The sequence below is a fragment of the Miscanthus floridulus genome, chromosome 8, assembly GCF_019320115.1.
Source record: "Miscanthus floridulus cultivar M001 chromosome 8, ASM1932011v1, whole genome shotgun sequence".
Lineage (NCBI taxonomy): Eukaryota > Viridiplantae > Streptophyta > Magnoliopsida > Poales > Poaceae > Miscanthus > Miscanthus floridulus.
Genome location: NC_089587.1, coordinates 186581267 through 186725445, shown reverse-complemented (window position 1 = coordinate 186725445; position 144179 = coordinate 186581267). Strand labels below are relative to the sequence as shown.

Below are 144179 nucleotides of genomic sequence, written 5' to 3'. Positions count from 1 at the left end.
GGACATGCTTCAAGAATTTCAAGGGGACATTGTACAAGAATTTTGTCCTCCAAAATAAAGAGCCAGATTTCGATGGTGAACAGTTTAGCAAGTAGAAGGACTTCTGGCAGGCTTTAAAGGAATACAGGTTATCCGAGAAGTACTTAGAACTGAGCAGGAAGAATAAGGAGAATTCTCATAAAGCGACGAATCCTCATCATCTCGGCTCTCATGGCTACGCCAAAAAGATGTTAGAATTTGAAGCAGAACTTCAAAAGATAGATCGCCTTGCTGAGGAAGGCGTTTAGGTTGAGACCGCCGATTGGGAGCCCAGATCGGTATTATACTGTATGGGGAGAAATGTACGGCATGCCGAGGATAGGAGCTTTAGCTCCTCAAATCAACCCATGAGCGAACTCATCCAGAGGATCTCCTAGGTAACTGAGGAGGTGAGGCAAGGGACTCGTACTTCTAATAGGGAGAAAGACATGCTCACCCAAGCACTCGGAACCAAGGAGCACCCTGGTCGCACTAGAGGAACCGGTGTTGTTCCATGGAAACTAGCATTCCCCCAAGAATCTAACACTTACCGGAGCCGCTCGAGGGGTAGAGCGGAACATGAGGCAGAGTATTTGAGGAGACTAAAAGAGATGGAAGACAGAATGGAAGCACAGATTGAGGCGACCGTTGAAGTGCGAGTCGAGCAAATTTTGCTGTCCAAGGGGTCAGTAGTACCACAAAACCCTACTCCTAGTGCCTTTAGCCCACAGTTTAGGGGTCGCAGCAGCTACAGATCGACCCCGCTTAACGAACAAGAGGCGAATGTGCCTCATCCGATGGACGACATCACTGAACCCGTCAATGTCAGGATGTACATCTGTTAGGAATGGACAAAGGACAAGGTGGCGCTTGGCTAGGCCTGGCCTACGAGAGACAGGACAATTAATGGCCGCCCAATTCAACTAGGGTATGCTCGCGTCACCATTGACAAAATACTTGATAAGAAGTATAATAAGATACCCATTGAGTACCCCGTAGCGGAAGATAGGCCAAAACTTGATCAAAACAAGGGCTCTCAAGTGGCCTGGCGCAAGCGCTTCATTAAGCTTGACCATCAATTGTCCTCTAATGATGAGGACGACTGCGAGTCTTCGCCCACCCACGATGATCACTCACCATCTCTCAACAGAGATCACTCCCCTCCTCATCTGGAGCCATCACCCCCGAGAAGACAGATATCTCCTTCTATTCCTCCTTGTCCGACTCCATCTTCATTAGCCCCGAGAAAAGAGACTTCTCCTCCTCCTCCATCTTCATCAGCGCTTGGAAAACATAATTCTCATCGTCATCCTCCTCCTCCACCTCAGCCCAAAACAAGATCAAGGACATCCTCGTAGTCGCAGAAAAGGTCCTTGGATTCGGTCGCTAATGCTCCCAAAGTGGACCAACAGAAAAGAAAAAGGTCGTTCAGTGGCAGCGTTACCACCTTGATGAAAGAAAAATTTACAGCACACATCTCAAAGGAAGATTGTGTTAGTTTCTTCAATCTATGTGCCTCACTGCCTCCATTTTTGTTGAAGTCCGAATTCAAAAGACAAACACAGAATAAATACGCTACAACAAGAGACGAAGAAATACACAATAAAGATTTAAGGAACATTATAAAGTCAGTCAAAGACAACCCTGATTTAACCATGGAAGAGACCGTGAACATCTATTATGATGTACAAGGGATGGGAACACTGGCAATGAAGTATGAAAGGGGCAACCTTTTGGTTCCCGATCATGAGTATAAAAATCTGACAACATATATGCGCCAGTTACATGAATATTACATGGCTCAAGCAATAGAGACGAGCGACTTTGGTTTTGAGGTTATTATCCGTTCGCCACATGTTTTCTAATATCCTGAAGAAGAGAAGTTCGATGTCGAGTGGGAGTCTTTGTTCCAGCTATACCATAAACGCACTCTCGATGTTCAAATGTTGATGTTGTGGACTATGTAAATACCCTACACGCACGATATTACAATTAACTACTCTTTCGAGACACAAATTGTTAACTTTTGAGCACTTCCTATGATTTTCTGTAGGTGTATAGCAAAATTTTGCATTCTAAAAAGCAAATGGGATTACATAGGCTTCTTGGACCCCATGCGAGTCAATGAGAGGACATGTCTAGGCCTCTATGGATGTGACGTGGAAGACCTAAAACAGAGATTGATTGTTGTTTTCGATGAATTCACGATGAAGAAGAAAACCCACATACTTCTAGCCTACAACTGCGAGTATGTGTTCTCGGCTTTTAATTTTATGCTTTTTGTTTCATTAAGATTATTTGATAATTAGGATTTTATGATTGCAGCAACCATTTTATCTTCATTTATGTTAATCTTGCTAAAAATCTGCTCGAGGTGTGGGACTCGAAGAAAAAACAATTTCATCATCTCAATGCACTGGTGGCAGTGCTGAATTAGTAAGCGATTCTAATAACTATTATTTTCTAATCACACATACCGCTTTCTAATGTTTCTCCTTTTAATGTTGCTCAGTGTTCGAAGAAGACATATCGGTGGGGTGCCGGTCCCATTCAAGGTTGTCGAAATAGAGGGGAAGTACCTATCACAGCCGGCGGGAAACAATGAATGCGGGTTTTATGTAATGTGGGCAATACTTCGCTACATTGGCAGGAAATTAGAAGAAGCCGATAAGTTGGTGTGTATAATCCAATTTCATTTATGTCGGTTAATAATTCAACAAAATGATTTACTGTTTCTCTTTGGATATCATCTTTTTTGAACGACAGCGTAAGAAATATAAGCATGAAAGGCTGCTAGACATGGAGATCGTCAGACTACAATCGGGGCTGACAAAATTCATCTTAGCCGAGGTATTGGAAAAAGATGGAGTATTTTCCATTGCACAATCCGTGAAGTACAAGGACCAGTATGACCCAGAGCGGCTCGCCAGATTATTGTAAGAAGTCCGAGAAGCATGTGTGAAGTCCAAGAACATTTCTTTTTTATTTTGAGGGATCGAGATGTGGATAAGAACATTTAAATTGTAATCGTAACATTTGTAATGTTTAATATTGAAGGACCTATCGTCTACATAGCGTATATAAAGTGAAACCCGATTCCACAAAAAAATATAAATTAAAATAAATTATAAAACAATAAAATACGAACGGGCCATCACCGCCGGTTAGCAACAAACCGGCAGTGTTGTCGTAACCATCACTGCCGGTTAGAAGCAAATCGACAGTGTTGTCTTGCTCAACACTGCCGGCTTGAACCATGAACTGACACTGATAGTTACAAGAACACTGCCGGTTTGATCCATGAACTGACACTGATATTTACTACAACACTGCCGGTTTGATCCATGAACCGACAGTGTAGGCTTGCTCAACACTGCTGGCTTGAGCCAAGAACCGACACTCTTAAAGCAACCGTCACTGTCGGTTGGCACTACAAACCAGCAGTGTTGTTCAACTGGACACTGCCGGGCAGAGCCAGGAACCGACACTGTTTCCTGTAGATCAGTGTCGGTTTTTAAGGACCGACAGTGATGTCAACCCCCCATCACTGCCGGTATGCCACTATCGGTTCAAAATCCGGCAGTGAAGTGGGTTTTTAAACCAGCAATGATGTCCAGATCTGGGATAGTGAACCCATGCTAACGGTACACAACAACATTTTTCCACTCACACATATTTATACCTGCCATTATACATTTATCCACACGCACATATTTATACCTGCCATTATTTAACCACACATTGATTTTCTTCGTCAAATTTCTTGCTACAATCAGCCTGCAAGTTTGCTAAAAAATCAGTATAAATACAGCCAAGAAAGAAGAAAAATAGATAATTCAGAGCACTCAAAGAACAGTTTACACATAGTTACTGCATCCTGCACGGAAAGGAAGGTTAGAATGCAAAATCACCTAAAATGGAGAATTGATGGCTTCACTGATCTGGTGTTGTGCTGAAACTCGTAATACTTGTTATGGATTCCGTTATGCTGGCTGGCTCTGCAAGACCACGCCCGGTGCAGCAACCACATACAACTTTTGACAATGCAAAGTCACCCATCCAATTCACAAAGATAATCTCGTTGTCGCTGCGATAAACCATTTGTATATTTTTTTTTTGCTTCTGTGTATTAGATTACAGGAAGATTACTATTACAACAACTTATGACAGGGCTTGCATGGTAAAAGGCACCGAACGTTCCAATTCAGCACACTTACAGACTTCTTGGTTTCTGAAATATTTTCTTAAAAAAGGCGAGGGATTTATATTGCTACCTATTGCGCCATCTTTCTACAAACAAGGTTTATATTCACTATGTATCTGCAGCCAGTTGTCAGAGATTACAACGGTGGATACCATCCTATCTTCTGATAATGCATAGTCTCAGACTCTCAGTGCAAGCTATTCCATATTAGCAATCTGATTTTGCCTATCCTTCATGTGAAGAAGCTTCCCTATAAATACTTCGATTGGGTTTGAAGCCTGTGAGAGGTGTTTTTAGCCTTTGACAATTTCCTATGTGTATTTTTCTGGGTGCAAAATGGTTAGAGGCTCTCAGCGGGGGACGTTTTTCTGGGGAGACCTAGTATAATTTTGATTGGTCCACTATAGTAGAGATGTGATTTGGATTCGACGTGCATTTGACTTTTAATTGTGCTCATTGACTGGGCAACATGTTCCCGATGAAACTGCAATCATTCGGTCAAAGCTTGCTGGTGTGGTGATTGGTGAGGTTCAGTTCCGGACTAACAAAAACTGAAGAACAGTGTAGCTAGGTTCTACTAATGTCCAGTCCAGTAGCTTACGACATTCAGAAATGGGACATTATTACCTACCTTTACTGCTCTGATTTTTTAGACTACAAAGGATCCAAGTTGTGCTTCGTCATTAGGTCATAGTTCATGGATGCTAGCCGAGAGATGTTCTGCACATCACAGAAAAAAAGAAGAAGGAAAGGACAATTCAGTCATTAAAGACAAGATTCAGAAAAGAAAACTTGTATGCAATGGAACAGGGATTTTTTCAGATAATAGTTTACCTTGAATGAGAAGTTGTTGAAAGAATATTTCACCCGCTCCGGCGTTCTTGCTCATCTTGTTCTTCTTGGTGGGGGAAGGGAGCAACAACTCTGTGATAATAACTGATAATAAGAAGTCATTCAAAAAATGTCCTATTTATTGTTTCGGCTATTCATAACAATGTCTGCTATTTCTTTATGATATTGATATCCACTATGATGATCTAGGTTAGGAGCCGTACTGTTCCATCAAAATAATAGTACTAATTTGTGTGGAGGAAAGCTGTGAAAAATTAACATGCTAATTATGTGCCCACCAATGCATGGTCGAGCTTGACAATGTCAGTCATAGAGATACAGTCTAAGGGGTCTGGTCCACAACATCATACTTAGGTAGAAAACAGCAGAAACAACAAAACCCCATGCATGAGTAAAGCAGTAAGTGAGAGTGGATCAAGATTGAGACTTCTTTTCATGGACACCACCGGTTGATAGAAATATAGATTTGCCCCAAATTATTCATGGACACCACGCAATACGGAAGAATTGCGCAATTTATATAGTAGATAGCTACATTATCAAATTATCTAAACAAATATTACATTATTTGGTTAGGCAAGCCCATCTAACAGAATAAACAAGAATACAAGATGACTATCTACTGCAGGAACAAATATATTCTTTGTGTAGCTACACCAAAATCGGTATCATAAAAACAAATGACTATCAAAGTATCAACTGCAATTCAATAGCCGGCATGAACTGAGGCCATCCAAAGTTCAGAATTTCCAAGTGAACGTTACCATAGATTGGAGAAAAGGTATTTTTTATCATTAACCGATGGCATATCACACGAACAAATACAGGGCCACAGGGAAATGCAGGTGGTCAGTGCGTAGTACTCAACAATGGCGACATGACGTCCATATTGGCTTGAGGTTGGCATCGCGGTATGTGGACAGGGTTAGCCGGGCGTGCGGTCACCTGAGGGGCACGAGGAAGACGCGGTCATCCTCCACCTCATCGGCGGTGCGGCGCTCCCGCGGCGGGATCCGACGGGTCCGGCTCCGGCGCGGGGAGGCGGGGTGCGGACGGTGGTCGAGGAGGAGGATCAACGCTTGTGTGGGGTGGCAGCTGCTCCGGCCTGGTATGGAGGCGAGGGGGATGAGGTCTAGGGTAAGGAGGTCCGGCTGGTGGCCGCCGGCCACGGCGGCTTTTGTTTTTTCGGAAAAAGGGGGGAAACAAACGAGGGAGGTGGCAATCAAACCGGAGCGGGCGCGCACAGACGGAATCATGGCGGAGCTGTACCGGCGGAGGGCGCACGGGGCGGGGTGCGGCGTTTGAAGCCTGGCATCAAACAAGTAATATCGACCATTGGATTGGGTTTGAAGCCTGCGAGAGGTGTTTTTAGCCCTTGATTTTAATAGAGACAATTTCCTGTGTGTATTTTTCTGGGTACACAATGATTGAGGCTCTTAGCGGGGGACGTTTTTCTGGAGAGACCTAGTATAATTTTGATTGGCTGTAGAGATGTTGTGTGCAAAGCTTAGTTTCCTGGTATGATATGCCATCGGTGATTAAGATAGCTATAGAGAAAATGAGGATATCAAAATAGGTTGCTCCAGGATCCTAAAATTCATTATTAAGAGTTCATCAGACATTTTGCTGATTCTTTTGTATTGCCGAAGTATGCATTAACTTAATAGGACTATATGATTCTTTTTTATAATAATATAACAGATTGCCTCAAAATATATATATATATATATATATATATATATATATATATATATATATATATATATATATATATATATATATATATATATATAACAGGATGTCGTCGCCTATCATAATTATGGTGAACACATACATAGCCATGAACAAATATATAATAAAATCTCCACCAGCCTACATGTAACTTCATTCTTATACAGGAAATGAAAAAACACAAAACGATCTGTTCCTTATCAGCGGCAACGATCGTTATACTAACAGATATATGCACGCTCTCGATCCTACTACATTCTTGTATGGTACTAGCTACATCAAATTAAGCTACAAATTAGTACTTATTAATGTCTATACCAATATCACACAGCACTATTGCACTCTCCATTGTACACACTCCAGCTGCAGGTATACACAAAGGAACATGCGTTGACATGGTCCAAAAACTCAATATATAACTGCCTGTTTAAACTCAATATCATTCTTGTACCGGTTCAAAATCTAGCGGTGGAGGCCGGGGGTTGAACCGGCAGTGAAGTGACGATATGAGACAGTGAAGCGTATGTAGACCACACACGCATGCATTACACGAGAAAATTAGGGAGGCCGACCTTCTTCCCGGTTCTCTTGACATCTTCTTGCACCTTTCGCCTGTACTCTCCGAAGGTGAATGTCCTGTAAAGAGAAGGCTCTTCGCACGTGCCGATCGGCGAGTCGTAGGACGGGCAGAGAAAGTAGGCAACGGAGTAGCGCTCCGTCTTGGCGTTCGTCATCACTTTGTGCTCCACGCTCTTGTATCTGTTGTTGCTCCACGCCTTGAAAATGCAACCACACACCAAAAACTAAGAGGAAGCCACCGTACATTGGGGGTAAAACAATGCATAATTTGCATATGCATGAATGATGCTGATGATCCTACTAACTACTGCTACATTGTAGGTAAGTTAGGACTATATAATCTCTCTTTTTGGATAATGGCGATCACTTTATAGTACTCCATATAGTAGCTGTACTAGCGTGATCGAGAGCTCCCATTGGTTCCCTCGCAAAAGCTGCAATACACCATGTGGCGAGATGTGAGTGCGTAGTATCATGCATGGACAGGTGAGGTTCCTGTCCCTCGAAGGCTCCAACTATCGGCGGAACAGCAGTACGGTTTTTTTTTTTTTTGCCGAAAAGCAGCAGTACATGTGCATGCAGTACCGTCATGAACAGCGTTCCGGCCTTGCGCGACGCGCTGTGCGTGTCCGAGGACGTACGGGACAGCAAGCCCCACTTTTGAAGAGAGTTGGAATCGGAATATATATGTTCATCATATACTAGACTCTACTTGCACGAATGAAGACACAGCTTGTGAATGATAGATGTTTCTTCTCGTGCAGAAAACGATCGATCGATCGATGTGGGCTTTAATTTGCTGCTAGTACGTAGTACAGTAACCAGTAGGTAGCTTAGCTAGGACGACGACCGACCGACCGATGGATCGGCAAATAAACACAGCAACTGCAACGTGCAAAATGATGCGCGTAACAACGTACCTGGAAGAGGTCCCCGATGTTGACGATGAGGGCGCCGGGGATTGGCTTGACGGCCACCCACCTGGCCCCCTTCATGAGCTGCAGGCCGCCGACCTGCTGGTCCTGGCAGAGCACGGTGAGGAAGTCGCTGTCCGTGTGCGGGACCAGGCCGAAGGCGTCGGCGGAGATGGGGCACGGCGGGTACCGGTTCAGCCGCAGGAAGCACGTCGTCTCGTCGCACCCCTCCGGGAAGCGCTCGCCAGCCGCGTGCCACCCCCGCCCCAGGACGGCCTCCGCCAGGACGCGCGCCAGCGTGCCGGCCAGCTTTGACATCGCGCCCGCCACCTCCCGAGTCACATCCCTGCATACAGCGACGTCGGCACGATCATGATGACACTCCTGCTCCTGGTGGCTTTACTTACTTATTACTCCGGCCTATATGATATGATATAACAACTGTGTGTAACCTCTCTCTCTCTCTCTCTCTCTCTCTCTCTCTCTCTCTCTCTATATATATATATATATATATATATATATATATATATATATATATATATATATATATATATATATATATATATATATAATATAATATAATATATTGTTGTGCCGACCTGAATACCTTAATAATCCCCCCCTATATTTTATTGCTATCTATATAATATGCAACTAGTACTAACAAGATTCAATGCTTCGAGCGAGCCCGGCCAATTATTATTGGAATATCAAATTTCTTATATACTCTATAGAAAGAATAGAAAAATAAGACAGGAATATGGGCGAAAAGAAATCCACTGATGTTTCATTAACTTGATTGATTGCGTGATCACCAGATCACCAAATTTTTTACTAAACCCATGAGAGAGGACCACTGATAGGACACATGCACACTTATATTATATAATAACCTAATTGTTGCTAGCCGTAAAAAATTCATAGTAAATCAATCATGAATTTGTACTACTCATCATGGTCAACGACTAACTTTGCATGAGTATCCACTGATGGACATCAGACAGACGTGAGTTATACAGTTGCAGCCCACCAGCAGGCACTACACACTTTGGAGGATGATGGTGCCTAGCCAGCTTATTAACCGCCGTAAATCCAAGCGCCCATCCTTTTCCCGGCCAAATTACGTCGTCGCAGCTACTACTACTAGTCCTTATTCCGCCGCACTAGCTAATCAGCGTCGTAGTCATGCAACCCTATCGAATCATATATAAGTATTTTTTTAATTACCAGTCATCAGTCCCTCTAGGATGATAGGAAAGCTTTTTCTATAGTATAGATATTATTCCTGGTACTTGAGAAAATCAGTCTGTTCGCATATTGGTTTCAGTGAGAGCTTATAAGTCATGGTATAGTCAGTGGCGGATCCAGAAACAGGCTCCGCCCCGGACTAACTGCTGCGACGGCCTGCTGGCCTTTCTCCTCCTCGCCTCCTCAGGGTGGGCCTTTTTATGTCGTTTTTATAAAGCAATTCCCCACTGCTCATGGGTCTCGCCCTGGGCTGCAGCCCGGGGTCCAAATCTGCCCCTGGGTATAGTATTTTTCTTTTACAACAAACCAGCATCAGCCGATCTTATCAGTCCAGAAATTAACCAGAATGCTGGGCAGAACTAGTTCAACTTGCACTACGAGATAGGTAGACACATGTCGAGCGCTGTACGACTAAGCTCGTTCGTTCAAAAAAAAAACTAGGCACAAAAATGAAAAAAAGCACGGTACTTGTAGTATAGCTAATTGGGGAGACGTTCACACTTAACAGAAGTGATACTGCGCACGTATACGAACCTGAGGGTGGTGAGTTCGCCGAAGTTGCAAGTGCCGCCGGCGTCGGACCCGGAGACACCGGCGAGCGGGACGTGGAAGGCCTCGGACCAGGACAGCTGCTGCGGGGACGTCGCGGTCGGGGTGCCCCAGCGGTAGGAGTCGTTGAGCAGGCCGGCCGTGGCCTTGGCCTCGAACGGCAGGCGGAACAGGCGCGCCTGCTCCCGCCGCATCGCGTCCAGGAGCGCCTGCGACACGCCGTGGTTGCGCACCTGGAAGAAGCCCCACTCCTCGGCGGCGCGCGCGATGGCGGCCGTGCACGCCGCGCGCTCCGCCTCCGAGGAGCAGCCGTCGTCGCTCGTCAGGCACCCGACGTCGATCATCGGGAGCTCGCACTCCGCCACGGGCACGTTGTCTGAAGGCGCTGTCGACGTCGCGTAGGCGCCTGCTTCATCATTGCCGCCGCCGCGGCGGCGGAGCAGCGCGTAGTAGCTATCTGCCAGCGGCGGTTCCGCTTCGCTCCCCGCCAAGGCCGGCATGGCTGGCTGGCTTCTGGCTCCTGGTCGATGGAGCAAACTAGTCGTAGCTAGCTGTGGCTGGAGCCGCGCGTGGACTGCAGGCACGCGGAACTCTTGCTGATGGTGGGCTAGCTAGCTCCTAGCTGTGTGCTGTGCTTGTCTGCCTGTGCGACCGTGCTGTTTATATAGCAGTGGTGGCGCGCGATCGACGCGGTGGCTTGGCTTGGCTGGCTGCAGGTTAAGGCCGCGCGCCTCGGGCATGTCTGCACCGGCCGTTCTCGTACAGTCGTACACGCACGACGCAGCTGGGCACGCTCCCTCGTGGGCTCGTGGCGAGCAAGCTTAAATTAATCTGCATATGGGTCCGGCCGAATCTCCAGTGTTATTAGGCGTTTGTTTAACTAAGCTGCTACTAATGGTAGGGTGGATAGTCGAGGCGCGCCGGCGCAGGCCGACACTTGGAGGCGGTAGACGCGACGTACGCAGCGCGTGTTTTGACTGGGCCAGCGCGCGATCGACCAGCAGCAGGAGGCCTGTCACTGGCACCGGGCGTGCATGGCGATGCGGACACTCTATTAATTTACTATCAACGAGTAGTACGGGACCGGATTTTTTTTAATAAAACCAGTTTAATTTCTTCCCTTAAAGCTTAAAGTTTAGTATATATCACATTGGATGTTGGGACACATGCATAGAGTATTAAATATAGATTAAAAATAATTAATTACACATATTGCGAATAATTTGTGAGACGAAATTTTTAAGCCTAATTAGTCCATGATTTGATAATATGGTACTACAGTAAACATATGTTAATGATAAATTAATTAGACTTAATAAATTCGTCTCACAGATTCCTAAGAACTTCTATAATTTATTTTTTTACTATCGAAACACTACCTCCAACATGACACCATGTACTTTAACGCCTGAATTTAAACATCACCTGACAGTACAAGGCCGGGTTGAAGAGTGAACGCTCAACGTGCGTGTACATCGTACAGGCACGGCAGCAGCAGAGGGAATTCTCTGGAAGGGTACACAGGTCAGGTACAGCGTTGTCGGACCCGCCCCAGACTCGATCGGCAGCTGCAGGCTAGTCGCATCCATGCATACTCTAGACTGCTCTCCCGTTGAGTTGAGCCGCATGCATGAAGAAAGTATACGAGGCCCGGGCATGTATACATACATAAACATTAACCAATAAATAAATAAACACCGGCGGGATGGTTGTGTTTGAAGCTAATAATAATCCGGCCGAGAGAGCCCCAGAAATGAAGCTAATCCGGGATGGTGCCCACGGTAGACAAGGAAGGGGGCCGTGCCGTCTCGCTTGATGCCGCTCCTGTTGGGGCACCATGGCCGGGTGGGGCATGGCTTGACGACCTAGAATACTAACTAGATTCGATGGTTGCAATGCAACCGGAAGGTTTCATATTATCAAGCAGTACCGGCACAACGCCGCATCCGCACTGTTTCTCTTTATTTTCCGGAATAAAAAAAACACACGCAGCGGCCTTTAATGAGCGTGAGATATTTCTGTTAACTTAAAATAAAGTTTGCTACTCCTCTTTCTCGAGAATACAACATACACCCGGCTGCCGCTACGTAAAAAACGCGGTTTGTAACAACGGAATAAATTTTTTATAGGGGTGGCTGGTGATGGATCTGTCCCTACAGTGATGTGCTCGGAAGCCCAGAGACCAGCCGTCCCTACAAATGGAACAGCAGGGGGCAGCTGGTTATACAAGCCGCCCCTACAAATGGGTCGGATTTGTAGGGCCGGCTCACTCACCAGCTGCCCCCAGTATTGCTATTCATAAGGGCGGTTGGTGATTGAGTCGCCTCTACAAATGCCCGCGTATAAATACCTCCGATTTGTAGAGGCGGCTCTATCATCAGCCGCCCCTACAAATGACCCACATATAAAGCAAACTGCAGCACCTTCTTTCTCCCCGGGTCACTCACTCCAACCTGTGAAAGAAAGGTGGGGAGGTTTTGGGCACCTTCCAAAAATTGCTCTACTAAGGAGGGAGGTTTTGATCTCAAATCCTCTAGTGGAGAGGTTGTAAACGGTAAGAAAATGATATTTCACACTTTTTTCGAAGTTTTAATAGTTGGTTAGTGAGTAATTAGAGTTTTGTTTTTCTCTCTCTTCTATGGTGCTTAAGCTACTTATGAAGCAAATTAGACCCAAGTTTTGAATGTACTAGGGTAAATTAGGGAGGGGAATAAGATCATACCCATATTTAGCCCATGTTTCTTGATTTTAGTGAACAATTAGTTAGTTTTATGGATGTTTCATGTGCATGTAGATCTAGATCTAGGGTTTCGTTTTTTTATTAATTTCGGTTTTGTAAATTTGTGTTTGATGAAATTAGACTAGGGTTTGCATGAAAGATATTGGGTAAAATATATTTGTTGCTAATTGTTGTCTTTGAAATTGTTTATTGTAATAAACAAATATGTATTTTAATTATTTATGGATAAATGGTCCATTAATTAATTTTCTTCTACCATGGTGTGTTTGTATGCTTTATGTAATTATATTTGATTTATATTCATATATATCTGAAGTATATATAATTATTCTCAAGTAATTATTAATTTGATTCATTTTTATATATATCTGAATAAGTAGTTCTTTATGTTTGTTTTGTTGTTGTTGTAAAAGATGGAGTACATGAACTCTAGGATGTATGGTTCGTTAAGGTTCAAGGTAGGTTTTCGTGAAGAGGTGGATAAATTTATTGAGGCCGCAAAGAAGCATGCAACGACATTGACAGAGAATAAGGATACAATTATTTGTCCCTATAAAGATTGCAAGAACCGTATGGCATGGACAGATGTGACTATCATCAGATCACATTTGATTATGCGAGGATTTGTAGAGGACTACACAGTGTGGATTCATCATGGTGAAACGGTTATTGTTAACGATGAGAATGAGGAGGAATACGACGACGAAACTATAGAATCCCTGTCCCAATATTTAGTAGAGCTTGATGCACGAATGGATTCGAAGTTTGGCAATGAACAAGGTGGTGATGCTAGTGGTTGGGATGATAACGACGAAGGTGGTGCCAATAATGATGGTGGAGCACGTGTCGGGGATGAAGATGATTTGGAGGACATGATTCGAGCTCTTAGACCAAAGATTTTACTAAATAGCCCGAAAGGTCTAGAAAATTTAAAAAGGGTAATAAAAGCATCGAAGGAGACTGTGTATGGTGTTGAAAAGGGCTATCCGACACATTGGACATCGCTATGTTTTGTGCTTGAGCTACTCATCCTGAAGGCTAAGTACGGCTGGTCAGACTGTAGTTTCAATGATCTATTACATCTCCTGTCATGAGTGCTGCCACAACCAAACTCAGTTCTCGCCAACACATACCAAGTGAAGAAGGTCATAAGTCCATTGACAATGGAGATTGAAAAAATCCATGCATGCCCCAACCACTATTTTTTTTGTGGCGAAACATTCAAGTCACTGGATAAATATCTCCGGTGTGGGGCCAGCTGGTACAAGAACAATGACCTTTACGGTGGGGACGAAGCCTCCACAAAAAAAGAGGAATAAGAAGGGTACAAAAAAGGTGGTACAAGAATCTCAGCCCCAGAGGACACTCCATTAGGCAACAATGCAAAGCAGAGAAGAATTCCTGCCTTGGTAATGTGGTACTTGCCAATGACCGATCGCTTGAGACGTATCTTCCTAAACCCTAAAGAAGCCGCACTCATCACATGGTGGGATGATGAGTGCAAGGTGGATGATGATAAAATTACACACCCAGCTGATTGTAGTTAGTGGCAAAGGTTCAATGAGAAGTGTCGGGGACCTAATACCAGGGTATCCTAGAAGGTGGAACCAACAACCACCGAACGTGAAAAACTTCTAGACGCATAAGAGCGCCGTTTCATCCCTTGTTCGAATGATAGGAGTTTGGTTCCGCCTCGCCCGACACCTTTTGAGATAGCTCTGCCTGGCCCGAGGGCTCAGGGTTAGTCTCCGTCTCGCCCGACACCTTTGGGGTAGGCTCGGTCTCGCCCGAGGGCCGAGGGATAGACTCCGTCTCGCCCGATGCCTTTGGGGTGGCTCTGCCTCGCCCGAGGGCTCAGGGCTAATCTCCGTCTCGTCCGACGCCTTTAGGGCGGGCTTGGTCTCGCCCGAGGGCTGAGGGATAGATTCTGCTTCGCCCGACCCCGGAGGGGCAGGGTCAGTCTTGCCCAAGAGATAGGTATTGGTCTTCGTTTCGCCCGACGACAAGGAACGAGCCTCACCCTGCTCCATATCTAAAGACTGGATTCATCTTACCTGACAACTTCTCCCCATTCCCTCAAGATGATAGGTACAGGGTAAGACAAGACATTTGGGTCAACCATGGCACCAAGGACCATACCCTGCGCCCTGGCAGGAAAAGTACTGCTAGGGGATGACGGGATAGGTGCTTTAGACCCTTCCGGGTGCCGTAGAGCCCGAAAGGTTGTACAGGTGTGTGCTCCTCGCCCTGTAGAGTTGTAGGCGCTGCCTTTAGCCCTAGGACACAGAACCCAACGAAGATATACGACAACCGCTATGCTCTAGAAAAGGATTTGCTATCTCCCCGAACGATGGATTTTTCGTCACCACGCTATAGACCCGAGGGAGCGACGCCCGCTTCCTAACCCCTCAGGTCCGCCAAGTCAGAAGGCCTTGACCATGGCATTACGCCGGATCCCGACCCCTCGTCCCTCCGACGAAGACTCACAAGAACCAGAAGGCGTGCGGAGCAAGGCTAGGAGAGGCTAATAAGTCAAAACCACTGTACTACAGCCCATACCCTGCGCAGGGCAGCGTTCTATAATCAACCTGACATTCTACAGAGACATCGACAGTATTGTAGGCACTTATCTTCCTTCATCAGAATGAAGAAGGAGGTTGGGTAGACGTGAGCCACAAGATTAGGTAAAGCCCTCATTCTTGTAAAGCCAGCCCCTTCATCTATAAAAGGGGATGCGCTTCTCCCATAAGGGAGGGGACTTTGGACCAAACAAGAAGAGACACCTACATACAGTCAAGCTGCTACGAAGCTCTTGATCTCCTTTCAACCCTTCTATCAGAGACTTGGGACCAGTCCCTCTCTCGATCATTTGTACCCCTTACTACAGACCGTTCATGGTGCTAATAACATGAGCAGCAATAAACTAGACGTAGGGACATTCGGCCTGAATCAGTATAAATCTTGTGTCCTTTAGCGCACCATCTGAGCCTAATGCGCATTACTATAAATTTATTTGCCGGTGCTCGTACGAAACACCAATAGTTGGCGCGCCAGGTAGGGGAGCTTTGCGCGTTCTAGAAAAGGCCTCGGATGGCCACCCACGCAATCAACTAGGCCCCGGGCGCACACGTGTGTTTCAACGACCTAGATTTCATCATCACACTAGGAGGAGAGCTGGCGCTCACTCACACAGCTGCCTCGTCTCTCCCTTCCATCGACCTCAGCTGTCTTAGGCTTGAGGGCCCACCGGGCAACTCCCTTAGACCCCAGTCATCAAGGGAGGTCACGCACAACGTCACTCTGTGTCCAGAAGGTCCCATACGGAGTGCCCCGACAGTGTTTCCGTTTGGTCTCCGCAACGCTGCGGCGACCGTTGGCCACCCTCTAGCACTACATGTGGTTCAGTCACCCGCGGACATCGAGTTCATGGGGGTGATTGAGTATGATATGGAGACCCTTTACGGGCTCCTCAATGAGGAACCAGGATCGTTCTCCAGCTCAGATTCTAGTAGGGGGAGCCACCACCCTTCCTGGGAATGCTTCATGACGTAGACCCCCGAGGGTCACGTCGAAAGTGTCCTAGGGAAGAGGTCACCCCTCCAAACAACCTTGACAGCAGATCCGGGGAAGAGACGACTGCCCCATCTCGCCTAAGGATGGAGCAGCGGAGGGCCTATCAGCAAGAGATCGATGAGGTCGAGCAAGGGCTTGTCCGGGAGTATGCGGACATCAATCGTGAGATTGAACGTCGCAAAGACGGGGGGCGCGCGCGTGCCACAGCCCGCACCGTACACCAAAGGATCCTCACTGACGATGGGACCCTTCCTCACTTTGCCCGAGCCAGCCAGAACATCGCCGCAGCAACCGCCTTGCTACATGGCCTTCCAGAGGCCACGACGTCCGAGGATCGTCGCGCCTGTCGAGAAATTCGCACGTTGCTCGAGCGTGCGGCGGCGCAGCAGGCGGAAAGTTCGTTGTCCCAACGACGCGAACCCACACCAGCCAGCGCACACCCTCAGAGCGTCCCACCAGGGACACATCTATTCACCAAACACCACCAGGCGACAGGCAACCTTCCGCCGTCCTAGTACGTCAACACCTCGGCCATGGCCGCGATGTACGTAGCATCATCGATGCTCGGAAACACACCCACAGCGACGATGGAGAAGTAGCACACCATGGCTACCATCCCCAATGTGGTGGACGCTACGACAGCAACAAGGACCGAAGCCTGAGCCCCGACCTGCTAGGTCCTCAGGCCTTCGGTCGGCACGTCCTCAACGCCGCGTTCCCCCTAAGGTATCGACCGCCTACCAACATCCCCAAATATTCTGGCGAAACAAATCCCGGGCTTTGGCTCGAAGACTATCGGCTTGCATGTTAGGCCAGTGGTGCGAGTGATGACGATTTCATTATTCGCAATCTCCCACTATTCTTGGCCAATTCGGCACGAGCATGGCTGGAACACCTACCGTCCAATGTCATTCAGAGTTGGACTGATCTAACAGAGATCTTCGTGGGCAACTTCTAGGGCACGTACAGACGCCCTGGAAACCCATGGGACCTCAAGAACTGCCGCCAGAAGGTCGATGAAACCCTTCGCGGGTACATCTGGCGCTTCTCTCGATAGTGCAACGAGCTCCCTAACATCGCCGACGCCGATGTAATAGGAGCCTTTCTGTCCGGGACAACCTGCGAATCCCTGGTCCACAAGCTAGGACATAGGGGCCCGCGGACTACCAAGGAACTCCTGGACATCGCCACTAGTCAAGCCTCTAGAGAGGAGGCGGTCGGAGCCGTCTTTGATCGCTCTGACGGAAAGATGAGGCGGGACAAGGACGCCGACGAAGGCGCCTCCAACCATCCCGCCAAAAGGAAAAATAAGAAGCAATGGCGTGACAACTCGCTCATGGCCGCTGCTGACCGCAAAGGTGGCCGGAAGCCCGTGGAGGGCACTTCGAGAAAATGCTCGAGGGCCCATGCCCAAACCACACCTTCCTGGCCAAGTATCTGTACAAGGATTGCGGCCTCATGCGCAAATACTAGTCCGGGGGCCTTAACAAAGGGGAGCAGGGGAAGGAGCCTGTTCCCACCATAGACGATGTAGAGGAGATAGAGGAGAAGGACGACTCCTTCCCAATGCCGACCGGCGCCCTCATGATCTTCGGAGGATCAACGGTCTATGACTCCAAGCGTCGCCAGAAGCTCGTGCACCGCGAGGTCTATACAGCCGGACCAGCCACACCAGCCTTCCTCCGGTGGTTGGAATCCGCCATAACCTTTGACTGAACCGACCATCCGGATGCCGTCCCACATCCGAGAAGGTACCCGCTTGTCGTTGATCCGATCGTCGGACCAAAGCGGCTCACGAAAGTACTGATGGACGGAGGTAGCGGCCTCAACATCATGTACGCCAAGACGCTCGACGAGATGGGCGTCGATCGAACGAACCTCCGCCCCATCCGAGCACCTTTCCATGGCATCGTACCTGGTAGGCAAGCTATGCCACTGGGGTAGATCGACCTGCCCATCACTTTTAGGGATCAGTCCAATTACCGAACTGAGACCCTCACCTTTGATGTAGTGGGGTTCCCGGGGACTTTCCACGCCATTCTGGGATGACCATGCTACGCAAAGTTCATGGCCATCCCCAATTATACGTACCTTAAGATGAAGATGCCGGGCCCCTACGGGGTCATCACCATAGGCACCTCCTTCTAGCGCGCTTACGAGTGCGAGGTCGAATGTTGCGGATACGCATCCACAGTCATCGCCTCTGAATAACTCACCACCCTCAGGGAAGAGGTCATTGAAGAGGCACCCGATGTGAAGAAATCAACTGGGTCGTTTGAATCAGCAGAAGGCTCTAGGGAGGTCCTCTTGGACCCCAGCAGCTCCAAGGGCAAAAAAGTCCATATCGGGACCACGCTCTCCTCCAAATAGGAAAGCACGCTTGTCGACTTCCTCTGTGACAACAAAGACATCTTTGCATGGAAACCCTCGGATATGCTAGGCATCCCGAGGGAGGTCACCGAGCATACTCTCCAGATCCTCCTGGGCTCTAAGCCGGTAAAGCAACGCCTACGCCGCTTTGACAAGGAGAAACGTAGGGCCATCGGCGAGGAGATAGCCAAACTGCTGGCCGCAGGATTCATTAAGGAAGTATACCACCCAGAGTGGTTAGCAAATCCTGTTCTTGTGTGAAAAAAGAGCAGGAAATGGAGAATGTGTGTCAATTATACCGGCCTCAACAAAGCGTGTCCAAAGGATCCATTTCCTTTGCCACGAATAGACCAAATAGTCGATTCCACCTCAGGGTGCGAAACCCTCTGCTTCCTTGACGCATACTCCGGTTACCACCAAATCACGATGAAAGAGTTCGACCAGCTCGCGACATCTTTTATCACCCCCTTCGGATCATTTTGCTACATTTTGATGCCTTTCGGTCTAAAGAATGCTGGGGCAACGTACCAGCGCTGTATGCTCAGTTGCTTCAGAGACCTCATCGGGCGAACCGTTGAGGCCTATGTCGATGACATCGTAGTCAAATCCAAACGAGCTGACCACCTTGTCGCCGACCTTGAGCAAACCTTTGCGAAACTCCAGGCAAACGGCATCAAACTCAATCCCGAAAAATGTGTTTTCGGGGTCCCGAGGGGCATGCTGCTCAGCTTCATCATCTCTGAGCGTGGCATCGAAGCCAACCCGGAGAAAATATCAGCCATCACAAGGATGGGCCCGATTCAAAACATAAAGGGGGTTCAGCGGATCACAGGGTGCCTAGCCGCCCTCAGTCAATTCATTTCACGCCTCGGCGAACGAGGACTCCACCTTTATCAACTCCTGAAGAAATCTGACCGCTTCGAGTGGACAGCTGAGGCTCAGGAGGCGCTTGACATGGTTAAGCGATTTTTAACTAAACCTCCGGTCCTAGTGCCTCCATGCAATGGAGAATCCCTCCTATTTTATATATCGGCCACCACCCAAGTGGTCAGCTCTGCCTTAGTGGTAGAATGAGAGGAAGAGGGGCACACCTTCAAGGTGCAGTGCCCTATATATTTCATTAGTGAGGTGTTATCTGACTCCAAAACCCGCTACTCCCAAATTCAGAAACTCCTCTACACCGTCCTCATCACCAAAAGGAAGCTACGCCACTACTTTGAGTCACACCCCATGACAGTAGTGACATTGTTCCCCCTTGGCGAGGTCGTCCATAGCCATGATGTTACGGGAAGAACCACAAAGTGGGCACTCGAGCTAATGGATCAGGGCATTTCTTATGCCCCCTGAACAGCGATCAAATCTCAGGTACTAGCTGACTTCATCACGGAGTGGATCGAGGTCCAAATGGCACCAGCGATCATCGATCAAGAGTACTGGACAATGTACTTCGACGGATCACTAATGAAAAAGGGCACCGGAGCAGGACTAGTTTTTGTATCTCCGCTCGGGGTCCACATGAGGTACATGGTTTGGCTCCATTTCCCCTCATCAAACAATACTGTAGAATACGAAGCACTCGTCAATGGCCTATGAATCACCATCGAGCTGGGCATCCGACGCCTCGACGTCAGGGGCGACTCTCAGCTAGTCATCAACCAGGACATGAAAGAGTCATGCTGCCATAACACCAAGATGGAGGCATACTATCAAGAAGTCCGACGGCTGGAGGACAAATTCGATGGCCTCGAACTCAATCACATCCCAAGGCACCTCAACGAAGCAGCCGACACGCTTGCGAAAGTAGCATCCGGTCGAGAGCCAGTCCTGGTAGGCGTCTTTGCCAGTGACCAACACAAACCCTCGGTATGCTACACGGGGTCGGAACAAGCCAACGATGGCCCATCTAGTCCGACCCTAGGGGCCGATCCTCCAACTGCTTCGCCTAGCCCCGAGGTCATGGAGCTTGAAGAGGACCCAGCAGCGGAGGCCGACCCTCCTGATGACTGGAGAACGCTTTACCTCGACTACCTCCTCCATGACATACTACCGGCAGACAAGATAGAAGCCCGACAGCTCGCACGACGCGCCAAGTCCTTCGTTCTTGTAGAGGGCGAACTCTACAAATGGAGTCACATCAGGATTCTGCAACTCTGTATCCCTGGCGAACAGGGAAAACTCTTGCTGGGCGACATCCATGGTGGAGTCTGCGGTCATCATGCCGCACCAAGAACTTTGGTTGGGAATGCATTCCGACAAGGTTTCTACTGGCCCACCGCAGTAGCCGATGCCGAGCAAATTGTATGCACCTACGAAGGGTGCCAGTACTATGCTCGGCAAACACACCTCCCGGCCTAGGCTCTCTAGATGATCCCCATCACATGGCCCTTCGTGGTCTAGGGGCTCGACCTGGTTGGGCCACTCAAAAAGGCATCCGGGGGCTTCACCCACCTGCTTGTCACCGTAGACAAGTTTACAAAATGGATTGAAGCACGACCAATATCCACGATCAAATCCGAGCAAGCGGTGCTGTTCTTCCTCGACATCACCCATCGCTTTGGAGTACCGAACTCCATCATCACAGACAACGGCACGTAGTTCATCGATAGGAAATTCGTTCAATTCTGTGATGAACAACACATCCGAATTGATTGGGTAGCCGTCGCACACCCCCGGATGAACGGGCAGGTCAAGCGCGCAAATGGCATGCTCCTTTAAGGCCTCAAACCTAGAATTTTCAATCGGTTGAACAAGTTCGGCGCGCGCTGGCTCGCTGAGCTCCTGGCCATGCTCTGGAGCCTAAGGACAACTCCTAGCCGGGCCACCGGCTACACACCCTTCTTCATGGTCTATGGTTCCAAGGCTATTCTTCCAACGGACCTTGACTATGGAGCGCCAAGAATCAAAGCATACGATGAACAAGGAGCCGGGGCATCCCACCAAGACGCCATGGACCAGCTAGAAGAAGCCCGCGACGTCGCCCTCCTCCGTTTGGCTAAGTACCAGCAGGTGTTGCGACGGTACCACAGCTGATGGGTGCAGGGTCAAGCCTTCAACATCAGAGACCTCGTCCTCCGTCCAATGCAGAGCAACAAGGACTGCCACAAACTCTCCCCACCCTGGGAAGGGCCCTACATCGTCGCGGAAGTACTTCGCCCCGGCGCCTACCGGTGGAAAACCATCAACAGCGAGGTCTTCACCAATGCCTGGAACATTGAGCAGCTACGTCATTTCTATCCTTAAAATAAGCTTACACTCTTCCTTATCAGATTTTGTCATAACAAAACCCCGATCCTTAGTGACTTCCGACCCCTGCAGGTAGCGAGGGGTCAGACCTCACTCGGGGGCTGGCATGTGATCATAACATGTGACATATGTAATACAAGTATTGCGCTTGCAAAAACCTCCTGTGTTATAGTTATAAACATTCTCTAAGTTTTCCATTCCTCTCATAAATGAGTCCTAAGGGCTAAGATTTTGGGAACCAATTCTAAATACAACTGGTAGGACTGTGGGACACCCACGCCCCAGCGGCTGCAACCTCTTTGCTCACCAGCTCAATCAGAATTAGTTCGCCCACGTTCCTAGTTTCTTATGACTTAGACCGTGAGAAGGGTCGGAAAGCACTAGAATCATTTCTACCAAAAGGAGAAAGATAAAAAATTGCTTGCCATAAGCAAAAGATGTAAATTTGTTCATTTTTTGCACAAATTCGTCACTTACAAAGCGATTTCATTACAAAAAGGAAGAATATACTTGTAAATTCAGAGGACAGTTTACTCGGGGGCTTCCCCACAAAGTTATTCAATTATAGTCTCTGCTTAGCTCTACTACAAGTAGTACTACGGTCGCCGTGCCACGCTCTCCATCAGTGACGCCCGGGTCGTGTACACGAGCCAGCTTGTCTACTGCGGACGTCGCACCACGCTCTCCATCGACGACGCCCGGGGCGTGTACACGGGCCAGCTCGTCTACTGTGGTCGTCGTGCCACGCTCTCCATCGGCGACATCCTGATATCCTGCCGCTTCGTAGGATCCTTGAAGGCACCGCCATCTGCAACGCCTCCGCCGGGGCATCCGGAGACTACGCCATCGTCGTCAGCCACAACCTCAACAGCAATGCCTCCGCCCGAGCGTCCAAGGACTACGCCATCATCCCTAGCCACAACCCTGACAACGGTGTAAGGGCAGGAAATGCCTCCTGCTAAAGGAGGAGCATAGTGGATAACAGCGCAGTCTACGACGTACGACGCCCACCGGCGCCTCTTCTCCTTGGGCAGCAGCGACTCCTCAGCAAGGGCGGCACGCACCATCTCATCTATGCTAGATAACCTTTGGCTCGACATCATGCTCCAGATTCATGAGCGAATCTGTGAGTTCTCTCTCTCTGGCATTACTCTTCCTCACTCAGGAACCGCCGCGACGCACGGACACATTCGTCGAAAAGGAAGAAGAAGGAGAGATAGCGGCTCGGAGGCAGAAGAGGAGGTGGGATGAGAACTCCCCTCCCCCTCCCTATTTAAAGAGGAGGCGCCATAGCTAAGGAAAGGCGAAAGGTTGGACGAAAAACCCTCTCTCTTCCCCTCTTTAAATACGGAATCAATACTGATTGATACAAGAGGGGATGCGCCGGAACTGACGGGACGCACCTCGGTCGATGAGGCATCACCCCTTGGTCAAACTGAACACTGCCTGGGTATGGCCCGCCACTGACCCGCTCCGGATGCAGCAATTAAGGCGCCCACATAGGCAGACAACCCTTCACCTCCCCATGTAGGACCACGGGACAATCCGATGATAGGACCTTTCAGATCTCCTAGGCTGGCCATTTGGTCTAGAAGAGACGACGAACGAACATCCAAAGAAAGATAAGCATCTCTGCCTTCTTACTTTACGTGTTAAAATTCATTTCTCGAGCTTCCAACCCCGTCAAACGGCGGGGACACGAACATCACTCGGGGGCTACCGAGGATGTCTACCAATCTAGACATCCTCCTCACTTGATCCCCTCGGTACGCTTAAAACTAAGGATGCAAAATACGGGCATAAAACATTGAGTAAAACTGGACAAACTAGCAGACCCTATGCCTCGGTAGCTACGGTGTTTCTGTTCACCAGAAAAATCATGCTCAACGCCCCTCGCGTCTCCAGCCTCGACGTCTGCCTTCTCAAGAAGGGTTCAGAGGGGTCCGCCTATAGAATCCCCCCCAAAGGGGAAGCTGTCAGGTTGCCCAAGTTAATTAAATGGCTCAGACCACCATTGAGATACGAAAAACAAAGAATAGTGATTCTTATACAGGTTACTCCAACCTCATCACGAACATCAGGGTCCAAACCCCGCACGGACGCATCTGGTAAGAGCTTTTTGTCACTCATACCGCCAAGGTAATGTTACCGACCCCGCCTTCATTTTGATTATATTACACATATGCAAAACATCCCAACGCTTCATGTCGCATCATGAAACGGCCATCGCCTCATTCGATATAGGCGACCACAGGCCGAGGTTTGAAGGTTGGCCTGCGAAGGGCTCGAGGCTGCCTCATGCCGAATAGAGCCAGGGAGAAATAACTGAGACAAGCCCCAGCAGCCCTGCCCGACCTCGCTCAGAAGCGGACAGGGACATCTTGACCTTTTCTCATTCAATTCTAACCCCGAGCCAAACCCACAGAATCTCCATCGAGGAGAGGCCATCGGGCCGCCTGAGCCTATCGAACGGCTCGGGCATCTACCGACCCCATCAGCAAATGATGGACCCAGATTCCACACAAACATACCCGTTAGTGAGCTCGTTGAGCGCGATACTTGAGCCGTCGAGGCAAGTGTCGTTTACTTAGCCCCTCCGATTGCGAAAATTGAGGATGGGGTAACACACAAATTACGGCTGACCCCTAGCAGACCCTAACAAGGCTTGGGGACTCGAGCCAATCAATACAGGGACACAGGTTCGAAGGCCCCACCTTGTTGAGCCCATAGAGTCCCCGGTTGGGGATTTCTGTTGGAAGACAGGGTGGGGAATATTGCAATGTCATCCAAGGACTTCGTCGACCCTATCACCAAAACCACAGTTCTGATCTCCAGTAACCCCTGACCCCAGCAAATGCAGGGGGTCGGACCTTACTCGGGGGTTGGTTAAGGTATGGCTACCTCCTTTCTTTCTTTCGAAACAATCTCCTTGCATCAAGACCAGCAGCAAGATTCGGGGGAACAGATTGGTAAGATCGCAAAAAATCAAACAAAATGAAATTACGACGCAAAATCATGAAACCGCATCTAGACTCGAAAAATACCGACACTTGTCCACATATTACATATAAGTTATTCTCAAAATTATTCGACTAACTACTCCCGTGAAGGGAGAACCATCTCTTTCAGATTATCCGCCAAGTTTTTCGCAAGGGGAGCAACCATCTTCTCCATTTCCTCCAGCTCATCGTCCTCATAGGTGGATGGGAAACCTTCGCTCATCACCTTTAGGTTGATTTCCTTCTCGTAATGGGCATGGGCGATGGTGAAGGCTTGGGTGATCCTGGCGTGAAAAGCACTCTTCTCAAGCTGGCCCACCCAAGCCGTGATACCAGCGGCACGAGCCGCGAGCGGGCTAGTCTCCACCGGCTCCACCACATTCAGGGCATTAAGGACCACCCCGACTACAGCTTGTAGAAGATTGTGCTCATTGCTCTCAACCTGAAGGGCCCTTCATGCATGGGTAGCCTCTTTTTCCAGCTTGACGGAGACGTTTTTGGTGCTCAACCTTCGGCTCATCGCGTCACCGAGCTCCGCCCGGAGAGAGCGGACCACCTCGATGTCCTCGTCCACCTTCTGTTGAAGGGCCATAGCCCTACTCTCGGCCTTCCACCGGAGGTCCTGCTCCATCTCTAGCTCCTTTAGGACCATGCCGGCCTTCTCATTAGCCGTGACATTCCTCTGCAGCAGCTCGTCTCGCTCCTTTTGGAGCCTGACGATCTCCTCCCCATCTAGCTTGGACCTCGCCGACAAATCCTCGAACATCCCATGGGCCTCCTCCGTGTCTTGATGCGCCTGGGCCTCCCGCTCCTAGGCGACAGCAAGCTGTGCGGCCATGTCTGCTCGCAGCCAGGCCTCCTCGAAGAGGCGATCCCACTCCGCCTTCTACTCGTGGAGAAATCGGGATTTATTCCGGCTACGAGCAACAAGGACCTAAAAAGGAAGAAGACTGGTATTAGAAATGCAAAAACACAAAACATGCGAAGAAAGAAGAAAATTAAGCAAATACCTAGGTAGTAGGAACAATGATTTCACGTAGGGCTCCTCTGGCCTGGTCTAGGGCCTCCAGCATGGTCGAAATTCTGATGTCAAGCCCCTCCCGCTCCATGCTCTTGGAATGATCATCGAGCGAAAAAAGAGCTGACGTCATGTCCTGAGCGGCTATCCACTGAAGCGGTGGCTCCCCCCACGTGGGGGAGCGGCTTCCTCCCGACAAAGGGGCCTGGGACGGCTCCCTCCTGACCCTATGCGGCACCATTGCCATGCTCGAGGACCCTCCGACTAGACCCTCTTCCATCTGGGCCGCTTTGAGCGCCACGGGCGGATCCACCTAGGCCCCCGGTGGCGCGGATTGCACTACGCCCTCAAGTGCCACCACGGCCGTGCCTGGCTGATCCTGGCTTAGCATGGTCACGACCACCTCCACCGGCGGTATGCGGCCCTCGGCCGGCTGTACCACGTCCGCCATGGAGGAAGCCGCCTGCTCGATAACCTCCGCGGGCATGGGCGCCACCACAGACGCCGTCAGGTTGGCCAACGTAGACCCAACGTCGGCACCACTCCTACCCAAAACAGGGGTGACGCCTGGCGATGCCATCTGTCCCTGCTTGAATGGCGAGGCCCTTTTTGGGCACCAGCCCTAGGGGTGACCCGTCCGCAAGAACCTACACAAAGGTAATAACCATTAGCTTAAAATAGAAATGGAAAAAGGATGAAAATAGGGGAATCAACAGCTCACGTTGACGTCCTTGGCCGGCGGAAGCATTTTGGGGATGGATCCCTAGATGCCTGCCCCGACTCGTCTGGGTGGGACCGTTTCGAGCCTGCCCCCTGCTCTGGGGCAGGGGGGCTCACCTCATGGGGCACGACACTAGAGCCACTCCCCTCCATCGTCTCATGGGGTGTGGCACCAGAGCCGCTCCCCTCCATCGTCTCATGGGGCGTGGCACCAGAGCCACCCCCTGGACCATCACCATGGGGTCGGTAGCAGCAGGCCCGCTGTCCCCCATCCATCGATCCTCGGCCGGCACGTCGTGTGAAGCGGCAGACTCTCCGGCCCCCACCGACTCACTTCCCTCTGCATGGAACGGGAAGGGTCCCTGCACGGATGGGTGGGCACTTGTCAGCGTGTCCTCATCCTCCAGGACGCCCCAATCCACGTCGATGACTACCTCATCGTCGTCATCATCATCATCATCATCATCATCACTGCTCACGTCTTCTCCTCGATCTCATGCCTCCTGCTTCTGTCGTTTCGCCTTCTTCATCTGCTCTCTTACTTTCTTGTCCCGCTTAGCCACGAGTTGATTCGCCGCCGCCACGGCCTTATCCTTGGGTAGCGGAACCGGACTGTCCTTGAAGACTAGCCCCCTTGGCTGGTTCCAACGTCACGAAGGCGAGTATCAATAAATAGAGATTTAGAAAAAAGAAAAGAGCACGAGAGAAGAAGGCTTACGAATTCAAAAAACCCAGGCTCCGGCCACATCGGGGGATGTCCGGGCACCGGATACACAATGTCGAGGATGCTGCCTATGGAATCCTTCATCAGCTTCGTTACCTCCTTAATACGCTGCACCACTTCCAAGAAAGGGAGCACCTCGTCAACGAGCACCGTCCCCTTGAACGACATCCTAGGCATCATCCGATGTAGGGGAAGCATGCGCGCCATCAGTGGTGCCACCCTCCTCGCATGATAGGCACCGATAATCCCCATCCCCTTTACGCCTCGTTCCTTCAGGGCTTGGAGGGCGGAAAGAAGGTCGGAGAGGTGTTTCTTGTCCTTGTACTAGATGCCCCAAGTCCATGACTCTGGAGCCTTTTCAATAAGGCGCTCGGTATACCTCGGCAGGGTGGCACTCCGCACTCACATCATCCCTGACATAAAACCACTACAAGTGCCATCCCTTGTTGGAGGTCGCTAGACGCATGGACGGGTAACCCTTCGGCCGGTTATGGCGCAGATGAACGCTGGCACATCTCATCGGCATGCTCACGTCCTTCCCCCAACCTTCCTCTTCGACAAACTAACGGTAAAGAAATACCGCCATAGATCGAAGTGGGGATCGATCCCTAGGAAACCCTCGCACAGGGCAACAAACGCCGCCATATGCTAAACCCCATTAGGAGTTAGATGCTGCAGCTCCACCTCATAATAATCCAACACCCTCCGAAGGAACCTATGCGTGGGTACCGCGAATCCCTGCTCATGGAAGATGGAGAAAGAGACGACATACCCTTTGGGTGGCACTGGCTCACCCTCGTCGCCAGGTAGCAGCCACTCCTGGACGGCGGACAGTGGGCGGAGAAGGCCACGGTGGACGAGGCCCTCCAAACACCGTGAGGTGATGCTAGATCTGCCCCACAACTCCATTGAAGCAATTAGGGAGAAGGGTAGGCACGAGCTTGACGGTGGCTGCAAACACGAACACAGGCTAGTCGACGGTGGCGATGCAGGCGTAGGAGGCTGGGCGATTGGCGGCGGATGTTTCAGAACGCAAAGGCAGGGGAGCGAAATATGGAACCTTGGGGGCGAACCCTGTGGTTTTATAGGGGCGACGGACGCGAGAAGGGCAACCGTCCGCCTCGATCTCTAGGCCTACCATGCGCACCACCATGTCACGTTGCAGGACACGTGCCCGTAGTCCCTATCCTCTCACCCCAAGAATCACGGTGGACGGTTTGCCTTCCCTAGGCGAATCCGGACTCTCTACCCACCTAGCAAATGTAGGTCATGGAGATTTTTTCTCTCTTTGGCCCACCTAAGGCCCAAAAGCTTGGCGACTGGCCCAACTAGGGACGGGTCTATGAACAATCTAAAATCAAGGGCACAAGCATTATTGGGGTCCCGATCCATGGTCGAGCCTTGGCTAGGTCAGCCCTGAATGAAATCCCCGTGAACAGGATACCACGACCCTCTCGAAAAATATCTAGTTGATGAAAAACTAAGTCCTTTAGCCTTACCCGCGAAGGATCCGATACAACCCCCCAGGCGACTCTACTCGAATCACCCAGGGGCTCGGGGGCTACACCCATCGGGTGCGCTCGCGCGCACCCTTCGGCAAAGTAACTTCGACGAAATCAAAAAACACCCTCTAGGTGGTTCTACTCGAATCACCTAGAGGCTCGGGGGCTACTGTTGGGGATGTAATACCGGGGTACCCTAGAAGGTGGAACCAACAACCACTGAACGTGAAAAACTTTTGGACGCATAAGAGTGCTGTTTCATCCCTTGTTCAAATAACAGGAGTTTGGTTCCGCCTTGCCCGACACCTTTTGAGATAGCTCTGCCTCACCCGAAGGCTTAGGGTTAGTCTCCGTCTCACCCGACGCCTTTGGGGCAGGCTTGGTCTCGCCCGAGGGCCGAGGGATAGACTCCATCTCACCCAATGCCTTTGGGGTGGCTCTGCCTCGCCCGAGGGCTCAGGGCTAATCTCCATCTCGCCCGATGCCTTTAGGGCAGGCTCGGTCTCGCTCGAGGGCTGAGGGATAGATTCTGCCTCACCTGACCCTAGAGGGGTAGGGTCGGTCTCGCCCAAGAGATAGGGATTGGTCTCCGTTTTGCCCGACGGCATGGAATGAGCCTCACCCTGCTCCATATCTAAAGACTGGATTCATCTTACCTAGCAACTTCTCCCCATTCCCTCAAGATGATAGGTACAGGGCAAGACAAGACGTCCGGGTCAACCATGGCTCCAAGGACCATACCCTACGCCCTGGTAGGAAAAGAACTGCCAGGGGATGACGGGACAGGTGCTTTAGACCCTTCCGGGCGCCGCAGAGCCCGAAAGGTTGTACAGGTGCGTGCTCCTCGCCCTGTAGAGTTATAGGCGCCGCCTTCAGCCCTAGGATATGGAACCCGATGAAGATATACGACAACCGCTACGCTCCAGAAAAGGATTTGCTATCTCCTCGAACGACGGATTTTCCGTCACCATGCTATAGACCTGAGGGAGCGGCGCCCGCTTCCTGACCCCTTAGGTCTGCCAAGTCAGAAGGCCTTGACCATGGCATTACTCCGGATCCTGACCCCTCATCCCTCCGACGAAGACTCACAAGAACTAGAAGGCATGCGGAGCAAGGCTAGGAGAGGCTAATAAGTCAAAACCACTGTACTATAGCCCATACCCTACATAGGGCAGCGTTCTATAATCAACCTGACATTCTATAGAGACATCGACAGTATTGTAGGCACTTATCTTCCTTCATCAGATGAAGAAGGAGGTCGGGTAGATGTGAGCCACAAGATTAGGTAAAGCCCTCATCCTTGTAAAGCCAGCCCCTTCATCTATAAAAGGGGATGCGCTTCTCCCATAAGGGAGGGGACTTCGGACCTAACAAGAAGAGACACCTACATACAGTCAAGCTGCTACGAAGCTCTTGACCTCCTTTCAACCCTTCCATCAGAGACTTGGGACTAGTCCCTCTCTCGATCGTTTGTACCCCTTACTATAGACGTTCATGATGCTAATAACACGAGCAGCAATAAACTGGACGTAGGGACATTCAGCCCGAACCAGTATAAATCTTGTGTCCTTTAGCGCACCATCCGAGCCTAACGTGCATTACTATAAATTTATTTGCCTGTGCTCATACGAAACACCGACAAGAAGCACAAAGAATTCAGCGATGACCCAAAGAATGTATGGTTTGGCTTAAGCACCGATGGAATGAATCCCTTCAATGAGAGGATGAGCGACCACAACACTTGGCCAATGATCTTGACCATGTACAACATCCCAATGTGGTTGTGTCAGAAGAGAAAGTACCTTCTCCTCACTATTCTTATTTCTGTCCCAAAACAACCAGGCATTGATATAGACGTGTTCCTCGAGCCTTTGATGCAAGAAATGGAGAGGCTATGGAGGCATGGGGAGCCGATGTACGATGCGTTCTAAAAGAAGGACTTCATATGTAGAGCAATAATATTTGTTACTACCAATGATTACCCCCGCGTTATTTGCTTTGTCTAGATAGATCAAAGGGAAGACGGAATGCTTGGTTTGATTGGATGGTACTACATGGGTGTACCTGGATGCATCCAAGAAGATAGTTTACCTAAGGAACCGACGCTTCTTAAAGATAAGTCACAAGTACTATAGCAAATTGTTCTTTAGATTTTATGACAACACCCTAGAGATTGAATTCCCTCTGGAGAGATGTCATAACAGAGAACACATGTACAGAATTGTGAAAAACATACGTGTCATCTATGGAAAGAAGAATCTGGATGGGACGAACAGAGATAGAAGCACACCTCCTATTGAAGGCGTACCTTTCAAGAAATAATCAACCTTCTTTCAGTATCTGCCTTATTGGCTAGACTTGGAGGTCCCCCATGCCATTAATGCTATGCACGTGCAGAAGAATGTCTTTGAGAGTCTCATTGATACCATGATGGACACAATCAAGTCAAAGGATGGTCTGAAAGCACGGAAAGACATGTTGCAGCTAAACGTGATGCCACATCTTCACTTGGTACCTGAGGCTAATGAAAAATACACTCTGCCTATGGCATGCTTCAACCTAACACCAGACGAGAAGAGAGCTATATGCACTTTCCTGAGGGGATCAAAGTCCCCACTGGTTTTTCAGCAAACGTGAAGAAGCTAGTGTCGATAAAGGACTTGTCAATAACACACTGCAAGACTCACAATTGTCATCTGATGCTGACAGTCTTTCTACCTATTACAATCAGGGCTATAAAGCCAGAGTTCTTAAAAATGGCCATCACCCGCATGTGCTACTTCTTTTCAAAGATCTCACAGAAGACGATTGGCAAGCAAGAGCTAAGTGACCTACATGAATTTGTGGTGGAGACATAAAACCAACTAGACATGTGTTTACCTCCTGCTTTTTGATATAATGCCACATCTCATGATTTACATGGTTCATCAGATACAGGCGTTGGGCCCTTGCTACTTGCATGAAATGTGGTCCTACGAGCGGTTCATATCGGTTCTAAGTTGATATGTGCATAATCAAGCATACCTAGAGGGCTCCATGATAGAGGGTTATAGTACTAAAGAAGTCATCGAGTGCTGCCAAGAGTACCTAGAAGTACAGAAAGGGATTGGTAAACCTGATTCTTATCACAAGGGTAGGCTGGCTGGGAAGAGCACTAGTGGTAGAAAAGTATTCATAGACCATGATTACAAAGAGGTGAGTCGGGCGCATTATAGTGTCTTATAGAGTACACAACTGATGCAATTGTATATTGATGAACACTTGGCTATCATTATGGTGGAGAGAAATGGTTGTTCGGATGATTGGGTCATGAAACAACATAAGCAATAACTAACTACATGGTTGAAGAACCAAAACATACCGCTTGGAGAAACTATAGACTCTATTACCATCAGTAGGTTGGTGGAGGGGCCATCGAGACAAGTGACATCTTAGAATGTTTATGACATCAATGGGTATACGTACTATACCCACGCAAAGGATAGTAAATATGTGAACCAAAACAACGGCATTTGAATAGAGGCTTTCTATGGATTGGGGTGAAAGATCCAATACTTTGGCATCATTAAAGAGATATGGGAACTTGACTATGGAAGGGATATAACGGTGGCCCTGTTTTGATGCTGCTGGATCAAACAACACCAACTGATTGAGATCGGATTGAGAGTCCTAGAACTCGAGAATCTAGGCTACCAAGATGACCCTTGGGTGCACGCTTCACGTGTCGCACAAGTTTTCTACATGTCTGACCTACAAAGTAACCTCCCCCCGAAGAAGAAGACAAAGCACGTGGTTGCCTCCGAGAAATAGCACATTATCGGAGTTGATGGTGTGGACGATGTTGAAGCTTACAATAACTACGATGAGATGCTGCTATTCATAGACTTTCCTAAGAAGATTAGTGTTGTGTCTGACCTACAAAGTAACCTCCCCCCGAAGAAGAAGACAAAGCACGTGGTTGCCTCCGAGAAATAGCACATTATCGGAGTTGATGGTGTGGACGATGTTGAAGCTTACAATAACTACGATGAGATGCTGCTATTCACAGACTTTCCTAAGAAGATTAGTGTTGTGAAAAAGAACCTACCCAAAGACATATTGCCATGGGAACGAAAAGGTGTCAAGGGAAAAGTCGTTACAGCGGGCTAGCTAGTTGTTGAACGTGGAGTGTTTGTGTAAGTGTGTGTTTATAAGACTTCATTTATGCATGCGTGTGAGACTATATATTTATGTATGTGTGTAAGACTATATATTTATGTAGGTGTGTGAGACTACATTTATGCATATGTGTGAGACTACCCTTTGCAACATCCAGATGAATCTATTTTAACATCCACTTTATTACTACTAAAACTTTATGAAATCACTTAACACTTTATGAAATGAAGAAATGGCCAAAATAAAAGTAGGAGATAGTGATGTGTTCAATAACTTTCATATTCATCGTCGTTACAGCTGAAATTATTTAGTGGTTGAAAATCAGGTTTGAAGCTGTCATTTTCTTAAATTCAAAATTAGAACTGTTCAAATTTTGTCAAATAAAAAGATGACCAAAATAAAAGTTGTAGATAGTGATGTGTTCAACAATTTTTATATTCATCACCTTTACAGCTGAAATTATTTAGTGGTTGAAAATTAGGTTTGAAGCTGTTATTTTCTGAAATTCAAAATTTGAATTGTTCAAAATTAGTGACAAAGATAGATGACTAGACTAAAATGATAGAGCATGATTTTAGAAAATTTTAGGAAAAACCATCACATTTGGAGTTAGTATGAGGAAGAAAAACTAGTTACAAGTTTTAGCCACAGATTAAAAAGAGAAATCACACTTGTTCATCATTGATCATCATGAACAGTTGTGATTTTTTTTAATCTCTAGGTAAAATTTATAACTAGTCTTTCTCCCTCGTACTAGCTCCAAATATGATGATTTTTTTCTAAAATTTTCTAAAATCATGCCCTATCAAGTTACTATGTTGATTTGGTCCTTCTTTTCATTTGACAAAGTTTGAGCAATTTAAATTTTCAAATTTAAAAAAATGACAAGTTCTAACGAGATTTTCAACCATTAAATGATTTCAGCTAAAAAAGTGATGAATACCAAAGTTATATAACTCGTCAAGATCTATAGCTTTTATTTTGGTCATTTTTTTCATCTGACAAAGTGATAGTAAACATTGTTCACAAATCAACATGTCTCTCTTAAAGTTCATGAAACTATGAGTCATATGTGAATTTGTGAACAATGTTTACTAATACTTTGGCACATAAAGAAGTGACTAAAATAAAAGTTGTATATAGTGATGAGTTCAACAAATTTTATGTTTAGGACTTTTATTGTTGAAATCATTTAAGGTTTCAAAATTTTGTTTGAAGTTGTCATTTATTGAAATTTAAAATTTCAACTATACAAATTTGGTCAAATGAAAAGATGATCAAAATAAAAGTTGTATATATTGATGAGTTCTACAACTTTGGTATTCATGAGTTTTCAGCTGAAATCATTTACTCTTTCAAAATATTGTTTCAAGTTGAAATTATTTGAATTTTAAATTTTGAATCATTTAAACAAAGTCACATAACAAGATGACTAAAATAAAAGTTGTATATGTTGATGAGTTATACAACTTTTATGTTTATAATATTTTCATTTTAGGTCATTTAATGTCCCAAAATTATAGTCGAAGTTTTAAAATTCAAATTTTTAAAATTCAAATTATAGTCACGTGACAAGATTGACTTATGTTTACAACTTTTATGACTAAAATTGTTTTTATATATATTTGTGCATATATAGAATAATACAAAATATTATATACATTTACTTTGTGTTTTTGTGATTTAAAAAATATAGAATTAATAATTTAATAAAATAGAAATGCATTTATAGGGGCGGCTAGATCAGGAACCGCCCCTACAAATGCATTTGTAGGGGCAGCTGGATCAGGAACCGCCCCTAGAAATGCATTTTTAGGGGCGGTTGGTTCAGAAACTGCCCCTACAAATTGTCCTAAGTATAAAAACAAGGGCGCACGGGTGAAAATGTGTTGAGCGCTCTCTTCTTCCTCCCGACGTCGTCAGGCTGCCCAAGTCACCCTTGTCCTCCTCGGCGGTGGCCGGCCCTCCACGCGGCAGCAGCCACCCTTGTCCTCCTCCTCTTGCTTCTCCTCCTCCTCCTCCTGGTCCTCCACCACTCCCCTTCCTCCTCGCGACGCAAGGCAGTGGGTCACAGCGGCGTGAACGACAGCCTAGGGTTTGGCGCGCGGTGTCCTCCTCGCCTCCGTGTGGTGCCCTCCTCGCCTCCTTGCTGGTCACCACCCTCCACCTCCACCTGGCGCGCCGTACACCTCCTTGTTCCCTCATCTACGACCAGGTGGTGGCGGTGGGTCATGGGTTTGGGCGTGGGCATGGGTGTGGATGTGGGCCTGACCAGGTGGTAGGCAGCGGCGCTGGCGGCGGTGGTCGGGTGTGTCTGGGCGACCTCCTTCTATGACCTCACACGCCGGACACGCGCGCTCGTCCAACCGTGGGTCACGTGTAGGGTGCACGCCAAGACGGCTCGCGCTTGATACAGGTATGTCCTCTATCTCCTCCTCAGTCTCATCCCCTCCTCCATCCCCTTCTCCTCAGCCCGTTTCCCTTGTTAGGGTTTGACCATACCGTGGAGGCGGCGTCATCGGCTTTTGTCGGCATCGAGAGAGAAGGTGGCAGTTGAAGGCCGTGAGCTGCTATCTTCTTCAAGATCTCAACACCATCTCAAGAAGGGCAATTTCTTTTCAAGGTCTAGCCAGATCCCTCCCTCTCTTCTCTCTGTTGTTGTATTGCTAAATTCTTTGTTGTGCTGTTGACCAAAGATTGCTGTTCAAAAAATTTAGCCGCCCGCCCCGTGGATATGTGTTGATGATGATTGATCTTTTTACTTGCATGGGCTAGTCTTAGATGCTTATTGCTAGATTGTTCTATCTGCAGTGTCCATATAATATTTTTCTTAGAGCAATAGAGATCGTAGGTACGTAGATCCATATCTGTTCTTTAGGCTGACACAGCATTCGTATAACTCTCACATCAATGTTGCAGATCATTTGAGCATACATTGTACTAGGTTGTTTGTTCTTAGGTTATTACCTTAAGCACTTCTTATGCCGACATTACAGTAGCTCTGATGTTGAAACATCACCAACTTGGACAGCCGGATGGCAGCGTCGTTTGCCGACAAGTTACAAGTTACGATGACTTCCACATGGATCGTCCCAAAAGTTGGAGCCCCTCCACTTTCACGTACCCCAAAAGGATCCATAGTGAGAGTGGCCACATCACTCGCATTTACATGCCAAAAACACGCTCAATCGCTGCCACCAAACCAAAACGGCACCTAGGCCCCAGCAAACCGACACGTAGTTACGCTGTCGATGGAGTGCACGCCCGGGAATATCCACTGTGGAAGTCGTCGTAACTTGTAACTTGTCGTAACATGTAGTTCTCTACTCTTGGTACCTCAAGTTCAAATGCTTTCTCATTGACCTGCTCCAGTAGCTTAGTGTGAGACTGGAAAATCATTGCAACAGTTTAATATGTACCAATTCAGAGAAAGTAATTAAAAACTAATTGACTGCAGATAATATACCGGTGTATGTTCTAACTGGTCAAGCTTCCCCTTAATCTGCCTTTCTAAATGTGCTATCTGCTGCTTGCCCTTAATCTCATCACTGACATTTTTCATTTCCATCTTCAAATGTATACAGTTTACGGTTTTCATTTCCATTCTTCCATGACACTAATATGAAGCTAGGAAAAATATTGGTTCTGTTGTTTGACACTTTTCAATAGGGTTTCTAAGTTAGGCCAAAATCAGCCTTGCTGCCTTGTTATTTTTGTGTAGGATGTTTCTATTGGTAACTTTGGGTGAAATTTTTACAGTAGCCTATTTGGATAATGTAGTATGAACTGTAATTTTTGTAGATTAAACTGTGCAGTTTTCATATATGTTCATTATTCCACTTAAATAACTAAATAAATTAAGAAAGGCATTAAAAGAAATGAATTGGTGGTGAACACCTTACTTTCTGGTGATCTTATATCATGTGTGAACTTGTGATGCAATTGGTTTGGTCAGAAATCATGTTTTGCACATAAGTAAATATTTAGTTTTAGCATTTTTATAATTCTGGATAGTTTCTAGCACTTGGTGAATTAGGCTTTGATAATGGTGTTTGCTGGGAATCATGTGAATACCAAAGTTGTAGTTAACTTACTAAACTAGCTTGTGTTAAAATTTGGTGGCATTTGGCCAAGTAGTCTAGGAAATATGGCTGTTCTCAGTTTGAGTCCAGTTTTGGCTGCTCTCTGTCTTGTGAAGACAGATTTCTGTTGTTAAGTGATTTCAACCTGGTAAAAGTTGGAATCATGCCTTGAGGTCTGAAAATGAATTTTATCCAATTTTATAAGCTTTCCAAATTGTCTTGTTGCATGTCATTTGGATTTATAAATCTCCAGTTATGGTTAGTTTACTATGCTGTTGTTGCTCTCTTACTACTGCTACTGCTCTCTTACTACTGCTACTACTCTGTACTATACTCCATTCGTCTCTTTTGCTTGCTTTGTTGTGCAGCTACTACTACCTAACTACTACTACTCTACTATGAGTTGTCTTTTTTTAGTTTGGGGGAGGACCTAGTAGTCCTGGACCAACTAAGAATGCAATCTGAGATTTTTCTGGAACCTTCCTCCCCCTCTCTCTCATGTGATGAATAATGCGACTTAAAATCTGAGGCAAAGGGCTTTCGTGCTACTGCTCTATTCTCTCTTCTAGTGCTACTCCAACTACTTGTTGGTGCTCTCTTCTCTCTTCTCTATTGCTGACCATGGTAGCAGTGTGCTCTCCTCTCTTATCTGTTGCTGACCATATATGCAGGCCCCTCTCTATTTTTTGACAAACAATAGCTTTGTCGGTGATGATATGCAAATCTACTCTCTTCTACTTAACTACTACTACTCCTACCACTACTCCTACTAGTACTCCTCCTGCTCCTACTACTACTCCTCTATTTTTTGCTTATATACTGCTGGTGTGTAGTGGCTGCTGCTGCTACTACTACTACTACTCCTCCTATCACTACTACTACTCCTCCTCCTCCTCCTCCTACTCCTCCTCTTACTACTCCTACTACTACTACTACTACTACGACTAGGTGGGCTTATGCATGGGCCAATAGCCCAAACTATGGCTGTTGCTGCTACTTCTACTACTACTACTACTCCTACCACTACTCCTACTACTCCTCCTCCTCCTCTAACTACTCCTCCTCTTACTACTCCTATTACTACTACTACTACTACTACTACTACTACTAGGTGGGCTTATGCATGGGCCAATAGCCCAAACTGTGGCTGCTACTTACTACTTACTACTCTATGTCTGTTAAGCAACATTTTGACTACTTTTGCCATCAGCTGCTGCTCTATGTTTGTTAAGTAGCTATTGCTTTTTTTGCCAACTGTCCCCTCTCCTCTCCTCTCCTTTGTTTTGCTGATGATGAAATTGTCTAAGTCCATACATTATATGGAATATGAGCTGATTATCAAGAACTTGTGAGGAACTTGGCATCATTAGCAGCCGCCCCTACATTACCTTCTCCTCTCTTCTCTGTTATGATGCCTTGATGCTCCAAGTTCAAGATCAGATGATGATTAACATGTTTCTGAGGCCTCTACTACTGCTACTACTCATTTTTTTGATATATTGTTGTTTTATAGGACTACTTTGGTTTATAGACCATTTTTATTTCTTATACCTTCTCGCGTACCTAAAGCACACTATCTTGCATCTATTAGAACAAAGTATGAAATAATGTCGTGGACACCAGACAGTGCAGCCCAATGCCCTGAGCATGATGAGCAGCTAACCTATGATGAGCAAGCACTAGAGGACCAGCTTACTTAGGAGCAGTTCGATAACGAGTTAGAAAAGGATCTAGAAGTGATGCTTACTCAGGAGCAGTGTGACGAGGAGGAAGGGGGAGCAGAAGGAAGAGCAGGAGAGGCTAATGAAGGCGAAGAAGAAGAGGATGATGATCACAATGACTCAGAAGAGGGATATGTAAGTCTCGAGGATCCTTTCCCACATGAAGCTAGAAGGAGGCCAACGGAGGAAGATTTGGACAAGGATTTTGACCCGAACAAGGAGTAGGGAAAGAGCCTTAGCTTGTAAATTTTGCTAAAGCTTTGGCTGTGTTACCTCTGCTAACACTTTGACCTATCATATATATAGGTCCCTCCTAAAACTCAGAAAAGACGATGTCGACATCCATGACATCTCGCTAGACAAGAAGGAGTAGAGGAAAGGAGAGCAGAGGCAACAGCCATAGAGATGGATCACGATGCCTCTGCTCCCCAACCTCAAGACACAACCATGACTACCAAGCCTAAGAGGAAATGAGGGGATAGAAAAGGAAATCCATATCCAGATAAGGCATGCTATGTGATAATGGAGGTCAGGCCAGTAGGGGAGATCCTTGAGCCGAAGAAATTAAGAGGATGATTCTGTAATGCGATCGGGGCCCTAGTAAGAGATAAATTGAACCCAGCAATCCCTAACTGGAAAGAGATACCAGAGAACAAAAAGAATGAACTACGGGATAGGCAGCTGATGCTCAATTTTAGATTTTTGGAGGGTAAGCATGAACTGGTAAAAAATGCTTTTAGGATGATGGGAGAGTCATTCCAATGTTGGAGGTCAGAGCTCAACACAAAGTATATCGAAAAGGGGTTAACTCCCTTCAACGAGTTCGGAAAGATAACTCCTAGTCAATGGGAGGAGCTCAGTGCCTGTAACACTAAGCTGGCGAAGAGGAACAAACACCACCATCATCTAGGCCCTAGTGGCTACTATGCCAAGGAAGAGCAGTTTAGGAAGATGGATGAAGAGGCCGCAGCTGCTGGGAATATCGATGCGACGAATTTGAAGGTACGCTCAAGGAATTGGATATATGTGAGGAGTACAGAATCATCTGATGGTAATCTTAAGTTTGATAAGCTGAAGACCCAAGAGGCAGTATCAAGGATACTAAAATATGCTGAAGACAAGGAGAAGGACTCATTCAATCCTTCTAGAGAGAGGGATGAGCTTAGCCTTGGATTGGGAAACAAGGAGCACATAGGTCGCACCAGGGGGCTAGGGAAAAGGATGATCTAGAAGCAAGGATTCGAAGAGGACAGGCACATGTACAAGAAACATGGCAGAGACTAGGAGACTAATCTTGAGCTCCAAGTGAAGGCTCTAGTTGCGATGGTGCTGGAGGAGCAAGGACTGTCTATGGAGCCATGTATATTAATGATGCCGCCGGGTGAACTGGCATTAGTTGGCAGCCCTCTAAAAGTTCCTAGCAGCCAAGGTTCCACTACAGCCACAACCCCCATCGATCACATACGGGAACCAACTAATAGCACCTTGGTGTTTCTTAGCGGTCGACAGAACACTATGAATGGAGGTGGCGACGAGTGTGGCACATCCTCCCGGTGGCTTACACCACAATAATAAGATACCGCCGGACTACACTAGGGTCGACGTGCATACCGTGAAGCCTGAGTTCATGCAGTGGAGGATAGATTACGCAACTCCTGAGGGGCCGGTGTTACTCAGAGATGTTATTGGGCAGTTCATCCTCAGACATAAACGGGACATTATATTGATTGCTTCTTCGCCGCATCCCCCTCTCCAAAATTTAGAGTGAGTTGTTGAGATCGGGGAGATATTTTCACCGTCTCGTGACCACCACATTCCTGAGATGCCACATTCTTCCCCGCCTCCTAGCGAGCATGTGCCTGATGAGATGCCACAACCTTCTCCAGCTCATACTGAGCAAGTGTATGATGAGATGCCACAGTCTTCTCAACAAGCACAGCCGATATATGAAAAACAAGTGCCTCCTGAAGAAGGTGATGCACAATAAGATGAGGACGTGCCTGAATGGGAACTTCAAAAGAAGCATCCAATCACCATAAGGCTAGTTTATGTCCCAATGAAAGACGTCTCGTCGGTATCCAAGTGGTATTCCCATGACCAGTTCAAGCCTGAGAACCAAGTTAAAAAAGTCCCATCACGGGGTTCTGAGGAGGCCATCACTAGCAAACTCCACCAAATTGCAAAGCAGTATCCAAATGTTGATGCCATCAAATGGTCAAAGGATTGCTCGAAAACATATGAAAGAGGCAAGCCCATCCTACCAAACCAGGACATCCAGCACCTACCACTTGGAATGAGAAGGTTCCATGATTGGTACTTGCATGTTCTCTCGACGACCATAGACCTCATACAAGCATGCTTCCCCACCGGCACATTTGGAAGCCTAGCCGAGAAAATTATCTTTGACTTCAATGACATGTAGACATGCTTTCACTTGGGATGAATGAGATGAATCTAATTCGCACGTGGTGCCTGTAAGTCCTTGTCCTCCCGATACGATACGAATGTAATCTTTGAATTTTGTTGTAACTAACCCACGCCGTGATTTGTAGAATGCAAGTGCACATTGTCAAACAAATGCCCAGTGTGAAAGCCGGGTATATAGACCCTCAAGCTATAGCCCAAACAAATTTTAATTACCCTAAATAGTGGAAACTGGATGCCAAAGAGCTAGCTGTTGCAAAGACTCTTCGGGAGAAAGAGCACATCCGTACGGCGAAATTAAGGGAAGAGTCACTTAAGGTTTCAACATACGTTGTCCTGGCTTTCAAAATTCTACAACAGCACTCTACTATATGGCTACCATACAACTTCGAGTAAGTTCAACTCTATACTTAAAGCTTTGTTCGATATATTTTATTCGATGCAAAAGAGCTTATCTAGTTCTATGATTAAATCTATGCAACAACCACTGGATTTGTATAGCCGTCGATGTCGGGAGGAGCATGGCATGGGTCTTTGATTCAATAGATAGGGACCCGGTGACATACAAAGACTTCATATCGATTCTCAAGACGTATACATATCAACAATCCGCATTAGCTTATATGTTTGTATACATACTTGTAACGTTCACTTTTGGATACTAACAAGTTGTATTTGCTAAAATAATTCGAACAGGGCATTTAGGTTCTATCTCACTACACATCACGGAAGGCATGATCCAGCAAGGAAGGAAAAGCTAGCTATAAAAACAATATGTGCGGTAAGTGTAACTTACTTCTTCAGTACTCCATTACATGGCTGTTAAAAGCATTACTTAACATTGTCATATGCAAAACACACAGTGCCCCAAGCAGAAGCCTAGAAGTATATATTGTGGATACTATATATGTTCTATGATGAGTAACACTAGTACCTATAGGAGACACCCCTTAAGGGTAAGTTTTAACATCTTCACCCGTAGTATAAAAACTTCGTACATGGTATGAAATACTAAACCGAAACTTATTCTCTTGTAGTGGAAAGGAGAGAAATGAAAAGAGACCCATACAAGGATGACCAACTCTTAGAGCTCGCCGGCGACCTTTACAACTTCATATTGGACCAGATTGTATATGTCAAAGGCGCCTACCATGACCGAGAGTCTGACTTAGGTAATAATCCTCAGTACCAATACCTTCGTGACACTGAAAGGCTAGCTCTAGGACGTTGATAACAATGTGTATGGAATTTGACATTTATTTTACCTTGTGAATTATGTCTATTTAATGATGGATTATATATATTTTTGTGAATTAGACTTGTAATTGTAGTTTATATAATACTCTTGTGCTTGTAGTCTAAGGGGTTCGGAACGCTGATCGCGGGGCATTCGGCAACACGAACGCGGTTCGGAACGTTAGTCACGGGGCATTCGGCAACGCGAACGCTGAATGGAATACGCGGAAACAAACAGTGTTCTGGTTGAATTTGAATTGTAAAATTGAATTTTTTTGCGGGAAAACGTACTGTAAGGTTGGTTCTAGAATGAACCGTCCCTACAAACAGGTATTATAGGGACGGCTGGTACTACAGCTGCCCCTACAAATCGATTTGTAAAGGCGTCCTGAGAACCGCCCCTACAAATATATGATTTGTAGAGACGGTTTGGTAGGGGCGGTTGGCCAAACCATCCCTACAAAGAGTTACGAGCCGCCCCTAAAAACATTTACGTAGTAGTGTGCATCATCTTGAATTGTGTGGACACGATTGATCGACATACTGCTATTTAATTTTGTCCATATATACCCATATAAAAGTTGTCAATATATTCATAACCAAAATACTTATAGCTAGGATATGTTGATGTTAATTAATACTTCTATCAATATATTCCCTACACTCACTTTGTCCATTATATTAATGAACCATATATACATCATAACCAAAATACTTCTAGCTAGGAATCACAATTTTAATTAATATAGTGGACAAAGTGAGTGCAGGGAATGATGTTACCATTACCAAAATACTTCATTCAATCTCAAATTTGACTCCATCTAGGTTTGTTCTAAAGTATGAAAAATTTTAATTAGCAGTAACTATAAAACATCTTAAATGAAAAGTTTACATATCACGAATGCACTTTCAGTAATGAGTCTGTCAATATCAAGCTTATATTATGTTGCAAATCCATCGATTGGTGATCGATTTTCTTTTCAAAAAATAACTTACAAAACTTGATATAAATTTAAGTTTACAGGAAATGTCTCTCTCTTTATTGAACCCTCTACCAGAACATTTTGCCTGACCAACGAGGCTTTTTATATATTGCAGGACTGCTGGTCAAACTATTTGCACCGTATGTAGGTCAAAACAAACTAATTAGTATACTCGGACGACTCCTAGTTCTGGCTTAAAGTTGACTAGTCTTCTGTCCTTACAAGAATAATTAAACAATATAAAGCAGGGCGGCAGTTTATTTCCCCATCCCGAAGTACAGACAAACTTTCCAACACCAGCAGCAGCTTTTCATTACTCTAATACTCCTGCCCCAAAGTTTCTGTACTTTATTTAACCTTCCATCAGCTAAAACTTTAGCTCCTATCACATTGAATATTTGGACACATATATAAAGTATTAAATATAGATTAACAAAATAATTAATTACACAGATGGCTACTACTATGCGAGATGAAACTTTTAAGCTTAATTAGTCCATAATTTGACAATAAAGTGCTACAGTAACACATGCGCTAATGACGGCTTAATTAGGCTTAATATATTCGTCTCGTGGTTTACTGATGGATTCTGTAATTTGTTTTTTTATTAATATCTAAATACCTCATACGATATCTCATGTAACATCTGATGTGGCATCCAAAGCTTTACAACCTCGATCTAAGCACCACCTAAGCTACCGGCCGGTCCGAGATCTTATAATTCAGGTTGTGTTTAGTTCGCGAAATTTAGAAATTTGGTTACTGTAGCACTTTCGTTTTTATTTGGCAATTAATGTTTAATTATGGACTAATTAGGCTCAAAACGTTCGTCTCGCGATTTTCAACCAAACTGTGCAATTAGTTTTTTTTGTCTATATTTAATACTCCATGCACGTATCGTAAGATTCGATGTGATAGCTACTGTAGCGCTTTTTAAGAAACTTTTTGAAAACTAAACACAGCCTCATTCATGGGTTTCTCAAGCTAGGTCGTCCGGCACAAGAATCCAATGGTTTCCCTGTCACGCTAAGATTTTTATTTCAGATCGAGCAAGATTTCAAAGGTTTCACACGCATAGGATCATGCGCATATTCTACTGGTTCAATTCGATCCTGTCATGTCAAGCTGACCCACTTTATTTCCGATCCTCAGCTGCTGCTGCTGCTAGCCTGCTACTACTGCCGCCGTTATTAATTTTTTTGTTAAACAAAACATGAGCTAGAAGGAGCTGGAAGCATCAATCTCATTTGCCAGGATCGACCAAAGCATGCCATGGTACATTGTCCAAGCAGGGCAATATATATATATATACATACAAGCCCTAAGCTTATATATATATATATATATATATATATATATATATATATATATATATATATATATATATATATATATATATATATATAAGCTTAGGGCTTTCAATAGTAATTGGAAGCCCGGGTCGAAACTCCAGATAGCTGGTTCCACCGAACCAGCCTCCCACCGTCGTGTCTGTGTGCGTCTGGGACGCGCGCGTGGATCCCTGTGTTGTCGCTGTCGGCCGGATCTGATCGGAAGTACAAAATCCCCAACGTGTGGTTCAAATTCATTTGAATATCGTCTCTCTCTCTCTCTCCCCTCTCGTTCTCCCACATGCCACCCCGACCCCGCGTTCCCACCCCAACTCCTGGCGGCGCCTCACCCAATCCCGACGGAGCCCACACCCACCCCGGTGGCGCATCGTCCACCCCCGGTGGCTCCATCCCCCACCGGCACCACCCCCCTCCTCACGCGCGCGGTGGCAGGCGACCCCGCAACCCTCTGCATCTCGCAACGAGCACGGCGGGCTCAAGCACGGTGGATCTCGCGACGAGCACGGGCGCCTTCCTCCACCTCAACGATGGCAGCGAGATCCTTAGAGGCAGCGCCTCCTCCCCTCAAATTCGGCGACAGTGGCTCCACCCCCTCGGCCAGAGGTCGCGGGTCCGGGGATGGCTCGTGGCTGACGCGCCGTCGGCTACATGCTCGAACGACGAACGACGGCATCGCGGCGGCCGCGGGGACGGCTACTGCGTCGCGCCAGCTCGCTAACTGGCGGCCTGGGTGACTTCAGGATAGGGTGGGACACACTTGGCTTGGCTCTTCTCTGGTGTCGTCATAGTCAGGCCCCCGCACGATGCACACGGCGGCCCCTAGGGGCGACGTGGACGAGCTGACGCGCACAACTTTGGTCGGTGGTGGCCCCTCTCCTCGCCAAGGGGCTCCACAGGGGTGGACGATGGCTGGTGGAGCTTCCTCGACCGGCGCCATCTCCTACACCGGCCATGGCAGTATCTCGTCTCCTAGCAACGATGGCACCCTCAGATCTGGTGGCGGCACCCCAACGACGACTATGGTAGCTTTCCCCCACGTTGACGGTGACTTCGACAACCCTCCAACCACACCGATGGCGTCGTGCATAGTCTAGGTGGATCCCCTTTCTGCAAGGTCCCAAAACTCCTATTATTCTGTATGAATTTTAAACCACAATCTATGTGTCGGTGTTTTTGGACCACCGTTGAGTAAATTTATATTTGCGCGTCTGGCTCGGATGGTGTGTTCGGAGGACACAAGGGTTAATACTAGTTTGGGTAGAATGTTCCAATGTCCAGTTCGCTGCTGCTCATGTTACCAGCACTTGGTTTGCAGTAGGGGTTATAAACAGGTGAGAGAGGGAGAGGATCCTAAGTCTCTGGTGGAAGAAGGGAACGGATGCTGAGAGCTCGCTTGCCACACAGCCATATGCTCATGTCGTGCTCTTATGTTTCGATCTCTCTTTGTGTCGAGATCTCGATCCCCTTTTTATGGGGTGCCCTGCTTCCCCTTTTATAGGCGAAGAGAAAGCGTGGGTTACAAAAGAGGAAAAAGCGAAGAACGAGTGAGAGAAGAAGGCTTCTAGGGCTATCGGGTCCTTCTTCTCCTTCATGCGGGTCCCACTGATCCTATAGATGTCAACAGGGATGGCTCCATGTCGTGGCCCTGATCATCACTGGTGCGATGCGCAGGAGTCATCTGCCGGTCATGGCGTTCTACTCCATCCTGGCAGACTTCGTGGTGAACTGACACGCCAGTCAGCATCCATACGAGTATTAGGAAGAATAGCATCGGCACGTCCGACACTATTCTTGATGTGAATCCCTAGGTATGGCCCGTCACGGCCACGGATTACATCAAGGCTTGCCAGTCTCTTCCCTGGCGTCAGAGTTTTGACCCAGGCCCATACGCTTAGACCTAGAGTGGTTGGTGGTGGTATGGGTCCCCATCAGACAAGATGAAAACTGCGGCCTTAGGGTTGGGAGAGACGAAGCCCATGCCCAAGGGGTTGGGCGAGATGGAGCCCACAGCCTCGAGGTTGGGCGAGATGGAGCCCGTGGCCTTGGGGTCAGGTGAGACAGAGCTTACGCCCAAGGGGTCAGGCAAGATGGAGCCCACGATCTCGAGGTTAGGTGAGACGGAGCCCGCGGCCTTAGGGTCTGGCGAGATGGAGATCGCGCCCAAGGGGTCGAGCGAGATGGAGCCCGCGGCCTCAAGGTTGGGTGAGACAGAGCCCATGGCCATGGGGTTAGGCAAGATAGAGCCCGCACCCAAGTGGTAGGGCAAGACAGAGCCCATGGCCTTGAGGTCGGGCAAGACAGAGCCCGTGGCCTCAAGGTCAGGTGAGACGGAGCCCACACCCAAGGGGTTGGGTAAGACCTTTTAATATGTCTTGAGCCATCTAGGAAAGTTAGTGTGGGCGTTAACTCTCTTGCTTTGGGTATCCCTACTATCGATACCCGATAGTAGCCCTAGAGCCTATGGAGGAGTAGAATACTCCTTTGGAGTCTTTTCCCAACAGAAGGACTTTGAGGGCCTTGGTCTTCTTTTTGTAGCCCATGACGTGTCCTAGTAGGGAGGTGATTCCCTTTTATTGTGATTGGTCTTCTTGGGGGCATGTAACCATAGGATTCGGGAGGTGAGAAAGATTTTTCCTTGATTCTGGTCCCCTAGGATCCGATCGGTCCATCGTAGTACTATGACCACGCATTCGGTATCCTTGCGGGTCACATCCCTTGAGCCCCCGCACATAGCAGGGGTCCGGTTGAGGGTCAGCTCATCTTTGTGATCGTCATCCCTCAAGTGATTTTTTTGATATAACAGAGGGGCTGAGCCGTGCCATGTTTTTCCTTGATGGATGAAACATGGTGCTTGATGAGCTATTAACGGGCTAGTCCGCATGGGTCCCTAGCTTCCTGTTCATGGGGGTCTAGCATGGGTCAGTTAGTGACTGACTCTAGACTACAGGCGGCCAATCCATATAGTTCTTGGGTCCGTTTGGCCAGTTCCAAGGGCTTGTTGCCTTTCTTCGAGGAAAAACCAGGGACTGGGAATCGACTAAGACTCAAACGTGGGCCAAGATGCCCACGATGCTCGTGTGCCCGGGTATTAGCCGCTCGTGGGCCTATCCCTTTCCACCCCTCACACTAAGGGTGCCCCGGAGCAGTTGTGAATCTATTGGCGGGGCAGCCTTCAAACTGCTAGGCCTAAATGGGCCATATGAGCGTTTTTAGCTCTGTATCTCTCCTTATCTATGACGGTTCTTGGCCCATCGACCGGGCGAACCATCATTTGGCGTGTCCATCGACGGCGCAGCTAGAGATAGCATGCCATGATCTCCAAAGGGAGGTGACGTGATGTGATGCAGCAGGCGCATGAATCTAGGTGGACGATTTGCCTTCTTGCCCCGCTCCGTCCTATAAATAGCGGCCTCCTCCTTCATGTTTCTACACACCAAAACCACAGCCTTACCTTTTCTGTTTCTTCGTTGCTTCCGTTCGGATCTATCATGCTCGCTAATCCGCTGCCAGAGCCCTAGATCTGTAGCTTCTGCTTCTTTGCCACCACCTTTGCTTCTCCGCAGCCGCCTCCATCCTCCATGGATTTGTGGAACCGCTCTGATGTTACCCATGTGTGCATGGAGGGCCTCGTCGAGCGTCGTCTTCTTCGCAGGAGGACCGATGCGGTGGAGTGGCTTGTGCCTGGCCGTGAGGATGCATCGACACCGCCCGACGGTTACATCATCTCCTTCGTGCTCTTCCATGAGCATGGACTCATGATTCCTCCTCACTCATTCTTCTAGGGTTTGCTGTACCACTATCAGATCGAGCTGTAGCACTTGAACTCCAATGGGATCTAGCACATCGCAACCTTCATCATGATGTGCAAGGGGTACCTGGGGATCAAGCCCCACTTTGAGCTCTGGAGATATTTCTTCTCCATCTCCTTGATAAGAAGAAGGAGAGAGCTAGGCGGCCGAGTACATGCCCTGCCAGCTCTCCAGATCCAATAAGGGGTGGCACTCAAATTGGTTCTACCTAAAGAAAGACCCTGCCGCTCCCTTATCGGTCTTCTCTAGGTGTCTGATCGAAGAGGTACCATCGTCATGGCCGTGGGGGCCACCCGTTAAGGAGAAGAAGAGGATGCATGACATCCTCGAGGCCATCGTGTTCCTAAAGACCTGCGACCTCCATGGGGCCAGCATCATCGAGGGATATCACGTGAGGAGGGTTGCACCGCTGATGGCGTGCGTCCTCCCGCTGTACGGGATGACGCACGGCGTGTAGCTCATTGGGACGACGTTGGCCTAGGGGCTGCTCCACGACAATGAGGTCACACAACGCATCAAGGAGGCCACGGGGGAGGCCAACGCCGTGTTCCCAATCCTAGGGCATTCGGCGATGCAGCTGCATGCGGGCTTCATCGAGCTTGTAGAGGACCGTGACACCTAAGAGGGGGGTGAATTAGGCAACTTAAAAATTTAACTCTAAACTATGGCCTCTTTTTCAAACCCTAGCAAAACCTATGCAAAAGATAAACTATCTAAAAGTGCAATTACGGTTTTGCTAATGTGTTGCTATCTCTACCACAAAAGAACTAATGTAGTCAATGTAAATGCGGAAGCTAAAGAGCAAGGTAGAGATATGCAAACTCCCATTGATGACTCTGGTATTTTTAATGAGGTATCAAGAAGCACATAAGCTTCCCTCTAGTCCTCATTAGAGCCTGTCGTAAGGAATCCCTCGCAAGGGTCAAGCTCCCGGTTGGGTAACTCCATGGATAGCCTTGGGCCTTCCCCACGCGCAAGTGGGTCTCTGACGTCCCTTCCGATAAGCCTCTCCTAGATGCTCCCTACCATCTTCACTATCAAGCTTCTGGCCAAAATGTCGCGAGCCTTGTTCCCTCTGGTACACGGTGGCGGCCACACCACAATCACGGTTGGTGTGATCTCACAAGACTACAAGCCCCTCCGATGTACAATAATGGTGCACGCAAGCATCGAGTGGTAAGAGGTATGCAAACCTTACTAAACGCTAGGCCTAAACCTAGAGCAAGCGCATAAGCAGTGGTCTAATCAACCTAAGCACTTTGTAAAGCACCTACGCTAATCACCTAATGAATCACTAAGCACTATGCAAGTGGAGATCACTAAAATGGTGTATCAACACCCTTGATATGTTTCCTCAGCTCCACACCTTTCATTTGGCTGGTTGGGGTTGTATTTATAAGCCTCACTGAGAAAGTAGCCGTTAGAGACGAAATCTCGCTTTTCTGCTACTGACTGGACACTCAGATCGTCCTGATCGGACGCGTCCGGTCGTCCCGATCGTTGGAGCCACGATCCAATGATCGGACACTGCCAGCGTCCGGTCACATGCCATCGAACGCGTCTGGTCATAATTTCGCCGCTCTAGAACCTTTCTATACTTAATCAAATGCTGTTGTTCCGCATCCGATCAATTTGCCGCCAGTGTTTGGTCGCTGCTGCTGACGCCTATTGCCGAGCCTCTTGATCGAAGCGTCCGGTCACCTTTATGAGCTTGTTGCTTCGTGATCTTGCGTATGGCTTGGTTCCTATCTTCGTGCTTGGACTTTGCTTGATATCTTGGGTCTTCTCTTATGCTCCTAGGGTCTTGCTTATGGTGTTGATCATCAGATCATCATGTTGCCTTCGTCTAAGTCACATCTTGCAACCTATTGAACTACAAAATAATCACTTGCAAATTCATTAGTCCAACTTGGTTGTGTTGGTCATCAAACACCAAAATCCAAAGTAAATGGGCCTAGGGTCCATTTTCCTTACAATCTCCCCCTTTTTGGTGATTGATGACAACACGACCAAAGCAAGCAAATAATAGAATTTTGAAATTTGAAGACTACCTACTTGCTAGAATGCAATGCAAGGGGCAAGGTTATATGATGCTAAAAGATACTACTTGTAAGACTAAATGATACTACATAAAAACTTATCTTGCCCTTGCAAATGTCCCCATGTGACATTATAGATTTAAGCCTTACTTCCTATAAATTCTCCCCATTACATAGGCAATCCATAATCCACCATCCTCTCTTTCTCAGACCATTACCACTTGTAGACCATTGTCACTTGTAAATTATTATGATCTAGCTTTTGGTCCTACAAATTAATGCTTGCTTTTGGTCCTCAAAATTCTCCCCTTTGGAATCAAACACCGAAAAGGAAGACATTAGTAGTATAAGGGAGGGTCAAACTTTGTGATCCTTTGTGTGTCGAGTGGAATCGGTCATAGAATTTGACTCTCATATTATATAGATTAAGCTCCCCCTAAATATATGCATACATATGGTAGAAGCCAAAGCATATGTATAATTGGCAAAGTATTGCACAAGGGAATTTAATCTACATAAAGCACGGAGAAAGCATATAAATATCAAAATCAAATCAACATGATGATATTGGTTTCGAAATACCATGTAGAAATCATTTTGATTTCTACCACTTGCAATAGGTGGTGGATATTTGAAGTATGATGCTTAACTCCGGGGACTCCATTTTCCTTGCAATGAGACTATTACACACATGATAAACTTGAAAAGGTATTAGTCTCAAAGCATCCAACTTGTAGAGTAACCTCCCCCTAAATTTGTGCACACAAGTATGGAATACTTGTAGGAAACATGCACATTGATTTTAGAATAAAAAATACCACTTGCAAGATGACATCACATGAATGTGAGAGTCATTTTTGAAGGCGATATTCTGGAGAAATTATCTACAATTTGGACTTTGGCACATATTAGATGGAAAATTGAAAGACAAGCTATGTGCCATGCTCCTAAGCAATTTTAAACCATGTAGGATTGCTCCAAGGGTTAAGATTGAAACCGAGCAAGCCTACCATAAGATATACCTAGTGTATGCATGACAAAAGATATAAGCATGCAAATGCAAACATAGGCATAAAAAGTAACTAGATGCTTAAAGATACCAATTTATAAGAAATACCACTTGTAGAAAATGCAAATTGATATTACTTGAAGGAAATTGAATCTAGTTACCTAACATAGGAAGGGGAATTTGGGTCCATAGTATTCACTAACCCACTTGGTAATGATCTTGTCCATCATGATGCACCCCATGAAATGCACCCATACTTTACCAAGTCTCCAAATTCCCCGATGTCCATTGGACTTCTCACTTCCCTTTTGAGATCCAAACCTTCTTGGTGCTCTTCATGTTGGAAATGATTTCCTTTGGCACCCAAAAGTGTTTGACCCCATTGTTGGCTTGTTTGTTCACCTTGATGGCCACCACCTTGTCATTTTCCTTCTTCTTTAACAAGTATGGTGTGGAGGCCTTCTTGTCCACCTTGTTGGTGTAGGTGTTGGAGAGCTTGCTTATTTGCTTTTTCTCTTTCTTCTTTGCTCCTCCCCCATTCTTTACCTTGCACTCATAAGACTTGTGACCTTCCTTGTGGCACACGTACCAAACCATGATTTGTCCTTCATCAAGCTTCTTCACTCTCTTGATGGTGTTATCATGATGAAGTTGGGCTTGCTTCGCCTTGCCTTTCACTTGAGTCAAGTCCTTGGTGAGGCGAGCTACTTCTTGCTTGAGTTGTTCATTCTCCTTTGTAACCTCTTGTGTGCATATATCTACAATAACTTTCACAACATAAACTTGGTTGCACGAAGATGAGTCTAAACATAAATCATTACGATAGGTAGGGGCATCCTTTTTAGACATATTAAAGATAGAACTTTTCTTTTTAGATGCCTTGGTGGGGGTTGTACTAACGGCTTCAAAATTAGCAACTTTATTAGTTAGCTCATCACAATGTTTGCACATGGTTTCCATTTTAGCAAGCAAACTTTTATAAGCATCTTGTGAGCTAGCTAACTTTTCTTTTAATTTTTTATTTTTCTTTACAAGTTGCTCATCAATGATTATGCAAGCATTTGTCGTTGCACAAGCCTCAAGTTGCTCAATTTTAGTAGATAGTTTAATATTGAGATTAGCAAATGTCTCATATTGTTCAATCAAAGTTTTATATGCTTCTTGTGAACTATCTAGTTTTTCTTTTATTTTTTTGAGCTTCTTTTGTTGACTAGTACAAACTTTAGCATAATTAAGATTTTCTTGCACAATTTCATCATAAGAAGGCATTTCATCATCACTATCACTCTCACTAGAGGATGAGCTTTCGTTACCTTATGCCATAAGGCACACACGAGAAGAGCTTGATGATGAGTGCTTGCGGCCTCACCTCTTGTGATGATGTTCTTCTTCACTTGAAGAATCATCCCATGGCCTTATTGATGTAAGGGCTTGGTTCTTGCATGCCTTCTTCTTTGTCTTGGGTGTGGACTTGTTTGGACAAACTTCCACAAAGTGCCCCAACTCGCCACATCCATAGCATCCTCTCTTTCTTTGCTCATTTCTTTGATTCATGAAAATGATATCTTAAATTTGAATGGGCACACCCTTGACATTGAGCCTTTGGATCATCTTCTCCACCTTGTTGATAAGTTTGATTGATTCTTCATCAAGGTTGGAGGTGGAGGAGGAAGATTGATCATCATCACTTGAATCTTCATCATCATCATCATCATCATCTTCTTCTTCATCTTTACTTGAGGAGCTTGAGCTTGAGCTTATCTCAACTTGCTTGCCCTTCATCTTCTTTTTCTCACTACATGCAAGAGCTTTGCCTTTGCTCGATGGAGAGGCTTCATCTTGACCCATCTTATGTGACATTTCAAATACCACTAGCTTACCAATGACTATGCCTGGGGTCATGATGCTCAAGTTTTCCATGTTGTGAAGAATGGTGATGATGCTTGCATATTTCTTTTATGGTAACATGGAGATGATCTTCCTCACAATGTCCGCATCATCAAGCTTTGTTAATCCTATTGAATGGAGCTTATTGATAATTAGATTCAAACAAGAATACATATCATGAACAAGCTCATCATCATTCATTTTAAAGGAATCATAATTTTGTTTAGCTAGACAATGTTTTTGCTCATGGACATTAGATGTGCCATCATGGAGCTCTTGAAGTTTTCACCAAATTTCATGTGCCATATTTAAAGTGAACACTTGGTTAAACACATCCATGCTAAAAGATTCAAACAAGCAATTCTTAGCTCTAGCACTAAAATGTATTTCCTTTTCTTCACTCTTTGTGGGTTTATTAGGATTCTTAATGGGTTTCATCCCATCACGAGTGACTCTCCAAACTCCTAAATCAACCGCCTTAAGGTAGCAAGCCATTCTAGCTTTATAATAGGGGAAGTTAGTGCCATCAAATTGCAGAGGCCTAGAGGTATCCATCCCAATCACTCTAAAGAGCGTCGGCCAACGGCGGTTAAGCCAAAGGTCCAAATTAAGCCAACCTGCTCCGATACCACTTGTAGGGGACTATGACGCCTAAGAGGGGGGTGAATTAGGCAACTTGAAAATCTAACTCTAAACTATGGCCTCTTTTTCTAACCCTAGCAAAACCTATGCAAAAGATAAACTATCTAAAAGTGTAATTACGGTTTTACTAATGTGTTGCTATCTCTACCGCAAAAGGAGTAATGTAATCAATGTTAATGCGGAAGCTAAAGAGCAAGGTAGAGATATGCAAACTCCTGTCGATGACTCTGGTATTTTTACCAAGGTATCGAGAAGCGCACAAGCTTCCCCCTAGTCCTTGTTGGAGCCCCTCGCAAGGAATCCCTCGCAAGGGCCAAGCTCCTAGTTGGTTAACTCTGTGGATAGCCTCGGACCTTCCCCACCCACAAGTGGGTCACCGACGTGCCTTCCAACAAGCCTCTCCCAGATGGTCCCCGCTGTCTTCACTATCAAGCTTCTAGTCGAAACACTACGGGCCTTGTTCCCTCCAGTACATAGTGGCGGCCACACACAATCGTGGTTGGTGTGATCTCGTAAGACTACAAGCCCCTTCGATGTAGAATAATGGTGCACGCAAGCACCGAGTGATAAGAGGTATGCAAACCTCACTAAACACTAGGCTGAAACCTAGAGCAAGCGCATAAGCGGTGGTCTAATCAACCTAAGCACTTTGCAAAGCACCTACGCTAATCACCTAATGAATCACTAAGCACTATGCAAGTGGATGAAATCCTACTTTTCTGCTACTGACCGGACGCTTAGGTCATCCTAATCGGACGTGTTCGGTTGTCCCAACAGTTGAAGCCACGATCCACTAATCAGACGCTGCTAGTGTTCGATGACATGCCACCAGACACGTCCGGTCATAATTTTGCCACTCTACAACCTTTCTATACTCGATCAGACGTTGTTATTCTATGTCCGGTTGATTTGCCACCAGCGTCCGGTCGCTGCTACTGATGCCTATCGCCGAGCCTCTTGATCAGAGTGTTCAGTCCAGCGTCCGGTCACCTCTATGAGCTCATTTCTTCGTGATCTTGCGTACGGCTTGGTTCCTATCTTTGTGCTTGGACTTTGCTTGATTTCTTGGGTCTTCCTTGTGCTCCAAGGGTCTTGCTTATGGCGTTGATCATTGGATCATCATGTCACCTTCGTCTAAGTCACATCTTGCACCCTATTGAACTACAAAACAATCACTTGCAAATTCATTAGAACAACTTGGTTGTATTGGTCATCAAACACCAAAATCCAAAGTAAATGGGCCTAGGGTCCATTTTCCTTATAGAGCTACTAGTGGGGTCAATCTTCTAGGACGGTGTCACGCTGCTGCCAAAGCACGTGGCCATGAGGGCGACGAACCGTGCCATGGATGAATGAAGGAAGAAGAAGAAGGATGACGAGGAGAAGAAACAATGGTCGAAGCATAATGAAGCTGCAATGAGGGAAGCGCCATCAAGGTTCATTGAAAAAAGAGGGGAAGAGGAGGAGGAGGAGGAGGAGGAGGAGGAGGATCGCTAAGGATGAGGACCCACCTTCACTGTAGGCAGGGCCCTTCCTATGGCATGCCACAGGGTAGGAGGAGGAGGACGCGCCCCCGGAGCTAGGGCAATCAAAACTCCCCACCCAGTCTGGACCTTCGATGATGGCCTCAGAACCAGTGGACTCAGACCGCCTCGCCTCATCTAGGCCTTCGATGATGGCCCCAGAGCTGGTAGAAATAGGTTGCCCCACTCCGTCCGAGCCCTCAGCGGTGCCTCTGGAGTCAGCGGGAGGTGGCTGTTCTGATTTGTTCGAGCCCTCTGAGCTGAGGGAGGGCTTGAAATGGCAATGTGTTGACGAGGACCAGCCGGGGTTGGGCAAGCCGTCCCCAAAACATCCTCGTATGATGGCATCAAGGTGAGTCAAGAGTTTTTTTTGTCCTTTTGTCCTAACGAATTTTTGCCACAAACTGACTGACATGTCCCTTGTAGCGTTGAAGGATGTGGGACTCTCCTGCATCTTGCTCCAAAAAAGATCCACCTCTAGCAAATGTGCCAAGAGCCGGCTGGCGCCGCTCCGGTGGTGATCGTGAGTGGCGTCGGGGCAGCCACGGCATCGACTGGGGAGGCATAGCCAATGACTGTGTCCATGGGAGAGCAGGCGGAGGAGGGCACATCTGGGGCGCTCGTGGTGGGTGCGGCATGGTTGGTCCTGTCCTCGATGTCACAAGCAGAGGTAGCACAACTAGAGCCGTCGTCTGTGCAAGTGGTCATGTCCGCGATGGGGTGAACGGAAGGGGGCGCACCCGAGGCATCCTTCATGAATGTGGCGATAGGGTAGGCCTCCATGTTCGCATCACCCGCCCCCTCTATCGCTAGAGCAGCTGCTCTGGAGGAGCTATCGCCGCCAGAGAGGTCGTCGCCGGTTGAGGTCGGTGCAGGGACATCCTGATCTCTGGTCCGGGTGGCTGCCCTCGATGAAGAAGCAGAGGAGAGGGAATGGGGGAGCATCCGCTCAGAGGTTGGGGACACAGTTCATGCCCTAACCACCATAGTGAGCTTGATGCATGATATTGTCATCCCGGTTGGCCAGGTATGATATGACGGTGCTTCTAACTCTCATGTTCTCTTTCCATACCTCTAAGTCTTGTCTTCTTCGCAAATCCTTATGGCCCGCAGCTGGGAGAAGTCCTAGTTCCATGCTGAGGAGACGCAGCAGAGTGAGGGGCTAGCTACATAGCTTGTTGTTGCCCGTCAGGAGGTGGCTGAGCTTGCCCATGCCACCCAAGAGGTGGCCGACCTCCGAGTCAGGGAGAAGGACGCTCACAACGATGCTCGTGAGTCCGATGAGAAGCTCATAGCCCTAATCGAGAGGGTGTGCATGGATGCCATAGAGGCCGAGCGGCTATAGAAGGAGCAGGATGATTTGATCTGGGCCATAGAGGAGCTCCGCACAGGGATTGACCTAGCTCGCTAGGAGTGTGTTGACGCTCAGCAGCGGATCAACCACCTCGAGGATGAGCTTTAGAGGGAGAGGGACCTAAAGGTTGCGGCCGAGGGCATGTCCGCTGGGCTCCAAGAAGAGGTCCAACACCTAGAAGCCTAGGTGACCCTACAGCGCGATGAGGTGCACAAGCTTTGGGCAGACGTGAACGGTAAGTCTCTAGTTTCCCTTATTGTCTTTCTCCTTGGAATCCGATGTAAGCCTTTCGACGCGGTTGGTACATGACTTGGGTAGGTATCGACGACAAGCTCAGGGCAGAGGTGGTGAAGAGCCATGGTTTAGAGAAGGTGCTTAGTGAGGTGAAGGACACCCTCTAGAAGGAGAGCGACAAACATGACAACCTATGCGTTGCCATCCAACTTGTCTGCGATGAGCTCGAGCTGGCCCCAGAGCAGGAGATAAGCTCGCTCACGGTTCATGCCACCTGGATCATAGATCGGGCACATGATATAGCAAGGGACGTGCTTTGCTTTGGCGTTCACCGATCATTCACAATCGCCCATTCTAATCACGAAAACATCGATCTGGCGACGATGAGCCAAGGCTTTGCACCTGTCTATACCGACGCTGAGCTAGATGACATCGAGAAGGATGTGGCCCCCTGGCACATGACCTTTTTGCAAAGATAGAAGATGAAATCATCCCCCTAAGGCATTAGTTTAGTTAGATAGGTCAGGTGACGCATTTGTAATAAGCGGACAAGTTCTAACTCTTCTGTTTCGTTTAAACAAGCTAGTTCTTTTGTTTCGGTTGAACAAATTTGTTCTTTCTCCCTTTTTATGTGTGAAAAGGGATTAATGCATTCCAACCCTTTCTGTTGTTAAGACTATAGAGCTCAAGGTGTGGGTGAGAAACTCTATTCACGCTGGTAGCCGCTGGGGCGTAGGTTTCTTGCAGTTCGACCAGTTTTACTCAACGTTCGTTTCCGTGAACCTTGCCTCTAGGTTTTTAACATGAGAAAGGGTCAGGCATGATGACTATTTTAGAATGGATATATATATATCCCTATCAGCCCCTGAGTGAGGCCCGACCCCTTGCTGTTGCTGGGGTGAGGTCTCACTAAAGATCGAGACGATAGCGAAACTAGTAAGAGAAAGAGTTTTTTGTTTTCAAAATGTTATTCTTAGTTTTTGTACATACCCCTCCATAGGATCTGAGCCATCATCCTATGACCACGCATTTGGTCTCCTTGTGAGTCCAACTTCCCTTGAGCCTATGACAGAACCACCCAATTTATACAAGATCAAGTATGGTTGTCCCTGTTTAGCACGTTGACGCACACATACTTTGCCTTATATAAATCCGGTAGTCCACCGAGTGTCACGAAGGACCTCAGTAAATCAACATCATAACCAAGATCGCATGATTAAGAAAATACATATCACATATACAGAGTTGCAGTGGAAATAATATTACAAATAGGTTCACAAATAATAGTACAAGTTTGGGTTTCAAAATCGTTTAATGATTATATTAATATAAGTTTCAAATACATTGCTAGCATAAGTGACCTCCTCTAATAAAAGCATATAGATGAGAAATAAATATAGAGTCACCGAGCCCATCGGCGGTTAGCCACCATCTTAAGTAGGCTGAGAACTTCACCTTCAACATGGTAGGATAAATCCTGAGTACTCTAATGTACTCAGCTAGATTTACCCATCATAAACTAGAAATAAAGTGACACCAAGAAGTATGTAAGGCTTTATAGGTGGAGCTAGCTTGACAAAATTTTGCATAAAAGCCACTAGTTGAGCTATACATTTTATAATTTGGTAACCAAGTTAATTACAGCTATTCATCTCTAGATTGGCACATATACTAGAGCAATCATGTGATTAAGCTAACAAGCATTAGTAAGGACGCGTTTGGCGCTGCTCCTGGCGGCTCCGGCTCCTCACCTCGTGGTACTGTAGTGACACTATAGCAGGAGCCATTTTGGAAATCGAGGCACAAAATAAACTAAAAAGAAGCCAGAAAGAGGAGCCGGCGAAGCCACAATTTCAAGCTCCGCCGGCTCCGTGCTACAGTGCATGAATAGTACCGGAGCCAGAGCCTCTCGGAGCTCCTCCAAACGGGACCTAACTATATCCGGTGTAACATTTCCATATTCATCATAACCATCAAATTCCATCAATTAATGCTACGTTGCTGCTACTCAGTCAAGTTCTCACTATCTGGGAGAGACGGCAACTCAAATCGATTCCAACTAGCTAGGTAGTTATTTCTAACACAAACCCAGACATACATGCACCAAGGTAGTCTTAGGTCACCTTTGGTACAACTCAGGTATAGTCGTAGGTTCGATCAGTGCCGCACCCTTAGGGATACTACCAGTCTGCTAGAAAGCTCAGGCCTGCCCTGCCCTTGGACTCACACGACTAGCTCTGGCCCCACACATCCTTACTATCTCTAGTGTGCGCTCTTTCACTTACCGGGTCTTGGCCTGAGTTGAGCTACTTGGCTTCATGGTCAGAATGACTTATCCAGCCAGCTAAGTGCTAGGCATGCATTCAATATGACATGAGAACGTATAGCGAATCGGTCCTTAACCAACATAGACGGGGATAAATAGGCACCAAGACCTCTATGCCTTGTTGGTTCTCTATCATAATCCTTCTCGGTCTTCTTTTATTCATCAACACATGGTTATTTCTACGATAGAAAATATAGTTAACCGTGCTTTGGTATCCACCTATATCTCATAGGTGACAGGAAATCACCCGACTTCTACTGATTTAAGCATTGATAAGCATATATTCGATCCTAGACCTACATAGGGTTCAAGGTATGTTTCTGGACAAGGTAGTTCTATGCATCAAGTGGTTCCAATCAACTCTTATAACCTAATACATCAAACATAAAGGACTCAATTAATATTTGTAAAAACATAGGAGGCTTAGAATGCTTCGGAGCTTGCCTGGAATCCAACACTAGGTTAGTGTTTGTTAGACAACACTCGCTTGGTGAGCATCTCCTATTCAGGCATGTACTCTAGGGGTCCTTCCATCTTTGGGATGGGTCCACCCACCATCTTCTGGTTTGACTCCATCACCACTTCCTTCACGTGGTGGATCTAGCGTACCTAGATGAGATACAACAATGTAAGTGCATGAATGTGAAGAATAGCAATATGATATGCCTCACATAAAAGTATTCAAGATGATTACAAGTTTACACTGAACATATATAAGCACTCCACGTTACTTAATTAAACATCCCACAACCAATCATGCTAGGATAGCAAGGAAGGTAGCACCAAGCATGACAAAAGTTTCACAAGGTTTTAGTTATATTAACTTAACACCATCAAAGGCATGAGCCACACTTAGCAACACACAAAGCAAAGCAAGGTGAAGCAAACAATTTTAGGTACAAACACAGATTCTGAATAGCAGCACCACAGTCACTTGTTATAATCATACCCTGAGTTTTAGACATGCAACAAGTGTAATTAAAGACTTTCTGGAAAGCTAATGAAATTATATAAAACTTTGTTATGAATACCAAAAGCCGATTCAACAAATAACAAGGTCAAAATACATCATGAAGCAGAACTTATACAACTAAGGATAGAAAACTGATATTAACTTTAGAAATGCATAACTGGAGTTCTAGATCACCAAAAGTAGTGATCTCAGACATTTTAGAAATCTTAGGAAAAGCACTACAACTCTCCTATTATCACTAATACATGATTCCATGTTTAAATAAGTCAACCAAAGCAACCATTCAGATCTATTCAGAGCACATGCAAAGGTTGATAGCAAACTTGAAAAATCTATAACTCCTAAACCAGCAAGCCTAAAATCATTAAATTTTAGAACAAGCAAAGAAAATTATATACAACTTTTGTATTCACCATATTTATAGAAAACATTATTTCATCTATGAAGTTATCATCACAACAAAAAATGCACATGCAGTCATTTCAGAATGTAACAATTTAATGTTTCACTTGTTTTGCTAACAAAGAGCATGCACACATGAGCCATTCAAGAACTTCAACCACCACTAATCATACTTAGTGACACTTTATTGAACACCAGTCATTCAAAGCATCACCAAATACAATTACAAGCTTTTATCTACAATTATGCTTTTATTAATCCTTTTTGTCAATAAACAAATATATAATTTTAGTGATATATGAGAACAACTAGTTTGGGTCTGAGACTTTTATGAGTGGTATATGTTATCAAAATATAGCTACTGCATAAATATCACATGCTCAGGTTTTATAGATTAATTATTACAAAAAAGACAAATTACTGATGCAAGAAAACATGTGAGAGCAAGATAAATCTAAAACACACTATTTTCTAGAAACACATGGCCATATTATCTATCAACATGACACAACAATATCATACCAAGGTAATGGAACCACTTTTTCCATTTTTGCATCTTCATAACAATTATAACTTATTTAAAACCATTTATCAAGCAATAAACAAGTTAAATCAATAAATCAATCATAGTGCATCCAATGATGATGAAATTTTTACCACAGCACACACATAGCATAAGTAGCCTACCATAAAAATTTCACAGCAATTGGAACACCACAACTTTATATATGAGAATAACAAGCAAAATAAGCTAAAACTGCCTATTTAAGAAGATTAAATCAAAAGATTATAAAAATAGTACACAACTAGAATGTTTAATATTTTTATTAGCTAAATCATGTCATCACAAGATTAACACAACTAGAACTACCATTTTTAGACTTCTATAACTCAAGATATGCATCCGACAACTTAAAAGGATTTTTAAAAGCACTTTACAAGAATAAATAAAAACAGTAGAAACTTTCTACTAACACATATCATATTATGACTCTACTGCATAGATCTACTCTCAAGGATTTCAAAAAGTTCTTATTTGCTATTTTATGATTTTTCTATGATTTATTATAATTTTCCAAAGTTTTAACCATAAAAGAAAAACAAACTTGCACCGAGGACCCCGAACTTCCACGAAAATAAATTCCAGCGAAACAATCCTTCTAGCCACTATTCATATGAGTCAATAGCTTTTCAACTAGGTCCTTCCCTTTCATCGAATTCATGTGTGAGGTCCCTCACATGGATTAGAACAGAGGAGGCGGAGGAGGATCGCCGGTGCCGGCCGGAGGAGGCTCGTCGACGGCGGTGGAGTGGCGAAGAAGCATCAGGGGACCGGCGTGCACCTATGGGTGGCCTAGGCTTGGCCGAAGATGGTCCAAGGCAGCCTAGCCATGAGCATTCGCGCGTAGAGGCGCAACTCCGGCGATGGTGAGGGAAACGATGGCGAGCGGCCACTGCGAGGAGCGCAGAAGACGAGGGTGGCAAGGGAAAGGATGTGTGGCTGCTGGTTGGGCGGAGGGAAGTTGGAGGAGGCAGGAGCAGCGGCGACAACGAGCTTGGCCTGGCCATCAATGGTGGCGGCATCCGCGCTCTAGCGAGGAGCGAGGAAGGGAGCGAGCAGAGGTGAGAGCGAGCGAGTGAGGGAGAGGGGAAAGCTCTGGCGCAGAGGCACGGCAGGGAGGTAGGCGCACACGGTAGTGGCGCACGGCAATGGTGGGGGGTTCACTCGCGATATTTATTCGGCTCTGCCGCGCCACAGATCAGGGCGCGGCAGTGCCGCACCAAGTTCGGTAGCGCGGCAGGCCCTGCCCCGTCAGCGGTCAGCGATTCCGGTCGCCGTCACGTCAGCCCTCTGCCGCGCCACTATGCATGGCGCGGCACAGGCATTTGGCCGCGCCAGGGCAATAGGCGCGGTTAAAGTGTTAGTTTAAAAAAACCGACCGTGTTAGATTTAAAATTAGTTTTAAAAAAATGTTAAAATTAAAAAAAAATCTTGGAGAGAGAGTGATTCGTTTACTTAAAAAAAAAAGATGCCTAACTTGAGCCATTGGAAAGTATCTATCCGATAAGAGACTATCCTACACTGGTGCAGGATCAAGGAAGAGTAGCATCCTATTATCACGGATTGGATAAATTCTTTTGCAACTTACGTGTTTTGGATATCCTACTGACGTTTAGTCATTTCTTTTGCTCTGTCAGCCCTGTTGTTTAGGTCTTCTCTTGTATATTCTTTTAGCTTAGGTAAGTTTTTAGGTTAGAGGGTGTGTTCTTTTTTCTCTCTCATGTTTTCCTTTCTTTCTTTACCAGAAACACACGCGCGGCTTTGCCGCACCCTCGCTGGAGGGTCCCAGCCCACGTGGATGACTAATCCTTATTCTAAAAATGGGCATATGGGGGTATTGACGTTTGTTTGGGCCCTTATTTATTCTTTGTATTTGATATAGTAAAAAATGTCAAATTCCATTTGCGTAGCGATACAACAGTGAGCAGTCCGTTGCCGATTGGAAATTATGAAGTTGCCGAAATCTTATGAAAATTATTGTACTTTAATATATTCAACAAGGTTGTTGTAATAAAAACATGAAGCTAGGAATTAAGTATTGAAACACTGTGTTCCTCTAGGATGGAAACAAATCAATAATCCTATTGAGGTACAGTTCTTTTAGATCTCCAGTGTTGCTGACGTGAAGAAGTGACAAAGCTTGATAAATAAACATAGTATGTGCACATACAGATCAGGACATCAGGTGAAATACTATAAAAAAAAAAGCTCTTCACTCAATGTAGAGTTGTAGACGACTTGACCTTTAAAACTAATGGACTCCACGTGTTCGGCTTACCCCATATTCGATTTATTCAGCTTTTTTTTAACTAGAATAGTATTTTTCTCTCATATCCATTCAGCCAGAACAGTGTTTTCAGCCACCAGCGAACCAGAAATGACGCTTGCGTGGGGTAGCCCTGTACATGGTCCGGTTAAAACCCAGCCCAACCGAACCGGACCATAGCAAACGGCACTGAGAGACCACGGACTGGTTTGTGTTGGGTCCAAACCGCTTAACCCGTCATGTCATTCATCTTCTTGTTGCCATCGCCGCCGCCGCCGCGTGCGTCGGAACTCGGACGCCTCATCCTGCCTCATCGTTGTTCCTTAGTATTCTATCTCCTCTCTTTCTCCGCTCAAGATTGGCCTCTCTACTTCATTGTTTCGATTCAACAAAATGAAACCAGCAAGTTCACGCAAGTAGCTTCTTCATCCTACGCCTCACGCTGAGCACGTCAATGGCCGCAAGTGCCAGGAAGCAGTCCCACGGATTCGGCGCCATGGCCACCACCACAGCCTCCTTCGACGGCATGGCGCGCGCGAGCTCGCGAGCCTTCTCCTCAAATATTTGTCCCACTTGGTTTTAATCTTTCTGATTTTTTTAGCGTGGTTTTTTTCCAGCCCTTTTCTTTTGGGCCGGTAGTTTTCTAATTTCCTTGTAAACATAAAAAATAAATATATTGAGCCATTGATATTTTTCTAAGAAATAAAGTTTTCACATCAGTTTATTGAGATAGTTTTGAATAGAAACAAAACTTATTTTTATTAAAATCGGCCGATGTAATCAAATCATGAATTAAAATTTTAGGCATTTTGTTGACCAATTCGGTCTAAATAAATCTCTCTACAATGCTCGATGAGGGTTGCTGAGAGACATCTCCCATCATAATTATCGACGACACGTCAACCACTAACTTCCTGTCGATTTTCATCGGGATTAGAATTAGAGTTATTATGTATTTATGGGTTCTCTAAGAAACCCAAGAAGCTCGGTATTTAACTATAGCAACACAACACTGGATAGCATCAAAATTAAAGTTATTATATATTTATGTTTAAATATTTTTGTGCTTTGCAATGGGAGAAAAAAAGTTGTGAAGGTTGTGTATTTTAATTTGGCATGGGCTTAATAGAACATTATTATATTATTACCAACATTAACTTATATTATAGATGTTGGTCATCATAAAATAAATTATAGATATAAATTTTATAAAAATAACTATAAAACATAAAAAGATGTGGATCATTTCTATCGTTATTTTCTATTAGCATTTGATAGATTTTTTTTCTCCTGTTGCAACGCACGGACAAATTTGCTAGTTAATAATAAAAAGTTCTTCTAGCGACCTTACCCGTTGTATGTTTTCGATAAAGAAAAAGAATCAATCCCATCAACTAGCTTTGACTACTATAGGAAAGTTGAAACCACGAACACAATGAACATGCCAAAACATCGATGCAGTAAGTAAAGAGCTCAAGTAAGGAGGTGCAAACTCCCAAGATGAACCAATCTATCTAGTGGCGTTGGTTACCAAAAATTCCAGCTCCCAATCCACGTTGGTGCTCCAAAAGGTACGCTCCTGGTCACCAAATCTTCCCCTGGTCATAGTGCTTGCCACAAAGACTCCCACCAAACAGAATTTTTTTAATTTTAACCCTTTTTAATATAATTTTAAATCTAACACTGTTGTTTTTTTTAAACTAACACTTTTGGCCGCGCCTATTGCCTGACGCGGCCAAATGCCTGTGCCGCGCCATACATGGTGGCGCGGCATAGGGCTGACGTGGCGCGGGCCGGCCGGGGGGGCCGCTGACGTGGCGGCTCCTGCCGCGCCACCGACCATGGCGCGGTAGTGCCGCGCCCTGATCTGTGGCGCGGCAGTGCCGCGTCATGGTCGGTGGCGCGGCTGGACCGACCATACCGCACGAGCAGCCACACCACCTGGCCGTTGCGCCTGCCGCCGGCCCAGGCTACCTAGATGGTAGAATTGAAACACGTCGCACCCGTATTTTATTGAGTTTTTTTCACAGCCGAATAGAGAATTTGATAAGCCAATGATTAGTTTTTCGTCTTTCATAATACGGTTATGCACCATTTTAACTAATCAATTACGAAAAATTACCACCGGTGTCCAGATACACCGGGACTGCCGGTTCCCGAACGCAGGGTACTTAATCTCGCCGACAGTGCTGCCGCGACTCAACGAAACGAATAAGAAGCAAGTTGACAAGCTGTCACATAACATATTCATTGTTTTGACATAAGTTTGACATAACATAACCAAATAACCCCGCAAGTTTCAGATGCCAATATTCGTTTGACCTAAACAAACTAAGACCCAGGAGTGTAAGGATTCCTCGGACGCCTCTGTCTCTTCGGATTTATTGGCAACACATTGGGAGTGTAGCTAACATCGGTATGGTCGCATCGACAGTGCGTACGGCTCACACCCTGTAGGTATGTGATACGCACGATTACTTATAATTCTTTATGATCGTTAGTTCATGGAGCATACGTATTAAAACAAACTATCTTTGTTAGTACCTGTGAGGCTCCTTGGGTGTCAAATGGGGCACCACCTAGCTGAGACATGCCGATCTCGTCCTGCGGCCATTCGTCCCACTGGTCGTGCTGTCCGCGGAAGCCCGGGGGTTCGTCGTTGTCATCATCGTCCTCCTCCTCGTCCTCAGTTGCAGGGTCCTTCCCAGCACTATGATGTGGTAGTGTACGCACCACGGAAGTGGCACCCTGCGTCATCGGATGAGAAGAGCCGGCTGGTGTCCTCAAAGAGGCGGAAGATGTGCCACCCGACCACGCGGGGAGTGATAGTTCCTCGTAAGGAGTGTCCATACAGCTCAACTTCTGAGCTAGCTTCCTGCAGCTCTTTTTCACCTTCTGCATAAATAGACGTTAAACTTAGTTCATTAGCCAAACTCATATACAATAAAGACATATTTTTGAAACGGACAAGTTTATGTTTACCTCCACAAAAGCTGCGAGAACGCCTGGCCCCTACCCTCTAGACTCGTGAAGCCGGAACGCTGCTTCGTTGAACAGTCTTGCCAATTGTGTCGCCTGGGTACAGAAACGTGGTTGGACAGTTTTAGTACACATACTTAATACTAAAAGGATAACAAATTATACCATTCAAGTATCTTACCACGTATCTTTGAAGCGAGGCTCTCTGTAGCTATGTGTCCTCCCTAGTGGTAACGTCGTGCACATCTTTGATGACATCTTCCTCCGAGTCCTCGTCAATCACCACGTCAGTGTACGGAGGCTTGATATATGTCCTCGTAGACCTATGAAGCCACCGCAGGTACTCATCGAAGGTGTGCTGATCGTGTGGAGGACCCGCAAGGACCGCATGTGGTACCCTGATCTGCCACAAATGTGAAACGACCCTGATTTCCGCGAAGGGAAATCCACAGCATCGAAGTGTAATAAGACCGTTGTAGATCGTATTACCCAAATTTCAGTCGAATATCACATCCATACAACGATAATATCAGAGTATAAATAGTGCGGAATTATATAATTTATTACATCGCCATATTGGCATAATCAAAAGTAGCATTCATTCAGAACAGCTTGAAGATAAGATCGCCAAACTCGAGCGTAGGCACGAACCCCTCATCCATCAAACTCTTTGGAGCTATACTCCTCAGCAGAACCTGTGTGCCAAAATTTATCAGTACAATTTGTACTGGCCACTCCCATCCCTATGAGCATTGCTTTATGGAAATTGGATGCAAGTTGGACATAGTCAAAGGAACCTATAAAGCTGGGGTTTCCTATGCATTAGCATATCAAGTAAATAATAATAATTTGTCAAGTTTTAACACCATTCCTACACACAATCCACTCCATTCCCTTTTCAGAACCAGGTTTCGATCCTGGAATCGATATACCACCATCTCCACACCATCACTATAACCATACCATCGCTCAGTCGATAGGCCAACTCCCTCTCGGCACTATCTCAAGGCCCGTAGCCCCTGGCTACGACCGACTCTCTCTCACGGGGGAAGAAGAGAAGGACTCATCTCACTATCTAGTTTAAGCGAAACCCAGGAAAGGTCCATAGCCGACAAGTCGACACATGTATCGATCGATCAACCATACACTATGCAGAGGTTTTACATAACCACAAGATCCGCCTTCCTCACTGACCGTCGTCAACTAGGCTGATTCCGGCTGCTTGCTAGCCTAGGATAATGCAACTCTACCATTCAGCCCTGGTTCACCCCAAGTCAAGTCTGGGGTGGCTGAAACTGTGAGTCATGAGCCGGGTCCACAAGGTCTCCATGAAGTCTCGGAAGGGTGTGGGGGGAATCTTCCATGCCCCGTACCTCCTTACACTATCCGCTATCAACCTAGCAGTAGTGGCAATATCCTACCAAGTAGTCCAGCCATCCCGCACCATATAGGGCGAGTGGTACGTAAGGTTCCCGGTGAATCTGAATACTAGTAAGTCCTTAGGGATGACCAAGCCAGAATGTCTTCATCAGGGTTTCCATTTATCGTGCCACCACAACACCTCCATCCCGGGCTCCTCCTATCATAGGTTCACACCCAGGTCCACCTCATATACCATTTACCCACCACAGGTATCCATTCCAGGGGTGCCTAGGTAGCATCCCATAGCAAGACTTGCCCTAGGCTCATCGTATACTCCAACTTGGTCGACCCAACCCTCACCCTCCACACACCCAAGTCACACACGTAGCACTCTCCCCATAGTCCAGATAACACCAGTTTCCACCACGCACGTAATATAAGCGTAGTAGAAGTATAAGTAATGAAATATATAGCAGTAAGCGTGTGTCTAGCCTAATAGCAGGGTATGCAGAGGTAAGGTTGCGTCAAGGTAAAGGCTTTCAAGCAAGCATACTACCATGCAAGTCCTATCATAATATGACTGTAGCAGTAAAGTAAAGCGGTAGCAGTTCTATGTTAGCCATGCGTAATAGGTGCTACGAGATTGGGTGGGATGTGGCACCTTCAGTGTAGTCATCTCCGTTCTCCTCACGGTACTCATAGTCTTCGTCTGCCTGGTTCTCCTCTGAGTCTGCAACGATCGCATTATAGTCGCGTTAGCGACGTCTATAGAATGGCACGAAGAAGCAATGAAAATTCAAAAGAGTCAAATGCACTCAAACATGGGTTCATTGCGTAGAGCTTGATTTTAGATGAATTTTGGCCCTGGTTTCGTATTTTTCTGAGGTCATATGAATTAGTTATGAATTTCCAAAGATTAAATCCATTTTTGAAAATGAAAAAGGCTTAATTAATCCTGGACCGACACGTGTCACGCTGTCACTGGTCCACGTGGCAGGCTGACGTCAGCATGATGTCATCACGACATCATCGTCTCGGTTCCGAGCTGACAGGTGGGGTCCAACTGCCATCATCATGACGTCAGCATGACGTCATCAGTCCGGCAGGTGGGACTAGGTCTTTCGGGTCACTGACAGGGTCCAGAGTGGCTGTGCCACTAACATGTGGGGCCAGGTCAATGGTCAACATTGACCGGTCAACGGTCAATATGGCCCAGGTTCAAACTGGGTCTGGACAGGGCTGGATCTGGGCTAGGCTTGGCCCGCCACGTGGCATGTTGTGGCGCTGCCACGTCACATCCTTAGGCCTTTACTAGGCTTCGTTTCCTGGCTGTGGGCATGAGCATGGCTCACGGTGGACCCAAGTTCACAATCCATGGACCCAAAGCAGGGTCCATGGTGGACAGAGTCCATTGCCATTTCCCTTTGGCTCGGCTCGTGTGCACCGGGTGCAGGGCTGCGCTGCTCTACTCGCCCCTTCTCCTCTGTTTCTTCCACGGTGCGCTCCCACCGGTGACGTGCTCACCGGTGAGCTCCCACAACGGCTTAGGCATCCAATTGAGGTGGCGAAAAACCTCCCTGCGCCATGGCGACTGCAACAGTGGGGTCAGGGCGACGGATGGTGCTTCCTAAGTCACTGGTTATGGCGAATGGCGGCTCGAGTACAACCGACATGCGGGAATGGCGCGGGTGCAGCGGCATGGGCCGGTTCTGTGGTGCGCGTGGGCGTCACAATGCTCCAGCGAGCATGTTGGGTAGGTTAAGGGGTCCTCCAGGGCCTTCGGTGGCTTTGGCCACGGCGGCGATCTTCTGATCACATCGGCGATGTCGGTGTGGGGGCTATGGCCTCGGAGGGGCGTCATAGTGGGGTGTGTAGGCTCCTATGGATCCGTGTGGATGCGGCGAGGGCGTCCAGAGCTTAGGGCAGGACTTTTGGTTTCCAGGTGGCCGATAGGGCCTTCCCGGCGGCCACGATGACATGGTGACGACGGCGAGGCGCGCGGGTCACTACGGGGCTCCAGCAGGGTGGTCACGGTGTGTGCGTGAGTTACCCATGGCTTCAGTGAATAGGATGGGCGAGTCAAGGAGGCACCAGGCGCTCCTAGCAGTACTGGCCACGATGGTCGGTGCTCTGACCGGTGGTCGGGTGCTCGGACCGGTGGTCTGGTGCTCGGCACGGTGGTCTGGTGCTCAAACCGGTGGCCGAGTGCTCCAACGGTGGCCACGCCACGAGGGCGGCGTTGTGAGCGCGGCGAGTGAGTACTCCGCTTTGGCGTCCATGGGGCTTGGAGGGGTCTACAGTGTACAAGAGCTAGGAGGTGCTCGTGGTGTGCGCGTGAGTGCGCTGTGCTTATGTGCCTAAGGATCGAAGATGGCCTTGGCCTACGCGCTCATGGTATGGAGCGCCATGGCCAGAGTAGCAAGGTCCACTGGTGAGCAGGGGAAGAATCGGGGCGGACCGTGGGTGCTGTGGAAGAGAGGATAGTGGTGCAGTGTCGAGTTGCGGCCGTGTAGTTCCAGAATCAGTGTCGTGCAGTGTCGACCCGCGACCGTGATGACAACAACGGCGTCACCCTTGGCTCTGGCGACTTCGGCAGTGCGCGGGGGCTCCGATCCTCCTCTCACGATCTCCTTCTCGGCCCTCTACTCTCGGTGTGGTGCGGCTGCTGGGCCACCAAGCGGCGCGCGGAGGCTGAGGGAGAGACTACGATGCTGGGCGTGAGCGACGTGCGGGCTAGCTTTATAGTCGAGCACCATGCCTCCCATGGCGGATGGCATCATGTGGTGGAGGCATGTGCATCGCATCAGACGGTGGTGCGGGGTTGCATGGGCACGGCGCAAGGGGGACAGGGTCATGCCCCGGGCGTGACCCCCTAGCCCGCCCCTACCACCACTGTCGGGCGCCGGTCGCGTAGGCGGTTGAGGCATGTGAGGAAGACGACACTGTAGACGGGGGTGGCTGACATGCGGGGTCCAGCGGGCAGTGGCTGCGAGCGAGGCAGATGGGTGCATGGGCATGGGCGACGCGCTGGGCTGGCTCGTGGGCCGTGCGCGCGTGCTAGGAAGACAGGAAGGGTTGGCAGGCCAGTTGGGCTGGCTGGCTGGCGCGAGCCGAGCAGACCGAGGCAGTTTGCAAGGCCTACATCCTTTCTCTTCTTTTTCCTTTTTGTTTTTCATTTCTTCTCCTTTGTTTGAATTCGAATTTGGTTCTAGAATTTGAATTCCAAATTGGTGCACCTAATTTATTTAAACATATCATAACTCAATGGAAATCCAAATCACATTTTGAATAATCAAGGTATGCAACACTTTATTTGTTATCATTTAAATAAACACAATTAACAAATGACATGCCATGCTTATGTGTTAGCTTGGGTTGGGTTTAGACCTAATGCATCTCTTAGGTTGGGTTACTATACATGGCACTCATCATCACATGGTTGTTCTAAGAAAAAATTTGTAGTTGGTATTTTTAGTGTGTGGATTTTTGGGTTGTTACAGTCCTGCCCCCTAAACAGAATCTCATCCCCGAGATTAAAGTATAACATAGATTAAAGTGTAATGTACTCTTTGAAGAGGTAAGGATATCATAGCCAAAGGTCAGACTCTTTCTCCCATGTTGCTTCTCTCTCTGTGTGATTACTCCATTGGATCTTGCACATAGGAATAGTTTTGCTTCGGGTCTCTTTGATATCTCTACCTAGAATTCTGATAGGATGTTCTTTATACTCAAGTGTATCTTGAATGTCAAGTGTATCAGTTGAAATTACTTCATCGAGCACTCTCAAACACTTGCGTAGCTGTGAGACATGGAATACGGAATGTACAGCCATCAATTCCTCGGGTAGCTCGAGTTTGTAGGCAAGCTGTCCAATCCTCTTGCAAATCTTGTATGGGCCAACAAATCTAGGGGCAAGCTTTCCTTTCACATGGAATCTGATAGTTTCATGTAGCGGGGATATTTTGAGATAGACGAAGTCTCCCACATTGAACTCAAGTTCTCTTCTTCTCTTGTCAGCATAACTCTTGTATTGACTTTGAGCAATTCTCAAATTCTCTCTTACTTGAGCAACTCCTTCTTCTGCATCTTGAATCTTAGCAGAGTCAAAGAATGATCTTTCTCCTGGTTGGGACCACATCAAAGGTGTCTTACAAGGTCTGACATACAGAGCTTCAAATGGCGACATCTTGATACTGGCTTGGTAGCTGTTGTTGTAAGAGAACTCTGTATAGGGTAGGCATTTCTCCTAATCAGAGCCATAATTCGGTACACTAGCGTGAAGCATGTCTTCTAAGATCTTATTTACTCATTCTGTCTGTCCATCTATCTGTGGGTGATAAGCGGTACTGAAATCTAGTTTGGTTCCAATGGACTTGTGCAGAGCTTCCCAGAATCAGGACACAAACTGAGGACCACGATCAGATACAATGCTAGAGGGAGCTCCATGCAAACCTGAGAATATGCTCAACATATAGATCTGCTAATTTTTCGGCATTGGTCTTGGTCTTAACTGGCACAAAGTGAGCAATCTTGGTCAAACGATCAACAATCACCCAGATGGAATCATTGCCTTTCTGTGAGTGGGGCAATCCAACTATGAAATCCATGGATATGTTCTCCCATTTCCACTCAGGAACGTCAAGAGGCTTTAGCAATCCTGTAGGCCTTTGATATTCAGCCTTGACTCTGTTGCAGGTGTCACAATGTGCCACATGTCCTGCAATGTCTGTCTTCATGCCTTTCCACTAGAAGTGTTTCTTCAAGTCTTGATACATCTTTGAACCTCTAGGGTGAATACAGTACTTGGAATCGTGAGCTTCTGACAGAATTTTCTCTCGTAGTGCTCGGTTAGATGGAACACAGATTCTGTTCTTGAACCAGATGGTTAGTTGTTCATCTTGGTGGTTGGTCTTGTAGCCTAGTTTCATCAGACCACGGAGATACTCAATCTCTTCACAACTCTTTTGGGTTTGACGGATGCGATCTGTGAGATCATACTGTATGCGGAGCTCATTCAACAAGTCATGCAATAGTATCTCAAGTTGGAAATCATCAATCTCTTCTTTGAGCTCAGGTGGTACGGATTTCATGATTAAGGCGTGACAGTAACTCTTGCGACTGAGAGCATCTGCGACTACATTAGCTTTTCCTGGATGATAGTGAATTTCCAGGTCATAGTCCTTGATCAATTCTAGCCATCGGCGCTGCCTCATATTTAGATCTTCTTGAGTGAAAAAGTACTTCAAGCTCTTGTGATCTATATAGATATCACACTTGTTGCCTATTAAGTAGTGTCTCCAAATCTTTAGGGCATGCACAACTGCTGCTAACTCAAGATCATGGGTTGGGTAATGGCTCTCGTGTTCTTTTAACTATCGAGACGCATATGCTATCACTTTTCCTTCTTGCATCAGTACACAACCAAGTCCTTGATAGGATGCATCACAATAGACCATGAAATCTTTACTGATATCAGGCAATGCTAGCACAGGAGTTGTGGTAAGCTTCAGTTTCAGTTCCTGGAAGCTTTGCTCGCACACGGGCGTCCATTCAAACACCTTAGTCTTCTTCAGAAGATTGGTCATTGGACGGGCTATCTTAGAGAAGTTCTCTATGAATCGGCGATAATATCTAGCCAATCCCAAGAAACTTCTGATTTCTGTCACATTACGGGGTTGATCCCATTCTTTCACGGCTTCAATTTTGGCTGGGTCAACTGCGACACCTTTAGCTGATAGTACATGGCCTAAGAAGGCAACTTCCTATAGCCAAAATTCGCATTTGCTGAACTTTGCGTATAGCTGATGTTGGGCTAGTTTCTCAAGCACCGTTCTCAGGTGATGTTCGTGTTCTTCAGCGGTGGATGAATAGACAAGGATGTCATCAATGAATACCACCACAAACTTATCTAGATCATCCATGAAAACCTTATTCATCATGTTCATGAAGTATGCGGGAGCATTCATGAGTCCAAAGGACACCACGTTGAACTCAAACTGACCATACCTCGTCACAAAAGCTGTCTTGGGGTGTCACTCTCTCGAATCTTCATCTGGTGATAGCCGGATCTGAGATCAATCTTGGAGAAATACTTGGCACCTCGAAGCTGATCTAACAGATCATCAATCCTTGGCAGGGGGTACTTGTTCTTGATGGTGACGGCGTTCAAGTTTCGGTAATCAATGCACATTCTCATTGAGCCATCCTTCTTCTTAACAAACAGAATAGGGGATCCCCAGGGTGAAGCACTGGGTCTGATATATCCCTTCAAGATGAGCTCATCAAGTTGTTTCTTGAGCTCGGCCAGCTCATCAACTGACATGCGATAGGGTCTCTTGTCAATCGGTCCTGTTCCCGGCAAAAGATCAATGATGAACTCTACATCATGGTCTAGTAGCATACCCGGTAATTCTTCAGGGAATACATCAGGATAGTCTCTGACCACAGGCACATCATAAACTATCTTCTCCTCTTTCTGTGATCCTAAACTCGCTTTAAGGGCACACAAGATTGAGGTGGACTTTTCGGACTAGGGTTCACATCTAATGACTTGGCCTGATGGGTGGGTCACTTGGACATATCTAGGTGAACATGATATGATACCTCGGTGAATGGTTAACCAATCCATACCTAAGATGACATCTAGGTTCATGGAAGGTAGCAGGGTTAGGTCGGCTTTAAAGATAAGACCCTCAATGGTAAGACTCACTCCTTTATAGATGTGGGTGCATTTTAGGTCTCCTAAAGGTGAGCTAGTGATGATAGGCTTTTCACGTGGGGTTACAGGTAGGTCATGTTCTCGTGCAAACTTGGATGATATGTAAGAACAAGTGGCTCCAGAATCAAATAGAACTGATGCAATATTGCCATTAACTAAAAACATACCGTACACAACGTCAGGGGCAGCTTGTGCTTCCTCGGCGTCCAAATGGTTGAGACGTCCATGGGTAGCAGATCCCTTGAACTGAGACTTTTGAGCAGCTGAGTTCTGTGGGCACTCAGTGGCTTTGTGACCTGGTTGGCCACAAGCAAAGCAGGTGAAAGGCGTACCACCTGTAGGGGTTGGCGTAGTTGCCTTCTAGTTTCTAGTGCTTGGTGCGGAGCGGTTATGTGCTGGGCGTTCATTCACTGAGCAGGGATGGTTGAAACGGTCCTGAGTGTTGCGGTCCTGAGCATAACGGTCCTGGGTGTAACGATCCTGAGCAGGGCAGGAGTATTTGGTGGTGTAGCCTCCACTTCCCTTACTCGATCCAGGGGTGTCATCCCTGTTGTAGCGAGAGCGTTCCCTGGATGGTGCATCTCTGCGGAACCTCTTGCGATCACGACCGCAGAGAGACTCCTCAGGCTTATGCTTCTTCTCCCTATACTCTTCTCCAGCTTCAACATAGTCCTTCTCAATCTGGATGCAGCGATCCACCAGAGCACGCAATGTGTTGCTCTCAATACCGCCAAACTTCAGCTTGATGTGCAGGTTAAGTCCTTTGCGGTAATAGTACAGCTTCTCCTTCTCAGAGTTCACAGCATAGGAAGGTGCATAGCGCAGAAGGTTGGTGAAATGAGTAGTGTACTCAGTCACCCTATCCTTTCCCATCTTGATGTTGCGGAACTCTTTAGCTTTGGCCTCCATGATATCCTTGGGAATGTGATACTCATTGAATGCTTCGTCGAACTTATCCCATGAGATGTTGGCAGGGTCCTCATGGGAATCACTAAAACTATCCCACCAGGCACGTGCTGCACCTATGAGCTAGTGTGCGGCTGCTCCAACACACTCACTGTCGGTGAAGGTAGTGAGGTCAAGCTTCTTCTCCATCTCCTTGAGCCAGTCATCGGCTACAAGCGGGTCAGGGTCGGTGCCATCATAGGTAGGTGGCCTTAGCTTTAGGAATCCTTCTAGCTTCCTTTGGAAGTCATAATGCTGACCTCCCTGGCGATGGTTTGCTCCTTCAACAAGAGCTGTAAGAAGCTGGGTCTGTTGTGTCATCACTTCTGCTAGGTTCGGTGGTGGTGGTGGTGGAATGTTCTCCTTAGGCGGCGGAGTATTCTCCAGGTGGAAGGGTATCCCTCCACATCCACGACCACGGCCACGGCCACGGTTGTTGCCACCATGTTCCCCATTTGGTTCAACTGGTTCAGGGGTGGACGCACGTCCATGGTTCATTAGGCGATTGGATCAGCGGTTCAGCATTCACAACATGGATCATAGAGAATCTTTAGTGCTTGTGTCCTAAGTGCTTATAATTTGATATGATTTCATGATTTTGATGATTTAAAGAAAAACATTTATACTATCCAACACTTATTACAAAGATGCAATAAGATCTGAAACATCCATTATATGGGTTTTATTACATAGCATCGTCTCTAGTAGCTACACTTGAAGACATGCGAGAATCATACTACGCATAATGTCTCATAATACATCTCATAAGGGTACATCATGGGGTACAACTTACGGAAGCTACTGACATGACTCATGACCACACAGGGTCATCTACTATAACTCGTACACCGTAGTTGGGATACGACTGTTCTTGATCTCGATCTCCTCATCGGACTTGTGAAGTCAGGACACATACTTCAAGGCCTCAGCAAGCTCCTTAGTAGGCTTGGCTCTAGGTAGAGTAGGGTAGGCGTCTAGGTTGAGGCGAGTTAGGGCTAACTCAAACTCCTCTATCCTAGGCTTCATCTTACTGTGAACCTCCTTGGGTAGCTGATCCCACATACCCTTCATCTCCCTCAGGCGCTTCCTGTCAAACTTCTGCCAAGCCTACCATGTCCTCTCACACTTATCCTGTAGGTACTCGGTCTGCCTAAGTGCCTTAATCAGGTGACCCTAGTTGCGAATGACCTTCTTCCTGAACTCCTCTAGCTCTTGAGTCATGGTCTTGTTCCGAGATTGGATCTTTAGCATATCAATCCCCTTGTATCTCTCTCTGTCTCCTCTATGGCTAAACTCGGCCTTCTTGTCATCCAACTCACTCTGCAACTCCAAGACCTTGCTGTCAAGGTAGCAGTTCCTATTGCCTAGGTCGGCTACTTTGTCCTGTAAGTTAGTGACCTTGGCTCTGTGGACCTCCTCATGACGGTTGAGCTCATCCTATAGCTTGGCAACTGTCTCCAGTAGACCAGCTCGCTCATGTGCTCCCTACGAGTCTCGCTCCTAGTACTTCCACTGAAGGGCCTGGTCCTAACGTCTCCTCTGCTCCAACTGGGTCACGTACCTATCCTGCTCTAGTAGGTGGATAGCTGAGATGCGAAGGCATCTATCCTCCTCGGCAAGGATAACTCTGTCGGCTGTGAAACACTGCTCACTAGGGGTAAGGCTGAGGTCGAGGGCTTGGGGAAGTAGACAGAACTCGGTCATCTTCAGGTGCTCGTAGTGGTCCCTCATCACTTTGCGAAGTGCCTTAAGTGAGATAGCTCATAGTCCCTCCTCGACTGTGTCCTCTATAGTCAACTCGGTGGAAGCTGGGACAGAAGGTAAGGTAGTGCTAGCTGGGAACTCGACTGAGGTGACAATCGGTCCTTCAATTCCTCCTTCCTGAGCTGGCTTCCCAATATAGGTGACCTTGACAAGCTCGTCGGGGACTCCTAACGCGACGAGAACTCGGCAGAGGGTCTGTGCAGAACCCTTGAGCTCATGTAGATCAAAGGTAAGCTTGGCGTGGTCCAGAGGTAGCGGTCCTAGAGGCGGCCAGTCGACGTTCGTTGCCATCTGCATGTTTTAAGGAATAGGTGTTAGCAGGTCCATATTAGATAAGCCTTGCATAAAAGTAAATGCAAGGTCGGTATATAACCGAAAGAAGGGCTATTCACATCCTATTCTATCATCCATTTCTAAGGGTTTCATCCTAAGGTCAAGTATGACTCTGATACCAACTGAAATGACCCTGATTTCCACGAAGGGAAATCCACAGCGTCGAAGTATAATAAGACCGGTGTAGATCATATTAGCCAAATTCCACTCGAATATCACATCCATACAACGATAATATCAGAGTACAGATAGTGTGGAATTACATAATTTATTATATCACCGCATTGGTGGAATCAAAAGTAGCATTCATTCAGAACAGCTTGAAGATAAGATCGCCAAACTCGAGCGTAGGCACGAACCCCTCATCCATCAAACTCCTCGGAGCTATACTCCTCAGCAGAACCTATGTGCCAAAATTTATCAGTATAATTTGTATTGGCCACTCCCATCCCTATGAGCATTGCTTTGTGGAAATTGGATGTAAGTTGGACATAGTCAAAGGAACCTATAAAGCTGGGGTTTCCGATGCATTAGCATATCAAGTAAATAATAATAATTTGTCAAGTTTTAACACCATTCCCACACACAATCCACTCCATTCCCTTTTCAGAGCTAGGTTTCGATCCTGGGATTGATATACCACCATCTCCACACCATCACTATAACCATACCATCGCTCAGTCGACAGGCCAACTCCCTCTCGGCACTGTCTCAAGGCCCATAGCCCTTGGCTACGACCGACTCTCTCTCATGGGGGAAGAAGATAAGGACTCATCTCACTATCTAGTTTAAGCGAAACCCAAGAAAGGTCCATAGCCGACAAGTCAGCACATATATCGATCGATCAACCATACACTCTGCAGAGGTTTTACATAACCACAAGATCCGCCTTCCTCGCTGACCATCGTCAACTAGGCTGATTCTGGCCGCTTACTAGCCTAGGATAATGCCACTCTACCATTCAGCCCTGGTTCACCCCAAGTCAAGTCTGGGGTGGCTGAAACTATGAGTCATGAGCCGGGTCCACAAGGTCTCCATAAAGTCTCGGAAGGGTGTGGGGGGAATCTTCCACGCCCCGTACCTCCTTACACTGTCCGCTATCAACCTAGCAGTAGTGGCAATATCCTACTAAGTAGTCCAGCCGTCCCGCACCATATAGGGATGACCAAGCCAGAATGTCTTCATCAGGGTTTCCATTTATTGTGCTACCACGGCACCTCCATCCTGGGCTCCTCCCATCACAGGTTCACACCTAGGTCCACCTCATATACCATTTACCCACCACAGGTATCCATTCCAGGGGTGCCCAGGTAGCATCCCATAGCAAGACTTGCCCCAGGCTCATCATATACTCCAACTTGGTCGACACAACCCTCACCCTCCACACACCCAAGTTACACATGCAGCACTCTCTCCATAGTCCAGATAACACCAGTTTCCACCACACACGTAATATAAGCGTAGTAGAAGTATAAGTAATGAAATATATAGTAGTAAGCGTGTGTCTAGCCTAATAGCAGGGTATGCAGGGGTAAGGTTGCATCAAGGTAAAGGCTTTCAAGCAAGCATACTACCATGCAAGTCCTATCATAATATGACTGTAGCAGTAAAGTAAAGCGGTAGCAGTTCTATGTTAGCCATGCGTAATAGGTGCTATGAGATTGGGTGGGATGTGGCACCTTCAGTGTAGTTGTCTCTGTTCTCCTCACGGTACTCACGGTCCTCGTCTATCTGGTTCTCCTCTGAGTCTGCAACGATCGCATTATAGTCACGTTAGCGACGTCTATAGAATGGCACAAAGAAGCAATGAAAATTCAAAAGAGTCAAATGCACTCAAACATGGGTTCATTGCGTAGAGCTTGATTTTAGATGAATTTTGGCCCTGGTTTCGTATTTTTCTGAGGTCATATGAATTAGTTATGAATTTTCGAAGATTAAATCCATTTCTAAAAATGAAAAAGACTGAATTAATCCTGGGCCGACATGTGTCTCGCTGTGACTGGTCCATGTGGCATGCTGACATCAGCATGACATCATCACGACATCATCGTCTCGGTTTTGAGCTGATAGGTGGGGTCCAGCTGCCATCATCATGACGTCAGCATGACATCATCAGTCCGATAGGTGGGACCAGGGCTTTCGGGTCACTGACAGGTGGGGCCAGAGTGGCTGTGCCACTGACATGTGGGGCCAGGTCAACGGTCAACATTGACTGGTCAACAGTCAATACGGGCTGGGTTCAAACTGGGTCTGGACAGGGCTGGATCTGGGCTAGGCTTGGCCCGCCACGTGGCATGTTGTGGCGCTGCCACGTCACGTCCTTGGGCCTTTACTAGGCTTCGTTTCCTAGCTATGGGCGTGAGCGTGGCTCACGGTGGACCCAAGTTCACGGTCCATGGACCCAAAGCAGGGTCCATGGTGGACTGAGTCCATTGCCATTTCCCTTTGGCTCGGCTCGTGTGCACCGGGTGTAGGGCTGCGCTGCTCTACTCGCCCCTTCTCCTCTGTTTCTTTCACGGTGCACTCCCACTGGCGACGTGCTCATCGGCAAGCTCCCGCAATGGCTTAGGCATCCAATTGAGGTGGGGAAAAACCTCCCCGTGCCATGGCGACTGCAACGGTGGGGTCAGGGTGACGGATGGTGCTTCCTAAGTCACTGGTTACGGCAAACGGCGGCTCGAGTACAACCGGCGTGCGGGAATGGCGCGGGTGCAGCGGCATGGGCCAGTTCTATGGTGCGCGTGGGCATCACAATGCTCCAGTGGGCATGTTGGGCAGGTCAAGGGGTCCTCTAGGGCCTCCGGTGGCTTTGGCCACAGCGGCGGTCTTCTGATCATGTTGGCGGCGTCGATGTGGGGGCTATGGCCTCGGAGGGGCGTCACAGTGGGGTGTGTAGGCTCCTACGGATCCGTGTGGATGCGGCAAGGGCATCTAGAGCTCAGGGCAGGACTTCTAGTTTCTAGGTGGCCAGTAGAGTCTTCCCGGCGGCCACGCCAACATGGTGACGACGGCGAGGCGCGTGGGTCACTACGGGGCTCTAGCGGGGTGGTCACGGCGTGCGCGTGAGTTACCCATGGCTTCAACGAACAGGACGGGCGAGTCAAGGAGGCGCTAGGTGCTCCCAGCAGTACTGGCCACGGTGGTCGGTGCTCTGACCAGTGGTCGGGTGCTTGGACTAGTGGTCTGGTACTCGGCATGGTGGTCTGGTGCTCGGACCGGTGGCTGGGTGCTCCAACAGTGGCCACGCCACGACGGCGGCGTTGCGAGCGCGGCGAGCGAGTACTCTGCTTCGGCGTCCATGGGGCTTGGAGGTGTCTACAGCGTACAAGAGCTAGGAGGTGCTCGCGGTGTGTGCGTGAGTACGTTGTGCTTGTGTGCCCAAGGACCGAAGATGGCCTTGGCCTACGCGCTCACGGTATGGAGCGCCATGGCTAGAGTAACAAGGTCCAGTGGCGAGCAGGGGAAGAATCGGGGCTCACCGTGGGTGCTGTGGAAGAGAGGATAGCGGTGCAGTGTCAAGTTATGGCCATGTAGCTCTGGAAGCAGTGCCGTGCAGTGCCAACCCGTGACCGTGATGATGACGACGGCGTCGCCCTCATCTCCGATGACTTCAGCAGTGCGTGGGGGCTCCAATCCTCCTCTCACGATCTCCTTCTCGGCCCTCTACTCTCGGTGTGGTGTGGCTGCTGGGCCACCAAGCGGCGGCGGAGGCTGAGGGAGAGACTACGGTGCCAGGCGTGAGCGACGTGTGGGCTGGCTTTATAGCCGAGCGCCATGCCTCCCATGGCAGATGGCATCGTGCGGTGGAGGCGTGTGCATCGCATTAGACGGTGGTGTGGGGTTGCGTGGGCGCGGCGCAAGGGGGACAGGGTCATGCTCTAGGCATGACCCCCTGGCCCGCCCCTGCCACCACTATCGGGCGCCGGTCGCGTAGGCGGTTGAGGCATGGGTGAGGAAGACGACACTATAGACGGGGGTGGCTGACATGCGGGGTCCAGCGGGCAGTGGCTGCGAGCGAGGCAGATGGGTGCGCGGGCGTGGGCGACGCGCTGGGCCGGCTCGTGGGCCGCGTGCGCGTGCTGGGAAGACGGGAAGGGTTGGCAGGCCGGTTGGGCTGGCTGGCTAGCGCGGGTCGAGCAGGCCGAGGCGGTTTGCAAGGCCTACATCCTTTCTCTTTTTTTTCCTTTTTGTTTTTCATTTCTTCTCCTTTGTTTGAATTTGAATTTGGTTCTAGAATTTGAATTCCAAATTGGTGCACCTAATTTATTTAAACATATCATAACTCAATGGAAATCCAAATCACATTTTGAATAATCAAGGTATGCAACACTTTATTTGTTATCATTTAAATAAACACAATTAACAAATGCCATGCCATGCTTATGTGTTAGCTTGGGTTGGGGTTAGACCTAATGCATCTCTTAGGTTGGGTTACTATACATGACACTCATCATCACATGGTTGTTCTAAGAAAAATTTTGTAGTTGGTATTTTTAGTGCGTGGATTTTTGGGTTGTTATAAAATGAATGTACGAGCTGTGTGTCACGCGCCAATCCTTGGACTTATACCTCTTCCTACGGTCAAACCTGCAACAAAACGATATTAGTTGTACCAAACACACCTCTGAATTGTAGCATTGTTATTAATCGATAACGCACTCGTGCAATACTTGATTGGTGGAGTAAAGCGGTGGTGGGCAGCCTGTCATTCTTCCAAACTGCCTGCAGACCTGGATGGGCAAGTGAATCTCGACCACATGGAAGAAAATAAGAGGGACGTCGCAGCGATACTCGTGTGACTCGTCCCTAGTGATAGGACTCAAACAGTCCTAGAGCTCCGGAGAATCCCAAGGACACCAAAACACCTAAAATTTCGTAATTGTGTTAGGTTGTGATATAGTGTACATCGAAGAAGACACTGATACAATAGTGTAGTGAGCGTAACCTGGTGCTGTGTGAGGACGTTGAGATCGTTTGTATACTCCCTGTACTTGCGCCACGCATTCCCTCTAACTAACTGTGCTTCCGTCCAGATATATAGAGTTGTAGAGAGTGTATCATGCCTGTTCCATTGCTGCATTGAATACAATAATAAATTAGCAATAAATAATCTCATCATATCTAACTGCCTAGAAGAATATAATGAACCGAAGTACTTACCGGTAAACCATTATTAAGGGGCCTCCCAACGGGCAATCGTTCCCAACACCAAACCTGGAGTAGGTAGGAGCAACCCCCAAGGTTCGCATGTCCTGAGGTGCGACAGCAGGCAACGCATAGCTGTCGATACGCCTATGCCAGGACTACGCTGCCCCAGCTATACCCCGCTATGTTCTCCCACGGCTGGCGAAGTATGTCAAGGAAGATCTAGCTGATGGAGTTGCCCGAGGCGTCCGGGAAGAGGAAAGCACCAAGAAAGTGCCAGAGCCACACTCGAGCGAACCTGTCGATCTATGCCTCCTCAGCTTGTGGGTCCAAGTACTCAAAGCGCTTTGTGATCCAGGACGACGAAACACCAGAACTTTTCCTGTAATTGATCAAAGAAAATGAGATCCAATGCCAGCTGTAAAGCAATGCAAGTATTAAATAGGCTTGAATTACTCACTTATTTTTCTTGGAAGCATCGTCGTCCGGTGGAAGAAAACTAGTAAACTGAGCCACCAGCTCCCTCCAGTGATCGTTGTCAACTATCCCTGTCACTGAAAGTCCCCCAACTGAAGGCCTAAAATAGCCTTGACGTCCTGCAATGTCAAGGTCATCTCGCCACAAGATAGGTGGAACGTGTGGGTCTTAGGCCTCCACCTATTATAAGAATAGAACGACTGTTAGTTGCCTCCAATTTGTTACAAGAAAATTTACGTACAAAGAATGCACTCGCACCTGTCCATAGCTGCAGTAAGTAGTGCTGGATCAAAGGGCGGAAGACCATGGTTGACAACACGAACAAGCTCGAAGAAGCCGGCACGCCGTATGTACGGCGTATAACACTCGTCCCACTAATGCACCCTGGTGTGAGTGCGGGGCCTCAAAGGAGGCAAGGACACCTCTACGTCGTTGTCACTCAAGATGTGTGCTCGGTGCTGGTCGTCGTACTCCACCTCCAGAATGGGGTACAACGGGTGCTGCGTGGGAGGGGCCATCCTGTTACAAATTGATAAACAAAGCGTTAGAGTATTCAAATTAACAAAATTCAAGTTAACATTATTAAGTTCACAAACAAATCACAAACAAATTCACTAACCTATCTCTAAACCCAAAATCCTAACTATACTAGATAATAAATACATAATCAATCCATATAAAACTTTGGTTCTAAAATTATAAATAATCTCTCCGTCTCAAAATAAATATACATCTTGCTTCTCGAGTAGTCAAATATGTTTAAGTTTGATCAAAACTAAATAAACGGTATCAATATTTCTATCTCCTAATAAGTTTATTACAAAAGTATACTCCATGCTTAATGTAATAGTACATATTATGTTTCATAAATATTAGTACGCTATTATATAAATTTGGTCATATACACTAATAGTAGATACAAAAAATACTAACTATACTACATAATAATAAAAAAAATATGAAATCGAGAGGGAGGTACCTTAGGAGCAGGCGGTCTTGACGCGCCGGCGTTCGTGGCGCGGCCGGCTAGGGCGCTGCGCGACAGGAGTGGCCGGGCGAGGCGTGGGCGAGCGGCTGAGGACGGGCCGTGCGGGCGCGGCCGGGGCGAGGCGAGGCCGGGCGGGCGCGTGCGGCCGCAGGCAGGGCGCTGGCGGCGGCGGCGTTCGGGCGTCGGGCGAGCGGGCAGGGCAGGCGTGCGTGCGGGCGGCCGGGCTCGCGCGCGGGGTATATTTCTGCTCCTGCCGCGCCACAGATCAGGGCGTGGCACTGCCGCGCCATGGTCGGTGGCGCGGCAGTACCCGCCACGTCAGCGGCCCCCCGGCCGGCCCGCGCCACGTCAGCCCTGTGCCGCGCCACCATGCATGGCGCGGCACAGGCATTTGGTCGCGTCAGGGCAATAGGCGCGGCCAAAAGTGTTAGTTTTAAAAAAACGACAATGTTAGATTTAAAATTATATTAAAAAAAAGGATTAAAATTAAAAAACACCTACCAAACAAGACAAGTGTCGCAATCCACTTAGGGTCACCACCGCCGCATGACTCTTTTGGTCACCTTGGCACCGTCTACCACAGTTTCTAGACAAGGGAGGGATCTCCTTGACCCCACACACCAAGTCACGACCACTCCACATGAAGCTTGGAGGTCCATCAAAGTTGCTGGATATTCATAAGACTCCACGTGTTCCGGGTCACCAAGATAATAAGGGTACTCAATCTCTGCTTCTCTCTTGTTGTTAAGCTAAGGCCTAATCACTCACTAACGATGACACTAATGACTCATATAGTGGATGGCGTGTTCCAACTCTAGCATTAGGCCCTCCACAGTGTGGTAGTGGTGCCATAAAATTTATGGGTCCCACACCAGCTATTGGGCACCGCATCTCAGAGAGCTGCAATGTGAGAAATGTTGGCACCGGAGCTATCTAGAATCATCCGGGCCCCCCTAAAATAAAATAGTTCTCCAATTCAACTCCGTCCAGTTCATTCGCGTGAGGAAGAATCATCCCCTTTCTCTCTTCTCCTTCCAGTCTAGCAAATCCCAGCTCGATCTATCTCACCCAAGTAAAATTGATCTTGCTCTTTCCAGATCTTGCTTCTCTAGCTGTTGTTTAGTGGGGATCTGGCACCATAGAAGGGAAGACCAGCAGCAAGCAGCACGGAGATGAGCAGCGGTATGGTGATGCAGTTGGCAGCAGCCGCGATTGGAGAAGGCGATGGAGCCCTGCCGCACGTGGTTGAAGTCAATGGCGCCGTCGCAGCTGCCCACGAACAGATCGAGGCGGAGGAGCTACCCACCGTGATGCTGTGCTGCTCGCAGACAGGTCACGGTCGATCATGCTTCTCCAAATTCCTGACCGCGTTGAGTAGTGAGACCGACGGCAGCGACGAGGATGATGGCCACGCCCCGATCGACGGCTTCTCCGTTCCCGGATGCGCTCTGGAGACCGACGACGGTTGAGGATGAGTACTGAAGGAGCAGAGAAATCATTTTTTACTGACTGGGCATCGGCGCAACTACTTCCGCCGCTCTGTGTTTTCTTGGCACCGCTCGGAGCTGGCACCACTGGCTGCAGTGGGCAAGAGCGGCTCCCAAATCATCTCTCTCCTTTTCTAGGCATCACTTAAGCGTACATTGTGGAGGCCCTAGCTCCTTGTAGCCTCAAGGTACTCCCACCTACCAAATTGACCAGTCGCATAAGGTATATATATAGCCCTCTCCCCACACAAAAATAAGTCGTTGCTAAGAAATTGGCCATCGACGGACCGTCAAGTGCATTATGGACCTGTTTGTTTCCATTTATTATAATCCGATTCTTAGTGAAAAAAGTGAGATTTTTTTTCCCCGGAGTACCATTCAGTGGCGTAGCTAGGGTTTAATATAAGGGTGGTCCAACTAAATGTAATAAGCCAAATAATAATGTTCTAAATACAATATTCATTATATTATAGAACATATATACTATAGTTTTAACATTAATCCATATTCTATAGTGGTCCATGGCACAACGTGCCACCTAGCTGGCTCCGCCTATGGTACCATTACGCACCCATTAATTGACCGCGCGCGATATGTCACATCATCGTTACGATTTGATGAGAATAGGAAAATTCGGCCAACACACGGGATCCAATTTGTTTCGGCAGGCAGCTAACCACGCGCCCGGCCTCCTGTCATCGAGGTCGGCAAACGCGCGCTGGCCTTTCGATACGTGCGGCCGAAAAGCCCATGACACGAACGCCTCGCGGTTGCAGCTGATGGCTGAAGCTATAGCCAGGAGCCGCCGCGTCCTTCCTTCGCAGTCCAACGGCACAAGCGTGTGGCCCACCAATAAAAACAAGTAGTACACTACTAATCAGTTTTCTGGTGTCAGCAGCGGCTGATTCGCGGTGTCGCCGCCGGAGGCAACACTCGTACTAGAGGCACCGACACACTAACTTTTGTTCAAAGGTTGGGTTTTGTTTGTGAAATTTAGGAATTTGGGTACTGTAGTTCGTGAAATTTAGGAATTTGGTTACTGTAGTATTTTCGTTTTTATTTGACAATTAGTGTTTAATCATGGATTAATTAGGCTTAAAACGTTCGTCTCGCGATTTCCAACCAAACTGTGCAATTAGTTTTTTTTTCGTCTATATTTAATGCTCTATGCACGTATCGCAAGATTCGATGTGATGGCTACTGTAGTACTTTTTGGAAAACTCTTTGGGAACTAAACACAGCCAATCACGGTGTACCTTCTTTGGCTACGGCCAGATATCATCAGTCATTGACTCATTGTCACTGAGAAGTACTAGTACCACTAAATATTAAAATAAATTTGTGAAAAATACAAGCACCGTGTCAACTCATCACTGAGCCCCAGTTTGTCGGTTCCAAGGTTATTAATCGAAGAGAAAAGGTCTTCTATGACATCTAAATCTATACGCATCTCTTCTGTACCATAAAAAATTATAAGTTCCATTCAGTGCCATCGGTATTAATTTTGTATCCCTTATCTACCATTTTTATTTACTCACTTCTCCTATATTTCTCTGAATTTTATGATAATTTCAGACAACACCCTTGTACCACCAACTAGCATAAACAAATTATTGTTTTTATAATTTGTTATTTGTCTTTGTGTCATTACATATCAATTTTTTTATCTTTGTCTGACTACATAAATAATTGTAAATTGTTGCTTGTTTTTATTCCAACACAAATCAGATTTTATTGGGTTTGTAGTTTTGTCAAACAGGTTTTTTATTCAGAACCGAAATTGCAGATTATGTCCACAAAAATTATAATGAACTAAAGCTATAATTTTAACATGAAATATATACAACAATCGTCGCCTTAATTTTAACTAAGAGTCAAGCACTTGAATTTTAGCAAATCCGTCTCTTAATGGTAATGCAAAAGGATGTTTATGTCCTTCCTTGCTCTTCTTTCGCTCCTGAGTCAGGAATACCTTGTAGTAGCGTTTAGACTCCCGCTGCAACAGTTCTGTCCTTCCCCACGCGAGGTACCCGATGATACCCGATGATGACTCACACCGCACACGCGAATTGTAACTAGTACAAAGATCTGCATAGCTTTTGCCATACATCATATACATTATCTGCACAGGTAGATGTTCGATTCATGGAACTTGTATTCTACTACCTTGGAGAACATTATGGTTGGCATCGAAGTCCAAAACATCACTAGAGAAATGGTCTTTTGCATAGTTTTAAATCTCCTGCTGCCGCTATAGCCCGCTATAGTCTTTTGAGGCAAGGTACCGTTGTTTGTGTTCATGTACAATTTAGTCGCTATATCCCGCTATAGCCCAATATAGCTCCGCTATTAGCTGTTTTAGAGATATACCGCTAAACGCCTTAGCTCGCTATTTAAAACATTGGTCTTTTGTAATAGTCACTTCATAATCAATTAACACCAACCAACAGCGATGGTAGCTTCCCAACCTGTTCAAGGGATACAACATCGAATAAGGTCCGGTTTGCAAAGAAATAGTGATACAACATCAATTAGTAACACTATTGCTCGGCACCACTAACGGGTTGAGATGCTTTGGAAAAACTATCACGACCGGTTTCTGACACGGACTGGTTATTTTTTTTTTAGAGAAAAGGTCCCCCCCACTTTATTGATCATAAAGCGTTCAAACATTTAGGTTCAAGGATATTGACGAGCCCGCCACAAATAGAAAGGCCTAACAGCCAACTTCGCGCTCATCACAGATACCCAAGACGCTAATTCTAACATTTTCATTCGTGTGATGAGTCACAGCCGAAAAATCCTGTCCCCAGTGCAGAGCATTTGGCGAGTCCACCGTTAAGTAGCTTAATGTTTCAGTGTTCCAACCGATTCTGGGTGACTGCAAAGCTTGGTTCTGCAATAGATGCACAAAAGAGTCCACCTTCGCTCCTAGGTCCTAATCCCACATGGGCCTCCATCTTTCCAGCATCACAAAAAGGTCATGTTCGCTTGAACTTATCAGCCTGGCTTATCTTATTAATGATGTTATAAAGCATCACAAAATTGCGTAATTTCCACAAACACCACAAGACAACCGAATCAATGATGTTATAAAGCTCATGTTTCTTATTAGCAATCCATCTTGTAGCAACAAGCTCAAAATTAATATCCTCCATTAATCGCCAGAACCAAATTAGATGGCCTAGATGTTTTTAAGCTCATTCTATTGCACTTAGCCCATTGACAAAAACTTTAAAACACTATTATAATTATTCACAGTGGTCATGTTGCCATTAATCGCTAGAACCAAATTTAGATGGCCTAGATGTTTTTTATGCTAAATTCTATTGCACTTAGCTCATTGACAAAAACTTTTATAAACACTATTATATGCCGTTAGCTAATTAATTAGGCGTCATTTTGAAAGAATCAAGAACTTTTTTCACGAATGCCATCCAGGTCATCATGAAGCTCCAAATAGCTACCAAATATATAGGCTCTACTCTAGAATCCATAAACCAAAATGGCATGCAGGGTTGTCATGTATAAAGCATGGGCAAAGTGATATCAGCAACCATATACCATGTAGAGGTTAACAGAAAGTGACAACTTAAGGCCAACGCCATGCGTAATTGTCTTAATCGACGGGTCATACTCCTTCCGTCCTGAAATATAGTGAATTCTGGCCATTCTCTGACAAAATAAGGGAGAGTGCAATAGACACACGTACTCCTAATCTATTGAAATCCGATTCTATTCCGCATTAAAGGGTAAACCTCAATCTCTTTGTACAAAATATGGCAAGTACATGAATTACTTTCCTTATACAAAATAATAACATATTTTTATTTAAGTAAACATTATCTTCTTGTTCTCTAAATACACTATGTTCTAGAATAAATTTCAAATGTCAGAATAAATTATATTTTAAGACGGAGGAAGTAGATCCCTACCCGAAAACCTTTGGTGACGGGCAACTATTGGTTGCCAAAAATGGTGAGCATAAATTCTGCAACTTGGCCGCTAGACATGCTGACAAGGCCTCTTTGCACAATCTTTGTAACGAAGAGCACGTTTAGTTCCCGGATTTGGGAGTGACCAAATAATTAAAACGTTACTGTAGCGTTTCATTTGTATTTGTTAATTATTGTCCAAATATTGACTAATTAGGCTCAAAAGATTCGACTCGTAAAGTACAACCAAACTGTGCAATTAGTTTTTTATTTCGTCTACATTTAGTACTCTATGCATATACCGTAAGTTTGATGTGATGGAGAATCTTCTTTTTGCATAGTGTATTTTTCAGGAGTTCGGTGGGAACTGCCGAATTTGGAATCATGCAGATATATCTGCTCACACTAGACTAGACATCCCATGCTGGCAGCGGGAATGTCGCAAAGAACGATATTCTGCTGAGCCCTGACTGAGCAGGTGCATGCATTTCATCGTCAGGTCCGGTGCTCAGTTCCAGAGAATCGATCCGTCTCGACTCTCGAGCGCATCTTTCCAGGCCTTCCTATCCGATCCAATTTGTTGCCCGTATATACTCTGGGCCTACCAAGCATGATCTAACGGGCTTCACTTGATGATGGCCCCTCCCAAAGCCCAATCAGGAATCCTGGCCCAACTGAGGAAACCAACATGCACTTTTCTGTTTTCTCCTCGCATCGTTGGTCCTGGGCGCTGCGATCGTGCGACTCTTTCGTCTTGGATCGGTCACTCACACGTCTCGGCGACTGCCTCCATCCGTAAGCCGCAAAAAAACCGCGAAGCTGCAAATCGGCCAGGCTGCCGCCGTCGCCCGCCACCCCGCCGGCCCGCCCTTGGGGTTCTCTCTGCCATTTGCTGGCAGTGTGGCACTTTGCCCGTTCCAGGAGAGCGCTACTGAAGTACTGTACAGTAAATAGGTAATGCACTCATAACAGAATCGATCTTTAGTTTGTTTAGTTTAATAGGTGGAGTGAATTGAAAGACATACTCCAGCATCATGTTCGCTTGATCGTATCAGCCATGCTTATTAATCATGATACAGTGTTTTTCTCTCACAACAAAACAGCATCAGTCGACTTATAAGCCACAAAAACGATCAAGCGAACAAGGTGCAAGGTGTTAGCTTAGTTCCAGGACATAATGATTCTATGAAATGAGCTCTAGAGAGTAAGGGTCATTTTACTACTAAATCCTTATATCGTTTTCTTACCGATAGGGGAGTTACTAGCAAGGTTGCTGATTACATCTGGATCAAAATCATTTTTTTTTGGCAAGTGTTCAACAATAAATTTCACGTTGCTAAAAATTTAGCCAAAATGGGGTGGAAAGGAGATATTCACTGTTGCCTTTTGTGGCTTGGTAGAATCTGTTGATCACTTGCTATTCAAATGCCATTTGGCTAAGCTAATTTAGAGTATTATCAAAGAAATTTTTAACTTGGAATACTGTGCATCATCTCTGGAAGATCTCAGCTGTCTTTGGCTCCAGGGCAAGGGGTCTCTGCCTAGCAATCTGTTAATGTTTGTTTTTGCAGGTTTTGCATGGGCTCTATGGATCACAAGAAACAAGATGGCTATTGAGAAAGTTTTCCCTAAGGCTCCTTCTGATGTTATATATGTTGTTATATCCCTTATGCAGGAATGGAGTCATCAGCTCAAGGAGAAGGACAAGGAGAGCGTTGATCAAATTCTGAAGAATGTCCTGTCTTGGATGAAGAACTTTCGTCCGAATGCTATTCTGTTATCAGATGTTTCAGAAGTGTAATTCTGTTTTTCAGGACTAGTTGTTGCTTATCACTTGTTGCTGGTAACCCCAGCTATTGGGATCATAACCCCGGGGTGTCTCAAGGCATCGATTGATTAGCAGGCCACGCGGCCCGCAACATATCAGCTAGCAAAGGCCCGAACGACCGAGGCCCAACTGAGCCAAGCAAACCAGGCCGAATGCTAAGGCCGGGGTCAGCTACGACCCCTTCCTCCTGCATTACCACACGATGCTCGAAGGGCGCACAACCTCTCCCCCATCACGACCCCTAGAAGGAACGGGGAGAGGTCGAGCCCAGCAAAGCGTGCTTGCTCTGACAAGAACAAGCACGCCGCACTGACCCCGCAAGAACCGAGGGGACAACAGTCACCTCGGTCTAGTCAGACGTCATCCCTATGCCACACTGCACAGACAAGACAACACCGTCCGGCGGGGACGACCAGTACGGAGCCCACCATCCAAATACGGTCCGACAAGACGTGGGTACGATCCCACCCCACAACGGGATGGGATCCACGAGGAGAGCCTTGACTTAGAGGCCATCCAGATCGACGGAGCCACGACCCCAGCGACTGGAATCGTGCCCCCCTGCTCCTCAAGCCAACAAGGCAAACGGCGATCTTGGGGCGGCCACCAGCTCCTGTACGACGCCCCAGAAAACCAGGAGGCGATGACGAAGACCCCAACGGAGACCACGTCGCACAGGACGGCTAGCAAACCACCACCATGTCTACAGTACCGCCACGGCTGGCACAGTAGCATCGCGCCACACCATGCCATGATGTGGCCACAAGACCATGACGACAACCACGTCCGGACGAGTACCTCAAGATGGCGTACCTTGCAAGCCAAGTTAGCTAGGACCTCCCTCAGGCTCACGACCCTTCGGTCGGAAGAACCTCCTCCTTTGTATGTACCCTGGCCCCGAACTCTATATAAGGGCAGTCAGGGTACCCATCTAGGACATCCTCTACCATTTTATTCATTCTTTATAGTAGTAGGGCTCCTGAAGCTTCTCTTCAGGCAGTCCATCTCCTAGCTCTAGCTCTTCTTACTCTTCCACCATTTTTGCCCCCCCCCCCCATTGTAAGAACTTCAGAGCATTCAAGCGAGGAACACGCACTCAATCATCTCTGAGACTGGGCGTAGGGCTCCGGCCTGAACCAGTATAAATCCTCGTGTCTTTTGGATACTACCATCGTCTTCCTAGAGCAGCGCGGCAATTGTATAAATTTACTAGTCCAGTTTACAAAACACTACCATTTGCTTTTATAAAAGCAGAGTTAATTCTATTTTAAAAAAGTGGTTAAGTCAAGTAAATTTGATGTTATTTATCTATTCTATGATAATTTCTTTTTTTATCTTTAATTTAGGCATTTACCATTTGCCTAAGATGGAGAGATTAAAGACAGTCAATAGTTTTTATAAGTATTCAACAAGGTCTGGCAGTAGCAGCGGTAGCAGCAAAAACATCAAAGCGACCAATGACAATGATAAACCTGTAGAACCGGTTGATGACCAAACTCCCAATCATATGATACTTCTGCTCCATCACAAGCTGAACCAGAACCAGTGAGGGTCCCTCCGGAACGCAGGAATTCCACATGAATTGCATAGGAATTTTATATGATGCAGTTCATTTTTCGTAAGAAAAACGCAGGAACGGGGAAAAAAAAACCCGCGTTCCAAAGGGGGCTAAGAATTTTAACTACCGAATTTGAGAGGGATCCGGACAAGCGTGCTCAAATAAAGGATTTCCCACCTAGGACAAGACGAAGGCCTGCGATTGTATGTATCGGACAAGCGTGCTCAAATAAAGGATTTCTCACCTATAGAACTTGATGAAACTCAATTGTTTTATATATCGGAGGGTTCATATCAACCAATATTAATAGGATATCCATTTAGGGGACCTTTGTAGCACTGTCGTTGATTAAGGCCCCGTTTGGCCGGGCTCTCGCGGGCTCCGGCTCCTGCACTGTAGCAGGGTGTCGACCGCTGGGCGGCCGACAGGTGCCTGGAGGAGCCGGAGCCAAAAAACGAGCTTCTCCGGCTCCCGTTGTGTCAGTGAGAGAGGAAAGGAGGAGAGAGAAAAATGGCTCCTGTGAACAGTAACCGGGTGTCGGCCGCTGGGCGGCCAACAGGCCGGAGCCGGAGCCCGGCCAAACGGGGCCTAAGTGGTGTTAGCTTAATTAAAGATTTTTGGTGCCTCGAGCTTTTTTTGAGAAGTACGTAGTACAATGTCGACACCCATAACACGCACGCATATTCACCCCTATGATCACACGTACACAAATCCTACCCCTATGAGCTCCTCCGAAGGACTGAGCCGGCAGATCTCGAGATTCACGAAGTCGCCACAGGCGCCTCGCTGTCGACGGGGACGTCGCCTACCACTGAAAGCATAGTATTGTTAAATCTAGAATAAATCCAAGAAAATACGAGAGCGCCCGTGCTAAGTCGAGGGCTTAACTCCGGGTGAGCAGGTTCTACCACAAGAAAGCTAATCAACTTATCTATGATCAGTTTGCTGGTGGCTCGAGTATTCATCTCATGCAGACCGTGCATGTGGCCTGTCATGGTTCTCGATCTTTTCAAAAGCCAATTGAGAAGTGCGGTTCTGACTAGACTTGAGCATTTTGTGGGCTAGGCCCTTGTTTAGTTCCTCCAGATTCCTGAATTTGGCACTATGCAAAAAGAAGATTCCCCGTCACATCAAACTTGCGGTACATGCATGGAGTACTAAATGTTGACGAAATCAAAAACTAATTGCACAGTTTGGTTGTACTTTGCGAGACGAACGTTTTGAGCCTAATTAGTCAACAATTGGACAATTATTACCAAATAAAAACGAAACGCAACAGTGCGCTACAGTACCTGATTTTTTTTTGCGGCGCCAACTTCGTGGGCAAACTAAACGCGCCCTAGGATGAAAAAAAGCCTTGGAAGAATCGGGTTGGGCCTAGGCCGGGGAAGGTCATCTGTGCATTTCTAGTGAAAAAAATAATTAAAATAAATATCTTGGGCCAAACTCGATCTAAAAAGAAAGTTTTTGGACAGTATAACGTGTGTCCAAGCCCTTCTACTAAAGGCCATAAGTTGAGCCAAGCCCGGCGGGCTCACGCGAAGCTAGCAGGGCTGAATTTGCTTAGGTCTAGCTAGTTCTGATACATTTATAGTGAAGATATTTCAAAACCAGTTGAAGGCTAGTAATATATGGTGATAATTGTGCTTTTCTCACTAACATAGGCCGCGATGCTAGTTTAGCTCATAACTAGCATTGCAGTGGATTGGCCTGCTGCTGACTATGAGTGAACTTTGAGACGAATTCGAGTTCGGTCACGTCAATGACGTGCTCGGGGGAGGTAAAAGTTCATAGTTGATGAGGAGGCTATATGTTGAGGCAGGAGATGAGCTAGGACTAGGGCTGTCCACCTCAAAAGAGATAGTATAGTGCTAATACTTAGGGCAACCATAATGTATTAGATCAAGTAGTCCATATGAGTGGATTATGTAACTATGGCCCCGTTTGATCCAAGAGGCTAAAGATTAGCCCTCCTATTTTAGCCACCTTTTAGCTCTTGGAGATCAAACATGAGGACTAAAAGTAAGGGCTAATCTTTAGCCCTCCATTAACCCATTAGCTCTTGCAACGTAGGTTAAAGAGGACTAAAAGTGCTCACATGTGACTTTACTCTCTTTATCTCTCCTCTCTCTTTTACTTTTTAAGTCACCTTTTAGTCATGTATCAAACAGGGCCTATATCTATTGCTACAATATGAAAGGCTCAAAAGGTCTACATAGCAAGAATCAAGGGAGGGAGATAGAGAGAGAGTAATTGTTTTTTATTACTTATGGGTGGCCAATAGGCTTATGGATAGCTTTTGTTATATATTCCCTCTGTCCCGTAGAGAAATGTGTGTAACATTTATACCTCCAAATAAGTTTATTATGCAAGTATATTCAATGATTTATCTAATGATACTAATTATATATTATAAATATTAATATTTTTTTTGTATATAATGGGTCAAAGTTAAAAAAAAACTGGCTTCTCAGAAAGCGAGAACGACTTCTATTTTGGGACAGAGGAATACTACTTTATGGCTAGTTTCACAAAGTTTAAGATAGTTCATATGAATTAATTTAGTCCCTACGGACAGTTTTTAGAGCATGATGTGGTTGCTCTTAGGCTCATATGAATTAGAATACTATAATTTGATTAAAACGTATTAAATAGACAATGTAAGCTATGCGTCCGCAATGCACTTAGATGTTTGCTAGTCAAGATGAAAAGAAAATAATACCATGACATTGCAAAATGTACAACACAATTTGTCACTTTCCATGGAACCCAGTGATGAGATGTCATCGTTCTAGCTTGATGAGCAACTCACGGCTACAAGTCAAGATCATGTTTCGAACCTGTACTCGTACAGGCAATCGGGGCATAACACTGAGGCCTTGTTTAGTTAGACGATTTTTTTTTTTGAAAATGATACTGTAGCATTTTTCGTTGTTATTTGGTAATTAGTGTCCAATCATAATCTAATTAGGCTTAAAAGATTCGTCTCATGAATTTCGTCTAAACTGTATAATTAATTTTATTTTTATTTATATTTAATGCTTCATATATGTATCTAAAAATTTAATATGACAAAAAATTTTAAAAATTTTTGAGAACTAAACAAGCAAGGAGCTGGACAGGACACTCAGATCCCTACTTCCGTCGCAAGCAGGGAGACCTGCCTTTCTGACTCCAGGACTATGTGTTTTAGGCCTCGTTTAGTTTGATAAAATTTGGAAATTTGACTTTGGTAGCATTTTCGTTTTTATTTGGTAATTAGTGTTTAATCATGGACTAATTAGGCTTAAAACATTCGTCTCGTGATTTTCAACCAAACTGTGCAGTTAGTTTTTTTCGTCTACATTTAATGCTTCATGCACGTATTGCAAGATTCAATGTGATGGCTACTATAGCACTTTTTGAGAAAAGTTTTTGAACTAAACATGGCCTTATATAATTTAACATATGAAATTTTTTATATCATAATATTAAGATCCAACAGCCTCTATTTTTTTCCTACCTCTAGGCTTCTTCTACCTTTAGACAATTACAAGATCACAGATCCACAAATCACAAATCACATATCACAGAAAATAATTTTTTTTCTATGAAAGGATAAATTACAGAGTGATTGGTCCTATTGCTGCCCGTTCGTCATGGGTCGCGTCGTGGGGCCACTTGGCACCTGACATATTACAGAGCGATTCGTGTTCGCGTTCACGTCCTCTCTCTCACGGACGCGACCAGCCACCTGACATGACCACGCGCATCGTCTCTCTCTGGCGTTCGTGTTTATTGACTTACAGATCTGACGGACGCAGATAACCGAGGTAATAATCCGATGACTAAAAATCAATGTGTTTTTTTTTCTAAAACATGCGTTTATTGTATAGCATTTGTGTTCTTTTAAGACCACAGCAGGTGGACATTAAAGGAAGCTAGGTAGCCCCGTCATGGCATTTGATTTGAATTTTTTTAATGCGGCGGAAACATCGATGGAGGAACATGGAGGCATGCTGGACGACGACGCGTGTGGAGCCGGCCACTCTGGTGCCGGTAGATCGTGGCAGGTGAGCTCGGGTGAGCTGTCCCCAACAATCCTCTTTTACGTCGCGCGTGTTGACTTGCCGGGTCGCCCGTCGGCACACGGCTGGCCGCCTGGCCGCCTGGCCGTGCACATGCCACCGCCGCGCGCGCATCCAGTTCCTTGCCAACTGTTTCAACGTTTCCAGAAGTTTACAGCCAAACGTCACCTACGGATTCCCAAACCTTTTGGCCTCTGCCTCCTGAAAATTACCTGAATCTGCGTACCTGGCAGGGAACAAAAGACGACCGGACCTGAGCCGTCCAAACCGCCGGTCTCGAGGGAACGACGGCCTCCATCCCAACGGTTTGGAGCCGGCACCGCGCACGGGCCACAGCAGCCCGCTGCAGGGATAATCGCCCTGTTCGTTTGCGTTGTCTAGCTGATAAGTCATAACTAAAAGTACACTAATTTAGTATGAGAAAAAATACTATTTATTAACTGAAAAAGTAAACATGACCAAACGAACGGCCTGAGTACACAAAATCAGTTCTCTATAACTTTTTCATATCGATAGTCACGCAGCTGCTTTAAGCAGCGTGCGGCTCAGACTCGAACACCGTGGCCCACGCCCTTTGATCCACCCGCAGTCCCGCTGGTTTCACGCGTGCGTCCCTGCCACTTCTCCGTGCCCCCACTTGCAGGTTGGGGGAGCTCCCTGCGACGAGCCACCCCAAAAGAAAAGCTACAGCGCCGGGACCCAGCCACGGCCACGGGGGAACGAGCTCTCGAGGCTCGAGGGAAAGAGCCCCCCAAAGGCCCAAACCCCTCCTCTTCTTCCTCCCTTCCATTCGGGTTCGGGTCGCGTCCAGAGGCTGGCAGGCAGCCATCCCTCGCGGGCAACCTCCTCTCTCCTCCCCATCGGATCCAGCGCCGCGCGGATCCGCAAGGCAATCAATCAATGGCCTCTTCCCCGGCGGAAGCGGAGGCGGGGGCACCGGCCCCGCTCGAGGCGGCGGAGGCGAAGGAGAAGGGCAAGCGGGGCGGCGGGGTGCTGGGGAGGGTGTGGCGGGCGCTCTTCGGCGGCCGCGAGGACTTCGAGAAGCGGCTGCAGTACCTGTCCAAGGAGGAGGCCGCCGTGCACGCGCGGATGCGCCGCCGGACGCAGTTCTCGCGCCGCGCCGTGCGGAACCTCATCGTGCTCTCCGTCCTCGTCGAGGTCTGCTGCACGTGTTTTCCTCCCCCCCCCCCCCCCCCCCCCCCCCCCCTGCCCCTCTTGTTTCTGTATTTCCCTCCCCCACCCTGATTTGAGATGGTCTGGTGATGCGGCTGGCGGGTTTGCTCGTCTTTGGATTCGTGGTTGTTCGATTTGTTATCGCGGACGCGGAGGAGAGTTTGCTCATAGTATGCGATGGTGTGTGTTACGCGTGTTCCGGTAATCGAGCCCTAGGCACTGTCTGCCTCTGCCGCATACGGTGATTTATTGCTCTGATGCTTGAGGTTAGCTTATAAGGGTGCGGGAGAGGAACAACAGAAAATATGACTTTCTTAAAAATGTGGATGACATGCCTCTCTTTTGTTTCGACCAAGGGTAAAAGGGCAGCCACTTTACTGGAAGGCATTAGATATCTTACGGAGTATATCCGAGTTATGATACATGTATGGTCTTTTTGTGTTGCAGTATGTTATGTTTACCAGCGACTTAAAGAGCAGTTTCTCACATCATATGAAGATTCATGCCTAGCATCACTGGTGAATACGATAACATCGGTTCTGTATTAATCGTTCCATTGTAATGGGAATGAACTGTTCTTTCAACTTCCAGCGTTTAGAGTGAAATCTTCGTGCTGGAAAATAGATACAGGGATGTGTACCGTGATTTCTTCTCAGGATTGCATGTTCAGAAATCCAGTTCTGTTCATTATTTTCCTTTGTAATTTTTGGTTACCAGTAACCATAAGAAGTGTTCTCAAGGCAATGCCTAGGTGACAAGGCATACTCAAGGCACTACAGGATGCCATACCGCCTTAAGAACACTGATCTATACTAAATTTTTTGAAGTTCACAGAAAAAAAATCTTATTCAGTTCATCAGTCGTGCAAAGGTCAGCCATGTACTACTTATTCATGGAGGAAGCTAGTATATCTGTATGTGTTCATTTGCATAGGTAAGCAAGCATCTCAAGGATGCAATAGCCAGGGTTTAGAGTATTGTGCTAGTGCCTCAATATTTATCAGTGAACTTTAGGATATCAGGTATTTGAGTGGACCAATAGCCAATGTGTGTATACTGAAAATGAATGCCACTGCTTTTCTGTCAAACTGAGAAAGTCCCTTTTGGGTTCATCACTGTTTTGCCCTTTGTTATGCTCCTTTAGTTATGTGAATCATTGTTCTTTTTGGGGGGGATAATAAAGTTATGGTATTTGCATTATGAATATATGTTACCATGTTTTTTTAGGATTTCATAGAGTTCTGAAACTTCACTGGTGATGAAATACTAAAATAGATGCTCCTCCACATGATACTTATCTCTTCTACTCTTATGATATTTTTTTCCTTTTTGGTTGTTGATTCACTGTATATGATGCAAATGCAATTTACCTTTCGTGTTGAACCTTCAGTGACTTAATTTTTGCTGCCCATCCCTAGCTTGTAGTTTCTACTGGTTTGATTGTTCAGTCATGTTCTCAGGTGTTGGCTGTTGTTTATGCCATCATGATGACAAGAGATGAGGATCTAACTTGGCAAATGAGGGCAATGCGAGTGCTGCCTATGTTCATTCTTCCTGCTGTATCCTCTGTCATATATTCAGCAGTTGTTAACTTCACAAGGATGCGTAAGTACCCAGAAAGCCCTGTTAGGAAACACTGTTTCTTGTCTAACTTGTAGAACATACCAGTTTTTGTATTTCTTTTCTTTTGTGTAATTTTATAAGAGGTTCTATATTTCCTTTTGTTTTCTCACCTATAAAATCCGCATGGTCTGTAGTAAAAATTGTGCTGGTGATTTTATTCATAGTTCATACTATGTGGCTCCTGAATATATTGTTTACAACACAAAACTTGTATTTTGTTTTGAATGCTGCTCAATTTCCCCTTCTTATGTATCAACATTTTGAAACTTGTCAGTAGTCAAATTGGGAATTTCATCAGTAGAAATCATGAGAAAGTAGATTGATGTCCCAGTTATGCTGACGGTTCGCATTTTCCCTCCAAAACAACCTTAAAACCTGCCTTAAAACTAGCTTTATGAGAAATATGAAAACAAACTTAAGAAGAACTGTTCTTGTGCTATAATACCTGGGGAAGGGTGTTAGTGGCAAGCCTTACCATCGCCTGTGCAATGCGAGGAGACCGCGACTCGAACCCGGGACCTTCCGGTCACAGGCGGTAAGACTCTACCGCTTACACCAGGCCCGCCCTTCTGTGCTATAATACCTACTTGGTTAAAAAGCCTTGGTCATGCCCCTCGTTCCTCCGGGTGTAATGACTGGATACATTTACATGGTTATCTGCACTGTATAGTGTATACTTGTCACAACCTCTGTATCTGTCCACAAAATGATCTTGAATTGCTGTTTGTTTGCTCCTATTTATATTTATATCTGTTCGCAGTTGATCGGAAAGACCAGAAGACCCTTGAAAAATTGAGGGCTGAGAGGAAAGCCAAGATTGATGAGCTTAAAGAGAGAACAAATTATTATCTTACCCAACAGCTTATTCAGGCAAGTGGGCAAATTGCTATTACTCAATGAACATAAATTCACTAGTTGCTGGTATCAAATTTTATCATGTCTCTTGCCACACCAATACTGAACTGTGATATGTACCATTAATCATGCATGTGCAGAAATATGATCTTGATCCAGCCGCAAAGGCCGCAGCAGCTTCAGTTTTGGCATCTAAGCTTGGGGAGGAGACTGGCTTAAAATTTCATGTTGGAGAAGAACCAAAGCTGGATGCTGCAGTGGCTAGAAGCAATGATGTTGAGATAGTACCATCAGATGGTTTGAGAAACAGGAAGCAACCCAATGCAAGAGGAAGCAGGACTGGGAGCCCTGCTGCTCATACCCCAGCACAGGGAACTGAATCTAATGTACCTGCTAGTGCTGGCCTGGAAACTGCACCAGTTCCAATGGTGGTAGAGCATCATCAAGGCTCAGGGGCTAGTCATGGTGGTGGATGGATTGGAAAGATTGCTGCCTTACTTGTGGGGGAGGACCCATCACAGTCTTATGCTTTGATATGTGGCAACTGCCATATGCATAACGGTGTGTATTATAGACCAAGCTCTTGTGACATGTTTCACATGCCATACCTAAATATTGGACTCATTACCTAATAATACTAATATTTGCAGGCTTGGCCCGAAAGGAAGATTACCCACATGTTACTTACTACTGCCCACATTGTCATGCATTAAACACATCAAAGCAGTCCATGGGGCAATACTCGGGCTCCAACTCAGACCGGTCAACCCCTGTTGTTCTGGCTGATGGATTATCCACTTCCAGTTCAGTACAAGAGACTGAATTGAGTAACCTGACGACATTGCAGGAGCTACCTGAGGAAGGAAATGCAGAGAAGCAAGAAGTGGAGGCAAGTTGATGGTTCGTATAACTTCTATTGTTGATGTGTGTGGAACTAGTTCATCTTTAGACGTATATCATCATGTGTTCAACTGGTGGAGCCACAGATTTAGCACTGTTGTAAATTGGAAATAGTGACTGATATGATCCTCAAACATAGCATGCAAAAAGAAGAAATGGTGTACATCCTTGAGTGGATGAATTTTTGTTTGTCAATAGAGCGCGAAGTCTTCCTGCTGCGTGGCAAGATGAGGCTGAAAAGCTATATGACGTTCAGACAAGATGGTGGTGTAGGATATAACATAAGATCATTGCTTCATTTTCTATTTCTACCATTTTTATATGCACGCGCTTATTCAGAGAACAGGAACGTGGAGAATTTTTTGCGTTTGTCTTGACCTTCGGTCTTTCCTTCGTTGTTTGTTACCTTGCACTTGCAGCATTTCGTACACAGTTTTCTTACGATGTTGAAACCGTACTTTTCATTTGGCGTTGCTTGATGTGTTCTTTGTTCTTTACCGCACCTTTCTGGTTGCTTGCAAACAAATGCAGCACAAAAAGAAACGGCTTTTCCGCTTTCTCAAAGCTAAAAGTAAAGAAAACTTATTTTCCACTTTGCCTTAATGTACCACTGAATCGAGCCCAACTTGCCCCAGAGCGCTATAAAACATACATATGCATAGCTGATTGTTTTGGTGCACATCATTAATTCTATGCTTATTCAGCAGAAATTTCCAGGACCAATCGATGTGCATGTGTATGTAAACTTGTCACTACAGATTTAGCAATACTCCATCCGTTTCAAATTATAAGATGTTTTGAATTTTTTAGATAGATAACTTTGTTATGTATTTAGATATATACTATGCGTCTTTCGCAATAAAAGATATATACCATGGATAGATACACAGTATAATTAATATATTATCTTATAATTTGGATCGGATAGAGTAATAACTAAATTGATCCAAAAGATTCTGCTCAATACTCAGATATGTAACAGTATAATAAAATCCTTCCGGTCCTAGATGCCACAACTCAAACATAAAACTACCAATTGCAGTTCGAGATCAATCATCACACATGAGGACCTACCATTTAGCCCTCCACAGCGTTACTATTGTGGTATTATTATCAGGTAACTCTTCCCTCCAGTTTTGGATGAGAGGTTACTCCCCGGGACCAATCTTGCAACTTATTTCAAGTCAAAGCAATTTGGATCATAATTCACCCTTAGTCTGCACATAGTCACGAACATTGCAGGTATCTAGTGAACTATAAGAGCAACACAAGTATAGCCCGCCGTATCGTGTTTTCAGAACTAAATAGTGATCTCCCTTTTGTTTTACAAGGATCTGCTTCACGATGGCCTAGATGTGTCCAGTAGTCATCAGCCTGATTGACCGCGATGCGACACAAAATTTTCTTGAACCAACCTCCCAACGCGCATTGCCTGCCTTCGTCAATCCTTATGTTGTCGTAACCGTGAAGTCTCATGTGCTCATCACCCTGGAGATGACAAACTCAAATTACAACAAGTGGGTTTTATTCAAGTACACATCGACAGCTTCGTTCGTGCGCCCCAATGATTTATATTGGGAGCAGATAGACTGCCACATCCGCAGCTAGTTGTTTGGCTTGGATGCTAAGAGTGTGATCGACCTCAACCTCGCCGTGGAACAGGATAAGAATGCTCACGAGCTATGGCCACTATTGTAGATCTATGTGAGACCAAGGAGTCGCACACGATGTTCCTAAGTCATGAGTTGGAGACCTCTCCTTATTTGTTTGTCAACTGATTGCAACGGTTAGGTTCCAACGGAGACCTTATATAAACTCTATCTCACAATTGTGTCGGAGAGTCTTGGAGTCCATTGAACCCTAAGGAAGTTAGAAAAGTGTAGAACACTTCATCCACCGATGCTTTAGTGGTTTTGCCAGAAGTATGGTTCTGTGGTGGTTTGTCATGTTGTTGTTCATTTGCTAAGGTGCTTTTTCCTACTAGATATATGCCGTGGTCATGATCTTTTTACTGAACCTCAGTAATCGGACGTCGACGCATGAGCTCTAAGGAATTCGTATCGGGACTATGTAGAACATGGACGTGTGATGTCCGAGTGGAAGTTGATTCGTATCGGACACGGAAACATGAGCAGGGACTGAGACTTGGTATCACCAGACAGATGATGCGGTTACAATCCTTAGTCTTTTTATTTGGTGTAGAGATATACCAATTTATTGTTGTACTTTGCTTCTTCCCTGTTGAATGTTAAAACATGCCCAGCAAATTTTATATATTAAAAAAAGAAGCCAGCGTACCCCCACCCCACCCCACCCCACCCCCACGTCGCAGATTGCCCTGGCCCCTGGGGATTTTACCGCATTCATACCTGCGTTTGTGGACATCCATCGTAGCGTCGCTCAGGTGGATTGCAGTACCGGGGCTGGTGTCTTCAGTGTTTAGGTAAGCTACCAGCACTAACTGTTTAGGTGGATTTTACCGCACTCATACTTTCTCCCTTTCTTGATTCCTCCCTGTGCTAGCTTCGTGTTTACAGTTGTATTAGGTTAATAAGGAGTACTACCTAGCAAATGCTGCAATCAAGCACCAACTGTTTACGGTTGTAGAGTCGCACAAAGGCGAGGAAATCGCGGCCGACGCTGTCGTACTCGATCCCTTTCCCCATTTAACCTTTATATTTAATCAGAGCGCTCAAGCCAATTAATCAATTCCAAGAGCAGAGGGCTAAAAAATGTATTTTTGCCGCATCCTTTTTCTTAGGGGCAACCGCCACTAGCATCCTCACTTTCACCTTCGATAACTTCCTCAAAAATTTCTATCCATTTATAAAAGATTATTGCAGTATTGCTTATGGGGTCTAGACATATGACCAAGAGTTTGTGCGCCCATTTCTTGACTCCCTTTGGCCTTTTTTTAGAAAAAAAGAAGAGCAGGTGGGGAATTGAGAAACCCAACTTGATTGGATTTGTCGCAGGTAAGTGGTGCGGAGTTACCAACCCAACAACGCTGATGCAAATCTATGATAGTTTTGCTGCTAATGCAGTTGTTTATTTCTTGCCTGATGTGGACGAACATGAGATCCCATCCAGTGATCTTGTTCAGTTAGTTTTACGCGCATGGTTTAAGAGGTGGAGGGGTGAAATGCCTAGTTTGGTTTTGGATAATTGATAAAATTTAGGACAAACCTTTGATCTAAGTGTGTGAATTAGAAAAAGTGGTTCAATCTAAGTGTTTGAGCAAGATGAGGTCTATGGTGATGGAGGTGAACATGAAATGAAGATGATCAAGCTCAACTTGAAAAAGAAGAAAGAGAAAAACAAAAACCGAGAAGATCAAGGCAAAGGTATATGATAAGTTTTTGTTTTGCACTCAAGACATCATAGAGGGTGTGAGTGACTTAGAATCGATAGCCGTACTATAAAGAGGGAAAATCTTTAGATTAACGGTTTATCGAGTACCACTAGGTGACATGACTTTTGCATATGTATTTAGGAACCTAGTGTGCTAACTTTGACTCTTATAAAATGCTTTGAAAAATACTGATACACGTGCACATAAGTTCTACACTTTGTGGTTAGTAAGTTGGAAGCAAGGGCGAAGAGGTTGCAGACTTAGAAAAAAGAAAAGGAGGAGTTGCACGTCGACCGAACGCTGGACACGTTCTGACCGGAGGCTAGACACGTCCTGACCGGACGTTGGCAAGGCGAATCCGGTCATTTTTAGCTGAGGCATCGCTGCTGGACGAGAGGGCAGAGAAGGACCGGACGCTGCTCACCTACAAGTCCGGTCACCTTTTCCCGAGGAGCGCGTTGACACGATCGGACGCGCAGGGTCCGAGTCAGGTCGAGGCTGATGTACGATGACGACAGCGCAGTGAGTGAGCACCTGTGAGGACCAGACGCCAGGCGCGTCAGGTCAATGATGATCGGACGCGTTCGGTTAGCTTAAAACGGCTCTGGAACCTTTCTGGAATTGATCTGATGTTGTTTGGTTCAGAGTCCGGTCGTTCGAGCAGCGAGTCCGGTCGTTCGAGCAGCAAGTCCAGTCGTTCGAGCAGCGAGTCCGGTTGTAACTTAACTGTTCGCGTGCTCGGGATTCGACCGTTGAGATCGAGCGGCTCTGGTTCAAATGGGGACACGTGGACGGCCGTTGGCGACCGGACGCTGGCCGACCGGACGTAGGGGTGTGTCCGGTCAGTGCGTCCGATCAGCCCGATAGTGCCCAATAGCTCTTTGAGTCTTGGGGCTATATAAATAAGAAGGTACCGGCTTGAGGCTCACTTTCTTGGTACTTTGACATACTTGACATCCTTGTGAGCCTAAGCAAACACCTCCCACTCATCTCCATCATTGATTCATCATTATAGTGAGATTGGGAGTGATTACAAGTGTATTTGCTTGAGTGATTGCATCTAGTGGCACTTGGGGATCGTTGTGGCTACAGATTTCTTGTTTTTCTTGGTGGTTGCCGCCACCTTGTAACACCTCTGGTGTTACGAGCTCGCTAAGCATGGAGATTATGGCATGAGAGATAGATCCATAAGTAGAGTGAGTTAGTTTAATCAAATGCGATAATGAAAATTCTAACAAGAAAATAAGAGAAGTAGTTTAATTGTTTAGCACGAAAAGCAATTTCTATAAACAAAAATAAAATATAGCTTGTGTGTAGTGCTTAAGTAAAGGTGATGAGCAAATGGTGTAAATGAAAAGTGCAACTTAAATTTTTGAAAACAAAGGTTGTTAACTAGTGTTCTTGAAAGCTCAAAAATCAAATTGAAAATTAAAATTAGCCCTTTTCGTTGAATTGGCAAAAAATTGAAGTTGTGTTGAAAGTACACTTTTTGGTGATTTTTAAAATGTACAATAGTAAAATGACGCCCTGATGTTTTGGTTCTATTGATTGGTATAAAGTGTGTGATATGTCGTGAAATGGTTGTTGGTGAAGTTTGGTAAAGTTTTGACCGTTTAAAAATTCAACAAAAAGTGCTAGGAAGTGTTAGTTCTAACTGGAACCTTGAATTCCTTTTAAGTCTAAAAAGATGATAGTCAATGCTACTTCGACATTTAAATATCTATAAAATTTTCTAAGCACCAACTTTATGTTTTTGCACCGTCAGTTTTGTCGAAATGAGCACTTGAGAATGGTGTAGGTCGGGGTGGTGATGGGTGTCACGACACTCTCATAGAAATTGCATAACTTCGTTAGAACGCGTTGCGAATTCAATCTGGTGTTCGTTCACGAACCAGCGTTCAGCATCGTTCGCAACCACTCATCTCACCTACCTCACCCAGTACGACTCGTGCCTTATTAAGGAAAGGACCGAGCTGCTGTCCTTGCCTCTGCAATCTCTCACTCTCTCCCTCTCTGCTTGCCTCTGCCGAGCTGAGTGCACGCCATGGCCGCCGTAGCAAGCTGCTGCTCTTGCCCTCCCCGCTCTGCTTCTCCCTTGCTGCGTGCCCCAGCATCCCTGCTTGGAACGCCCCTAACCCGCCTCATCTTCCTCTCCTCCCGGTGTGCGCTCGCCTGAGCTTCTGCCGCTGGAGGCCGCCGTCGCCACGCTGCGCCTTCCGCCCGCCCGTCGCCCGACACCTCCTCGCGAGAGCGCACGAGCACGCATGAGCCCCCATGGCCCCACGCTAGCCCTGCAGTCCCACAGCGCTGCCCCTCCCGAGCGCCTTCCCCACCGCCGCTCGGCCTGCCCTGCTGGAGCGCGGCCACGGCTTCTGCACACTGCCGTGCGCGTGGCCGGCCCTTGCAAGCACATGCGGCCGCTCCCATCGCCAGGCCACCGCGCGCGCGAGCGCGCTCGAGCCCCATGTTGCCCCACGTCGCTCCACCTCCGTTGCCGAGCCCCGCCTGCACCTCGCCGCAGTGCCGTGGCCATCGGCCCACGCGGCCCGAGCGCTGCCGGCCACCTCCGGCCATGGTGCAGGTACTAGAGGGTGCACCCGGCAGCAGACAAGCCGTGATGACGCCTTCCCACCATCGTCGGCGACAACTGCCGCCCCCGCCATCGTCCGCTTCGGGCCGCCCCTGCTGCTGATGCCTGCCACGGGGCTCCGCCTCCATGCGCCGCCCTGGGCCATGATTCGTCCCCCACCAGCATGGTCGTGCTCCGTGCATCGCCTGCGTCACCGCCGTGGCCGCCCCGGCCGGAGACCCGCCGGTGATGGCTCCCCCACCGCGTACTCTGCTCTGGAGGAGGTGAGGGCGTAGGAGTGTGAATAAAAGCTTTTCCGGGGGGCTAGGTGTCAAAACTATGACTCATATGAATAGTAGCACATAGTGTTGTTTACCTCGAGTTAGTTTAAGGTAAATGCAGGGTCCTTTTTGCATAACCGCATGGGCCGGCCGCATCCGGCTGCTGAGCCGCCGCCTGCCCCTCCTGGGCTGCTCACGCTCACACCACGTTGGGCCGCGCTCGCCGCGCCATGGGCCACGGCCTGTGCCACGCGCGTGCCCCGCCCCCGCCTGGGCCACGCGTCCGCGTGGGCCGCCGCAGCTGCGGCCTGGCCGCGTAGCCCAGTGCTCAGAGGAAATTTCATTTTTCCTTTTTCTTATTTGCAGAAACTTCATAAATCCGCCAAAAAATGTAGAAAAATCACAAAATACCAAACCAATTTTGTTAAGTTTCTAAAATCATAATCTATCTGATAGTGTATTTCGTTCGCATAGGTTCTGTATGTTTTTAGTGTTGCTCTAATTATTTTAACATGCTTAATATTGTTAAGACATAAACTTGTAGGAATTTTCATGATAAATTGGTGATAATATTAACTCTAAAAATTTTATGGTAGGTTCATCATATGGTTAGGTGTCCACTGTAATTTTTGTAGCTGTAGAGTAATTAAATTGCTAAGATAGCAAATGAGGCCTAGTTTGAATATATAGTAAATCAAATAAATGAAATAAAGAAACACCTTGGAATTGTGTAACTAAAACACTTGTTGGAAAATGACATCTTTCTCAACGATGTTGATACGTAGATTAGTACATTAGTCATTAGAGCTAGCTTGTTAGTTCATAGTGTGTACTCTGTTTTAAGAGTTGTTGTTGCCTTGTTAATTAACTATTGTATCATCTCTGTATCGCATTGCATACCATAATAGGGACGATGATGGATTTCGGAATCATCGGGAGTTGCTGGTGAGATGGTACTATTGGAGATCGTGTCATCAAGATAGAATACTAACTTTTTGTTATATGTTATCCAGGCAAGCCCCGGTGCATAACCCCTATTTTTCTGCACTTTGTATTATGTTTGTGCATTAAGTTTTAAGGAGTTAAATATATATATATATATATGTATATATATATATATATATATATATATTTACTATGAGTCTTACTAATATGACAGGATCGTGTAGATTGCTATGCTACAGGACTCCAGTAGAAGTCGAGTGATTGTCTGTCACTCGCGAGAGATAGAAAATATATTATTGTTGTTACTATATTATTATCACCTGGAATATATATGAATGATAATTGGAGACCGGACGGAATGGTACTTTAGATCTGGACTTGGTTTGGTATTCGAGCGAGGCTCGGATTGCATTTGTTCCGTCTGTGTCGGTTAAGGATTGGTCGTTGCATTGAGTTCTAGGCAGGTCATAGACTTATTATCCTGAACACATACTTATATATGGGCTCGGGAAGACTCATTGCTCTTTTGTCATGGGTTCTGGCTCTTTCCGGACCGACTGATTGGAGGCGGGGATGGTGGAGGTCTAAGCACCGCACTGAGTCCGGGACTTAGGAGCGGGGGCTTGGAGTCTAAGTTTGGACGGGGACCTGGACCCCGTGACAGGAGGGTAGTGGATTGGTCTTGCTTGTGCCTGGGGTACAAGCGGGGCGTGTGTTTTAGGGTACCCAGTTGGGATACATTGTTCGCGAATCGCCGGGCGATCCGATACGACTTGTCTACAGTCTAGCAGCATAGTAAGATTTAGAAGATGAAAGATGGTAAAATGATTCTGATTGCTTACCACCTGCTTGAAAGTAGCACATGTGCTTATATAGAATGGTTAGTTAATAAACTAATGTTGACTGCTAATAAAATTGAATATAAGGACGCACGCTTAGTAATGCTTCCTACAGATGCAATAAACCCACAAGCCAGATAGCCTTGCATATCCTCGAAGTCTTTTCTTTCCTCCTATCGGGTAAGTCTTGCTGAGTATAATTGAGTACTCAGGGTTTTATTTCCCCCTGTTGCAAGTGACAGGCGGATGCTAGAGCTGACTCTTGGGTGTGGATTCCTCCTGGTGGGCTTAGAGAGGATTTCTTTACGCTGCGATCATAGTTTTTATTTATAACTCTCACTAAATGTTTTATAAATAGAAGTTTTATAATCTGTTGTCATAGTTTATATATCAATGCTTCATCATGTCATGAATAGATATTTATTTCCGCTGGAGCTCTGATCACATGTTTATATTCCGTTCTTAAATTAAATTGTTCATAACTCTGATAACATGGGTATATTTCGCTGTTATAATCCATAAATATTATACTCTGATGCTGCATGGAAAGTGATGTAAGAAATGATTTAAGAATATTGTAAGCTTTATTCTCTCATTTGTGATCCTGATGGAAAAATATAAATTTTTGGGTTCTCCCTTGAGGTGTGCTCGATGGAGCTGCGTAATTTAGTGTTTCCCTTGAGTACTTAGTGTCTAATGTAAGACAAGTACTCCTGAGAGGCATTAGATTAGGCGGTTCTGCCACATATTTAGATGGTCTGGAGCAGCCGAGGAGGATTGGCACGAGTTGGTGATTGTTCGTGGCCATCTCTCGGTGATTGTGAGGGGTCCTGTACTTTCCCGGCGGAGAGCTGAAAGGTAACTCTAGTGGATTGCTTGTGTCATTGAGTTACCTCACTTGTGGGTAGGCTCTTGCGGTGTCCAATTGCGTGGACGAGGTTCGTGCACCACCTCTTAGCTACCGAACCACCAAATGTTGGTCGACACAATGGGGACTAGCCTGCCGGCAAGCATGTGAACCTCAGGAGAAAAATCGGTTGTCTCTTGTCCTTTGGTATTCTCCCGGTGATTGAATTGGTATTCATTTTGTGATTGATTCACTCCTCTACGCGGCGGTATAATCACCCTACTCACTCATTTACATTCCCGCAAACTAGTTGTAGCAAGCTCTTTAGTGTAGTTACAATTGAGAGCTTGCTTTGTAGCTTAAGTTCATCCAGTAGAGCTCTTTAGTGTAGCGAGTGTGAGAGCTCTTAGTGAGTAGTAACTTAGCAAATTATGTGTCTAGTGATTATAGTAACTAGAATTGTTGGATAGGTGGCTTGCAATCCTTGTAGAGCTAGAGCAAGTTTATATTTCGCTATTTGTTATATTAATCAAATTTCTTTAGTTGATTTGTAGATTTTTAAATAGGCTATTCGACCCCTCTCTCGCTATATTAGGACCTTTCAAGAGGATAAACGAAAATACGTAAAAAGTTATCTATCACTTCTGTTTTACACAGTTGAAATGCTGCAACCTTATCTTCTGTCCTGTAGGATTGATCTTGCTTATCAGGTTTTCTTTTGCAGAAAGGTGATATTTAAAAAAAAAAAAGTAATTAGTCATTTTTCCTTCTGTTAAAGGGTTCAGCTGAATCAAGATGTTTCAATGGGGAGTAGGGTATCAAGATATTTTACCTTTCAGTTATTAGGGATGCTTAATCTGATCATTGGAAAGCGAATCAGACTAGGTTCATATTTGGTTTGCCCACATAGTGGAATGCTCTTAAAATTACTCATTTGTGCATTGAATTTATCTGTTATTACAAAGCTGAGAGAGGGAATATCTCTCCACTGTGCCACTGAGCTCTATTTTTTTCTTCCTTAATGCTGTTAACTTCGTGTGGCCGGTGAAATTTTATTGAGGAAAAAAGAAGGGGCCAGAGACCGAGCCCCTACTGAGAAAATATTTTTTTTAAAAGCAAGAACACAGTACAAGAGAAATAGCAAAATGGAGGAGTTTAAGAGACAAAGAAAGAAACAAAAAGAAGTTCTCGGTCTAAGTCTTTGAGATTGTTGAACTATTCTTATATTTGTTATTTCACTATCGTGAATCAGTCTAACTCTTTACACTGAGGTTTGGGCACGTTCGCTTAGAGAAATTCTGGAGGAATTTGGATGGTTTGGAGGAATTTGTGAGAGAAAAATACTATTCCAGATAAAAAAAGAAGCGGTGCATCAAAGTGTCCAAAATAGTACTGGATCTGTATGTTTGAATAATCTACCTCCTTTTATTATGAAAAATAAAAGACCATCATGAAGTTCGTTTTTTTGAAGCACAGTTATTTGATAAAAAAAACATTGCATGGAGTTAAAGAAGACCAAAAATCGTCATGCTGATGAGATCATTAAAACATGCATTTATACTGACCATGTAATTCCTCAATCAAGGATTATGAATTTGTGATGACATCGTTAAAATATGCAAATTTATCAAGAGTAAAAAAAATTAAAGAAGAAAAAGGAAAACTACAAATTTGAGGTGTATTGGTTGCAAATTAGGATGTCTGGAGGTCTGATTAATCACCCATTCTTGAAAAATAACAATCATGTGAGAAGTATATGTACAAAAACAGTGGGTTGAACAGTGTTTCATGATAAATGATCAACTAGGATACTTGTTATGGACGTTGTTGGTGTTGACACCAAACATGAGAACGAAGGGAGAGAGAGCAAATGAGAGAGGGAGGAAGAAAGTCGAGTGACCATCCCCCTCTCCCCCTTTTATAGGAGAGGTGGGAGGAGATGTTTTTTTATTTCTCATGGTGGGGCTGATATTCACAACAATGCCATTAGGGGCTATAAATGAACCTTGATGGGGTTTGTATTTACAAAGATGCAATCAAATGTTACAAATGGACCCTAAATATTATATTGTTAATCCCTACGCTATGTAATTGGACCTTGAACACGACAATGAGGGTCCCAACATATAATGCACCCTCAACAGACGTCATGAATTATAGACTAGTAGAAATGTTCTTTATAAAACGCCATCCAAAATATGTTCATATTTAGTTGCATATCGTAATTTTCTTTAGTGTACTATAATACTCCCTCCGTTCCAAAAAAAGTGATGTTCTGTGATTTAAAATTTGTCCTAGAAAAAATGATGTTCTGGGTTTTAGACATGCTGTCGGCCCACAAATCCGGCGCCAAATTTCCAATTGAGATGTGCTACTGATTGTTGCCTGCCTCAGATCTCTGCATGCTTGCATGCAGTCCGTCTTAATTAGGAAGTAAACCACGCGACATCTCTTCTTTTAAGGGAATTATGTATGACATACTAAGGGTATTAGGGACATTTCTCTTCTCCACTAATCTATCTGGAAAATCCCATATCATCAATTTTTTTTGGACGGAGGGAGTATCATATTTGCTTTTTGTTAACTTTCTTCCCTGAATAAAGCATTGCATTTCTTTTTTTTTTATGTTCTACTTTGGGTACCAACCCAGACCTCTGTTCGAAAGTTTCTATACTTCTCCTATGGCTGCAACGGTGTTTGGTTATAAACATTTCATCAATTTCCTTGTGAGCAACTCTTGATACTTTCTTCTGCTGCCTACCTTGCTGGATGTCAAAGGAGAGGAAAGGTGGCAAAATTTGGCTTCCCTTTTCCTCCTATTTTCTCTTTTTCAGTTAAAGAAAGTCCAACAACATTCAGAAAGGTCTCATCTCTCATGCATAACTAATCTTGTAATCTTCTGCACTGACCACTTTGCCCCTTGCCGCACTACACGGGGGCCTTCCTCTGATGCACATGCTGACATCTGTTTGCTTCTAGACATCCTCCAAGAATCAGTTTCTCTTTTCGCCTTTCCATAAATACGTCCACATCATTGGCTCTGATCCTTTGTCATCTGCAACTGCAAGATATAGCAGAGCTGCAGAGGGCACTGGCAGGAGCACCAATGGATCAGGGGATGGAGCTGAGGGGATGCGTTTGTCGGATCAAGAGCTCGGCACTTGAGCTTCTGTCCATGGAGGAGGATCTGACGACTGATCTGGATGATGACCTGTGGGATTTGGTCAGGAGGGATCTCCAGCTAAAGGCCACCTTCCTGTACATTGACCTGAATCGTGTGATTGCCTGCAACCAGTGCGAGGAGCGCAGGGAGGAGATCACCCTTCTCGCCAATGATTTCTTCTACTTCATGGATGAGGTTATGAGATCGGTGCCTTCTTTTCCCATCTTTAGTAGCAGTTGCTTTTATTAGAAGCATTCTTTTTTGTTTTTGTTTTCAGTCAGCATGATAAATTTACCAGGTAGTACCAACGCCGTACATGAAAAAAAAACAATATACTTTTTAACAATTAACATTTTACCCCATAGCCCATTTATCGGCCAATTTTAGAAAAAAGAAGGTATGGTAGATTTTATTTTACACATAGCAGTACTCGATCAACAATTTGTACCAGATGGGGACAATACTGTTTAGAGTTGAGAACCTTCTCACCTTACTTTGTATCATAATCAGGTCAACAAAAGCCAGCTAGATCATCCAGATATAAACGAATTACGAACTGCATATCAATGCTTGTGCACCATTAAGCAAGTTCTTCTGGTTCTTGACTTTTGAGTTGACTAGTATTTGCCAATAAACTGAAGTTGCACCTCTGCCTTACTGCGTAAGTAGTCATGGTCAAACTCGGAAAGCTCAACGGGCCCTTGTGTAGACAAAGGCAACACAATAAACTAGTTGAGTTTGTGGGTACGTTTGATGAGTTGATTTGATGCTGAAACTGCTCTTGGATAAATGCGTGCATGCAGCTGGGTGATGCTGTGGCGAACCGGAGCGTCTCCGTCGTGAAGCTGTGCTACGGCGACGCGGCTCAGGCGCTCCGTGAGGTAGTCGCCGCCGTTGCGCCGCCGGCAGCAGCCTGATGTCCTCGCAACATCCCATCGCCTGTCGTCAGTGCTTCTGAAGAATCACTAAAATGAGGGAGAAGCGTGCCTGAAGAAACTGTCGTAGAAACGAGGATGACATGTCCAGCACCGTGTAAGACATGTGGGCACTACCTTGCTACAGCACCTGTGCACATACATGGAGAGAGAGCTGGATGAAGCAAAGCTTGAAAAACATCAGCTGCCAAGTGGTTTTATCCCCGTTATATTGCTCCTGGTCTGCGTCGTTGTACAGTGTTACGCAGATTGATGAATTTAGCTGAGTTCGATTGATGGTAAACGTTGCGCAGATTGCCAAAAGCTACGGAGTTTCAGTCCAAACATTAGGCAAGAACATCCAAAGGATGCTTACAGCGTTGCCTCTATATACCACATGTTAGTATGTTACATGCAACACCCTTGGCCTCCGATGAGTTCAGTTCGGATTTTAGAGACGTGAGCAATCACAGACAATAATCGAGGGTGATGGGAATTGATCTCAGTAGCGAGGATGAAGGTTTCCTTTCCCTCGGTTCTACGTATTTCAAAATATTTTGCGTGATGTCTCAATGTTACATGGGCAGCTATAATCTCTCATCCTCACGACATCTGACAATAAGATCCCACAAATCAGAGTCATACAAACTGAAAATGAAAACGTACTGTGACTTCCTGCTACTACTACTCTCCCTCGATCCCCATCTTGATACTCTGCTGTGGAGTATGTGTTACAGCACTTTAACTGGAATGCTGCTAAATTCTTGCAGTTTCAATTTTCAAAGAGACACGCAGCACATACAGAAGGAGAGAGATTGTAATTTAGAGAACCAGGCTTGCATATGCATTATAACTGGAACTAGAATACTAGACAAAAAGGCATAAGCTTTTCCCGCTAATTATTCATATCAAGTTTAGTTTCTATACTACACTTATGTTAACATCGATCACCAGGACAAAACCCGAAAAAGAATCAATATGTGCAACCAAGGTGAGCAAAACTGCAGATTACGGAAAACTCTACCTATCTCAAATTCATAATCACTAATACAGAGCATCATGAGAAGGCAAGCTGGACAGCGTTTTTTTAAGGCTATGTGCTGAAGTGGATCATGTTGCTTCTATAGCTTTCAGACATCAGAAAAGCCAGATCGTTCTTTCACCTATGCCCTCCATGCAGATTCCCAAGCACATGGCTCTTCAGATATTTTTGATCAACCTATTGGTGAAAATTGAGCTGCTGCCCTGTCTAGCAGTGGCCTACCATACTCTTGGTTCTTCTTTCAAATGACTGCTGCCAAGAACTTGTACCTTCAAATGAAAGCAGTGACATATCAAGAGTGAGAATTTCAGTAGAACCCGGTGATAAGAGAACAGCAATATATATGTCAAAAGAAAATGCATATTGCTAATTGAGACTGATGACATTGATTACACTATTACAGAAATTACTAATGAATGTACGTTTTATGTACTCCTTGAGTATTTGGCTAACAAATAAGCAATTTAAGTATCACCAACTATTCAGTGAGTATTATTTAGTAATGGAAGGACGAAACAGAATATCAAGCCAATGATAAAAGTGATTTTGGAGTAACTGGTTAGTGGTGACATATTATATGCAGCCCAATATTGGTCAAGCCCAGACTGCATTTTTTATTCTGTATCTTCATATCAGTAGCTAAGATACTGATCAACAACCAACAAGGTACCAGATTGCAGATCATAGGCAAAGCAGAAGACATTTACCATAGGAGCACGAGGGAGTATGTAGCTAGCTAGCCTTTCATCCACCGAAACAGGCAATGGGGGCATCTTGCTCATTATTCCGGGAATTTGGCTCATGCTGTTCATTAAGGAGAGTGCCACATTAGAGAAAGCATCCATATAAACACGTGTTTCACACACTTTACTATTTTGAGCCATTTTTTGTGTATAAAATGTGGTAAACTCTACCTTTGTTGAAGACCATTGATGTTCCTTCTTGCGTGATGGAAAAGATCAATGTTGTTATAAGCCTGAAAAGTATTCAGAGGAATTGAAAATTACTCCTGCACAGCTAAATCTTCCTGCTGCTCATGAAAAATTCTCACAAAAATATGCTCCAAACAGATGCTGGAATGTTTTTTCTCTCTCTCCAATAAGAAGTTGTTATGAGCACTGGGTCTGGATGGCATCAACCATTAACCTTTATTGTGTTTCTATAGTTTTGTTAGCAAACTAAATAAAGAGTTGATCTGAATGAAGACACATATTTAAAATATAACTAATGCCTTAAACCGAATTGGCTAAATTATAAGACGCATCATACAAGAAAGAAACAAAAGGTTTGAGAAAAAAAAAAGACCAACCTGTGATGTTAAAATATTTACTTCTATTTGATTGAGTAGTCGAGCATTTTCTTCCAATATATTTAGCATTCCACGGTCAATTTGAGAGTCTGCATAAAAGAAACAGAAACATGTCAAACCTTGTAAAGAACTGAATGATCTGAAGCAATCAGGGCAATGTTTGTTTCAACAATTTGGCAGATAAAGAAACTTCATATGCTTATAGTGGAAACTAAGAGGACTCTGGAACATTTACAATATAAAGATCCTCAAATATGCTGAAAAGTGTGGTGATGTTTTATGGAATTAAGTGCCCCAAGGATAACTTCAGAGCAGAATCACTATCAAATATCAATAATGCTATATGTTTAAATGCATTAATACGGTTTTGACTTTTATGGAATAGCATTCGAGCATTCCTCAGAACGCAAAATTGCTTCAAATATTTCATCGTTGCCAAAAGCAATGGTGAACGGTACGTTACACACAGTCAATTACTCGATCACTCTTTAAGTGACCTACCAACCTCCAGAGATAAATCCATTGTTTTTGGCGTTCTGAGGAATAAATGAGGAAGATCTCATCTCAGTCTGAACAGGAGGATTGGTACCCCATGATGACGGCTCAGCCATTTTATCCTGAGAAACAACCTTAATCAGATCCATTTAAAAATGAACTCATAGATACTACTTGTATAAGGTTGTATCATGTACATTTCTCATCCCAACTGCATTTTAACAGTATCACATTATAATTCATCATCCTGTTTGGGGTTTTTATGAAGAAAAAAAATTATGTCGAGAAGATGCGACTGGAGTGTTAAATGTTAAGTTCATTTCATCATTTCCACAAAACCAAAACATGTGTAGATGCATGGAGCCATGGACTGGTGTGTTTCAAAATATATTTGTTAGAACAAAGAAGTCCAAATTTAATGTTTATCAGTAGTCAGAACAGTAATTTCTTCAAGTAGAGTATGCTGGTGCTAACAACAGACAACAATGTTATAAAAAATGAAAGGATGAGTACCTTCCTATCTTTTGTCTTTTTTCCAGGATAGTGTTCTTCAGGTTTCCGTCGTCTTGTAGCTTCTTTTCTCTATAAGAAAATCTATATCATCACCAATGAAATTGAAAAGGAAAGCGACATATGATGAACAAACTCCCTCAGAAAATATAACTAATCATTATTAACAACAAGAATGAAAAATAAAACACTACTTGGTTATTACGCATTCCAGTGGAAAGCATCAAGTAGGATACAACTAATTATTACTCAAGGTAAAATGGTGGATCAACAGACCAATGTTTCGCTTGCCATCTACAACAAACTAAAAATATTTCCTACTTTCTTGACACTAAAAAAGAGAGACATGGAATTATTCTTATTTGTTGCATTGACAGTGTCAGCTTTATATAGTTGAATGCTGTTCACTGATCAGTCGGATCAAATATGTCATCTCTGTTGTACTAACTGAAAAATGTAAATAAAATAATCGCAACCTTTCCATGCGCTATACATGCTATGAACCCTCGACATGAAACAGGAGCAGGCCAACTTTAGTCTGCAAACCTTATTATTAGTAATGTCAAAAGCAGAGACTTTTTTTCTCGAACACACAGGAGAAAAGCAGACACTTGTCAGCCTTCCTTATATTATTCTAGTACACACTAGACAAATACAAAGGTAATTCTATGAGGCAACAGCTCAAAAGGATACTTAGGAGGACCAGCTCAGATCACACTAACTTTAATGTTCATAATCGACCAATATAGTATTTTTATAGATGTGGACAATAAGTGTATCTTCAGCATGATCTACTTTCACATACGCGGCAATGGTTTAGTGGAATTATGGTGACATCATCTTGACAAGTCACACAAGTATAAACTACGGTTAGTCTCCATCCATAAGCTGATGTGGGACCACATATTCCTTTCAAATGAATAATCTAGACTGGATAAACATATTGCATGGCTTTAGTATCTATCAGAGTTCAGGTTTATGAAATGTTAGCTACCTAAGTTTTGGGTTGAAATGTAGATTGAATATAACAGATGAGGAAATGACATTCAGACTCTGCATAATAAATCAGAGAAATCAGGGACTAACCGCTGCCATCCATTGGCATCTCATGGCAACATCTCTTACTGTCTTGTCTGGTAACATGGCTGCTATCTTTATGTACTTCATGATTCCTGGTTCATTTGCATACCTGAAAATTTCATTAGCCAGTGAACCAAAAGGATAAACTATTAGGAACGAACTGATAGGTAAAAGCTTCAAATATAAGATAAGCAAAAACATCATCTCTCTTTTTATTGGACTAAATATAAGTAAAAGGCATGAATGTGAAATAACATCTATAGTAAGAGAACAGGGATCTAATATTTCCAACAAATTGCTCATGTAACAATTCCTTATAGAAATAAAGAGTGCTCCTTTCATCAGAGTATAAAAAAAACAGACAACAGAGGTGTATTTCTGACTAGAATCAACCACAAACATCACAAAACTCAGTTTATGAAACCATAATACTCCATCCGTCCTGGAATATAATGGATTTTCAGTTGTCTTAAGACAAACCATCCTAAGTTTGACCAAATCTGTAGAAAAGAACAGTGGTATTTACAATATCTAATGAACTTTATTAGATACATTATGAAATATATTTTCATAAATTTGCTTCTTTGATGGCTCAGCTCAAACTCAGGATGGTTTGACTTAGGACAACTAAATATATATTCTAAGACCGAGGGGCACACAAAATCTTGGCAGTTTGGCCTCAACTTCGAGGCATGGTCATGATTAAATTGTTTAAAATTGAATAGTAAATATAGGATAAAATGTTTCATTATTAAGGTGAGATGGAAATAGCTACTTAATTCAGATTTTTTTTAACATATACTTAATTCAGATTATATGGAAGTATATCTTACTTGTTGAGGCCATCATTCAACATTTGCAGCTCCAGATAGGACCACTCCACAGCCAAGGGTGCACTATACTTGAGGTTCTGGCAAGAAGAATCAGAAATCATGTTTGGTGAACCAGTGGATACAATTGTTGAAGATGTAGTGTTCAACATCGCCATATTGCCATTCGTTCCACTGGAAGTGTCTAGACAAACTGGTATGGCTCCTGATCCACTGGTAATTGAACTCGTCTGAAAGGAAACCACATGTTGGTTGCAGAATGAATGTGGAAATACCCCATAGTTGTTAGGATCTGTTGACATCTGCATAACAGAAGAAATTTCGCTCTCCCACTCCTCCCTCACGAACATGTCATCAAGCTTCACAGGAACACTTGTAAGTTGTCAACCCTTCTTGAAACTTTCTTCCAAGATGAGGAAATAAAGTTTTGCTGCAAATATTACAGTTCCATTGTCAGAGAACCCAGAAGAGCTCAGCAACCAGGGCTCCATAAACTCGTCAAAGTAACCATGGATGTCATCCAAACTATGATGATAATTTGCAAAGCTTGACAGAACAAATCTTTCTTCTAACAAAAGTACTCAGTTCTGAGAGACTTCCACTTTAGACTTCCTACAGAAGACATGAAAGAAGGAACATTGGTGAATCTGGTCCTCGGGGACAATAATAAAACTAAAGGATCTTTTTTTATCGAACACGCAGGAGAGCCACGTATCATTATATTAAGAACTAGAGATTTGACAGCTCACAAAGTAGCACAATAATCACTTAATCTAATCCAGTTCAAAATAAACTTTCAGCTGGTTAGCGAGAACCAACTTTTCAAAGAGACTTTAACCAGTGGTTACTTCACAAAAAGAAGAAACGAGTCTGAAGAGATACCATCCAATGCTCAGTCAGTTTATTTTTCTATTATAGTCAAATGTCCTCAATAACTAGTTACTCACATGGGTCTTACAAGAAGTGGCTAACCAAAGCTGACACAACTAGATGGACTATCATTAGCACTTGTATATATACGAAAAAGCATGATTGCACCATGTGGAAATAATTCAGCCATGTCAGCAGCAGAACACTATAGTACACAGAGCAAGAGTCTTACATTCAGTACAAGTTAATTATATCAAAACCACATCATAGATGAATTGACAAATACGAGTGCATGTTTCTCTTTGTAAAGATAGTACAAACATCATGCTGGAAGAGACTTCTCAGAGGAATTGCACATGAGATTTTCACCGCAAGAAAGCACCAAAACTGAAACGAACTATCAAAAGTTGAGGACACAAGGTTTTAATCATGCTTTCAGTCGGACAAATCAAAGAAGCGATTAGCAAAAGAACCTCAAAGACTAGCCTTCTGTAGGGACTCTACAACACCAACAGAAGCTTAAGAAGGCAGAGAAGCCGAACGCCCAAACCCTTCAGCACGGTGGAAACCTCAAGATGGAACCCGAACTGCCCGTACACTAGAGAAGCAGCACGGAAAGACTTGAACGAAAAGGAAGAAACCAAATCAAGCAACGATGATTGCACGAAAGATGGCGGCCCCCAGGCGAGCTCGCTTTCCACATCGAATTCCACGCCGGCCCGAGCGACCGCCAAGCTCTCTTGTTTCCATTAGGTCACGCAACCAAACGAAGAAAACACTAACGCACGCACGAGCACAGCCCGGGCGCCCGCCGGCCCTATCCTGCCAAATCAGGATCTTTTCCCGATCACGCTACCGAATTCCAATAAATCACCTGCGCAGCAGCAGCAGAAGAAGAGGCAAGCGTGCGTGCAGAAGGTAGAGCGCGCGGCGCGATCGATCGATCAATCCCTGGCGTGAATGGAGTGTGAGGTGGTGGTGCTCTTCTCCTCCGCCGTGTGCTTGGCCTTCTTTAAATGGTGGTGCCGTCCGGCTTTGTGCGCTCCAATGGAAAGGCAGGGTAGGGGGGAGAGGAGGGGAGAGCGCAACCAAAAAGCGGCGGCCCCGCCGACCCCAAAGGCGAGACGCCTCTCGCTTATATGCGCTCAAAAAGGAAGGGGACGGGCAAAGGCCAGTTCCACAACTTGCCGCCGCACACCACCAGCACCAAACGAGTGAGTAGTGAGAGCCGAGCCGAGCCGAGCCGCCGCCGTGACGGCCCGAGGAGGACGAGAGGCAGATGAGATCTCTTGGAATTCAACGCTGGGGGATGGAAACACTGGCGCCGGGATTCCCAATGCCTGCCAAACAATTATTGCCACTATAAACTAATGCTAGTCTACTCTCTCTCTCCCCCTCTCAGCTTTCTTTGTTTGGCTTCCACTTTTTCTACGCCCGGTTTAGTTGGCGAATTTTTTTTAGAATGGTATTGTAGCATTTTCGTTGTTATTTAGTAATTAGTGTTTAATCATAGTCTAATTAGGTTTAAAAGATTTGTCTCGTGAATTTCGTCTAAACTGTGTAATTAGTTTTATTTTTTATTTATATTTAATGCTTCATGCATGCGTCTAAAGATTCGATGTGACAGAAAATCTTGAAAAATTTTGCAAAATTTTGGAAGCTCCCAGTGAGGAAAGAATCGAGTACTCGTCGTCTCCTTTCTGGCGTCACCAGCGGCTTACTTGTTTTTCTTAATCTCCCTCCCTGGAATTGCTTTCCTGGTCACCAGCGGCTTACTTGTTCCAATTGTGCGCGAGCATTTGGTAAATTAAAAGAAAGAATTCTCCCTCTGTTGTCTCGTCTCTCGTGGTGGTGTGCGTAGTATTTGGCATCAGGAGTTAGGACATGACAGCTCCGAGCTCGTTTTTTAAGCCGAGTGCGGCCGAGCATGGTGGCGTCGCAGCAACTAGTGTGTACAAAATGGCCATGGCGGATTCACTCACAGTGGTTGATGTGTCGGCCGGAGTGGCGGTGGGCGGTCCAGTGGGGCGGGAAATAAAAGAGACAAAGATCTTTTGTGTTCTCCCTTATCCTCTCGCCTCGTGCGATCCAATAAGTGTTTGTTGGGCCTTGTTTAGATTGTAAGTTTTTTTACTCTTTTTTCATCATATCAAATCTTTAGATATATGTATAGAGTATTAAATATAGATAAAAAAATAACTAATTATATAGTTTGATTGTAAATTACAAGACGAATCTTTTGAGTCTAGTTAGACTATGATTGGACAATAATTGTCAAATACAAATGAAAGTGCTACAATGTCAAATACTGATTCATAACCCAATATTGACTATTATATCTGCATCTGCTGCTACTTGCCTAGAGTACTTGTGAACTGTGAAGGAAGGTGCGGATTTGCTTGGTCCTCTACTCCTACCGCCAAGAAGTGGGCCGGAGATTCCAGGTGTCAGTGAACTGGTTCTGAAACCTTCTAAGTGCTTCCTTTACTAAGGGTGCGTTTAGATCAAAAAATTTTTTGGATTTTGGCTCACTGTAGCATTTCGTTTGTATTTAGTAATTAGTGTCTAATTATGGACTAATTAGGTTCAAAAGTTTCGTCTCGCGATTTCTCGACCAACTGTGTAATTAGTTTTGTTTTTCGTCTACATTTAGTACTTCATGCATATGCCGCAAGATTCGATGTGACAGTTACTATGCAAAATTTTTTGGCAACTAAATGGGGCCTAAGATTTCGCGCAAACATCTGACTGGATAAGTTTACAGAAAATAAAAGGATGATGGTAGTGGAATTCAAGAACATGCACGGCTAGGACAAAGTTTCTCATCTCTGTACGGTACGGCTCCTAGTAAGCTGCGTAAGTAATACCTAGAATTGGAACTAAAGTGGCATATTCTTGCTGGCAAATCACAAGTACATTATTAACAGCCTGTTCGGTTGGCTGGTTCATATCGCTGCTGATTCGTGAAGAAGTACTGTTGGTTGGTTTGTGTAAGAGAAAAATACTGTTTTGACTGGAAATTTACGATCATTTACGATAAACCACGGCCAAACAAACATGTTAGCTACATTTCGCGCGGCTGGACATTATTGGACAAGCTAAGCTAGCTATGTGGAAAAGGCTTCAGATTTCAGCCTTCAGATGTTTTTTTTCCTCCCGTCAAGACTACTTCCATTCCATGTAAACGGCGGCGGCACTAGTTTATCAGAAGTCTCCGGATCCGTTGGCCGTGCCTGCTTACATTTCTCAGTGCGCGGGGTATCGACGCGTGCTCCCTCTGACGCATGGAGATTTGCTCAGCTGCTGGTATAAATAAATTTATATGATGCCAAAGCTCGTGAACCGCAAGGTCTGGTTGTATAATTTAGGAGAAACGTGCAACTACTTCCATTGGCTCTAATTTGTTAAACTTAATCAAAATGATTTATGCTAAATCCTGCTCATCACTTTTGTTTACACCGTAATCGATTCAGCAAACATCTTAATGTGGCTGGAATTTTAGTTTCATTTTGAGCCAACAATAAAAAGACAAACATGCAGACTTCGAGCCAAAAGAAAATTAAAAAGCAAAGTCCCTGGAAATTACTCTCTATTTTTTGTGCAAAGAAAGAAGCATATCGCTTTCAGCCAGCTAACCAACCGTTGCTATATATACTAATATTAACAAAAGTCCTCACTCAAAAATATAAACACATAAATGTTGCAAGATATGGAACCTTTATGAAAATCCCTAGCAGCATTAAAAATTTCTGTAAATCACTTGACTTGCACTCGCAGGAGATGAGCCCCTGTACCTGCAGAATTTGAGGACAGTGACCACCGAGCTGAATGGATGACTCATGACCGCGTTAACGTTTTCTTTTCTCTGTGTTGTAAAAAAAAACCGTTTTCTTTTCTCTGCAGAATTGGCGTTGGAGTACTGGACTGGATGACAGTGACGGTACTGCCTGCTGACCTGCTACCGAGCCACGCGTCGGCCATGCAAGGTGTCAGGCAGGAAGACACGTACGGCGAGATTAGTTTCTTTGAAGCTACCAAAGAATTGGTGACCGGCCTGACTACTGCTCTGGATATTTTATATGGACGAATTCACGGATGGTCGTCACGTCAAGATAACTACTGGATTACTAGTACTAATTAAGACAGCATGGTTTAAGGAAAACGAAAGGCTGATAAAAATAAATATGTGATGAAGAATTGACCGGCCGAAATATACGTTCAAAATTCACTTGGTTTTCTTTTTTAGGGTGGTTGAGTTTAGCTGGCAATCATGCTTGCGTGTGGTAGTAGTTCAGAAGTTCACTCGAGGCGGATAGAATAGACAGTGCAAAAGATAAAAGTATCAAATTCAACTAATGGGAATGACTCCCCATGTGCTTTTCTCTGAACCGTCAACTAGCATATTATACATTTTTTATAAAATTGTAATGATTTGTAAGATAATTGGTAATTATTTGAAAGTATTTCCAATCTCCGATACGTACAGCCTAGAAAGTTTTTCAAGAGCTTGGACACTACTAGGGAAATAATTTGTAGAGGCAGTTAATCGATTTCTAGAAGTGGCTATAAGAACCGCTTCTGTCCATGTGTTTCTAGAAATCGACGGCGGGTATCAAGCCATCCCTTTCTAGATGTGGCTAAAGATTCAATCGCATCTGGAGATTGATTTCTAGATTCAGGTGGTTCTATAAATCTTATTTCTCGAGGCGGTTAGGAATATCAACCATCTCTAGAAATTGTTTCAAGAGGCGGTTGTAGTTTCTAACCGTCTTTGGAAACACTTTTCAAATGTTTATTATTTTCAATCAAATTTGAATTTTCTCTTCCCACCATTTATAGATGAGGACAAATGATATTCATACTATCAACATATATTCATATTGTTAACATCAACACATATCACATGCACCAATATATCATCAATATACATATACAAAGTCAAATCCAATATATGCAAACCACGTCACATGAACATATATACATAATTTATAATATATATGCATTTTGCCATCAATCAACGGCCTAATTTTAAGAGTTTTCAGTCACGAAGTGTCGGTGCAGAAAGTGACAACACGTAAATATTTGTAGTTTTACCGCACGATCTGATCGGATGTGACCTAGCACTCAAGGACACAGGGTTTATACTGGTTCAGGCAACGTGTCCTACGTCCAGTTTGAGTCGGTCGGTGACTTTATTCCTGAGTCCACGTGCTCGAAGTTTGCTGTGGGGTTACAAACGAAAGGGAGAAAGATGGGGGTGCAAGAGGTCCGGTTGGACTCCGGTCTGAAGGGTCGAGAGTGATGGAAGCTCCGCTGTGCACTAAGTGTTTGAGCGTGTGCTCGAGGTTTGAACCTAGTGGTTCTGCTATTGTGTATGAGTGAATTGATCAATCCTTTGGGAGAGAGTGCATCCCCTTTTATAGATAAAGGGGGTGGCCTTATAAGTGAGAGAGAGAGAGTGTACGTATGCTGTCTTGTTGTCCACGCCGTCGGGTACAAGATGATTGTAGGCGCCCATAACACTGTTAATGTCAGATGCATGTGGGAGGTTGCGTCATCTTCTTCTGGTATGGTAGATGTCGGTGTCTGCCACACTGTTGATGCCTAGAGGCATGTAAGGGGTTTTACCGTGTTCGTCTGGTATGGGAGTTGCGGGCGCCCACAACAATGTAGGGCAAATGTCAGCGCCCACAACACTGCTTGGGTTCTGACATGCCTAGAAGGTTGCAGGGCACTCTTCTGACATGTCCTGTCGGTACTGTCCTACAGGTGTACAGGGTATGGTCCTTGATATTACGGTTGACTTGAGTGTCTTATTTTACCTGCTCCGCCCGTTATCTGGTCCTAATCGAGCGGGCGTCACCGGTCGGTCGGTCCCAGTCAACTCCAACCGCGCTAGTCGGAGAAGAGCTATAAGCAGGGGTTCGGTGCATCCTCGGTCGGAGACGTGGGTCGGAGTTGGTAGCGGTGTTTGGCCAGGCCTTCCGGTTAGAGAGGCGGGCCAGAGTTGAAAGCGAGCATTGTTCCTCGTTGGCCAGGTCTTTCGGTCGGAGAGGCAGGCCAGAGTCGAAAGCGAGCATTGTTCCTCTTTAGCGAGGCCTTTTAGTCAGAGATTGGATCGCCCTTCTGGCCTGTCGTTTAGGTATTTGGGCTGGCCCAAGAGTTGCGCGTCATTCGTAACGTCGTCTGCTGGACCAAGCTTTTGTTGGGAAGCCGGTCCATGAGGGACTCTGGGTTTATGAACCCGATAGGAGCCTCCGAGCCCCTGGGTAATTCGGGTAGAATCGTCTGGGGGATTTTTGTCTTGACGGTGGGTGCGCACGAGCATACCCGCGGGTGTAGCCCCCGAGCCCCTGGGCGATTCGGGTAGAATTGTCTGGGGTTTTTTGCGTTGCCAGTGGGGGAAGTTTTATTTTGTCAGCGGGTGCACGCGAGCGCACCCGTGGGTGTAGCCCCCGAGCCCTCGGGTGATTTGGGTAGAATCGCCTAGGGGTTTTGTCAGTGGGCATGTTGTTTTTAGGGAGTTTAGGGATCGGGCAAGACAGAGTCATAGATCCTGACGTCGGGTGCAGCCGAGGTGGTTTTAGGGATCAGGCAAGACGGACTCACGGATCCAGGCATCGGGCACAGCCCAGGCGGTTTAGGGATCAGGTGAGACGAAGTCGTGAATCCTGGCGTCGAGCGCAACCAAGGCGGTTTAGGGATCGAACGAGATGGAGTCATGGATCCAGGCATCGAGCATAGCTGAGTCAATTTAGGGATCGAGTGAGACAGAGTCGCGGATCCTAGCGTCAATCACAGCCAAGGTGGTTTTAGGGATTGGGCGAGATGGAGTCACGGATCCTAGCATCAGTGGCAGCCGATGCGGTTTAGGGATCAGGCGAGACGGACTCATAGATCCTAGAGTTGGTCACAGCCGAGGCGGTTTAGGGATCGGGCGAGATAGAGTCGTGGATCCTAGCGTCGGGCGTAGCCGAGGCCGTTTAGGGATTGAGCAAGACGAAGTCGCGGATCTTGGCATCGGGCGCAACCAAGGTAGTTTTAGGGATCGGGCGAGACAGAGTCGTGGATCCTGGCGTCGGTCGCAGCCGAGGTGATTTTAGGGATCAGGCGAGACGGAGTCATGGATCCTGGCGTCGGTGGCAGCCGAGGCGGTTCAGGGATTAGGTGAGACAGACTCGTGGATCCTGATGTTGGTCGCAACCAAGGCAGTTTTAGGGATCGGGCGAGACGGAGTCACGGATCCTTGCGTCGGTCATAGTCGAGGCGGTTTTAGGGATCAAGCAAGACAGAGTCATGGATCTTAGCGTTGGTGGCAGCCGAGGCAGTTTAGGGATTGGGTGAGATGGAGTCATAGATCCTGGCGTCGGGCGTAGTCGAGGCAGTTTAGGGATCAGATAAGACAGACTCATGGATCCTGGCATTAGGCGCAACCGAGGCGTTGGGCGTCTTAAGCGCCTGAGCCCTATTGGGCTTGGTAGGGGTTAGGTTGAGTAAGAGTTTTTGTGCGTTACCTCATCCATTTTTTTGCAACCGGGGGGGGGGGGGCTGAGCTAACATCGCTTGCCTCAATGGCTCGAGTGACGCGCTCGGTGAGCACACTAACGAGCACGTTCGAGTGAAATCCAGGTTCGTTGTTCATGACGGGGATGACATAGCCCTCATATGGCATTCCACTACTCCTAAACCTGCAACCCGGTAGATGCCTGGGTCATTCCAAAGACCGACCCGGGTGGCCCGCTAGCCTCCCCTCGATGGAGATTCTGTGGGTTTGGCTTGAGGTTAGGATTGAATGAGAAGGTTGAGATGACCCTGTCTACTTTGGGGCAGGCTGGGCGAGGGCCGCTCAGGGCTCATCTACATTTTCTCCCCTAACTCTGTTTCACACGAGGCGGCCTTGAGCCCTTCGTGGGCTGACCTTTGAACCCCGATCGGTCGTTGCTCATGTTGAATGAGGCAATTGTCGCTTCATGACGCAACGAGAAGGTTGTGACACATTTAACTGCATATGCAATGCTCCGAATGTATAGAATGAATGAATGCATTGTATGAATGTATGAATAACAGTAGATGAATGAATGATCATATAAAGAAATAGTGGGGGTCGGTAATGTTACCTTGATGACTCGAGTGACAAGGTTTGAGGAGCTCCTATCGGATATGTCCAATCGGGATCCGCGCTCGTCGTTCATGATAGAGTCGGCATGGCCCACATGGGGCGTCCCTCTGCTCCTTACCTATCTCTCAGCATTCGCCTGAGCCATTCGATCGACACAGGAAGCCCGTTGGTGTCTCCTGGGTGGAGATCCCATAGTTTGGGCCTTTCCAAGTCCCGCCTGGGAAGGCAGAGGACCGCCTACGTGTAGTGGAGCCTCATTTCTCGCACTCGACGTGCGGTAGTGGTGGCCATACCCAGGCCACATCCCGTCTGACCAAACGCCATTCTATTGGGCAGGGTGCGTCCCATCAGTCAGGGCACGTCCCATCGTATCCCATCCGCATTGAATGGGAAAAGGGAGAGGGTTTCTCACCCCAATCCTTTCGCCTTTCCTCAACTACTCACCTTCTTCTTTAAATAGAGGAAGGGAGAGGGAAAGGAGAACTCACAGACCCGTTCATGATTTTAGAGCGCAATATCGAGCTGGAGATCATCTAGCGTAGATGAGGTGGTGCTGGCCACCTTCATTGAGAAGAGGATGCTTCCGCTGAAGGAGGTGGCGCACTGGAGGGTACTGCATGTCGCCGGCTTCATCATCGTCTGTGAGGCTTTCGTTAGGATGGAGCCGCACGTGGACTCCTTTCGGTGAATCTTCTCTGAGCAAGTCTTGTCAGAGGGGAAGCTGCTCAGGACTGCGCTGGTGGTGGGTTTCCCGCTTGTAGCTGCTCAGGTTGGCTAGTTCATAAAGTTTGATAAGACATCCTCCAGCCATGGTGGCCATACTTTGGCGGGCAGCGTCCCTATCCAGGAGCTGCCTTGACTACATGAGAAGGTCTAGAGCTCCATGTTCTTCTACTTAGCATCTATGGGTGCGACACCCTTGAGGTACCCGTTGCGCTTGCTGAAGTTGAGGGAGCAGAACCGGGTGGGGCCCTTGCGGTGGTGGTTATGTCCGACGGCATGTGCCGTGGCCTCACCTTTAGCATTAGCCAATGCCGCTGAGCGGCCACAGCAGCATTTGGAGTAGAAGTAGTCAGCAAATGTAACTATTAAGTTTATGGGGGAGCCCCTATGTGAATTGTTTTTGTATCAATGAATACATCAGTTCTGCTTTGTGATAGAATCACTATCTGTTCCTTGTTTTTTATCCTAGCATAGCTTTGTTTTTATCCTTTCTTTTTTGCACCTACCCGTTCATTCCGTATGATGTAACTTTAAGAACCCAAGCGTGGCCTGTGAGGTTCGGCTGCTCGTAACCATAGGTCATGATGGGGTGTGCTCGGTCTAGAGTAAAAACAAAGTCATGTAGGGTAATCAAAGGAATGGAATGCCCTTTTGTTCGGGCAACGCCCTTTTGTTTAGGTGAAAAGTTTTTACCATGTGATAGTAAAAAAAGAGAGGTAGTATTGTACCCTCATGGAGCCCTGAGTGACCCGGGCTAAAAGTGTTCAGGCTATGGTGCTTTATAGGAGCATGTGTTGAATAAAAGCGGTAAGACCGAATTTAGGGGAAAAATGACGTAGCTGTTCAATGTTCCAAGTGTTGGTGAGAATGTTGCCGTTGTCGTCCTTTAGTCAGTAGGCATTTTTTCCTGGTCGGATCACCTCGGTCACCATATAGGGACCTTCCCATGGTCAAGAGAGTTTGTGCTTCTCCTTCGTTGATTGGGTCCTTCGGAGTACGAGATCACTGACTTTGAGGATCCTTCCTCTGATCTTCCTTTCATGGTACCTACAGAGAGTTTGCTGGTAGCGAGCGGAGCGGATGACGGTCGTCTTGTAGGCCTCCTCGAGCAAGTCGACAGCGTCTTGCTGAGCCTCCACGGCCCGGTCATGGTCATGGTCGAAAGCTTTCACTCTTGGGGCGTCATGGTCGAGGTCGAAGGGTAGCACTGCTTCAGCTCCATAGGCTAGGAAGAAGAGTGTGAACCCTATGGATCGGTTCGGGTCATTCTCAGGCTCTAAAGGATCACTGGTACCTCTACAACCCATCGCCCAGCGTACTTGTTGAGTCAGTCGAAGATACGTGGCTTAAGTCCTTGGAGGACCATGCCATTGGCACGCTCGACCTGGCCATTAGTATGTGGATGTCCGATTGATGCCTAGTCGATCCTGATGCCGTATCTATCACTAAAGTCTAGGAACTTCCCGATGAAGTTAGTCCCATGGTCAGTGATGAAACAGTTAGGAACATCGAACTGGTAGATGATGTCGAGGAAGAATTTGACCGCCTTTTCCGAGCAGATGTTGATGATGGGCTTAGCCTCTATCCACTTGATGAACTTGTCGACTGCTACGAGGAGGTGAGTGAAGCCACCCGAGCCCTTTTTGAGGGGCCCTACCATGTCGAGGCCCCAAACCATGAACAGCCAGGTGATGGGGATGGTTTGGAGCTCCTATGTCGGCAATTGAGTTTGTCAAGCGTAGAACTGACATCCCTCACACCTGCAGAAGACCTTCTCTGCATCTCGTAATGTAGTGGGCTAGTAAAAACCTTGGCGAAAGGTTTTTCCGACCAGCGACCTCAGGGCTATGTGATGTCTATAGATTCCGGTATGGACCTTGAGGAGGAGTTGTTTCCCTTGGTTGGTTGGGATGCACTTCACGAGCACCCCCAATGGACTTCTTTTGTAGAGTTCATTACCGAGCACGATTAAGGTCTTGGCATGTCAAGTGATCCATCGAGCTTTAGTCCTTTCGGGTGGGAGAACCTCCTCGAGGAGGTAGGCAAGTAGCAGCGCTCGCCAGTCAGTTTGATCGAGTGCCAACACAGTGATGTTGGGGGCGATGTCGTCATGCAGGCACTAGGGTTGGAGCCATCGAGTGCCGGCTTGGCATCGGGGTCGGAGCCCTCAGGCGCCAGCTTGGCATTGGGGTATGTCTAGATCAGACCTTCTAGGACGTGGACGAACGACTCATGGAGTTCATTGATGAAGATCCTGCTCGGAGATGAATCCCGCCTGGCGGCCAATTTTGTGAGAAAATCAGCGGTATTGTTGTCCTTTTGGGGGACATGATGCTGCTTGATCCCCTAGAATTTGTCTTCAAGCTTGCGCATCTCCTGGCAGTATGCTACCATGAGGGGGGGTTTGTAGAAGGACTCCTACATGACTTGGTCAATGACCAACTCTGAGTCACCCTAGACGTAGAGTCGTGTAGCGCCAAGCTCGATGGTGATGCGCAGCCCGTTGATGAGGGCCTTGTATTCTATGGTGTTGTTTGTGGCCAAGAAATGGAGGCGGATGGCGTAGTGGAGCCTAATCCCATCCGAGGAGATCAGAACCACACCAGCCCCGAGTCGGGCGCCATTACGGACCCGTCGAAGTATATTGTCCAGTACACGTGGGTGACATCCAGGGTCCGTAGCTGGACCTCCGTCCATTCAGCGACAAAATCCATGAGAGCCTGAGATTTAATAGCGGTACGGGGGATATACCTGATGTCGTGGCCCATGAGTTCGAGTGCCCACTTGGAGATCCATCCTATGGCGTCGTAGCTGCAAACGATGTCCCCAAGCGGGTATGAAGTGACGACCGTGACTTCGTGGTCAGTGAAGTTGTGTAGGAGCTTCTAGGTCACCATCAGCACTGTGTATAGGAGTTTCTACACCTGGGGGTACTGGACCTTAGGGTCGGTGAGTACCTCCTCGACGAAGTATACGGGTTGCTAGACCTTAAGGTGGTGTCTCGGCTCCTCCCTTTTGATGACCAGGGCGGGCGCTCACCACATGGTTGCTCGCTATGATGTAGAGGAGGAGGGGTTCTCCCTGTTCGGGAGCGACAAGGATTGGGGACGACGTTAGTGACGCTTTAAGGCTCTCTAGAGTCTGCTGAGCTTCCTCAGTCTAGACAAAGGTGTCTGTCTTTTTAAGGAGCTTGTAGAGTGGCATCTCCTATTCGCCGAGCCGGGTGATGAATCATCTTAGGGCAGCCAGACAGCCGGTGAGCCTTTATACGCCCTTGACGTTGCGTATAGGGCCCATGTTGGAGATGGTCGTAATTTTTTTGGGGTTGGCATCTATGCCGCCCTCGAACATAATGTATCCAAGCAGCTTCCCCTTTGGAACCCCAAAAACATATTTCTCGAGATTCAATTTGATGTTGAACCTTTGGAGGTTCACGAACGTTGCGGCCAAGTTTGCAATTAGGTCGCAAGCTTGAGCCGTTTTGACCACTATGTCATCAACATAGACAGCGATGGTTGGCTTTGGCTAGTCAACTTGATCAGGTTGGTTGAGCGGGTCGATCTGATCGGTGAAGCATTGTTGCATGCACCGCTGGTAAGTGGCGCCAGCGTTCTTCAGGCCGAAAGGCATGGTTACGTAGCAGTACGAACCATATGGGGTGATGAACAAGGTTGTGAGCTGATCAGACTCTTTCATCATGCGCAGGAAGTCGACGAACTCGCATTCCTATTTGGTCGGGAGCAAGGTCCTGATCCGCACCATCTTGGTTGGGTCAGTGGGGTCAATCCCCACCACCTTGGTTTCCTTGAGTGGGTGGAAGGCCATCGAGGAGGTTGGTTTGTTGCAGTCTGGGACTACTGGGGTCGATGACTCCCCAAGCAGTGGGAGCTCGGATGAGTTGATGACGGCGGTGGCAAGCTCGAAATGCTCACGGTCGCATGTGAAGACGTGTGAGAAGGCGCTGCCCATGGTGATGATGTCGTTTGGTCCCAGCATTTTCATCTTGAGGTAGGTGTAGTTTGGGATCACCATGAATTTAGTGTAGCATGGCCACCCCAAGATGGCATGGTAGGACCCTAGGAAGTCCACCACTTCGAAGGTGAGGACCTCCGAGCAGAAGTTGGCTCGGTTGCCAAACATGACGGGCAGGTCGATCTGCCCGAGCGGGTACGCCTGCGCTCCTAGGATCACGCCGTGGAAGGGAGAGCCCACTGGGTGGAGTTCCGACTGAGGGATGCGCATGGCGTCGAGGGTGTCGATGTAGAGGGTGTTGAGGCCACTACCTCCATCCATCAGTACCTTGGTGAGGCGCTTCTTGCGAACGATGGGGTCAACGACGAGCGGGTAACGTCTCGGTCTGGCGATGTGGGAGGGATGGTCCCTCTAATCAAAGGTGATCGAAGATTTTGACCAGCTAAGGAAGGAGGGGACGACCGTCGTGGTGGCGCATGCCTCTCTGTAGCGTACCTTATGCCGACGCTTGGAGCAGATGGTGTCGAATCCCTCGAAGATCATGGTGCATTCCTCAAGGTTGGGGAAGCTATCCCCGTCCTTGCCCACCGTGCATCATTTCTTGGCTGTCGCCTCTTTGTCGTCTCCTTCTTTTGGCCTGCCGACCTATCGCAGGAAACATTTGAGGAGCTCGCAGTCCTTATAGAGGTGTTTGACGGGGCAGGCATGGTTGGTGCATAGGCTATCCATGAGTTTGTTAAAGTGGTCAGGCAGGCCCTGCTGGGGCTGCTTGCCCACGCGATCAGCTGCGGTGACCAACGTAGTGTTGGTCGATCGGCGCTGATCCTTTTTGTTCTTCTTACCCCTCTGCATGGAGGGGCCCTCATCTTGGTCCTTGCGCTTGGCCTTGCCTTTGTCCTGGCCTCTGTTGAAGACCGCTCCAACCGCTTCCTCATTGGAGGCATGGTTCGTGGCGATGTCGAGCAGGTCACGGGTGGTACGGGGCTTCAAGCAGCCAAGCTTGTGGATTAGAGACTCGCAGGTTGTCCTAGAGAGGAATACGCTGATGGCGTCCACATTGACAACATTAGGGAGAGAGTTTCATCGTTGGGAGAACCTACGGATGTAATCCCGTAGGGACTCACTGGGCTCCTGCTGGTAGCTCTTGAGGCCCTAGGAGTTACCAGGGCAGACATACATCCCCTAGAAATTTTCGACAAAGATCCACTTGAGGTCCGCCGAGTCACAGATGCTGTCGTGCGGGAGGAATTCAAGCCATGCCCGAACATGTTCCCCGACACAGATAGGGAGACATTGAATGATGAAATGGTCATCATCCACCCAGTGTCGCGATGCGGAGCTCTCCGCCTATTGAACGACGGTGGTTTCCACCAGTGCCCGGAGGTTCCGATGGATCGCCTGTTCCTAGGGGTCGTTCGGCTCAGGAAGGCCACGCAGAAGCATCGCCACGGTGGCGATGTTCTGGCTAGCCCGAATGAACTGTGGGAGACCGTTCCCCCCATCCATGATGTCGCGCTGGACCTGGCAGGCGCGACCCTGGGCACCGCTCGCTGGGTTACGCGCATGGGGCGTAGCATGCTATACCGAGCGCACCGGCGTAGGTGGCGGCTAGTTCTATCGCCGTTGTCGTAGCTCCTCGCCATGCTCTTGTGCGAGCACGAGGGCCCCCGCACGAGGGTCTAGAGGGGTGTGAGTCTGCAAGGACTCTGCTACCACCGGTGGCTATCATGGAGCGTCCGCCATAGCGTACTCCTAGGACGGACAGTGGCTAGGTGCCATGTCGCCGATGCTGGAGCCATCACTCTCAAGCTCATCATCTACAAGTTTGTAGAATTAGGTGGGAGCATAGCTCGCCATCCCCATGAATTCGGATGTGAGAGGGGGCGTCACCAGCATCCTTCGGAGCCCCCGGGCGTACGCATCCATGGGGGACGCGAGGCCAAAGGGGAACCGGTCGTACGGTGGTTGCAGTGCGGACAATGCGGTCCCTCCAGATAATCGGCGGAAGATAGTAAATAGTGAGTAAATAACAGCATGTACATTGCTCAGCGGGGTTTGAGCAGAGCGTTTGCTCATAATGAAACGCATGCGTCTCATCGTTGAAGTCGTCGGGTGTCCCGGAGCCAATGGAGGGCGCCTCTCCTACGGGTGCCGGAACAAGTGCCTCCTCGTGGAGGTGTAGTACGCCGAGCCGGTCGGCGACAAAGTCCAGGCTTTCGAAGAGGAAGGCCTAGGATGGCTCGAAGATGAGTGGAACCCACATCCCAACAGGTGGGAGTACGGGAAACTCCAGCGAGCCAAAGCGAGTCATATCGCTTGAGCCCGCCATGGCAAAGATGGCAGAAAAGTGGGCCATCCGATGACCAAAAGTGTGAACATACAGCGTCTTCCCCACAGACGGCGCCAACTGTCGGTGTAGAAAGTGACCAACACGTAAATATTTGTTGTTTTGCCACACATTCTGATCGAATGTGGCCTAGCACTCAATGACACAGGGTTTATACTAGTTCAGGCAATGTGTCCTATGTCTAGTTTGAGTCGGTCGGTGACTATATTCCTGAGGCCACGTGCTCGAAGTTTGTTGTGGGGTTACAAACGGAAGGAAGAAAGATAGGGGGTGCAATAGGTCCGGTCGAACTTCGGTCTGAAGAGCCGAGAGTGATGGGAGCTCTACTGTGCGCTAAGTGTTTGAGCATGTGCTCGAGGTTTGAACCTAGTGGTTCTACTGTTGTGTTTGAGTAAACTGATCGATCCTTTGGGAGAGAGTGCATCCCCTTTCATAGATGAAGGGGATGGTCTTACAAGTGAGAGAGAGAGTGTATGTATGTTAAGTCTTGTTGCCCACGCCATCGGATACAAAATGATTGTAGGTGCCCATAACACTGTTAATGTCAGATGCATGTGGGAGGTTGTGTCGTCTTCTTCTGGTATGATAGATGTCGGTGCCTGCCACACTGTTGATGCCCAGAGGCATGTAAGGGGTTTTACCGTGTTCATCTGGTATGGGAGTTGCGGGCGTCCACAACACTGTAGGGCAAATGTCGGCGCCCACAACACTGCTTGGGTTCTGACATGCCTGGAAGGTTGCAGGACACTCTTCTAACATGTCATGTCGGTACTGTCCTGCAGGTGTACAGGGTATAGTCCTTGGTATTGCGGTTGACTTGAGTGTCATGTTTTACCTGCTCTGCCCGTTATCTGGTCCTTACCGTGCAGGCGTCCCCGGTCGGTCGGTCCCGGTCAGCTCCAACTGCACCAGTCGGAGAAGAGCTGTAAGCAGGGGTTCGTTGCATCCCCGATCGGAGAAGCAGGTCGGAGTTGGTAGCGGTGTTTGGCCAGGCCTTCCGGTCGAAGAGGCGGGCCAGAGTCGGAAGCGAGCGCTGTTCCTCCTTGGTCGGGCCTTTCGGTCGGAGAGGCGGGCCAGAGTTGAAAGCGAGCGTTGTTCCTCTTTAGCGAGGCCTTCCGGTCAGAGATTGGATCGCCCTTCTGGCCTGTCATTTAGGTATTTAGGCCGGCCCAGGAGTTACGCGTCGTTCGTAACGTCGTCTGCTAGGCCGAGCTTTTGCTGGGAAGCCGGTCCATGAGGGACCCCTGTTTTATGAACCCGACACGAAGATTCCTACAAGCTACTTGTTCGTGGCAACCTCCAAGAGTAGTAGGCTCACACGATTGCCAATTCATCACTAATGCCATTATATGTTATCCCTCTTAAGCAAATGCACTAGATCACTCCTTATCACAGATGCTATATCCACTAAGCATGTGAGTGTAGGTGTTTCTTGAGCTCTAATGTGTTCTCATATCAACATGGGGGTCTCAAGAGATGTGTCACGCACAAGAGACTAGTTGTTCTAGCCTGGCTATATTGAAACACACCCATCAGAAAAGCTCCACTAAGCACCAGAACTCCCACACCAAAGAGTTCCAACGGCTACTTCAACTAGCTATTTCCCTTACAAAGCTTCGGTGCACCTCTTTGGCGAGCACAGAAGATCTCCGGTGCTCACAACGCCTGAAGCCGCGCGTTGAAAACCGCCCTCTAGAATTAGGGGTGTTTGGTTCCATGGACTAAATTTTAGTCCATGTCACATCAGACGTTCGGAAGCTATTTAGGAGAACTAAATATGAGTTAATTATAAAACTAATTACATAGATGGAGACTAATTTACGAGACAAATTTATTAAGTCTAATTAATCCGTCATTAGCATATATTTACTGTAGCACCACGTTGTCAAATCATGGACTAATTAGGGTTAAAAAATTCATCTCGTAAATTAGCCACAATCTGTGCAATTAGTTATTTTTTGTCTATATTTAATACTTCATGCATGTGTCTAAACATCCGATGGGATAGGGACTAAAATTTTTCCGTAGAAACCAAACACCCCCTTAGTATCACCTCTCTGCTACGCACTAGAGAGCCCCATGTCATCAAATGTTTCTTACCGCGCTGTTAGTTGGCAGTCGCCACTACGCGATCAAACGTTTCATCCCGCACCGGAAGGTATAACATGCTCCACTGAAACTTCAACTGACAACAACTTCTCCATGGAAATTCTAGTGCATGCTCTCTGATGACCACTAGAGAGATCCGGTGATCACTTCACACCTCTCTGACCTTTGTTGGAATTACTCTCCGGTGGCACCACTCCGGTGTCCACCGAAGAGCTCCGATGAGTGAAAAATCACTCAACCAGCAGCAGCGCTTAAACCTTTATTTTCAAATGCGCTAATCACATTTATTGTCCCATGAAACAACCAACACCTTTAGCACTGAGGTAGCATTTCAAAAATACTTTTTGTAAAGATTTTATTTTGCTTCCTTTCAACGTCGCTCGATCTAAATACAATCTCGTGTTAGATCTCATCTGGTGCCACTAGCTAGATAAATGATTAGCAAACATATTTTCCTCTCTTGATAGTATAATTATATCCTAGATCCGATCATCTCAAACCTCACGCAACACCTAATGGCAAGCGGGGTTGGGGCCGGGCCTGCGGACTCCTTGTGTTATACCCTAATCATGACTGAAACATAGGCAAGTCGTAAACCGATAGACAAAATGTTTGGCCTTGCTACCTTGGTGCTGCAGTGTGCAAATGGAAATCGTTAGCTCCCCCATGGTTTTGCTCATTACAGCAACAGGAGCTGCTCTGGTCGACTGGTCGGTCCCTTTCACTACGACATGACACCCCTTTTGCAATGCAAATATGTGTTGCTAAAAGTTCATATATACGTTGGTACGATCTATACCAACGCATCTAATATGTGCTGCCTAAAGTGACGTTGCAAGGATCTATTGTAATACTTATTTATGTGTTGGTAACATGTACTAATAAGCGTTGTAAAGTTGCAACGCATAATGGTGGGTTATATCAACGCTTATATGTGTATGTGCAAACCATGGGTGAACGACTTATATTGCTTGTTACAACATATAGATTTAGTTTGTTGCAACACTTATATATGTTGCGAGGAATAAACCATGCTGTCATTAATATCACAATGAATAAATTTATAAAACAATACAGATCATGCCTGTACAATTTAATGAGTAGTGCAAGATCAGCCAACACATAGGAAATAAACATATTCAGCCATATAGTATCAAAAATTTATTACATTACAATGACTACCATCCACATAATACATGACGTATTTTTTGTTCATAGTACAAGTTCCTATGGTAGTAAAATATAAACATAAAAGGACCCCTGTTGGAATGCTAGCAGCCCTCCTTTCTCCTTCCTTCAGTTTAGTCTAACATTCCACCCACATGATCATCCATTTATCTTCTTGACCTAAAGATGAAAGTTGGATTACTTTAATACGACACTTTGAAGTAAAATCAAATTGGGATAATATGAAGTTTTAAGAGAGATGTCTTATACACTAGCATCGTATGATGAGCAGAAAAAATATTATATCTTACACAAATATAAGTCCATACAGTATTATAGCAGTTCAAGAAAAAATATTGCCTGATCGTTAAAAATGAAATATTAGTAAGCCCTTGTTTAGTTTCAGGAATTTGTATTTTGGGTTACTGTAGCACGTTCGTTTTTATTTGACAAATAGTATTCAAACATGGACTAATTAGGCTCAAAATGTTCGTCTCGTAATTTCCCACCAAACTGTGCAATTAGTTTTTCTTTTCGTCTACATTTAATGCTCCATACACGGGCCGCAAACATTCGATGTGACAGGTACTGTAGCAATTTTTTAGAAGTTGGGATGAAACTAAACTTGTAGTACGAAGTACAATTGATACCACCCTTAACTCTGGTCGGTCCCTTTTTCCCGTTCGGGACTGTGCCTGGACGCCGGCCGTCAGTCGGCACGAGGCCGGGGGCGGGGCCAGGATCAGTGAGTCGCTGACACGCCACAGCCAATGATTGGCTTCTCCGGCCGGTGGCTGCGAAAAAGACGGTGACATTATATGGTGCGGCTAGCTGCCGCCCGAGCGACACATCACCACTACCACAGGATAGTGCAGCGTCCAGGCGGAATGCACCAGCCACCAGCGGACCAGCCCCATCGAAGCGAGCGCACCAGCACCACTGCACGACGACAACTAGCTGCAGTGAGCAGTGCAGCCTGCAGCGCGAGACGGAGTAGACGAGGAGGGACGTGGCCCTGCGTGCGCGCACGCGGGACCCGCCACGACCGTACCGTGGCGTGGAAAGCTAACGACCACGGTGGTTGGCACTAGGCCGCCGACGGCCGAGCCGCCGTGTGCAAAGCGACAGCAGCAGCGCCCAAAACTGGAACGGGCTGGTCTCGTACGTGTCCGTCTTTGTTCGTGCGTGCATGATCTTCTGTGCGAAATAAACTAGTCGAAAGCATGCATGCAAGTAGAAATGAACATACAGGACGAGCCATGTATACCACGGCATTTGACGTCGTGACGATATATATACGGGCAACATGCATCTAGACTCTAGTAGTGCCTAGCTAGCTAGCTTTACTGCTTTTCGCATGGTTGAATCCGTAACAGTGGCGCCTCTTCCTGCGGTCTAAAGTTCATGTTCAGGTTCAGGTTCAGCAATCGTTTTCCTACTCTCGCATGCGTCACAAAACATGTACGTTTGATGATTCATCGCTTGTGCCTTGTGGTGAAACTAAAGCGCTTTCTTTTGCGAGGAAAAAAAGCGCTTTATTGTTGAGCTCCCGAGTCAGTCTGACGTGTTTCCGTTGCATTTCGACATGCATGCATGCCAACTTGGACAGTGGAAGAAACTGCTAAACCGAGAAACTAAAGCTCTTTTTTGATTTAAATCCAAGGTCGGCACACACACTTGTGATAGGGAACTGTCTTTTATTTGTTCCGACGACATTTGATGACTTTATTGTTTGTGTTCGTTAGGTATGACCATTTCCTTTTGCCACGTGCCGAACTTTGCTTCCAAGGGACTTTTCACTGCTACGCTTGATGAAGTGGGCCTTTTGATTTTTTTTATTTATGGTTTTCAAAAAACAAAAATAAGTGTTTTTTTATTTGAACCATGACCTTCAGCTCATATAACGTCTCTCTACCATTACACTAGCTATACACTCATTTCTTAGTATACAAATATTATCTTTTTTAATCAATATTTTATAATATTTTATTGACTATTTTAGCCGCTAAATGGTATCAAGTGGGAAAAAGTTTCAAATACAAAAGCTTTAAATCTTATCAAACACTTCTATTTTGGTATAGGAAGAGTCTCTATTCGAGATTATTCAAAAAAAAACTTAAAAAATTGAATGTCAAAATATGAGAACTTAGAACCAAATATTGAGACTCTAAGTAATTTTAAATTAAAAACTTGTTAACTATAAAATTATAGATTGTATTGAGCACTACAACTTTGGTATAGAACATGCCAACATCCGAGGTTATATTAAATTTTAAATTTTGAGAACTTAAAACAAAAATTTTGGGCTCTAATAGCTTCAAATCAAAAAAATTATCAACCACAAAGTTATAGGCCACGTCAAAGTCTATAATTTTTATATAGAGTTTGTTATCACCTAACTTTATGTGGAAACAATATGAATTACTTTTTATGCAACTATTTCTAGAGATGGACCTCTTAATAGTGTTGCATCTCTTAGTCGATCTCTAGAGGTGGACCCTTAGAATGCCCACCTCTATTAATATCCATTTTTAGAGGCGGGCATTTAATTTGTCTAAACCCCTCCTAATAATTTATAGGGACAACACGTAAAAATACTCACCTTAGTTAATCAGGGAGAGTCTGTCTTCTCAAATTCTTTTTGTAGTTGTGGATTTCGTTTCTAGAGACAGTTACTTCACCCGCTTCTACTCAAGCACCTAAACAAATGAGCTAGATAAACCATGTGGCAGGTTGGTCAAAACACACACATGAGATACTCCTACAACGGAGCATATATTGGTTTATAAATGTGGCCGTACGGAGCATGGATGTCGTGGTATATGTAATTTATTGTAGCTAAACGCGCTTTTGACAAGTTTATTTATAGGATTAGGAGTAGATCGTTAAACCCTTGACAAATCAGAGATTGACTGACCAACAAGTGACGCGAGACAAACAAAAAGAACCATTGAAATGGTACTGTAGCAGCTGAAAAGATACTGTAGCAACTGAAAAATAGTGGACGGAAACACTATTCCGGCTGGGGAAAAAGAGACGCCAACCGGCCAGAGCCGGTCAGCCGAACAAGCTCAATCTTGTTACTGAGTGACAAATTTATAGTTAGGCGACCATCGTCGTCATAATGCGAATGCGAATGCGAGACGAGCATCTAGACCCCCGGCCCAGGTGCCTAGCCAGGCAACCGTAGTTTCGTGTGCACCATGAATCCCTGATGATCTGAGATTGCGAATTGTAATTTTTTTTGAAACATTGCGAATTGTAATTGGACTTATATCATTATATGTGCCTCCAAAAAAAAATCTTAAGTTCAGCTTCCAAACAGGACAGCACAGGCACGTAGACCTCGATCTTTCGTTCAATTCTCACCGTACCCCTTCCGAAAGTGTTTAACTTGCTTGTAGGACTATTTCTTGGGATAACATGTCTGACCAAGGACCGGTGACACTACTACACAAATGGTTTTACGAGACACCACCATTTAATTAACGGAGACGGGCACACTGGGCGGGTGCCTTCGTTAATCTGTGGCAGGGCACCCTCCTGCGTTAAAGATTAACAGAAGCGGACGACTTTAGACGACCGCCTCTGTTAATCGCCTATTAACCGAGACGGTCAAAGTGTCCGCCTCCATTAATCGCCTATTAACTGAGACAGTCAAAGTGTCTGCCTCCATTAATAGATTAACCGAGACGGTCAAAGCATCCGCCTCCGTAGGTTTGCATTAACGTAGACTTTTTGTCAGGCTCGGTTAACCGAAAACAACCGCCTCGGTAAGTTTTCTATATAGTAGTGTGAGAGGCTTAGATGAAGAGCTAATTAACTCTCACTTCTTAAGGAGTAAAAAAGAATTGCGTGAACATAAAAGACATGTCGATTTTCACTTTTTTCGAAAAGCCAGCAACAAGAGCATGTCGGGCATATATTAATAGATAAGGAACCAAATACAATAAAAAACAGAAAAAGAAAAACTCAACACTCATGAAGGTGACAACAAGACCACCACCAAATGAAACACCGATGAAACCACCAATGCAACCACCACCAAACGCCACCTTGTACGCCACAAGAAACAAGCATTGAAGCAGGAAAGGGGGAGGAGGTTTCCGCAGCGAATCCTCCAAAGAGGGGGAACGACACCCACAGGCGCCACAAACATCGATCGGACAACCAAGGTTTTTCAACCAAACTCCCACGGGGACGGGGGGCTTCACAGCAATGCCTCCAACGAGGGAAATGCCGCCGATTTTCACATTAATTATTGTAGATGTAGATTATTGTTCTCCATCTTAAAAAAAACAAAGTCTGGATTTTCACTTTCCATTAGCAACGGTAAAAATTATTAGGGCGCATATATATCCTGACACTGCATGCAGCCACAAGATTGCAATTGCTATTCATTCATGCCAGTGCTTGTTGCCAAAGCAAGCACAAGCAACGCTCACACCTGCACCGCCGAGCAGAAAGGCGTCAAGCGTCATATTGTTTTTTTTGGGGTGTGGCCCCTCCAAGGTGGGGGCATGACCCTACACGAAAATTTTCTAGTACTATGCAGATCACATCGAATCACATCCCTCTAGTGCCAAAGAGCCAC

The 144179-nt window shown here is 46.1% G+C and overlaps 4 protein-coding genes across 6 annotated transcripts; 2 read left to right on the top strand and 2 right to left on the bottom strand.

Annotated features, from left to right (window-relative positions):
- Positions 1-6947: 6947 nt before the first annotated feature.
- On the bottom strand, positions 6948-10708 carry LOC136474291 (gibberellin 2-beta-dioxygenase 6-like). Its single transcript, XM_066471883.1, has 3 exons — positions 10081-10708; positions 8305-8644; positions 6948-7581 (listed from the first exon to the last, which is right to left on the bottom strand). The coding sequence occupies exons 1-3, from the start codon at positions 10593-10595 to the stop codon at positions 7351-7353; spliced, it is 1086 nt and encodes a 361-aa protein (XP_066327980.1). The 5' UTR covers positions 10596-10708; the 3' UTR covers positions 6948-7350.
- Positions 10709-98175: 87467 nt separating this feature from the next.
- On the top strand, positions 98176-102471 carry LOC136474290 (uncharacterized protein At2g24330-like). Its single transcript, XM_066471882.1, has 5 exons — positions 98176-98710; positions 100185-100329; positions 101108-101217; positions 101343-101763; positions 101853-102471. Exons 1-5 carry the CDS (start codon positions 98453-98455, stop codon positions 102098-102100), a joined length of 1182 nt encoding a protein of 393 aa, XP_066327979.1. The 5' UTR covers positions 98176-98452; the 3' UTR covers positions 102101-102471.
- Positions 102472-113600: 11129 nt separating this feature from the next.
- On the top strand, positions 113601-115317 carry LOC136474289 (photosynthetic NDH subunit of lumenal location 3, chloroplastic-like). The gene is made up of 2 exons (XM_066471881.1): positions 113601-114293; positions 114902-115317. The coding sequence occupies exons 1-2, from the start codon at positions 114042-114044 to the stop codon at positions 115013-115015; spliced, it is 366 nt and encodes a 121-aa protein (XP_066327978.1). The 5' UTR covers positions 113601-114041; the 3' UTR covers positions 115016-115317.
- Positions 115318-115848: 531 nt separating this feature from the next.
- LOC136477754 (uncharacterized) lies at positions 115849-122580 on the bottom strand. Of its 3 annotated transcripts, XM_066476010.1 has the most exons (10): positions 122023-122580; positions 120554-120890; positions 120282-120358; positions 119455-119557; positions 118372-118440; positions 117869-117980; positions 117364-117452; positions 116969-117030; positions 116762-116858; positions 115849-116323 (listed from the first exon to the last, which is right to left on the bottom strand). In XM_066476010.1, exons 2-10 carry the CDS (start codon positions 120626-120628, stop codon positions 116273-116275), a joined length of 735 nt encoding a protein of 244 aa, XP_066332107.1. In that variant the 5' UTR covers positions 120629-120890; positions 122023-122580; the 3' UTR covers positions 115849-116272. The 3 variants fall into 3 exon arrangements, with proteins under 3 accessions (XP_066332107.1, XP_066332105.1, XP_066332106.1); XM_066476008.1 differs by having other exon boundaries at positions 120282-120890; XM_066476009.1 differs by having other exon boundaries at positions 120282-120708.
- Positions 122581-144179: the final 21599 nt, after the last annotated feature.

Bases quoted from the DNA above. Each gene is read 5' to 3' on its own strand.
- LOC136474290 (XM_066471882.1), top strand. From the start codon at position 98,453: ATGGCCTCTTCCCCGGCGGAAGCGGAGGCGGGGGCACCGGCCCCGCTC. The intron at 98,711-100,184 runs GTCTGCTGCACG...TCATGTTCTCAG, and splicing joins TGCTCTCCGTCCTCGTCGAG to GTGTTGGCTGTTGTTTATGC. The intron at 101,218-101,342 runs GCAAGTGGGCAA...ATGCATGTGCAG, and splicing joins TTACCCAACAGCTTATTCAG to AAATATGATCTTGATCCAGC.
- LOC136474289 (XM_066471881.1), top strand. From the start codon at position 114,042: ATGGATCAGGGGATGGAGCTGAGGGGATGCGTTTGTCGGATCAAGAGC. The intron at 114,294-114,901 runs GTTATGAGATCG...GCGTGCATGCAG, and splicing joins TCTTCTACTTCATGGATGAG to CTGGGTGATGCTGTGGCGAA.
- LOC136474291 (XM_066471883.1), bottom strand. From the start codon at position 10,595: ATGCCGGCCTTGGCGGGGAGCGAAGCGGAACCGCCGCTGGCAGATAGC. The intron at 8,645-10,080 runs GTTCGTATACGT...CGCTGTATGCAG, and splicing joins GGCGAACTCACCACCCTCAG to GGATGTGACTCGGGAGGTGG. The intron at 7,582-8,304 runs GTACGTTGTTAC...TGCATTTTCAAG, and splicing joins ACATCGGGGACCTCTTCCAG to GCGTGGAGCAACAACAGATA.
- LOC136477754 (XM_066476008.1), bottom strand. From the start codon at position 120,628: ATGTTCGTGAGGGAGGAGTGGGAGAGCGAAATTTCTTCTGTTATGCAG. The intron at 117,453-117,868 runs GTTGGTAGGTCA...TCTTTTATGCAG, and splicing joins CAATGGATTTATCTCTGGAG to ACTCTCAAATTGACCGTGGA. The intron at 116,859-116,968 runs GTAGAGTTTACC...CTTAATGAACAG, and splicing joins ATCAATGGTCTTCAACAAAG to CATGAGCCAAATTCCCGGAA.